The sequence below is a fragment of the Salvelinus fontinalis genome, chromosome 40, assembly GCF_029448725.1.
Source record: "Salvelinus fontinalis isolate EN_2023a chromosome 40, ASM2944872v1, whole genome shotgun sequence".
NCBI classification, from domain to species: Eukaryota; Metazoa; Chordata; class Actinopteri; order Salmoniformes; family Salmonidae; genus Salvelinus; species Salvelinus fontinalis.
Window position 1 is genome coordinate 25,393,620 of NC_074704.1, and position 132,422 is coordinate 25,526,041.

General features: G+C 41.8%; 3 protein-coding genes and 1 pseudogene across 6 annotated transcripts; 2 read left to right on the forward strand and 2 right to left on the reverse strand.

Annotated features, from left to right (window-relative positions):
- The first annotated feature begins 22,479 nt into the window (after positions 1–22,479).
- LOC129838978 (zinc finger protein 883-like) lies at positions 22,480–114,447 on the forward strand. 4 transcript variants are annotated; one of them, XM_055906244.1, is made up of 3 exons: positions 22,480–23,049; positions 30,325–30,636; positions 39,862–43,205. In XM_055906244.1, the coding sequence occupies exons 1-3, from the start codon at positions 22,728–22,730 to the stop codon at positions 41,196–41,198; spliced, it is 1,971 nt and encodes a 656-aa protein (XP_055762219.1). In that variant the 5' UTR covers positions 22,480–22,727; the 3' UTR covers positions 41,199–43,205. The 4 variants fall into 4 exon arrangements, 2 of the variants coding, with proteins under 2 accessions (XP_055762219.1, XP_055762220.1); XR_008756950.1 differs by lacking the exons at positions 30,325–30,636; positions 39,862–43,205 and adding exons at positions 113,389–114,259; positions 114,375–114,447 and having other exon boundaries at positions 22,961–23,049; XR_008756951.1 differs by lacking the exons at positions 30,325–30,636; positions 39,862–43,205 and adding exons at positions 52,131–52,220; positions 52,701–55,441 and having other exon boundaries at positions 22,961–23,049.
- On the reverse strand, positions 55,194–59,654 carry LOC129839005 (gastrula zinc finger protein XlCGF17.1-like). The gene is made up of 2 exons (XM_055906274.1): positions 59,042–59,654; positions 55,194–56,084 (listed from the first exon to the last, which is right to left on the reverse strand). Exons 1-2 carry the CDS (start codon positions 59,418–59,420, stop codon positions 55,288–55,290), a joined length of 1,176 nt encoding a protein of 391 aa, XP_055762249.1. The 5' UTR covers positions 59,421–59,654; the 3' UTR covers positions 55,194–55,287.
- Positions 78,861–85,334, reverse strand: LOC129839007 (zinc finger protein with KRAB and SCAN domains 8-like; annotated as a pseudogene).
- On the forward strand, positions 94,581–109,594 carry LOC129839002 (zinc finger protein 501-like). The gene is made up of 2 exons (XM_055906268.1): positions 94,581–95,162; positions 106,088–109,594. Exons 1-2 carry the CDS (start codon positions 94,823–94,825, stop codon positions 107,047–107,049), a joined length of 1,302 nt encoding a protein of 433 aa, XP_055762243.1. The 5' UTR covers positions 94,581–94,822; the 3' UTR covers positions 107,050–109,594.
- Positions 114,448–132,422: the final 17,975 nt, after the last annotated feature.

Genomic DNA, 132,422 nt, shown 5'->3' on the forward strand with positions numbered 1-132,422 from the left:
GTATTTTGTAATAAAATTAGCAAGTGTAGTAAGGTCATAGTTTTACTTTACTAGGACTCGAGAGCAGCAATTCTGCTCTTGCCCAACCTCTTCAATGAGAAGACGAGTGGCCTCTATGTCCGTGACAAGGTATGCCTATGCACCAATCATCTGTTTCTTCATAAACATAGGTGTGCATGCTTATATAAAACTACAGCTGAACATTTGTTATGTTCTTTGTTAATTGTATGTGTATTCATATTTTCTTACTTTTGTTGACACAGATTTCACCGCTCTTCACTTCTTTACTGCACATCGGCGGAAATCCATTTCACCATGAGAGTGAAATCCCACTGGCCTTTGATGGGGAGAACATCCACGCCCTCGAGCGTCCCCATGGGACTTGGGTCTCTGCTTGGGCTGTATTTTTTATTTTACCTTAAGTTTCCCCAAAATGTTAAGAACATACGTGTTTTTCTAAGTTACTGTGTTCTGGGGATAAGAGAAGTTGGGGTGAAGTTACCAGGGCCGGTCATAAAGATGGCAAACTTCCTAACATACGCATACGATATACACACTAAAGCTGAAAAATCTTTATTTTGCATCAAGTCTACAATATTGTTACTTTACCAATGATTCATTTTTAATGTATGTTGTTTTTATTGTACATCATTATTTTATATATTTTAAATGTCATGAAAAGCACTATACAAAGTAAATGTATTTATTATGGTCTGACATGTCTGCAGAAATGTTGCAATTTTGTAATGTGTTTTGTTTGGTAAATTGTTTTGTAAATATTAATTCAAATTTGTTGTGCAACTAAATAAACAATTATTTAAGTCAATATTGTCAATATTATTATTAAAATATGTCTTTATAATGGAGGGAGGGTGGACAGGGAGTTTAAAAAAATGCGGTTCCCACGAAAGGTTCTTCAAATAAATTTTAGGAGTTCCCCCACTGTTTCAATTTGAAGAACCCCTAAAGGATACTCCAGGAACCTTTACTTTTTAGAGTGTATATTGATGAAAGTCACCTTGTCTGAGAGACATTTACATAGTTATACACAGCCCGATTTGGGATGACTATTTTGGGGCGAAATAGCGGCCACGACAGACCTGATATCGCCAAAATTCGACGTCCTTGGACGTCACGTGCTGACGGGGTATGACCAAAGTTATTCTATTTAGCTACACTTTGTAGTACATTTTCAAAGGCAGTCGCTGGTTTTTGGGGGCAGTTGCTTTCTAGCTTTTTGTCTGAAAGTATTTTCTCAACTGCGATACCAACTCCAGTCAGCAGACAGCGATGTACGTCTTTCAAGTGATTCTGCCACTGAGACGTATAATCTAGTGGACTGTAAGCTTCTTCAACATCAACAGCTAGTCAGCCACCTTGGTTCACTCTAACTTTATGGAAAAATGCAATATTTACACAGGTCGTCAGGAGCGGTCACCAAGTGAAGAATAACATCCCCATCGCCAAATGTGGTTAATTTCTTTAATATCAAACGAGACAAACTTATTACACAAGTCAGAGTTATTCTGAAACAAAATATTTATTCACCTATTAATAAGGGAGCAGGTCAATACAACACACAAATATAAAGTGAATCAATTGAGTGCTCTATGATAATGACGGCTGGTCAGCAAATCACCCCCAGATGACTCTTTGAGAGCCACGAGACAAAAGTACAAAGGTCTTTTCTAGCCAAGATGCACCCCTTTCAACCTACATGACCAACAATAGATGTATAGAACGGGTCACAAGGTTAAAATTTGAATAAAAGATACTTATAATTCTCAGCAGACAGTATCTGCTGTAGAAACAATACTCTTTGTGTAGAGACCAGGGTCTGGCCCTGGAGTCATCTCTCCCTGGTACCATATAGAACAGAAACATTAACTCATGCTCTGGAATGCGGTCTCTTTAGGATTCATCACCCAAAAGACATTGTAAATCTCCTGTCAGTGTTTTCTCCCAGAGGCCCGTCCTCAGTAGAACACACAGACACAATAGTTCTAAGAACCCTCTATTCTGTTGCATAAACAACCATTTGATGCAATAAAAGTATTATAACATAACCTTGCATTTTTGCTCACAGTGTCCACTGAAAGTTGACTAGTAACAACAACTGTGACATAAGACACCCACCAATGATACCCACTAAATCTGCCCAAGAGGAGGCAAACAAAAGAAAAACCCACAACAAACTTAAAGACAGGAAGCAAACCAAAAAGGTAGCGCAACTAAAGGTGTTGACTCTCCACATCTATCAAGACAACTGGAGCACTGGGTCAGACACTCTTAAATAGAACCTGGACCAGCTCAGGTGAAACACCTTCCCACTAACGAGATGGACAAGCCAGCACAGGTGTAACACATACTGACTAACGAGGTGACACCAATCAGTGCGTCCTACGTGCTAACGAGCTATATATGCTAAAGTCCAACCTCAAAATATAAATGGAAAAACCAAAGCCTGTAACACCTTCCCCCTTTAGACAACAAATATATCCTATATTTTTGTTGGACATGTTTGCTCACCCCCAACAGAAAACAACTTCCATTTCACATCATCAACTACAATGCTTCTACAATATAAACATAGTGTCTACTGACTGTCGACAATTAAAAACAAGAAAAAACACATTTCTAAATAATACACAATCGCATTATTTTTTAAATCCTTTTTCTTTCAATAGAATCCTAAAACCCACTAGCTTCTAGAACTCTCGTCCCCTTGGAACGAGCCCCCCAAAAACTCGTCTCCAATACAGAAAAACGTGCAGTCAAAATAAATTGTGATCCATGGCAACGCACTGGCTAAACGCAAAACTTGTTGACTGCCCACCCTCCTGTAATATCCGTAGTAACTTTCCACCTTACTTCTCTCTCTTTTCAGGGTTCACTTGATAGGCATGTTGTTGGATCGGCCCAGTCCTCAATGTCATGCATTTGAGTTAGCACATCTGAGAATGAATCCTGATATTCTAAAAGAAGGGTATTAACTTCAATATAATTATATCTAAAAGCAGGGCAATAATGTCAATATAATTGTACCCAAAAATGGTCAGCTAAATAATGATTACTAACTGTTACATAAATTGTAAATATGAAAATTAAAACCAAATGTACACCCTTTGTTAATATGTATTGGCAATAATTAACTTAATGGTGAGGCATGGAATAATAAAACTTGTAATAACTTTTGTCAGGCTGAATGTTTGAAATATGAGGTGATGAGTCATGCTTCTTCAGTAGTGGAATAAAGACAATTAGCACTTGAATGTTGTCAAGAAATACTGGAGTGATGTCAGATTGTTAATAAAATTGATTATAGACCAATTTATTATACTGCTTTCATGTGTGTATATACACAAACATCTGCAACAATTATCATATTACATGTATTTTTTTAAACAAGTAGCTTTTTCAACTTGTAGAAAACAGCTAGCTACATTTTGAAGTGCTGCATTTTGATTAAAGTGGGTCACCAACGCAGTAAGTGTAACACAGCTCTTTTTTTGTTAGTCACTTTTTGTTAAATAATACTCTTTCAATTCAGAGCCTGGATTTTCCCCTGAGGCTAATATCCATATCATGCTGCAATCAATTGAACAGGGCAAATTATAGGGTAGAACATCATTAAAATACTCCTTCTACAATGTAAAAACATTCTACATTGTGACATCCTTAAAATACTCCTACTACAAACATTCTAAATTGTGACATTATTTCATTGATATCATGAACCAACTTCTTCGTGTATGCATTTTCTGATGTTTGATCAGAGATCTTTTATCAGAGTATCTCTTGTCACATTGATCACAGCTATGAGATTTCTCTCCTGTGTGTGTTCTCTGGTGTACAATAAGATTGCTTGATGTAGTAAAACTCTTCCCACATTGATCACAGGTATAAGATTTCTCTCCTGTGTGTGTTCTCTGGTGTATTTTAAGTTCTGATGAAGATTTGCAACCTTTCCCACAGTCAGAGCAGCAATGAGATTTCTTCCCTGTGGGCCTCTGCTGGTGTTTCTTCAGGTGTTTTGACGTGGAGAGACTCTTCTCTGCCTCTTCAGCATCATGAGGTTGTTGAGGCCCCCCAGAGGACTCACGATAGTCCCGTCTCTCTCCTGTGTGAACAAAAAGTCAGACAGGTGGTTTAAGGCCCACAACAGCAAAAATCCACTGTAAAAAGGTGATGCCAACAGCGTAGCCATTATGTTGCACAAACAATGACGTCTGTAATGAATGTTAATTATTTGACATTTGTCTTAAGACAGTCAAGTCATATTTTGTCTTGTTTTCCCATTAGTAGTAACATTGACGATTGTGTGCTAGAAATACGTTTTTAAAGTTGTTGAAATCCTAAGCAGTGTGCCAGACAACTTTTAGTCTCCAATATGGGCACCTTTCTCTAGGTTTATGTTGTTGTTAGGTGAAGTAATTGGTCCTACAGTAGGTCTATGTTGTTGTTAGGTGAAGTTATGGGTCCTACAGTAGGTCTATGTTGTTGTTAGGTGAAGTTACGGGTCCTACAGTAGGTCTACGGTATTGGTATAACTGGGGATTTCCGCATGAGCATGGAGGAGTTTCTGCAACCAAATTGCGTTTTAGCAAACAGAGGGCAGAGAGCGATGCACCTATTTGGGGATGTCTGATAGCATTTACGCACCACCACTAATGATTTGTGGAGCTTCTCAAAGTAATTTTCTCTTCACCTCAAACTGCAAGTAAACAAAGTCTTACTAAAATCAATTGGCGAATGATAATAGTTCCTCAAAGTATTTGTAAAATATTTCCAGCTCACTCTTTATAACCACTCGACATGAAAGGGAAAAATGTAATCCCGTCATCCAGTGGAAATGTCATAAAATACCTGATTACTTCTTATCCCTTACACAAATAGCCTACAGCTGTGTCTGTCCCAAACTCACTGGCGCAGGAAACTCTCAGGGCCCAGAATATTTTATATCAAGTTTCAGACCGACCTAGGTGATAGAACTTGAAACATTGTATCAACTATGTAGACAGACCATGCCCATCCAATGTGATTTATTTTTATCTGTATATTTTCTAGCTGTTTTTATTTGTTGGCTTTATGTAGGCTATTTTTACATAGTTGGCGATGGCAATAAAAGTTATTTAGATTTGTCAAATTTTCACTTCAATTCATATAGAATATAGATTAATCACAGATAATGATTTTGAGATAAAGACTGTTATAATTAGTATTACTATTATCAATTAAATTAAACTGTTCCAGTAAAATGTGAATATGAAAATCCTAACTGGCACCAGATCAGTAGAAATGGTCAGAAAAATTGGCACTACAAATGGAAAAGATTGCCGACTGCTGTTGTAGCCTATTACTGGAAACTTCAGGAGCATAACTTCAGAATTTACGAAGGCCAGCAGCAGCGTGAGGAGAATGCTAAGGAAGAGGTTTTTTTTCTTATGGTTAGGCGATCTTGATCTCTGGTTCCCTCAAGTCATTTGTGTGTCTCAATTATTTAATAAAACGGGGGATTCCTATGTTGATGATGTAAAGAATATTTGCTGCTCTGTGGTGTGTAATGAGGAGCAACCAGACGCTGGACGCATTTATGAAATTGCTATTTCCAGTTACTAATAAGCATGCACCCATTAAGAAAATGACTGTAAAAGCTGTTAAATCCCAGTGGATTGATGAGGAATTGAAAGATGGTATGGTTGAGAAGGATGAGGCAAAAGGAATGGCAAATAAGTCTGGCTGTGCAACCGATTGGCAAACATCCTGCAAATTGAAAAATCATGTGACTAAACTGAATAAAAAGAAGAAAAACTACACAATAAAACAAAGATAAATGACAAGATTAGCAAACTTAGGCATGACATACCAGCAGCAAACGCTGACACTACACATCCAAGAATATCTGACCAAATTATGAAAGATAAGCATTGTAATTTAGAATTCCGTAAAGTCAGTGTGGAAGAGGTGAAAAAAAGCATTGTTGTCTATCAACAATGACAAGCCACCGGGGGTCTGACAATCTAGATGGAAAATTACTGAGGATAATAGCGGAATATATTGGCACTCCTATTTTCCATATCTTTAATTTAAGCCTACTAGAGAGCGTGTGCCCTCAGGCCTGGAGGGAAGCTAAAGTCATTCAACATGACCTATGCTCTGCATAGTTAGCTCCAGGTAAAATGTTGCACTTATTCAGCCATTCTGTGACCAAAAACAAGCTACATATGGACAGTACCAAAATAAACTGACTCTGGAAATGACAAAGCGCTTCGTAACTTTGCTGGAAATGGGACAAACGGACCCCTTCTGTGGTAACAGACTGGGACGATTTGTAATCAAATCTAATTCCCAGGAACGGGTTTCAAATGAACCACAGAGACTGTGTGGGATAATAACATGGCCGTGTCCAACGCTTCTTGTTCCCTCGATTCCACTACCAACCACCAATCTCCAATCGGACCCTTAACCTGTATCACTAGACACTTCATAGTGAGCTACAGGTAGGAATCAGCAATGAATCCCAATAATGAGCCACCTATGGGAGGGGTAACCCTTTGTGAACAAATCTCTCAACGTATTACTGCTATCCTGGGGAGATTGATATACCCCTTGAACATCGGCTGCAACCCTCGTCGGATGTGGCAGGGCTTGCCACATCAGACTACAAAGGGAAGCACAGCCGATAGCTGCCCAGTGACACGAGCCTACCAGACCAGCTAAATCACTTCTATGCTCACTTCGAGGAAAGTAACACTGAAACATGCATGACAGCATCAGCTGTTCCGGACGACTTTGTGATCACGCTCTCCACAGCCGATGTGAGTAAGACCTTTAAACAGGTTAACATTCACAAGGCCACAGGGTCAAACGGATTACCAGGACATGTACTCCAAGCATGCGCTGACCAATTGGCAAGGGTCTTCACTGACATTTTCATCCCCTGTCTGAGTCTGTAATACCAAGATGTTTCAAGCAGACCACCATAGTCCCTGTGCCCAAGAACACTAAGGTAACCTGCCTAAATGACTACCGACCCGTAGCACTCACGTCTGTAGCCATGAAGTGCTTTGAAAGGCTGGTCGTGGCTCACATCAACACCATTATCCCAGAAACCCTAGACACACTCCAATTTGCATACCGCCCCAACAGATCCACAGATGATGCAATCTCTATTGCACTCGACACTGCACTTTCTCACCTGGACAAAAGGAACACCCATGTGAGAATGCTATTCATCGACTACAGCTCAGCGTTCAACACCATAGTACCCTCAAAGCTCATCACTAAGCTAAGGACCCTGGGACTAAACACTGAGCACACACACACACACTCATCGAAGGGGTTGTAATGGAGCAGTTGAAAGCTTCAAGTTCCTGGGTATCCAGATCCTTGGTGTCCACATTATAGGCTTAGTTAACTGGTGAACTGTTGAAATCATGGAAACATAATGACGATTCTAAATCTAGATTTGGAATAGAATGTGCAGCACCTTGAATATATTGTTGTTTGACTACCAATTAATAAACCAGGGAGGAATTACTGACAGAGTAGGAGCCTGGTGGAGACATCCAAGAGAGGGAAATCAGGAAGGGAAATGACAGCAAGTAGTGTAGACGAAAGGGATAATAAGTTGGTGAAGCAACAGATGTGCTGGAATGAGAACAATATAGATGGAATGAGAACAGTATAGATGGAATGAGAACAGTATAGATGGATTTTTTTTAATTTTTTTATTTTACCGTTATTTTACCAGGTAAGTTGACTGAGAACACATTCTCATTTGCAGCAACGACCTGGGTAATAGTTACAGGGGAGAGGAGGGGGATGAATGAGCCAATTGTAAACTGGGGATTATTAGGTGACCATGATGGTTTGAAGGCCAGATTGGGAATTTAGCCAGGACACCGGGGTTAACACCCCTACTCTTACGATAAGTGCCATGGGATCTTTAATGACCTCAGAGAGTCAGGACACCCGTTTAACGTCCCATCCGAAAGACGGCACCCTACACAGGGCAGTGTCCCCAATCACTGCCCTGGGGCATTGGGATATTTTTTAGACCAGAGGAAAGAGTGCCTCCTACTGGCCCTCCAACACCACTTCCAGCAGCATCTGGTCTCCCATCCAGGGACTGACCAGGACCAACCCTGCTTAGCTTCAGAAGCAAGCCAGCAGTGGTATGCAGGGTGGTAATGAGAACAGTATAGATGGAATGAGAACAATATAGATGCTACTTTGAGAACACAAACTCTCACATCTTTCACAGCACAGCACGAGGGAGTCCAGGGGATGACTGGAGGAGCAATGGAGGAAGCATTGTGGGATTCTCTTGGCGTGAGTACAGTTGTTGAGACTGAGTGGACGATGGTGAAGAACAGTGGAGTGAAAAAGGCTAAAGTTGGTAATGAACAGCAGTTTAGGGTCGGAGTGGGAATCATCAGCAAGGATGTTTTTGTGGGTGACCTGTTAACGGTCTCAAAGATGGTGAAGGATGAATTGGGTAAAGTGGAATCGGTTCGAGTGACCAGGAGCGGTATGATACTGATTGTGTGTCAACAGCGCAAAAGGAGAAAGCTTTGTGGGGTTTAGGTTAAACATTTCAGGTAGATGCACGTTGAATAAAATGAATGATAGACGGAAGGTTTTACTGTGGATTGGTGAAGTGGTTCTCCCATCTTATGTAAAACCTGGGTAACAGAAGCCGCTGCAGTGTTACAATTGTAAAAAAGTTTGGACTTGTGGCAAGTGTTTGTCGAAGGAATAAATATGTCGTAGTCAGATCAAGCATGTTGTAATTGTGATGGGAATCACGTTCCCGAGTTCCCAGAGTGCCCTGTACGGATGAAGGATGTCACAGTCGCTAGGATGATCAGGCCCATCCAGCAGGTGTCCTATGTGGAGGCAGTGAAAATAGCTGAAGGAGTAGAGAGGAGAAGGTAGTTCTTGTCCCACAGTGAAGCCATGCAGGAGAAGGATCCCAACACACTTGTAGTGAACAAGGTGGAATTTGTTGTGTTTATAGAGCAAGTGATAAATTGCATTAATAAATTATTAGTAACCTTCGTCCAAAACTAGCAGTTTCCGCATTAGCTTGGAGGAGTTTCTACAACAAAATTGCGTTTGCATTGCCCTCACTGCCACAGTGATAAATTGCATTAATAATAAACTAATAAAACATCTAAGAAGCTAGACATCATTGTGAGGCGGCAAATAGATGTCTGGATCTCCAGGACTTCAGACTAAATGTTACAGGGAGTACTGAATGAAGACGTCCCCCCCTCCCAGGTTCCTGAACCTGTGTAGGGATCTGAATAGTACCATTTTTGTTTGAAATTCAGGGTAGTGGAGTGAATTTGGTTTGTGTTTATTTTACGTAAGTCTGATTAATCCCAAAAAATTTTGCGTTTTGGTTATTTTTTACAACCTCGTACAGTAGGTGGCAGCAATACACCTGATGAGTGTAGTCTGACAATAAACCTCAGAAAATAAGACATGGTAGGAAGCAAAGTGTTGGTCAGTGTTTCCAGTTGACCCTAATTAGATGTTACATTACATGTTGTTTTCGTACTTCACGTAGCCGGCTAGCTAGCTAACATATTTATACTTCGCTTACTCCTCTCTGATAAGATACCGCTGCACAAACATGCTTATCTAGGCCTACACCAGCACTGGTACCAGGCAGTATTAGCTAGCTACGTTTGCACTGACTCTTAATACATTTAGCAAGCTAACTAGCCCGCTAACTAGCAATTAGGAGCTAACATTATTTGAGCAACACCTTGCTAAGAAAATACAATATTTCACCTTTGATGTAATGGCTTGAAAAGAATTGCCAGAATATTATACAAATACTTCTCAACAGCTCTAACAATTTGACCCCAAAAGGAAATCTACACTGTCAGTTATAGAAAGACCCATTTACTATATAACCATTGATTCTTGAAGAATATAACTTATAAATGCCTCAAATGTTTCAGCCATATTACCCCACCAGAAACCAAAACATAAGCTTGTATAACGCCACTGTTTGTAAACAAATACTATATGGCTGAGGAGTAGGGTCGATCCAAGCGTTCTAACCTCACAATGACAGTAAAGCACCCAAGCTAACTGGCTAACGTTGGATAGCTTGCTAGACACAAATCAGAGAAAACATCACTCTTACCATTTTACTTGCCCTAGCAGAGCTGGTTAGGCTGTTTTCATGTTATCCAGAGCGTTGGTGACTAACTGTGCTGCTGGCAACAATTTAATTTGAGCTTTTTTGCAGATGTTTACTGACACCAGCCATATTCAATAGGTGTTGAGCATTATTAAATTAATCAGTTATTCTGCTCTCTAATCAAGTCAATAAACATTGGGTAGTTAGTTAGAATATAGTTACTATACTGGCAAGTTTGATGTATAAGTAGCCAACTAACGTTAGGTAGCTAGCTCACATACTGGTACATACTGTTGTAAAGATTTGCTATGCTTTTTGCAAAGATAGTGTAGCTAACATAACGTGTAACTTAATCGAAAAGTCATTACTTTATTACATTGCTCAACATTTGTCATAATTATTTAAAGCAGTTAATCTGTATCCGCTCTCTCGTTGGACTTCGGCTGCATTTTTTTCACAATTTTCTTCAAATCTGAAAACGTTAACCACAACCATTTCCTGAAGAATTGCATTATGGGACCTAAAGTACTGCATGTATACTTCGTATTTTGGCGAATTTAGTACGACATCCGGGAACTTTTGGCTACTAACTACATCATACTATGACCAATAAGCAGACTATATACTCTATTAACATCACAAATAGAATACTCATACTAACTACATCATACTATGACCAATAAGCAGACTATATACTCTATTAACATCACAAATAGTGCAGTTAGTATGAGTATTCTAACACAGCTCAGGACTCTGGGCAGCCATTTTGTTTGTTTAAAAACTAGGTTGCCCCTTTAAAAAAGCCACACAACAATCAATCAACCAATCTGCAGTTCAACCAATAACAAAGCTGTAATTCCACCACTGTTTTGGTAATAAGAGGATGGATGGGGCTGGAGAAATGTAACTACTCTCAAATTCATACAGACCTATGGATTTAAGGACTGACCATCCATGATATCAACATTATAGTTTTAACCATGTTGAGGCTATACAGTGTTGATTTACATTGTTTCTAAACATTGGAGTAAAAAAAGCTTATTTGGGGTTCTGATGGGGTACAACAGTTGAACTAAGCTCATGAGGCATGTGTTATGTTCTTCAAGAATCAATGCCTATAAATAAATAATTTAAAAGTCAAAATATGGATGTAGCAATTGCATATTTCCCCTTTAACACCACACATCAGTTCAACAACTACAGAGTTTGTGCCTCTGTATTTAAGACAGTACTTACTAGTGTTAAATCAGGGCCCGTTCATCGTTAGAACCATTGGATGCCTTAAGATGCCCTTGGAAAACCGGGCCCAGATATCCAGTTTCCTCCTCTTCTTCATTTTTCGATGTGACAGTCATCTCCCCCTCCTCTTCTTTCACTGAAACGTCGTCGTCGTCCTCCTCTTTAACTCTGAACGAATCTTCCTCTTCAACTGAAACGTCTTTCTCTTCTTCTTTCACTGTTACAGCCTCACCCTCTACTTGTTTTTGTATTGTAACTTCCTCCTCTTTCACGAGAGCTTCTTTCTCCACCCAGCAGACCCCCTCTTCTTCAGCAGGAACTGGGTTAAGTTTGAGACTGGAACTATGAGGCATGTATTGAAATCGCTAAGCGGTATAATTCAAAGCAGTGTCACTTTATCAGCAGCACGTGATAAATGACGTCTGAAGAATAATTTCGTCGAACACCTGATTGGTTTGGTATTGGGCTTGTTCGACATTGCAGGCGACAGTGCAGGTGGCTGCTGACTGACTAATTTACAACTCACCTTGCGTCATAAATAACTACTCATTATTATTTATAAATCAGTCAGCCAGTCACCATTTACCCACAACGCAGCATGGATTTGATGCTCTCGAACACGGCCAGTGGTTTAATATATGACATAATGGCTACGCTGCTACGGCGTGTGACTTCATCTATAAATATGTGGCTGTTCTAAATTCTGTGTCGCTCAAATCCTTGAGTAACGAACCTAATTTTTGACACAATTGGCTGGAAAGAGCAAATGATTCAGGAAGCTTTGTTTTCCCATCACTATTTTTCAGCATGTTCTCTGTGAATTAGACTACGGGAGTTTTGTAACTTTTTCTCCGGTAGTTGGTCTCGCTGACCATAACCGTGCTGGTTGGCTACGCTGGTTAGGCTAATAGCTAGTTGACTAATTAGTTAATGTTAGCTGGCTGGCTAAGATAACTGCATATAGCTAATGTTAGCTGGCTGGCTAAGATAACTGCATATAGCTAATGTTAGCTGGCTGGCTAAGATAACTGCATATAGCTAATGTTAGCTGGCTGGCTAAGATAACTGCATATAGCTAACGTTAGCTGGCTGGCTAAGATAACTGCATATAGCTAACATTCTTTGATATTTGGTTAGATGGCGTTATGTATTTACAAAACTGGTTTACTTTAATCACTCAAGTCATGAGTGCAAATTATTGGATTTAATTTAAAGTTATACATTTTAAACTATTTCTGTTGTAGTATACATCATAGGGAATAGGCTGGTCCTCCATATTACTTCACACCTGACTTTGGCATTCTTCTAAATTCTGATTGGTTTAATGTAATAACTCCAAAAATAGAACTGTGAGGTGTTACTTTGAATTGGAAATGTTTTAATATTTGATTTGATATTTTATGAACAATACAAAACATACACATACAAACAACATCATAGAAACATTAACTACATCACACCTGCCCAGACCCACTAGAACACACCTCCATTAACTACATCACACCTGCACAGACCCACAAAACACCTCCACTCCATTAACTACAACACACCTGCCCAGACCCACTAGAACACACCTCCATCTCCATTAACTACATCACACCTGTCCAGACCTACTAGAACACATCTCCATTAACTACATCACACCTGTCCAGACCCACTAGAACACACCTCCATCTCCATTAACAACATCACACCTGCCCAGACCCACTATAACACACCTACATCTCCGTCACATGGCCTCAAACTGCACCATTTTATTTCTCTCTGTCACTTCACGTTTTAGATAATAAAGCATTTGACCTTTCTATAGCATTAGCAATGGAGTATTGGTTGATATCCAGTATCAATTATCCCTTTATACATGTACTGCACTGGAACTATCCCTCTACACATGTACTGCACTGTAATTATCCCTCTACACCCTCTACACATGTATTGCACTGGAATTATTCCTCTACACATGTACTGCACTGGAATTATCCCTCTACACATGTACTGCACTGGAATTATCCCACTACACATGTACTGCACTGGAATTATCCCTCTACACAAGTACTGCACTGGAATTATCCCTCTACACATGTACTGCACTGGATTTATCCCTCTACACAAGTACTGCACTGAAATTATCCCTCTACACATGTACTGTACTGGAATTATCCCTCTACACATGTATTGGACTGGAATTATCCCTCTACACATGTACTGTACTGGAATTATCCCTCTACACATGTATTGCACTGGAATTATCCCTCTACACATGTACTGCACTGGAATTATCCCTCTACACATGTACTGTACTGGAATTATCCTTCTACACCCTCTACACATGTACTGCACTGGAATTATCCCTCTACACATGTACTGCACTGAAATTATCCCTCTACACATGTACTGTACTGGAATTATCCCTCTACACATGTATTGCACTGGAATTATCCCTCTACACATGTACTGCACTGGAATTATCCCTCTACACATGTACTGTACTGGAATTATCCCTCTACACATGTACTGCACTGGAATTATCCCTCTACACCCTTTACACATGTACTGTACTGGAATTATCCCTCTACACATGTACTGCACTGAAATTATCCCTCTACACATGTACTGCACTGGAATTATCCCTCTACACATGTACTGTACTGGAATTATCCCTCTACACATGTACTGCACTGAAATTATCCCTCTACACATGTACTGCACTGGAATTATCCCTCTACACATGTATTGCACTGGAATTATTCCTCTACACATGTACTGCACTGGAATTACTCGTACCTCAGCCAGTATTGTGAATGGTTAAGAAATAATATGTCATGTTTTACTCGTACCTCAGCCAGCATTGTGAATGGTTAGGAAATAATATGTAATGTTTTACTCGTACCTCAGCCAGCATTGTGAATGGTTAGAAAATAATATGTCATGTTTTACTTGTACCTCAGCCAGCATTGTGAATGGTTAGGAAATAATGTCATATTTTACTCGTACCTCAGCCGGCATTGTGAATATTTCCTAACGAATGTCATATTTTACTCGTACCTCAGCCAGCATTGTGAATGGTGTCTGAGGAGGTGACATACTAGACCAGGGCAGTAAATCTAATACTTAGGTGTTTTTAGTAATGCATGACAGGTCTGTGGTGGTTCTGTGGTTATCAGTTACATCTCTGGCCATGCTGGCAGGGTCTGAATCAAACCCAATGTCCAGTGGGATTGATCCGTTTGATCCATTTGTTTGTTTCAGTTTTCAGTAGTTGAATCCTTTGATGTGTTGTTGATTTCAACATTTTTCATTTTCAACAAATGCACTGTGTTGGTTGACAAGTGATACTAAACTTACATACCATGCACTATAATGACATAGTGGAAGATTTTTTTAAAATATACAAGTTTTTATTACATACAATGCCATTCATACAAAACCATCAATATTCCAAACAAACTCAAATATAGGCATTTTTAAATTCAAAACGAAACAAAAACCCAATAACAAAAACTCAGGGGAGCATCTTCCCTCCCCTTCATGCCTACAAACTACATCTCTAAAGCCCTACCTTCCCCTATCTCCCGTCCCTATTCTATCCCCTTAAATCATCCAAATTAACCCCAGGCCTAAACCTCCCTTCCACCTCTCCCGGACAGCATGCTTCCCCCCCACTTCCTCTCCTCCCTCTTCATCCTCCCCCTCAAATTTCCTTCCACCCTCCTCACTATCCCCTCCACCCCCCAATCTCTCCCTGTCTTTACCATGTCCTACCTGGCTTCCCACAGCCCCCGTTTAAAGAGGCTTATGAGAAGCCAGAGCAGAAACCTGTTCCTGACCGTCCCACTCGCTCTCCCTACACCTCTCTCTACCCTAGCCCAAGTTAAAACAAAATTCCCTTTCACCCACCTAACAACAGCCGTGCCCATACTACTCCGGCAAAGGCACAGTCCCAAAAGGTGTCTCCTCCCCACCACAAGATGGTCTTGGACAGGTGGGGGATCGCGCCAAGCTATGCCTGTACATGATGAAACGTACCGGCAAGCACTTGTGGAGGCTCAACCAATTCAGATCCTTGAGCTTGTTGTCCATACCTTACCTTAACTAAATCCCACCACTCTAACACCCCCTCACACATGGACCGGAGGCCTTCAATCCCATGGAACAAACCAGTAAAGGCTTCAATGAAAGCTCATCCAGCACATCCCGATCTAATTCCCAGTACCCCCTACCGAAGAGGCAGACTGGTGACCTCACCTGCAGGAGCACCCTGTCGTGATCCGAAAATAAAACAGGCAACAGCTGCCTAGACAACTGACCCAAGGACCTAGACATAAAAATAGTCAAGCCTCCGTGCAACCCCCCGGGAGTTGCACCAAGTGGAACCAGCCATTGTCGGAGTAGTGTGCAGGCCTCCATCAACCAGACCATGGCAAGCCATTAGCCCGGTGATGGCGCCTGCACTGCTATCCCCGCCACCCCTAAATCTATATTTAAAACCCCTACTATCACCACTTGCCTATTTGGGGCGCCAGACAGTCCACCATCTCCTTCCTGTCTGCCGCCCCCGGTGGCCCGTACACCCCCACTAATCTATATCTGCAATCCCTTAAGGTGACATCCACCCCCAAAACCCTCCTCTGCATAACCACAAATGAATCCTCAACCTTTACCCACACAAAATCCCTACCCCCGATGAGTGCAACCCACCTATACCCCAAACCGACTCCTTTCCCACTCCCTCCTAAATCTGTTAACATCCCCTCCATCCCTCAGGTGAACCTCCTTTAAAAAACAAAAGTCAAAACCCACACCCTCTAAATAACAAAAAAAACGCCCTCTTAACAAAATCCCTTAAACGCTTACATTTAAACTAACAAACGTTACAGTAGGCTTCATGAAAAAAATATAATAAAATCAAAAACCACCATCACCCAACTACTACCCCCTCCCCCCAAAAAAACAGGAGTCTCACTCGATGCTCCCCTGCTCCATCTCCACCGGCAGGGACACCGTCTCTCCCCCTGACGTCCACCCGTCTTCCTCCATCTCACCAACCCAGGATGCAGGAAGGGTGTTTGGCTCCTGAGTGCCCTGCATTCTGGGTTGATCACCAAACTCCTTCACTTCCCCAGCCCCGTATCTGGTTAGGTAGAGAGTAGGGAAGCCCGTGTCCCCAAACAGGAACTGCGACCCCCCCTCAGTTGACCAGCCCTGAGCCGTGCTTGGTGTATCAAGCTCCACCAGGAGTTGAGGGGCTGAAGAAGCCAGCGAGGACACAGTTTCTCCCGCCCCCATCACTCGCTTGTCCACCCCATCCCTCCCCATACCCCCTTCCCTCTCGCTGTCTGTCAAGAGCCCCTTCCTCTTCCCTCTCTTCTTTGGCAATGGCGGTAACAGGGAGACACCACCCTCCCTCCCCGCAAGCTCCTCCACCATTCCCCCCATCTCTTTCACGAGGGCGCTCGACATTCTGCTGTCCCCCCACTCCCTCTCTCCCTCCTCCACTGGTCCTGCCACTGACTCCTTCTCCACCACCTCTCCCTCCATTGCTGCCCTCTCTGGCTCCTCCACTCCCTTGCTTCCTTCCGCCTCTTTTCCCTCCTCTCCTCCCGGTTCTGCTGCTCCCGTGCCTTCTCTGTCCCCCTCTCCTCCTGCTGCCGCTCTTTGCTCCTCCTCCTTCCGTGAGGCCGTCCCCTCTGGGCCTGTGCTCTGTTCTTGGTCTGGGCCTCCTCCCCTTCTTCCCCCATCCCCAGCTCCTGCTCCCCCTCCAGCCGCAGACACGTGTGACCTCTGACGAGCCGGGCATTCCTGCCACAGGTGTGCTGACGAGCCACACCCGTGGCACGCCTTGAGCTCGTCACAGTCCTTCGCCTCGTGCTCCCCAGATCCACAGAATCTGCACTTTCTTGTGCTGCACGAGGCTAGGATGTGGCCGTAGGCCATACAACGCCTGCAAAACGGCGGCTGACGTGCATAAAACAATGTCCCCCTGTCAGCCCCCAGGGAGAACATAGCTGGAGGATGAAGGTAGCCGCCCAGTCCCCTTGGGTCCTCCCTGAGGAGAGCCTGGAAGTCTCTCCTCCCATTCCAAAAACCCAGGGAGTCCTTGAGGTGCCTTGCTGAGGAGATGTCATCCATGTATCTCCCCAGAAAGGCCCTCACCTCCTCGTCTTTGACGTACGGGTTATAAATGTTCACAGTTACAATCCTGAAATTGTTTTTTGCCAAGCTGGTTACCTCGTAGTGGCACATCGGCCTCGCACCTCCCACTTCTCTCACCTTTTTCAGGATCTCGTCGTGTTTTTCTTCTGTGTGTAAAGCCACATCATAAGTTCCCTCCAACGGGTAACCTAGGAGGCAAAACACATCCTTCCCTGTCAGTTTAAGGATCCACATTAAGATAGTCCTTCCAAAAGTTTCACGTCCGAATGGCTCCATCTCCTTGTCCTTCCACGCAAAGCGAACCGTATTCGCCAGCCCGATCCCAGGAGCCGACCTATTTGAAGAATTTTGCGCCATCTCCACTCCCGCTCTCTTCCAAAAAAGGACAAACTGAAAAGAAAAGCAACAACGGCTGAGAATCATTACCCCAAAAAACTTTTTTACTGCCCTTACTGCCCTCTGGCCTTTCAGCTAAGAGGTTACGGTACCTCAGTACCCAACTTGAACTTAGCCACACAGGAGAGAAGCCTAATCAGTGTGACAAGAGATACTCTCATTCATTCAAGTGGTCTGATTAAACATCAGAAAATATATGCAGGAGATCCACGAAGTGTGGAATGATCTCCAACACCAGACCTGGGTAGTAGAACACAGAGTGTGGAATGATCTCCAACACCAGACCTGGGTAGTAGAACACAGAGTGTGGAATGACCTCCAACACCAGACCTCTATACATCAAATTACATTTTATTTTCACATACACTTGTTTAGCAGATGTTATTGCAGGTGTAGCAAAATGCTTCTGTTTCTAGCTCCAACAGTCCAATAATATCTAACAAGTAATCTCTTACAATACACACAATCTAAAGGAATGGAATTAAGAATATATAAATATTGGGACGAGTGATGTCAGAGCGGCATAGACAGATACATTAGAATAGAATACAGTATATACATATGAGATTAGTAATACATAGACTAAGATACAGTAGAATAGGATAGAATACAGTATATACCAGAGGTGGGACCAAGTCATTGTTTTACAAGTCACAAGTAAGTCTCAAGTCTTAGCACTCAAGTCCCAAGTCAAGACAAGCTATGGGGCGCAATCATGCGATGTAGGCTTGTACACAATTGCCCAACCTTAACACACACACACACCCTCTCTGTGTGTGGTTACAGTAGGCTAACGTATATCAATGGTTTTAGGAACAGCAGTAACATCAGGCAGGATTTAGGCTACCAACTGACTAGCCAGTTGTAACTCAATCTTGGGTGCAATGTTCACGTTCCCGCACTGACTGACAGTGTGGAAACTCATTGATTTAATGTTACGTTAGCCTACATGCTATACTACCAACAACAAAAATGTTATATAAATATCGGCTATATTAGCCACGACTTACCGTTCTTTGTGCAGCTTCAAATGTCGATCAAAGTTGGAAGTTGTTGCTCCTCCGGCTGTAATTTTCTTCCCAGATGTTTTGCAAGTTGCAATCCGTTTTTTGTTGATACAGCGTAGTCTTTATATCCGAAAATAACAATTACTTAATTACATCAAGCGTCCCAATGGTAAAACTTTGATTTAATTACATCAAAAGTTCCAATGGTAAAACGTTCGATTTAATTACATCAACCGTTCCAATGGTAAAACGTTTGAGTTAATTACATCAAGCGTTCCAATGGTAAAACGTTTGAGTTAATTACATCAAGCGTTCCAATGGTAAAACGTTTGATTTAATTACATCAAGTGTTCCAATGGTTAAACGTTTAATTTAATTACATCAAGTGTTCCAATGGTAAAACGTTTTAGTTAACTTTGTCCTGACACGGTCACTTTGCCAGCTGTTTATTGCCACGTTGGGATGCAACCTTTTTTCAATATCCTTTTTTATCATTTTATCCCCTTTTTCTCCCCCCAATTTCGATCTTGTCTCATCTTTGCAAGGGGCTGGGAAGGCGAAGGTCAAGTCATACATCCTCTGAAACATGACCCGCCAAACCGAGTTTCTTTACACCCGCACGCTTAACCACGAAGGAATCGGCACCAATATGTCGGTGGAAACACCGTTCACCTGACAACCGAGGTCAGTCTGCAGGCGCCACAAGGAGCCGCGAGAGCGCGATGAGCCAAGCAAAGCCCCCCCCGGACAAACCCTCCCCTAACCCGGACGACGCTTGGCCAATTGTGTGCCGCCCTATGGGACTCCCGATCACAGCAGGTTGTGGTACAGACCGGGATCAAACCCGGGTGTGTAGTGACGCCTCTAGCACTGCGATGCAGTACCTTAGACTGCTGCACCACTCGGGTCTATAGTGACACCTCTAACACTGCGATGCAGTACCTTAGACTGCTGCACCACTCGGGTCTATAGTGACACCTCTAACACTGCGATGCAGTACCTTAGACTGCTGCACCACTCGGGTCTATAGTGACACCTCTAACACTGCGATACAGTACCTTAGACTGCTGCACCACGCGGGTCTATAGTTACACCTTTAACACTGTGATACAGTACCTTAGACTGCTGCACCACTCGGGTCTATAGTGACACCTCTAACACTGCGATGCAGTACCTTAGATCGCTGTGCCACTCGGGTCTATAGTGACACCTCTAACACTGCGATACAATACCTTAGACTGCTGCACCACTCGGGTCTATAGTGACACCTCTAACACTGCGATGCAGTACCTTAGATCACTGCACCACTCAGGTCTATAGTGACACCTCTAACAGTGTGATACAGTACCTTAGATCACTGCACCACTCAGGTCTATAGTGACACCTCTAACACTGCGATGCAGTACCTTAGATCACTGCACCACTCAGGTCTATAGTGACACCTCTAACAGTGTGATACAGTACCTTAGATCACTGCACCACTCGGGTCTATAGTGACACCTCTAACACTGCGATGCAGTACCTTAGATCACTGCACCACTCGGGTCTATAGTGACACCTCTAACACTGCGATGCAGTACCTTAGATCACTGCACCACTCAGGTCTATAGTGACACCTCTAACACTGCGATGCAGTACCTTAGATCGCTGTGCCACTCGGGTCTATAGTGACACCTCTAACACTGCGATGCAGTACCTTAGACTGCTGCACCACTCGGGTCTATAGTGACACCTCTAACACTGCGATGCAGTACCTTAGATCGCTGCACCACTCGGGTCTATAGTGACACCTCTAACACTGTGATACAGTACCTTAGATCGCTGTGCCACTAGGGTCTATAGTGACACCTCTAACACTGCGATGCAGTACCTTAGACTGCTGCACCACTCGGGTATATAGTGACACCTCTAACACTGCGATGCAGTACCTTAGACTGCTGCACCACTCGGGTCTATAGTGACACCTCTAACACTGCGATACAGTACCTTAGACTGCTGCACCACTCGGGTCTATAGTGACACCTCTAACACTGCGATGCAGTACCTTAGATCGCTGTGCCACTCGGGTCTATAGTGACACCTCTAACACTGCGATACAATACCTTAGACTGCTGCACCACTCAGGTCTATAGTGACACCTCTAACACTGCGATACAATACCTTAGATCGCTGTGCCACTCGGGTCTATAGTGACACCTCTAACACTGTGATACAGTACCTTAGACTGCTGCGCCACTCGGGTCTATAGTGACACCTCTAACACTGCGATACAGTACCTTAGATCGCTGTGCCACTCGGGTCTATAGTGACACCTCTAACACTGCGATGCAGTACCTTAGACTGCTGCACCACTCGGGTCTATAGTGACACCTCTAACACTGCGATACAGTACCTTAGACTGCTGTGCCACTCGGGTCTATAGTGACACCTCTAACAGTGTGATACAGTACCTTAGATCGCTGTGCCACTCGGGTCTATAGTGACACCTCTAACACTGCGATCCACTACCTTAGATCGCTGTGCCACTCGGGTCTATAGTGACACCTCTAACAGTGTGATACAGTACCTTAGATCGCTGTGCCACTCGGGTCTATAGTGACAACTCTACCACTGCGATACAGTACCTTAGATCGCTGTGCCACCCGGGCATAACCTTTTTTAACCAATTCTGATGGTTGTTAAAAGTGGAATTTTGACATTCTTACCGTTATATCAACACACTCAACACTCCCAACAACCCCAACTATCAATCTCTTTGGCACCGTAGACATCTAGTGACCACTTGATTCCATGTGACCAAACATTCCTGAGGCTGTGTCTCAAATAGTCGCCTGTCCCTTTTAATAGCCGGGCAATGGCACACAAATACATTTTCGCTCTAAATTAAAGGAGCTACAATTATAATTTAATTACATGTTATAAAGAAAATGTCCATAATATCTGCATTAATAGTGGAATGATCGTGTTTCACAATATTCCTAAACAAAAAAAATAATCTTGATCTTCTATTGTGTTATTGACTGAATGTTTGTTTATTCCATGTGTAACTCTGTGTTGTTGTTTTTGTCGCACTGCTTTGCTTTATCTTGGCCAGGTCACAGTTGTAAATGAGAACTTGTTCTCAACTGGCCTACCTGGTTAAATAAAGGTGAAATAAATAAAAATACAAAAATGTAGGAGCACTATGAACCTAGTCTGTTCATTATATACATCTACATTATGTATTGTTACACCATGTAGGGGCAGTATAGACCTACAGTAGCTAGCTACTTATTTAGATTTAGTTTGACTGAAACTGCCTTAAATGTGCTGTAGTAAACATTTTTTATTAGCACTAATCAATCAGCACATTCCTGTCTTTGTATGTCTCAATATATTAGTATTATTTGATTAAATTCATTTAAAAGAATCTTTGTCTGAAAATAAAATATGATCCTCAACTGCGTTTCCCACTCCAGTCAGCAGACGGCGATGTGCGTCTTTCAGGCGATGCTGCTAACGTGACGTATAATCTAGTGGACGGTTCTTCATAAACAGCTCGTCATCCACCTCCGTAGTTTGCTAGCCAACATAGCTGAAAGATTCAAGCTATTTATACGCTTTCGGTGTAAATTAGCTACTGTGTTTTAGACACACTTCTGTCGTATCTACTTGTTAACCTATTTACTTTAATATTACGTTATTCTTTATTAGTCAGCTATAGTAGCTGGCTGGTTAAATTAGCACTAGCCTAGTCGCTAATGATAGCTAGCTAGCTAACATCCCCGAACATGAGCTCCCTAAACTTCTCCCCTCCTGTTAAAGAAGATGGGGTCTGCTGGTCGGAGAAAGAAGGTATGGGGCTGAACATTGTCGTGAAAGAGGAGAAGGAAGAAGAGGATGTTACAGTAAAAGAAGAGGTAGAGGGTGAGCCTGTTACAGTGAAAGAAGAAGAGAAAGACGTTTCGGTGAAAGAAGAGGAAGACGCGTTCAGAGTGAAAGACGAGGAGGAAGAGAAAGAGGAGGATGCGGTTTTTGGACTGAAGAAGGAAGGGGAGATTACTGTCACATTGAAAGATGAAGAGCTGGAGATAGGAGATCTGATTAAAACCAGTAAGTACTGCCTTAAATTTGTTTTTAACTTTGGATATTCGGAGTTGGCTCGTCAATACCTCTTCAACGGAGGGCCCTAGGATTGTAGTAGGATGTCCCTTGGGGTTTTCCGTACCTATGTAGGACATGCGAGGGTTAGGTTAATAAACAGGCTGGAGCTAGAACCTCGTTGTCGCGCGTCCTTATTTTCGATCATACTACATGGTGTCAGTGGTTTTAAAATTCACATAAACGTGAAGGACGTACCAAGTAAATCATACATTCCGGCTGTTTCAAAGCATGGAGGGCACAGTGTTGGAGATAAAACAGCGCATATCATTATTCTGCTCGCTAACGAGCAAGGACTAAGTTACTGCTAAGCAACATGTTACAAGAGGAAGAAGCTGGCCGGATTTCAGGGTTTGCGACTCCCAAGTTCAACGGGCTCTGGCGCAAACACGGACAGGCCAGTGGCTAGTGCTGACGGATTTCGCATTAGTCCCCCCGATAATTTTGTGTGTATGGACATTCAAAACTGGCCGAAATGGATCGGGCGCTTTGAAAGGTACAGGGTAGCATCAGACTTAAACGTGAAAAATTAGGCATTTCAAGTTAATGCACTGATCTACTTTATGGGTGATGAAGCCGAGGATATATTAAGTGTTTCAACGTTGACCGAGGAAGAGAAACTTAACTACAGTGCCGTTAAAGACTGTTTTGAAACGCATTTTGTAGGGAGACACAACATTATTTTTGAGAGAGCTAGGTTTAATATGCGCAAACAGGAGCAGGGTGAAACCACCGACAGTTTTATCACAGCTGTTCACAAACTAGCAGAACATTGTCAGTTTGGCGCGCTCAGGGAAGAGCTGATCCGAGATCGGATTGTAGTCGGAATAAGAAATATATCACTTTCTGAAAAGTTAGTTGGATTCCAAGCTTACCTTTTCCAAAGTGGTAAACCAGTTTAGGCAGAGTGAGACAGTAAAAAGACAGCAGACGATACTGCGCGACAGCAGCTCCTTGCAGAACGAAGAGAGTGAGGAAATACATGCATTTTCATACAGAGCTAAAAAAAAAACGGAGGGGAACACAGAACAGAGACAGACGTGGAGAAAACAATCACAGACATCATCAGTAGCTAGTTCAAGTGTTTGTCGCAAATGTGGGAAATCCCCTTTCCACAGCTGGAAAGATTGCCCAGCAAAGGATGCGGAATGCAGGAAATGTCACAGGAGAGGACACTTTTCAGCTGTCTGTCGATTAAAGCAAATGCATGAGGTCTCAGGAGGTACAGCAGGACAGCATCTTTCTGGGAGAAGTAAAGGAAAACAATGCTGGCTGGCATTCAGACATTAAACTCAATGGGGAAGGTTGTGTCATTTAAACTAGACACTGGGGCAGCAGTGACAGCTATCCCAACTAGGCTGTATAGCTATAGCACAGATGGCCCTTTGCTCTCTACAAACAAGAAACTGTACAGGCCCAGTAATAAGATTTTACCAGTGCTAGGGCAGTTGGTGATTAGACTGGAGAGTAAAGACAAAAGTGCCATCGAGTCTGTCTTCGTCATTGACTCTCTAGCCAGACCGTTGCTGGGGCTGCCAGCAATTGAAGCATTGCAACTCGTTGAGAGAGTGAGTGAACTGGAGGACCCAGGTGAGGTATTCATAAAGAAAATCCCAAAAGTGTTTTCTGGTCTAGGAAGGATAGAAGGTGACTACAAAATCCACTTGAAAGAGGATGCTGTCCCCTATGCCCTTACCACCCCCCGCCGGGTGCCTATCCCTTTATTGGCCAGAGTAAAGGAAGAGTTTGGGAGGATGGAAGAAATTGGGGCGGTGTCTAAAATAGAGAGTCCCACAGACTGGTGTGCAGGGATGGTGGTGGTCCCAAAAGCAAATGCTAGACAGAGTGCATGATGGACACATGGGGATAACCAAATGCAGACTGAGGGCTCAACAGTCACTGTGGTGGCTTGGTCTGAGTACTCAGATTGCCAAGCTAGTGGCCCATTGTGAGGTCTGTACAAAATGTCAACATTGTCATCCGGAGCCAATGATGGCAACAGAGCTGCCAAAACGGCCATGGCAAAAAGTAGGGGAGATAAGTGTCATTTTTCCAATAGAACATATCTGCTAGTGGTAGATTACTACTCAAGATACATTGAAATCGCAAAGACACCTATAACCACATCAGCTGGTGTTATCAATGGATTAAAGTCAATTTTTTTCCAGGCAGGGGGTCGCTGAGGTCCTGGTTACAGATAACGCTCCCCAGTTCTCTGCGAGCTCCTTTTCTGCTTTTGCCGCAGAATATGACTTCATACATGTGACCAGTAGCCCCTACCATGCACAGAGTAATGGTGAGGCAGAGAGAGCTGTGAAAACAGTCAAGGGACTGCTGAAAAAGAACAAGGATCTATACAGGGCTCTGTTCATGGGAGAGGGGAAGATGTAGTAGGATGTTATCCTGGGGAATACATTTGCAAAAAATCTAAACCTGTTTTTGCTTTGGCATTATGGGGTATTGTGATGGCATTATGGGGTATTGTGATGGTATTATGGGTATTGTGTGTAGATTGATGAGGGAAAAAAAAATAATATAATAAATTTTAGAATAAAGGGATGCACCAATATTACATTTTTAGCCAATATTTTCCTTGCCCCAAAAAACAAGACCGATAACCGATATTTAAAATTTCAGCTGCCTTTTAAGCATTCTAGTACAGTTCCATTCTTAACACACACATGGACACAGCGGTCTAAGCCACTGCATCTCAGTGCAAGAGGCGCCACTACAGTCCCTGGTTCGAATCCAGGCTGTATCACATCCGGCCGGGATTGGGAGTCCCATAGTAGTTGTATATTATTGGTGTAGAGTGGACGACAAAGGAGAGGGATCCCACAGTAGTTGTCTGTTATTGGTGTAGAGAACAACAAAGGAGAGGGATCCCACATGTGGATAGGAAGATACAAATTATCATTATTACTGGAAAATATTCATTTAAAATCCAGGAATTTTACAACTTTAGCTCTCTAGGTCATGCAAATAGGCTACAGTAGGTTGTAACTCTCTAGGTCATGCCAGTAGGTTACAGTAGGTTGTATCTCTCTAGGTCATGCCAGTAGGTTACAGTAGGTTGTATCTCTCTAGGTCATGCCAGTAGGCTACAGTAGGTTGTAACTCTCTAGGTCATGCCAGTAGGCTACAGTAGGTTGTAACTCTCTAGGTCATGCCAGTAGGTTACAGCAGGTTGTAACTCTCTAGGTCATGCCGGTAGGTTACAGTAGGTTGTATATCTCTAGGTCATGCCAGTAGGTTACAGTAGGTTGTATCTCTCTAGGTCATGCCAGTAGGCTACAGTAGGTTGTATCTCTCTAGGTCATGCCAGTAGGCTACAGTAGGTTGTATCTCTCTAGGTCATGCCAGTAGGCTACAGTAGGTTGTATATCTCTAGGTCATGCCAGTAGGTTACAGTAGGTTGTAACTCTCTAGGTCATGCCAGTAGGCTACAGTTGGTTGTATCTCTCTAGGTCATGCCAGTAGGCTACAGTAGGTTGTATATCTCTAGGTCATGCCAGTAGGCTACAGTAGGTTGTATATCTCTAGGTCATGCCAGTAGGTTACAGTAGGTTGTAACTCTCTAGGTCATGCCAGTAGGCTACAGTTGGTTGTATCCAAGTGGAAACAATTATCAACCCAATGTGGAAAGTGTTGAATTTGGTCAACAACAAAATGAATGGCTTATTTGCTACGTGAGGTTTACTTGATCTAACAGAATTTTCGTAATGCTTAAGTTATGTGGACACGTGACATACTGACAACTTTGATTAAAACACTATAGGAGTTGTCTCCAGATCACTATGCATATTCATACTAGTAGCTTAGTATCTCTCTCCATTGAATACAGGCGGTTGACGACAACAACCCTCATAGAATATAAACAATAGATTACAAGAATAAGATCTATCCACCAATCCAAAGAAAGGATAGGTGGGAGCTAGACAACCCGCAGTGCCGCTTTGTGGACAACTACTCCATAATCTTTGGTGTAGCCAACCCAACTCTCACATGGCACTATTGGAGGGCACAGTGTGTAGTAAATCATCACTACATGCCGTGCCCCCCAGTCTGCAGTCAGCAGATAGACCCTTCTCAAATATATATGTTAAGTCACTTTTTGGAAACGGAACGGAGAAAACAAGGGGTAGCTTGTTCTCTACGTCGTCTGATACTACACATATCAGTCATCATCCTTGTAGTGTGATCTAAAATAAGGACTCGCGACAATGAGGTTCTAGCTCCAGCCTGTTTATTAACCTAACCCTCGCATGTCATTATATACATCTACATGATGTATTGTTACACCATGTAGGAGCAGTATGGACCTAGTCTGTTCATTATATACATCTACATGATGTATTGTTACACCATGTAGGAGCAGTATGGACCTAGTCTGTTCATTATATACATCTACATGATGTATTGTTACACCATGTAGGAGCAGTATGGACCTAGTCTGTTCATTATATACATCTACATTATGTATTGTTACACCATGTAGGAGCAGTATGGACCTAGTCTGTTCATTATATACATCTACATTATGTATTGTTACACCATGTAGGAGCAGTATGGACCTAGTCTGTTCATTATATACATCTACATTATGTATTGTTACACCTTGTAGGAGCAGTATGGACCTAGTCTGTTCATTATATACATCTACATTATGTATTGTTACACCTTGTAGGAGCAGTATGGACCTAGTCTGTTCATTATATACATCTATATGATGTATTATACATCTACATGATGTATTGTTACACCATGTAGGAGCAGTATGGACCTAGTCTGTTCATTATATACATCTATATGATGTATTATACATCTACATGATGTATTGTTACACCATGTAGGAGCAGTATAGACCTAGTCTGTTCATTATATACATCTACATGATGTATTGTTACACCATGTAGTCGCAGTATGGACCTAGTCTGTTCATTATATACATCTACATGATGTATTATACATCTACATGATGTATTGTTACACCATGTAGGAGCAGTATAGTCTGTTCATTATATACAGTGGGGAGAAGAAGTATTTGATACACTGCCGATTTTGCAGGTTTTCCTACTTACAAAGCATGTAGAGGTCTGTAATTTTTATCATAGGTACACTTCAACTGTGAGAGACGGAATCTAAAACAAAAATCCAGAAAATCACATTGTATGATTTTTAAGTAATTAATTTGCATTTTATTGCATGACATAAGTATTTGATACATCAGAAAAGCAGAACTTAATATTTGGTACAGAAACCTTTGTTTGCAATTACAGAGATCATACGTTTCCTGTAGTTCTTGACCAGGTTTGCACACACTGCAGCAGGGATTTTGACCCACTCCTCCATACAGACCTTCTCCAGATCCTTCAGGTTTCGGGGCTGTCGCTGGGCAATACGGACTTTCAGCTCCCTCCAAAGATTTTCTATTGGGTTCAGGTCTGGAGACTGGCTAGGCCACTCCAGGACCTTGAGATGCTTCTTACGGAGCCACTCCTTAGTTGCCCTGGCTGTGTGTTTCGGTTCGTTGTCATGCAGGAAGACCCAGCCACGACCCATCTTCAATGGTCTTACTGAGGGGAGGAGGTTGTTGGCCAAGATCTTGCGATACCTGGCCCCATCCATCCTCCCCTCAATACGGTGCAGTCGTCCTGTCCCCTTTGCAGAAAAGCATCCCCAAAGAATGATGTTTCCACCTCCATGCTTCACGGTTGGGATGGTGTTCTTGGGGTTGTACACATCCTTCTTCCTCCAAACACAGCGAGTGGAGTTTAGACCAAAATGCTCTATTTTTATCTCATCAGACCACGTGACCTTCTCCCATTCCTCCTCTGGATCATCCAGATGGTCATTGGCAAACTTCCGACGGGCCTGGACTTGCGCTGGCTTGAGCAGGGAGACCTTGCTTGCGCTGCAGGATTTTAATCCATGACGGTGTAGTGTGTTACTAATGGTTTTCTTTGAGACTGTGGTCCCAGCTCTCTTCAGGTCATTGACCAGGTCCTGCCGTGTAGTTCTGGGCTGATCCCTCACCTTCCTCATGATCATTGATGCCCCACAAGGTGAGATCTTTCATGGAGCCCCAGACCGAGGGTGATTGACCGTCATCTTGAACTTCTTCCATTTTCTAATAATTGCGGCAACAGTTGTTGCCTTCTCACCAAGCTTCTTGCCTATTGTCCTGTAGCCCATCCCAGCCTTGTGCAGGTCTACAATTTTATCCCTGATGTCCTTACACAACTCTCTAGTCTTGGCCATTGTGGAGAGGTTGGAGTCTGTTTGATTGTGTGGACAGGTGTCTTTTATACAAGTAACGAGTTCAAACAGGTAATGAGTGGAGAACAGGAGGGCTTCTTAAAGAAAAACTAACAGGTCTGTGAGAGCCGGAATTCTTACTGGTTGGTAGGTGATCAAATACTTATGTCATGCAATAAAATGCAAATTAATTACTTAAAAATCATACAATGTGATTTTCTGGATTTTTGTTTTAGATTCCGTCTCTCACAGTTGAAGTGTACCTATGATAAAAATTACAGACCTCTACATGCTTTGTAAGTAGGAAACACTGCCGATTTTGCAGGTTATCAAATACTTGTTCTCCCCACTGTACATCTACATGATGTATTATACATCTATATGATGTATTGTTACACCATGTAGGAGCAGTATAGACCTACAGTAGCTAGCTACTTATTTAGATTTAGTATGACTTAATGAAACTGCCTTAAATATACTGTGGTAAACATTTTTTATTTGCACTGATCAGTCAACACATTCCTGTCTTTGTATGTCTCAATATAATAGTATTTAATTAAATCCATTTAAAATAATCTTTGTCTGAAAATAAAATATTTTACTCGACTGCGTTTCCCACTCCAGTCAGCAGACGGCGATGTGCGTCTTTCAGGCGATGCTGCCAGCGTGACGTATAATCTAGTGGACGGTTCTTCATAAACAGCTCGTCAACCACCTCGGTAGCTTGCTAGCCAACAGCCGAAGGTTTCAAGCTCTTTAGACGCTTTCGGTCTATATTAGCTACTGTGTTTTCCACACACTTAGGTCGTATCTACTTGTTAACCTATTTAATTTAATATTACGTTATTCTTTATTAGGCAGCTATTGTAGCTGGCTGGTTAAGTTAGCACTAGCCTAGTCGCTGATGATAGCTAGCTAGCTAACATCCTCGAACATGAGCTCCCTAAACTTCTCCCCTCCTTTTTAAAGAAGAAGAGGTCTGCTGGACGGAGAAAGAAGCTCTGGGGCTGAACATTGTCGTGAAAGAGGAGAGAGAAGAAGAGGATGTCACAGTAAAACAAGAAGTAGAGGTTGAGGCTGTTACAGTGAAAGAAGAAGAGAAAGACGTTACAGTGAAAGAAGAGGATGACTGGTTCAGAGTGAAAGAGGAGGAGGATGTTACAGTAAAAGACGAGGAGGAAGAGAAAGAGGAGGATGCGGTTTTTGGAGTGAAAGAGGAGGAGGGGGAGATGACTGTCACATTGGAGAAAGAAGAGGAGGTTGGAGATCTGTTTAACACCAGTAAGTACCGTCTCTGCAGTCGTTGAACCAATATGCAGTAAAGGGGTTCTACACTTTAATGTTGTTCTGTAGGAATGGCTGAAGCTTCACTGTAACGTGTAGAACATCAAGAGTGGACCATCAACAAAACGTTAACAATTGATCAAATGCATCCAATGACAATGCCTGAAATACTGTAGTCCTCAATATCTCCTATTAGATTAGCCCAATATGTAGTTTTAAAGGGGCAGTCAGCAGTTGTTACATCCATTTTGGGACTTATACATTAACGATATGTACCCATTGTTTCTTTAAGAATTCACGTATAAATGCCTCATGAGCTTAGTTCAACTATCCTACCCCATCAGAACCCAAAATATGAGCTTTTTTTTTACTCCAATGTTTGCCCGTAAATATAAACAAACACTGTATATCCTCAAAACATGGTTAAAACTATAATGTTGATATCATCGATGGTTGCATTTCTCCAGCACCATCCCTCAGCTATTTACCGAAACAGGCAGGGAGTACGCTTTGTTATTGTTTCTACTGCTGATTGCTGCCCCCATTACTCCTCAAGGTCCAAGGACTGTATGTTATTTTCAGAGGTAGACTGGCTCTGGCAGCTAAAATAGTCAAATATTCCATCTAAATGTGAATCGATTCTCAATTGCGATACGTTTCTAGAAACATAAATTGCTGTACTTTCATATAAATTCAGAATAATTTCACTCAATACTTAAATATTATATAAAAATAATTTCACATAATAGTTTCCGGACTAGTCTTCCAGTCCCTGCTGCTGAAAAACATCCCCACAGCATGATGCTGCCACCACCATGCATAACCGTAGGGATGGTGCCAGGTTTCCTCCAGACGTGACTCTTGGCATTCAGGCTAATGAGTTCAATCTTGGTTTCATCAAGCCAGAGAATCTTGTTTTCATCAAGCCAGAGAATCTTGTTTCTCATGGTCTTAGAATCTTACGGTGCCTTTTATCAAACTCCAAGCAGGCTGTCATATGCTTTATACTGAGGAGTGGCTTCTGTCTGACCACTACCTTAAAGGTCTGATTGGTGGAGTGCTGCAGAGATGGTTGTCCTTCTGGAAGGTTCTCCCATCTCCACAGAGGAACTCTGGAGCTCTATCAGAGTGACCATCAGGTTTTTGGTCACCTCCCTGACCAAGGCCCTTCTCCCCCAATCGCTCAGTTTGGCCGGTTGACCAGCTCTAGGAAGAGTATTCCATTTAAGAATGATGGAGGCCACTGTGTTCTTGGGGACCTTCAATGCTGCAGAATTATTTTTGGTACCCATCCCCAGATCTGTGCCTCGACACAATCCTGTCTCGGGGCTCTACAGACAATTCCTTCGACCTCATGGCTTGGTGTTTGCTCTGACATGCTCTGTCAACTCTGGGACCTTATATAAACAGGTGTGTGCCTTCCAAATCATATCCAATCAATTGAATTTACCACACCGTCCACCGACTCCGAACAAGTTGTAGATACATCTCAAGGATGATTCATGGAAACAAGATGCACCTAAAAGAAATTTTGAGTCTCATAGCAAAGTGTCTGAATACTTGTGTAAATAAGGTATTTCTGTTTTTTACCTGTTTTCACTTTGTCATTATGGGCTATTGTTGACACCCCTCTAAAACAAGATAACCATCAGAAAACAACCTCTTCCTTAGCCCACTCCTTCCGCTGCTGCTTGCCTTCGTAAATTCTGATGTTATGCTCCTAACGTTTCTGGTAATAGACTACACCAGCAGTCGTTATGCTCCTATAGTTTCTGGTAATAGACTACACCAGCAGTCGTTATGCTCCTATAGTTTCTGGTAATAGGCTACACCAGCAGTCGTTATGCTCCTAACGTTTCTGGTAATAGACTACACCAGCAGTCGTTATGCTCCTATAGTTTCTGGTAATAGACTACACCAGCAGTCGTTATGCTCCTATAGTTTCTGGTAATAGGCTTCACCAGCAGTCGTTATGCTCCTATAGTTTCTGGTAATAGGCTACACCAGCAGTCGTTATGCTCCTATAGTTTCTGGTAATAGGCTACACCAGCAGTTGTTATGCTCCTATAGTTTCTGGTAATAGGCTACACCAGCAGTCGTTATGCTCCTATAGTTTCTGGTAATAGGCTACACCAGCAGTTGTTATGCTCCTATAGTTTCTGGTAATAGGCTACACCAGCAGTCGTTATGCTCCTATAGTTTCTGGTAATAGGCTACACCAGCAGTCGTTATGCTCCTATAGTTTCTGGTAATAGGCTACACCAGCAGTCGTTATGCTCCTATAGTTTCTGGTAATAGACTACACCAGCAGTCGTTATGCTCCTATAGTTTCTGGTAATTGACTACACCAGCAGTCAGCAACCTTTTCCATTTGGTGACAATTTCTCTGACCATTTCTACTGATCTGGTGCCAGTTGTGATTTTCATATTCACATTTTACTGGAATAGTTTCACTTAATTTATAATCGTAATAATAATTATAATAGTCTTTGTATCTCAACATCATTCTCTGTGGTTAATCTACATTCTATTTAAATGAAAATTATAAAGAAACATTTTTATTGGCATTGCTAAGTTTTTTTTTTTTTTTTAAATAACCTACACAAAGCCCAATTGTTTTTTTTCCATTGCTAGGTAAAAACAAAAAAATACATAAAGCCATCAAATAAAAACATTGCAGCCTGCAGGTAGAAAATATCCCGATTTTAAAAATAAATATCCTATAAATCACATTGGCTGCACATGACCTGTCTACAACAAACTTGAAATGTGTGTATCAACTATCAACTGGGTTTGCTGAAACTTGTGATAGCAAGCTTGTAACATTGTATAAAATATTCTGGGCCCTCAGTTTCCCACGCCAGTGAGTTCGGGACAGCCACAGTTGTTGGCTATTTGTGCAAAGGATAAGAAGGCGAGAGCTGGAAATATTTTACGAAAATACTTTGAGGAACTATTGTCATTCGCAATTGATTTTGATTAGACTTTGTTTACTTGCTGATTGAGGTGAAGAAAAAAATACTTTCAGAAGCTCCAAAACTCTATAGTGGTGGTGCGTTAAGACAGTCAGAAATACTATCAGACATCCCCAAATGGGCACATTCATAGGCCTAAATTTGCACGCAGGCCAGGTAGACTAATCCTACTTCTTTATGCGTAATCAGGTGTGCGTCCTTTCTCAACATTGACAGGAGTGTTTCAAATGAAAGACAATGAATAAATTGACAAAACTAACGCATCTTGCGGGGTCAGGTCTGGGTGGTCTGCCAGGGGCCGTTTCATTTAGTATCCGATTGGGTCGGTTGGGGGATGATTGTATTTTCCCATAGTATGTTGTACCGAAGTTGACCGACTGAAAGGGAGTGTAACTTTATGACTATTGATGGATTCGGGCTAAACTTTGAACATTGAGATATTAAAGACATGATAGATCAGACGCAGAGTATATAAAGGAGTGAGATCTGTAGAAAGACAAAGTGGCTTTGGAATGTGCTGGGTGGACGGGAGGAGATCACAGGATTGCTTTAGGGGAAGCGGATGGACATCTGTGGATTAGGCGAAAGAGGGGTTGAGGACAGGAGGTCAGGTAAGATCCCCTGAAGGGAGTAATAAGGGTTTAGTATCCTGTTACCCTCTTCCTGTCGACCCAGAAGATGTAAGGATTGGAGAGAAGGAGTAGTGTCCAAAGTGGGGTGTATATACTTGTGATGGTGAGAACATGTTTTTGTCTGAATTACAGCTGTAACGACTCTGGGAATAATTAAACTTGATTAAGCTTCTCTAGTGTCCGTGAGTTATTTTCTCTGAAAAATTTGAACGTAACACTATAATTAGTTTTACCTGAAGGAGGGAAACGAGGTACAACACCTGTTTGGCCCCACCCCTTCCTGGGTCGCTGAAGAGCCGTAGTAAATTTAAGGAGGAAATCCGAGCCTCACGCTCATTACCTGTAGAAGGCGGGGCTTCGAGCGAGGGGTGAAAATATTGTACCTAGTTTCCCTCCTTCAGGGAACAGTAGTTATAGTCAAAACGTTACGCTTGTCATATGATGAACATCAACTTAAATAAGGGATCTTGCTGTAGGACTGTTTTTTTGTATTCTGAAATGCACTGGAACTACGTATAATTTAGTGGCTCCTTATGTTACGCTTGGAAAACAGTTTTCGTGGGCACAGAAATACTAAATCATTTCAGAGTTGGCTAAATCCAATGGTTTTTAACAGAGTCATTTTGTAATCCAAGATGGCGTAGCAGTAAGACGAGTTTGTTGTAAATTGTATGGTTTTTTTCGTCTTTTTTTCTATATATTGCAATATATTTCAATCTCTTTTTCCATTTCTAAATTAAATATACCTTCCGGCAACCCGCCTCACCCAGTGTGATACGGATCTGCTATTTTTTAGACCTTATAGTTAGAACCTCCATCAGCAGCTAGCCATCAGAAGCTAACCAGCTAATTAGCTAGTAGCTATTTAGTCATTGTTAGCCACTGCTAGCCTTTTTAGCTCAGACACCAGCTGCTTTTAGCCTGGATAATACCTGCCAGTCTGCACAGCGTGATATCAACCCTGAGCATATCGGACTGTTTTTCTCCACTACATCACCGTATTCCTGCCGTAAACTCTGGACCGTTACACCAGATAATCTCAGCTAGCTAGCTGCTACCGAGTGGCCCAGCCTCGAAGCTAGCATTGAGCCAGGCCCATCTCCTGGCCTGCTCAGTGGACCCTATGATCACTCAGCTACACAGCCGATGCCTCCCAGACTCTTCACTAAGACGACTAGAAGCCACTACATCACCGGATTCCTGCCGTAAGCTCTGAACCTTTGCACCGGATTGGCTACAGTGGCTAACGCCCTTGTCCCGAAGCTAGCACCAGTTAGCCTCGAGCCAGGCACATCTCCCGGCCAGCGTAGTAAAGTCTACCATATCGGCTTCCCTGGTTCATATATTGCTGTTCACTGGACCCTATGATCACTTGGGTACGTAGCTGATGCCTGCTGGACTGTTCATTAATCACAGTAATCCATTTTGTTTATCTGTCGGCCCCAGCCTCGAACTCAGGCCCTGTGTGTAGTTAACTGTGTGTAGTTAACCTCTCTGCCCAATCATCTCCATTTTACCTGTTGTTGTTGTCTTAGCTAGCTCTCCCAATCAACACCTGTGATTGCTTTATGCCTCGCATTATGTCTCTCTAATGTCAATATGCCTTGTATATTGTTGTTTAGGGTAGTTATCATTGTTTTATTTTACTGCGGAGCCCCTAGTCCCACTCAACATGCCTCAGAGAACTCTTTTGTCCCACCTCCCACACATGCAGTGACCTCACCTAGCATAACTGGTGCCTCCAGAGATGCAACCTCTCTTATCGTCACTCAATGCTTAGGTTTACCTCTACTGTACCCGCACCCTACCATACCCCTGTCTGTACATTATGCCTTGAATCTATCCTACCACGCCCAGAAATCTGCTCCTTTTATTCTCTGTTCCCAACGCACTAGACGACCAGTTCTGATAGCCTTTAGCCGTACCCTCATCCTACTTCTCTGTTCCTCTGGTGATGTAGAGGTTAACCCAGGCCCTGTGTGTTCCCAGGCGCTCTCATTTGTTGACTTCTGTAACCGTAAAAGCCTTGGTTTCATGCATGTTAACATCAGAAGCCTCCTCCCTAAGTTTGTTTTACTCACTGCTTTAGCACACTCCGCCAACCTTGATGTCCTTGCCGTGTCTGAATCCTGGCTTTGGAAGGCCACCAAAAATTCTGACATTTCCATCCCCAACTACAACAGAGAGGAGTTGCAATCTACTGCAGAGATGGTTTGCAAAGTTCTGTCATACTTTCCAGGTCTAAACCCAAACAGTTCGATCTTCTAATTTTAAAAAGGAATCTCTCCAGAAATAAGTCTCTCACTGTTGCCGCCTGTTACAGACCCCCCTCAGCTCCCAGCTGTGCCCTGGACACCATATGTGAATTGATTGCCCCCCGTCTATCTTCAGAGTTCTTTCTGTTGGGTGACCTAAACTGGGATATGCTGAACACCCCGGCCGTCCTACAATCCAAGCTAGATGCCCTCAATCTCACACAAATTATCAAGGAACCCACCAGGTACAACCCTAAATCTGTAAACATGGGCACCCTCATAGATATTATCCTGACCAACTTGCCCTCCAAATACAACTCTGCTGTTTTCAGTCAGGATCTCAGCGATCACTGCCTCATTGCCTGCATCCGTTATGGGTTCGCGGTCAAACGACCACCCCTCATCACTGTCAAACACTCCCTAAAACACTTCTGCAAGCAGGCCTTTCTAATCGACCTGGCCTGGGTATCCTGGAAGGATATTGACCTCATCCCGTCAGTAGCAGATGCCTGGTTGTTCTTTAAAAGTAATTTCCTCACCACCTTAATAAACAAGCATGCCCCTTTCAAAAAATTTAGAACTAAGAACAGATATAGCCCTTGGTTCACTCCAGACCTGACTGCCCTCGACCAGCACAAAAACATCCTGTAGCGTACTGCACTAGCATCGAATAGTCCCCGCGATATGCAACTTTTCAGAGAAGTCAGGAACCAATACACACAGTCAGATAGGAAAGCAAAGGCTAGCTTTTTCAAACAGAAATTTGCATCCTGTAGCTCTAACTACAAAAAGTTTCTCCTTCACCCAAATTCAGATAGCTGATGTTCTGGAAGAGTTGCAAAACCTGGACCCGTACAAATCAGCTGGGCTAGACAATCTGGACCCTCTCTTTCTAAAATTATCCGCCGCCATTGTGGCAATCCCTATTTCTAGTCTGTTCAACCTCTCTTTCGTATCGTCCGAGATTCCTAAAGATTGGAAAGCTGCCGCGGTCATCCCCCTCTTCAAAGGGGGAGACACTCTAGACCTAAACTGTTACAGACCTAAATCCATCATGCCCTGCCTTTCTAAAGTCTTCAAAAGCCAAGTTAACAAACAGATCACTGACCATTTAGAATCTCACCGTACCTTCTCCGCTGTGCAATCTGGATTCCGAGCTGGCCACAGGTGCACCACACTCAAGGTACTAAACGATATCATAACCGCCATCGATAAAAGACAGTACTGTGCAGCCGTCTTCATCGACCTGGCCAAGGCTTTCGACTCTGTCAATCACCGTATTCTTATCTGCAGACTTAACAGCCTTGGTTTCTCAAATGACTGACTCGCCTGGTTCACCAACTACTTATCAGACAGAGTTCAGTGTCAAATCGGAGGGCCTGTTGTCTGGACCTTTGGCAGTCTCTATGGGGGTACCACAGGGTTCAATTCTCGGACCGACTCTTTTCTTTGTATATACCAACGATGTTGCTCTTGCTGCGGGTGATTCCTTGATCCACCTCTACGCAGACGACACCATTCTGTATACATCTGGCCCTTCTTTGGACACTGTGTTAACAAACCTCCAAACGAGCTTCAATGCCATTCAATGCAATACCAAACTGCTCCTGAACGCTAGTAAAATTAAATGCATGCTCTTCAACCGATCTTGCCTGAACCCGCCGCCTGACTAGCACCAATACTCTGGACGATTCTGACTTAGGTATTTGTTGTTGTCCACATATTCTAAGTGTCTGGTTAGACTGTAAACTCTCCTTCCAGACTTATATTAAGCATCTCCAACCCCAAATTAAATCTAGAATTGGCTTCCTATTTCGCAACAAAGCCTCCTTCACTCACGCTGCCAAACATACCCTCGTAAAACTGACTATCCTACCAATCCTTGACTTCGGCGATGTCATTTTCAAAATAGCCTCCAACACTCTCCTCAGCAAACTGGATGCAGTCTATCACAGTGCCATCCGTTTTGTCACCAAAGCCCAATATACCAACCACCACTGCGACCTGTATGCTCTCGTCGGCTAGCCCTCGCTACATATTCGTCGCCAAACCCACTGGCTCCAGGTCATCTATAAGCCTTTGCTAGGCCGCCTTAACTCGCCTCACTGGTCACCATAGCAAAACCCACCCATAGCATGCGCTTCAGGAGGTATATCTCACTGGTCATCCCCAAAGCCAACACCTACTTTGGCCGCCTTTCCTTACAGTTATCTGCTGCCAATGACTGGAATGAATTGCAAAAATTGCTGAAGTTGGAGACTTATATCTCCCTCACTAACTTTAAGCATCAGCTATCTGAGCAGTTTACCGATCGCTGCAGCTGTACACAGCCCATCTGTAAATAGCCCGTCCAACTGCCTACCTCATCCCCATGTTTTTATAGACTTTTTTTTGCTCTTTTGCGCACCAGTATTTCTACTTGCACATCATCATCTGCACATCTATCACTCCAGTGTTAATTTGTTAAATTGTAATTACTTCACTACTATGGCCTATTTATTGCCTTACCTCCGTACTCCATTTGTACACACTGTATATAGATTTTTCTATTGTGTTATTGACTGTACGTTTGTTTATCCCACGTGTAACTCTGTTGTTTTTGTCGCACTGCTCTGCTTTATCTTGGCCAGGTCACAGTTGTACATGAGAACTTGTTCTCGACTGGCCTACCTGGTTAAACTATCATTATGACATCATGGCCTACCTGGTTAAATAAAGGTAAAATAAAAAATACTAACTTTATTGACACCCAAATGGATACTGTCATTAACGCCGTTCTTCAATAATTACACATCATTCTTAATACTGTAGCAAACATTATATTAAACAGGCCATTCAAACAAGCCTTACAATTATAATCCAAAGTAGTGTGAAATGTACTCATAAGCAACCTGGAAATGGAGGTTACTCCCCTGAGTTTCCACTATTCAGAATACATTGTGAAAAACTAAATTCTTTGCTCACCATTTTTGCTCCAGGCAGATATAGTACATCCATAACTATCGGTTTCCTCATTAGCAGGAAGGAGTTTCTGCAATCAAATTGCCCTTGTGCCGCAATTTTATTAAACACAGAAAGGGGCCTATATTGGAGACCAAAAGTCGTCTGGCACACTGCTTAGAGTTTCAACAACAGGAATATCTTATTTCTAGCCTACAATCATCGATGTTACTACTAATGTGAAAACAAGACAAAATATGATCATTGTTGCTCATTTTAAGACAATTGTCAAATAATTTTATTCATTACAGACGTCAATTGTTGTATAACATCATGGCTACGCTGTTGGCATCACCTTTTATAGTGGATTACCGCTGTTGTGGGCCTTTAATCATCTGTCTGACTTTGTTGTTCACACAGGAGAGATACTTAACTATCGTGGATCCTCTGGGGAGCCTCAACAACCTCTTGATACTGAAGAGGCAGAGAAGAGTCTCTCCAGATCAGAACAACTCAATAAACACCTGCAGAGATCCACAGGGAAGAGAACTCACTGCTGCTCTGACTGTGGGAAGATATTCACCTCATTAGGCATTAAAAGTCATCAGAGAACACACACAGGAGAGAAATCGTATAGTTGTGATCAATGTATGAAGAGTTTTGGTCAATCTGGAGAGCTGACAGTGCACCAGAGAACACACACAGGAGAGAAATCTTACAGCTGTGATCAATGTGGGAAGAATTTTGGTCGATCTTGCCATTTGACTGAACACCAGAGAACACACACAGGAGAGAAACCTTATAGCTGTGGTCAATGTGGAAAGAGTTTTGCTGCATCTAGATCTCTGACTCTACACCAGAGAATACACACAGGAGAGAAACCTTATAGCTGTGGTCAATGTGGAAAGCGTTTTGATCGATCTGGAAAGCTGACAGTGCACCAGAAAATACACACAGGAGAGAAACCTTACAGCTGTGATCAATGTGGGAAGAATTTTGGTCGATCTTGCCATTTGACTGAACACCAGAGAACACACACAGGAGAGAAACCTTATAGCTGTGGTCAATGTGGAAAGAGTTTTGCTGCATCTAGAACTCTGACTCTACACCAGAGAATACACACAGGAGAGAAACCTTATAGCTGTGGTCAATGTGGAAAGCGTTTTGGTCGATCTGGAGAGCTGACAGTGCACCAGAGAATACACACAGGAGAGAAACCTTACAGCTGTGGTCAATGTTGGAAGAGTTTTTCTGCATCTAGAACTCTGACTCTACACCAGAGAATACACACAGGAGAGAAACCTTATAGCTGTGGTCAATGTGGAAAGAGTTTTGGTCGATCTGGAGAGCTGACAGTGCACCAGAGAATACACACAGGAGAGAAACCTTACAGCTGTGGTCAATGTGGGAAGAGTTTTGCTGCATCTAGAACTCTGACTCAACACCAGAGAATACACACAGGAGAGAAACCTTATAGCTGTGATCAATGTGGGAAGAGTTTTGGTCGATCTGGAGAGCTGACTCTACACCAGAGAATACACACAGGAGAGAAACCTTATAGCTGTGGTCAATGTGGGAAGAGTTTTGGTCGATCTTCCTATTTGGTATCACACCAGAGAACACACACAGGAGAGAAATCTTACAGCTGTGGTCAATGTGGGAAGAGTTTTACTACATCTGGCTCTCTGACTCTACACCAGAGAACACACACAGGAGAGAAATATTATAGCTGTGATCAGTGTGACGAGATACTTTGATAAAGTATCTCTGATCAAATATCAGAAAGTACATGAAGGAGTTATATTGTGATATCAATGAAAAAATGTCACAATGTAGAATGTTTTTAACATTGTAGTAGGAGTATTTTAAGGAATTTATGTAGAACCCTAAACGTTTACCCCATTCAATTGATTTCAGTGTGATATGGATATTAGCCTTGGGAAAAATCCAGGCTCTGAATTGAAAGAGTACTATTTATGTGATTTAACAAAAAGTGACTAACACAAAAATAGCTGTGTTACACTTACCATGTTGGTGACCCACTTGAATCAAAATGCAACACTTCATAATGTAGCTATCTGTTTTCTACAAATTGTCCTCTAACCAGGGATGTACACATTATTCCCATATTCCGTGTGGTTTTTGAGCTGTTAGTTTTAACAGGACGTGAAACCTCATCTCCTCCCTCTCGCACAATTGATTTCAACATGATATCAATGCGTTATGACGAATAAGTGTTGCGTTCCTTTGTTTAGCGACCCCTACATTTAAATGCATCACTCCAAAATGTAGCTGACTGTTTTCTGCAGGTTGTCCTCTGTCCTCTAGTGAGGTAAAAGATATCTCCCATTTCCATGTGTTTTGTTTAGTTGTGTTAGTTTCAACATCACACACAACCTGATTTCCCCCCGAATTGCTATGAGTGATTTATTGCTACTTGTCAAAACAAGAGCGTGTTTGTTGCTTGTGCAGTTTATAGGGAGCTTGTTTAAAATATCCAAGTAATATGATTATTGTGGCAGATGTTTGTGTAAATAGCACATTTTATGTTTAGGTTTTCCATTTATCCCAAACTGTTTCTGCATATTGGTTATTGATTTGGACACGTTAAAACTGTGTTTTGACATTGGGCTATCCCACCTAGCAAAATGTAATTGAAAATAAGACTATGCAACCAAATATTTTATATTTACATTTCATGTAACATTTAGAAATGATAATTATTTATGCAACCATCTGACAATTTTTGGTACAATTATATTGACATTGTTGCCCTGCTTTTAGAATGTCAGGGTTCATTCTCAGATGTGCCAACCCAAATGTACTAGAGCATGACATTGGGGATTGGGCCCTGATCCAACAACATGCCTATCGAGTGAACCCTGAAAAGAGAGAGAAGCTCCGCGATGAGGTGGAAAGTTACTATGGATATTGCAGGAGTTTCCTCTTGAAATCAGACATGTCTGTGGTAAGGACAACTTGGTTGCTGATTTTCTCAAGGGTGGGCAGTCAAAAAGATTTGTGTTTTGCGTTTAGCCAGTGCGTTGCCATTGATCACAATTTATTTTGACTGCACATTTTTCTGTATTGGAGATGAGTTTTGTTTGGGCTCGTTCCAAGAGGACCAGAGTTCTAGAAGCGAGTGAGTTTTAGGATTCTATAGAAAGAAAAAGGAGAAAAGAAACGATTGTATATTATTATTTAGAATTTTTGTTTTTTCTTGTTTTTAATTGTTGACAGTCAGTAGTGTGAGGATCTGTGTTTATTGCACTATAACCCAATACTATAACACATGTGATTGAATATTAGCAACTGTTGGTCTGGGTTCCTGTGTGTGTGCTGGAAGTAACATTTTGCCCCAGATAAGTGTGCTGAGAAGCTGTGGTTAACCTTGAGCGAGAACAGTATGCTTTCTATGCAGGTGCAAATAGCTCAAACAATGTTACAGAACTGTCTGACCTCAGTCTCCGGGGTGTGGGAGCGTAATCTACACAGCAACAGCGCCGGACACCAAGGAGCGCCAAGAGGCTGGGACCAGCCTGAGTGCCGGCGATAGGCTGAGCAAGTTTAAACCACGCTCAGCCTCTACTGTGATAGGCCAACAGACGGGTTGGAACTACGTCTATCACCGTATAAGAACAGCTGTTTACTTACATCCTGCCAGTTCTCTGCTTTACCCTGCGTGGTGATACAGTGAACCCGTATATACGAAAATTGCATTTACCATTTATCGCTTGAGTTTAATAAAAAATACTTAAAGTATATTCGGTGACTCTGAATCACATTTTATCCTGATACCAGATTGAATTGAAGCAAATCCTTTACAGTAGACACCATGTTTATATTGTAGAAGGTGAAGCATTGTAGTTGATTATAATGTGAAATGGAACTTGTTTTCTGTTGGTGGTAAGCAAACTCGTCCAACAAAAATATAGGATATAGTTGTTGTCTCAAGGGGGAAGGTGTTAGTCTTTGGTTTTTCCACTTATGTTTTGAGGTTGGACTTTAGCACGTCTAGCTCGTTAGCACGTAGGGCGCACTGATTGGTGTCACCTCGTTAGACAGTATGTGTTACACCTGTGCTGGCTTGTCCATCTCGTTAGTGGGAAGGTGTTGGCCCAGGTTCTCTTTAAGAGTGTCTGGCCCAGTGCTCCAGTTGTCTTGATAGATGTGGAGAGTCAACACCTTTAGTTGTGCTACCTTTTTGGTTTGCTTCCTGTCTTTAAGTTTGGTGTGGGTTTTCATTTTGTTTGCCTCCTCTTGGGCAGATTTAGTGGGTCTCATGGTGGGTGTCTTTTAGGTCCCAGTTGTTGTTACTAGTCAACTTTCAGTGGACACTAAGAGCAAAACTGCAAGATTATGTTATAATTCTTTTATTGCATCAAATGGTTGTTTGATGCAACAGAATAGAGGGTTCTTAGAACTATTGTGTCTGTGTTCTACTGAGGACGGGCCTCTGGGAGAAAACAATGACAGGAGATTTACAATGTCTTTTGGGTGATATAACCTAAAGAAACCGCATTCCAGAGCATGAGTTAATGTTTCTGTTCTATATGGTACCAAGGAGAGATGACCCCAGGGTCAGACCTTGGTCTCTATACAGAGTACTGTTTCTACAGCAGATACTGTCTGCTGAGAATTCTAAGTATCTTTCAACCAAATCTTAACCTTGTGACCCGTTCTATACATCTATTGTTCATCATATAGGTATCTTGGCTATAAACGACCTTTGTACTTCAGTTCTGTGGGTCGACCAGCCATCATTATCGTAGAGCGCTCAATTGATTCACTTTAAATGTGTACGTTGTATTGACCTGCTCCCTTATTAATAAGTGAATAAAGATTTAGTTTAAGAATAACTCTGACTTGTGTGATAAGTTTCTCTCCTCATGTGATATTAAAGAAGTTAACCACCATATTTGGTGATGGTGATGTGAATCTTCACTTGGTGACCGCTCCTGATGACCTGGGTAAATGGTGCACGAGGGATCCCTCTAACTTGGGATCTCAGGGAGACCACACTTCGGGAACGGAGCAGATGGACCCACCTTTGATCTGAGAGGCAGCGAGCCGAGTGGATACCACATCTCAAACGTAGTTTAAAAAAAAGAGGTAATCGAAAGACGCAAAGTGGAGTTTTTAGAAAAGCTCTGAGTGTGTATTCCTGTGTGAGGGGGGGCACCTTGGAGGGGTAAACAGGGCCGAGGCAGCTATCTATGTGAACTGGATGAAAACTAGAATCTGTGTTTACTAGTTAAGACCGTTTATGATATAGTATAAGATAGTAAGGTGCACCTGTAATTGTTTTAAACCTATAATTATTTTAAACCTGGATCCCATTTTAGAAGAATTGAAAGATGTAAATGTATGAGTTGCATTATCCTAGGAACTAACCATGAGATAGAAATGTTAAAATATTCCTGCAGGTTAAAATATTGTTGAAAAACAACTAATTGATTAGGTATGTTTGGGAATAGCACTGTGATATGAGAGTTGTGTGAATATGGAAATGAGTCTTAATCTGACGTTTGGATAGTAACATATAGAAATATGCTTAATCAGATTGAAATTTGGATAATAAGCGAGATGATATTTTCGAAAGCAGCGGAAGGTCTATAGTTCCTGGGAGGCTTGCCGATTTTGCCGTGGTCTCTGGGAGGTTAGAGAACCGTTGAGGATCCCATGGTCATTGTCCGGGAAACAAAAGTTTATTTTTTTGTTCTGCTGGGAGTATGTTTGGAGAGCTGCTTCGTAGCTATGGAGAGTCCTTGAAAAAGCAAATGGAATGGTTGTCGTGAGTACCTGAGAATTTCTTACGTTTTATATGGATTCTGTGAATATATGAAAATATGATGAATTGTATGTGTGTATAATCGATTACTAGAGATTTGACAAAGTAATACTGGGAATATAATTAGATACAATTTAAACAACCCATATGTAGACGAACGTTGGTTTTGAGTTGGTATCTTTAATGGATCATTTGATAAAGATGAGATTTAAGCATTATTAAACAGTCTACAAAGTCTGGGCAGTTGTCTCAGAAACTGGTGGGAGTGTGTCCACTTTAGGTTAAATTACCCTCCCTTCCCAGTATGAGAGGAGTTACTAGATTTATTGAATAAACATTTTTCCATGAGGTTAGAGTGAACCAAGGTGGCTGACTAGCTGTTGATGTTGAAGAAGCGTACAGTCCACTAGATTATACGTCTCAGTGGCAGAATCACCTGAAAGACGTACATCGCAATCTGCTGACTGGAGTTGGTATCGCAGTTGAGAAAATACTTTCAGACTAAAAGCTAAAAAGCGACTGCCCCCAAAAACCAACGACTGCCTTTGAAAATGTACTATAAAGTGTAGCTAAATAGAATAACTTTGGTCATACCCCGTCAGCACGTGACGTCCAAGGACGTCGAATTATGGGCGATATCAGGTCTGTCTGTTGTGGCCGCTATTTCGCCCCAAAATAGTCACCCCAAATCGGGCTGTATATAACTATGTAAATGTCTCTCGGACAAGGTGACTTTCATCAATATACACTCTAAAAGGTAAAGGTTCCTGGAGTATCCTTTAGGGGTTCTACAGATTGAAACTGTGGGGGAACCCCTAAAAGTTATTTGAAGAACCTTTTGTGGGAACCGCTATAAGTTCTTTGAAGAACCCTTTATAATGCTTCCTCAAAAAACCTTTTGGGGTTCATTTTTTTAAACTCTCTGTCCACCCTCCCTCCATTATAAAGACATATTTTAATAATAATAATATTGACAATATTGACTTAAATAATTCATTGTTCATTTAGTGGCACAACAAATGTGAATTAATATTTACAAAACAATTTACCAAACAAAACACATTACAAAATTGCAACATTTCTGCAGACATGTCAGACCATAATAAATACATTTACTTTGTATAGTGCTTTTCATGACATTTAAAATATATAAAATAATGATGTACAATAAAAACAACATACATTAAAAATGAATCATTGGTAAAGTAACAATATTGTAGACTTGATGCAAAATAAAGATTTTTCAGCTTTAGTGTGTATATCGTATGCGTATGTTAGGAAGTTTGCCATCTTTATGACCGGCCCTGGTAACTTCACCCCAACTTCTCTTATCCCCAGAACACAGTAACTTAGAAAAACACGTATGTTCTTAACATTTTGGGGAAACTTAAGGTAAAATAAAAAATACAGCCCTAGCAGAGCCCCAAGTCCCATGGGGACGTCCTCGAGGGCGTGGATGTTCTCCCCATCAAAGGCCAGCGGGATTTCACTCTCATGGTGAAATGGATTTCCGCCGATGTGCAGTAAAGGAGTGAAGAGCGGTGAAAGCTGTGTCAACAAAAGTAAGAAAATATGAATACACATACAATTAACAAAGAACATAACAAATGTTCAGCTGTAGTTTTATATAAGCATGCACACATATGTTTATAAAGAAACAGATGATTGGTGCATAGGCATACCTTGTCACGGACATAAAGGCCACTCGGGGCCTCATTGAAGAGGTTGGGCAAGAGCAGAATCGCTGCTGTGGTCTCCAGTCCTAGTAAAGTAAAGCAATGATCTTACTACACTTGCTAATTTTATTACAAAATACATTAGAGAAAGGGAAGGAATAAGAGCAAATCCCTCTTCTGTATTGTCCTTCAGGGACTGTCAAAATAGCAGGATGATGTCCTCACCCCTGCCTCGCCTCTCGACCTCTGCTAGTCCTTGAATTCTCTTTTTGTCTATATCCATTCCATGGACTTGATTAATTTCTGAGAAGATCTGAAAAGATAATTTGCACACATTTGTATGCTAATAGATTTCAGTTTGTATTGACTGCTATGTAGGTTAAATGTACACTTCAAATGCAGCTGTCCTACAACATATCTGTACCTTCTTCTTGATCCCAATTGCATTGTGTCCATGTCCTGTCCTATAAGAATTTCAAAGGAAGAGAAAATGTGCCAAAGAATAGTCTTACAAGCATTAAAACATATATATATATATATATATATATATATATATATATATATATATATATATAAAATAAATATTGAAAGATAAATGGCATCGACATACAATTTAATGCAAAATAGAAGAACATATTGGAGAAAGCACTAGCCAATACAGTACTGCCATACAGTAACAGTAATGCCATACAGGCCGAATATCACATTTCAAGATATCTTTGTACACAAATTGTTCAATATTTTCTCAGTCTGACTTGACAGATTTTACGCAACATTTTGCTGTGTGGCAATACTGTGTTTGGATTCTGAAGGGCATTTATACAAAAGAGATAGTCTAGACACTGTATTAATACCATTATGCATTTGAATCCCATCTACAGCTACCATCTAATATATTAATTTCCCTCCACAAGGGGGCGGACATGTAACGTTTCTAAAATGGGATAGTATTGTACATGTAACGTTTCCAAAATGGGATAATATTGTACATGTAACGTTTCCAAAATGGGATAGTATTTTACATGTAACGTCTCCAAAATGGGATAGTATTGTGCCTGTAACGTTTCCAAAATGGGATAGTATTGTACATGTAACGTTATGCCCCCTTGTGAGATAATAGTTTTGCATGCTGAAGCAGGCTATATAAAGAGGAAGACCTCCATTGACGATTCAGTTCGTTGTAACATCTCGTCTGGACAGGTCACCGTCCTTAGTTAGTTAGTTAACGTTAGCTAGTTCATTATCACAAAAGTGACAACTGCTCTAGATTGGAAACGTACGTTAATGAGTGTAAAGCCATGTTGGCTTTATGGAAACGATATACAATATATTGGAAAGATTATAGTTGAGGAAATAATCCAAACCTAGTTGTGCCTAGTTAGGACATAACGTTATTTAGCTAGATAACGGTACTGTACTGTAGCTCATACAACGCCGACGGTCAAACCCGGCTTTCTAATATTTACGGTAATTTACTATTGTAACGTTGTGGAAGATATTCACAGAAAACCATCATTGTCTTCGTTATTCATTATTAGTATGTTATATTATTATAATAAATTATTTAGAGACATATTCAGAGCAAAACTTCAACCCAATTTAACCTTTTTAAATACCAGTTAGGATGAGACTCGGCATAAAGGGTTAAATACCCGTAAGGAGGAGACTCAGCATAAAGGGTTAAATACCAGTAAGGAGGAGACTCAGCATAAAGGATTAAATACCAGTTAGGAGGAGACTCAGCATAAAGGGTTAAATACCAGTAAGGAGGAGACTCAGCATAAAGGGTTAAATACCAGTTAGGATGAGACTCAGCATAAAGGGTTAAATACCAGTAAGGATGAGACTCAGCAGGGTTCAGGGTTAAATACCAGTAAGGAGGAGACTCAGCATAAAGGGTTTAAATACCAGTTAGGAGGAGACTCAGCATAAAGGGTTAAATACCAGTAAGGAGGAGACTCAGCATAAAGGGTTAAATACCAGTAAGGAGGAGACTCAGCATAAAGGGTTAAATACCAGTTAGGAGGAGACTCAGCATAAAGGGTTAAATACCAGTTAGGAGGAGACTCAGTATAAAGGGTTAAATACCAGTAAGGAGGAGACTCAGCATAAAGGGTTAAATACCAGTTAGGAGGAGACTCAGTATAAAGGGTTAAATACCAGTAAGGAGGAGACTCAGCATAAAGGGTTAAATACCAGTTAGGAGGAGACTCAGTATAAAGGGTTAAATACCAGTAAGGAGGAGACTCAGTATAAAGGGTTAAATACCAGTAAGGATGAGACTCAGCATAAAGGGTTAAATACCAGTAAGGAGGAGACTCAGCATAAAGGGTTAAATACCAGTAAGGAGGAGACTCAGCATAAAGGGTTAAATACCAGTAAGGAGGAGACTCAGCATAAAGGGTTAAATACCAATAAGGAGGAGACTCAGCATAAAGGGTTAAATACCAGTTAGGAGGAGACTCAGTATAAAGGGTTAAATACCAGTAAGGAGGAGACTCAGTATAAAGGGTTAAATACCAGTAAGGATGAGACTCAGCATAAAGGGTTAAATACCAGTAAGGAGGAGACTCAGCAGAAAGGGTTAAATACCAGTAAGGATGAGACTCAGCATAAAGGTTAAATACCAGTAAGGATGAGTTTTAGCATAAAGGGTTAAATACCAGCGCTTGTGTGAATATGTCTTGGTCTTATGCAGCTGTGACTCAGTGGGTGAATAAACTTGGTTTGAGCTTTACTTATCGTCTGAGTTTTTACTCTTTATTTATAACTTAACAGGTGTAAAAGAAACACAAACAAGACAAGTAAGTGCGCAGTGGATTATGGTCAATGAAGTTAATTACAACGTTTTATGCGTTAAACTACGTAGACTATTGGCCTGTTGGAAACTTCAACTCCCTACTACATCACAATGTCCAGTCTTGATCTGATTTATCTCTAGAGAAACTACAACTCTCTACTACATCAAACAGTTCAGGCTGGGTCTGATTTATCTCTAGAGAAACTACAACTCTCTACTACATCCAACAGTTCAGGCTGGGTTTGATTTATCTCTGTGTTGTGAGGGGAAAATCTATGTTAACCTCTTTAACTTTATACGACTTCTAATGTGTTGAAGGATCTCTTTAAGGTTGAGAAGTTTATGTGTATGTTTGTGTGGGTCTGTAACCACACACCCTCTCGACACAGGCCAAAGGCGCTCGGCCCAATTCAGGGAACCGTTGATTTACTTCAGAGGAAATGTGTCTAGAGTGATTTCCTGTTGTTTTGACACCTCACTGGAAGACTAGAATAACTAGCTGTTGCTACAGAACGAGACGACCAATTCACAGTTAGTCTGTGTCTCATTCTCCACACACGGACACATGCCAAGATCACGTGTTTTCTATATGCACAAGATCGTTTGACTATATAAGGCTTCTGAACTCCTTGTGTCATCGAGCTCTCGGCCTTCCACCTCAGAGTGTAGGGCTGACCAGCTACATTATTGCAATTCTTATAAAATAAAGGTTGTTTGTTTGAAGAAATAGGCGTTCCGTTGGGTTCTTGGTCAATAAAAAAAAAAGCCCCAAAAGGTTCTTCAAAGAACTTGTTAGAAGGTGGGTTCATCGAGGAACCTCTGTTGTTGCTGGACTTCTTCCGGGAACTTCGCAATTACAACTGAAAACGATGGTGACAAGTTTGGATGCGACAACAAGTTAACCCTTTATGCTGAGTCTCATCCTTACTGGTATTTAACCCTTTATGCTGAGTCTCATCCTTACTGTTATTTAACCCTTTATGCTGAGTCTCATCCTTACTGGTATTTAACCCTTTATGCTGAGTCTCCTCCTTACTGGTATTTAAACCCTTTATGCTGAGTCTCCTCCTTACTGGTATTTAACCCTTTATGCTGAGTCTCCTCCTTACTGGTATTTAACCCTGAACCCTGCTGAGTCTCATCCTTACTGGTATTTAACCCTTTATGCTGAGTCTCCTCCTAACTGGTATTTAAACCCTTTATGCTGAGTCTCCTCCTTACTGGTATTTAACCCTTTATGCTGAGTCTCCTCCTTACTGGTATTTAACCCTTTATGCTGAGTCTCCTCCTTACTGGTATTTAACCCTTTATGCTGAGTCTCCTCCTTACTGGTATTTAGCCCTTTATGCTGAGTCTCCTCCTAACTGGTATTTAAATACCAGTACCAATATTTAAATAATCCTCCTTACACCTCTGTTGCTAGGCAGAACTTTAGTCACATGACTTCTTGTGGCCCTTCTCCTCCCCACCTCACGGCTGTCCTGTTGACTTGTACCAGACCGTGGCCCTTCTCCTCCCCACCTCACGGCTGTCCTGTTGACTTGTTCCAGACTGTGGCCCTTCTCCTCCCCACCTCACAGCTGTCCTGTTGACTTGTACCAGACTGTGGCCCTTCTCCTCCCCACCTCACGGCTGTCCTGTTGACTTGTTCCAGACTGTGGCCCTTCTCCTCCCCACCTCACGGCTGTCCTGTTGACTTGTACCAGACTGTGGCCCTTCTCCTCCTCACCTCACGGCTGTCCTGTTGACTTGTACCAGACTGTGGCCCTTCTCCTCCCCACCTCACGGCTGTCCTGTTTACTTGTTCCAGACTGTGGCTCTTCTCCTCCTCACCTCACGGCTGTCCTGTTGACTTGTACCAGACTGTGGCCCTTCTCCTCCCCACCTCACGGCTGTCCTGTTGACTTGTACCAGACTGTGGCCCTTCTCCTCCCCACTTCACGGCTGTCCTGTTGACTTGTTCCAGACTGTGGCCCTTCTCCTCCTCACCTCACGGCTGTCCTGTTGACTTGTACCAGACTGGCTGACAGACATTTTGACAGAATGTAAACGTTCTACATTCCCTCTCTCAAACAGTGACATGAATAAGGATATTTCATATTTTCAAGTTCAGAAGTCAGAACCCATGACCTGCTATGTAAAACAGACAGAAGAATGCACAATGGTCAATGCTATCTGGGATCCTTGGGACAACCCTAACCTTAACCCTTTTAAATGTCAACTTCAACGGGCTAGGGACGTCCCAAGGATGTATCTCTACCTGGAAATACATGATCTAAGTGATTGATGGTTGGTATTCAGCAGTCATAAAGCCTTATTTACTTTAATGAACTACTAAAATAGTGATTTTGTCAGACAGCATAGACAGCAGCTCTACACTTTATTGACTGACTGATCCATTCATTCTTCCATCCCTTCTCAGCCTTCCTTTCCTCTGAAGACCCAGTGAGGGTGGAGCTCAGTCAGAGCTGTTGAGGGACTGGTTAGGAAGAACATTTCTACAGCCAGAGAGGTGAGAGGTCACACATGGTTCAGATGGTAAATATTTATGTCCCCTTAACGGTTCATCACGTCAGCAAAAGGTAATATGTTCCATCATCCATGTTTATTTACATTAGTGCAAATTGTCCACTGATATAGGTGTAATTTCTCCCCCTTTTGGCTGTATGAAAGTTGATTTCCCCTCAGGCACATTCATTTGTTCTTTGATATTATGAAGGTCATTTGTGTCAAATGTACTTTTCCCCACTCATTCACCCCATCTCTTTACATTGCATATGCATATTCAGTGGCCAAATTCCAAACACAATGCCCATCCTGGCAGATCTAAACATAATGCAGCCCATTGTGACTTTTGTGCATCCAGACCTAATGCAGCTTGGAGTGATCAGATGACAGAAGTCACATTTAGGTGCCAGGTATAACTGAGGCTGTAGATGCTCCATATCCATTACTTTGAATGTTTTATATAATATGATTAAATGTGTTGCAGGGGCAGTCAAGAAATGGAACGGCAAGGCCACAGAACATGACATAAGCAGAGCTGTGGGAGACTACCTCAAGCCCCTGGTAGAGCCGGGGGTGGTGTTTACCACTCCACCACGCCTTCATCAGGCTGGAAAAGTGGGATTGATCTGTTTTTCATACTAAGATGGACCAAGAGTCTGTTGATTGGTCGGTCATTGGGTTAATTTGTTTTACAATATGTTGAAATCAAATGAAGCTTTATTTATACAGCACATTTCAGACATGGATGCAACACAATGGCTTCACATTAAAAAACAATGAAAATAAACCGAAATATTTAGTACACAACACACATAAGAGGTTAAAAAACAGAAAGACTAATGAGCATTCCAAGGAAATTCCATTGATTCAAATATTAATTGGACGCAATATCTAACCCAAAATATAAGCTTGTTTTTTAGGAGGGGCTCTGAAAGACACTATGGGGGTGGGGTGTCCACTGAAAGTTGACTAGTAACAACAACTGGGACATAAAAGACACCCACCATGAGACCCACTAAATCTGCCCAAGAAGCGGCAAACAAAAGAAAAACCCATAACAAACTTAAAGACAGGAAGCAAACCAAAAAGGAGGAGCAACTCAAGGTGTTGACTCTCCACATCTATCAAGACAACTGGAGCACTGGGTCAGACACTCTTAAATAGAACCTGGACCAGCTCAGATGAAACACCTTCCCACTAACGAGATGGACAAGCCAGCACAGGTGTAACAAATACTGACTAACGGGGTGACACCAATCGGTGTGCCAAAGACACATTTCAGTTGAACAACTGACTAGAAAACAACTTCCATTTCACATAATCAACTACAATGCTTCACCTTCTACAATATAAACATGGTGTCTACTGGCTGTCAACAATTAAAACAAGTATTTCTAAATAATAATATACAATCGTATAATTTTTTTCTCCTTTTTCTTTCTATAGAATCCTAAAACTCACTAGCTTCTAGGACTCTCGTCCACTTGGAACGAGCGCAAACATAACTCAAATGAAATTGTATTAGTCACATTCGCTGAATAGATGTGTAGACCTAACAGTGAAATGCTTACTTACGAGCCCAACCGACAGTGCAGTTGGAAAAAAAATACAGATAAGAATAAGAGATAAAACTCATCTCCAAACGGAAAAACGTGTCAAAATCAATTGTGATCCATGGTAACACACTGGTTAAATGCACAACACAAATATTTTGACTGCCCATCCTTGAGACAATCAGCAACCAAGTTGTCCTTACCACATGCTCTAGTACATTTGGGTTGGCACATCTGAGAATGAATCCTGATATTCTAAAAGCAGGGCAACAATGTCAATATAATTGTACCCAAAAATAGTCAGTTGGTTACATTATGATTACTAAATGTTACATGAAATGTAAATATGAAATATTTGGTTGCATAGTCTCGTTTTTAAAATATTTTCAATTACATTGTGCTAGGTGGGATAGCCCAATGTTAAAACACAGTTTGTACACAGTTTAATCAATAACCAATATGCAGAAACAGTTTGTGATATATTAAAACCTAAACATAAAATGGGCTGTATACACAAACATCTGCCACAATAATCACATTACTTGTATTTTTTTTAAACAAGCACCTTATAAACTGCACGAGCACCAGAAACGCTGTTGTTTTGACAAGTAGCAATAAATCACTGATATTAGGGGGGTAATCAGGTTGTAAGTGCTGTTGAAACTAACACAACTAAACAAAACACATGGAAATGGGAGATATATTTTCCCTCACTGGTTAGAGGACAACCTGCAGAAGACAGTGTGCTACATTTTGGAGTGATGCATTTCAATTTAGGGGTCGCTAAACAAAGGAACACAACACTTATTTGTCATAACTCATCGCTAAAATCATTTGTGCGAGAGGAGGGAGATGAGGTTGCACGTCCTGTTAAAACCAACAGCTCAAAAACCACACGGAATCTGGGAATAATGTGTACATCACTGGTTAGAGGACAATTTGTAGAAAACAGCTCGCTACATTTCGAAGTGTTGCATTTTGATTCAAGTGGGTCACCAATGTGGTAAGTGTAACACAACTCTTTTTGTTAGTCACTTTTTGTTAAATCTCATAAATAGTACTCTTTCAATTCAGAGCCTGTATTTTTCCCGTGAGGCTAATATCCATATCATGCTGAAATCAATAGAACAGGGGACAAACATTTAGAGTTCTACATTGTGACATTATTAAAATACTCCTACTACAATGTTAAAACATTCTACATTTTGACATCATTAAAATATTCTTCCTACAATGTTAAAACATTCTACATTGTGACATTAATTCATTGATATCATGAAACAACTCCTTCATGCATGTATTTTCTGATATTTGTTCAGAGATCTTTTATCAGATTATCTCTGGTCACAGCTATGAGGTTTCTCTCCTGTGTGTGTTCGCTGGTGCACTGTCAGATCGCTAGATTGACCAAAACTCTTCCCACATTGATTACAGCTAAAAGGCTTCTCTCCTGTGTGTGTTCTCTGGTGTTTAGTCAGACAGCTAGACTCAGTAAAGCTCTTCCCACATTGAGCACAGCTATAAGATTGCTCTCCTGTGTGTTCTACGGTGTGATTTCAGACTGGTTGAACGAGTAAAACTCTTCCCACATTGAGCACAGCTATAAGGTTTCTCTCCTGTGTGTGTTCTACGGTGTGATTTCAGGCTGGTTGACTGAGTAAACCTCTTCCCACATTGATTACAGCTAAAAGGCTTCTCTCCTGTGTGTGTTCTCCGGTGTTTAGTCAGACAGCTAGACTGAGTAAAGCTCTTCCCACATTGAGCACAGCTATAAGGTTTCTCTCCTGTGTGTGTTCTCCGGTGTTTAGTCAGACTGTTAGATGTAACAAATCTCTTCCCACATTCATCACAGTTATAAGGTTTATCTCCTGTGTGTGTTCTCCTGTGTTTAGTCAGACTGCTAGATGTAACATAATTCTTCCCACATTCATCACAGCTATAAGGTTTCTCTCCTGTGTGTGTTCTCTGGTGTGATATCAGGCCGGTTGATCTAGTAAAACTCTTCCCACATTGAGCACAGTTATAAGGTTTCTCTCCTGTGTGTGTTCTCTGGTGTGATATCAGGCTGGCTGATTGAGTAAAACTCTTCCCACATCGGGTACAGCTAAAAGGTTTCTCTCCTGTGTGGATTCTCTGATGAATTTTAATGCCAGTTGATGAGGTGAATCTCTTCCCACAGTCAGAGCAGCAGTGAGTTCTCTTCCCTGTGGGTCTCTGCTGGTATTTCTTGAGGTGTTCTAATGTGGAGAGACTCTTGTCAGCATCATGAGGTTGTTGAGGCTCCCCAGAGGATCCACGATAGTCACGTCTCTCTCCTGCGTGAACAACAAAGTCAGACAGATGGTTAAAGGCCCACAAAATGAGCAAGAATAGTCATATTTTGTCTTGTTTTCACATTAGTAGTAACATCAATGATTGAGTTATTCAAGTTATTAAGGTTAATTATTAATTAAGGTTAAATATTAATGAGGGTTTGTACACTAAGTGTTTGCCAAATTGGCACAAAACTTCACCTAACAACAACATAGACCTACTGTAGGACCCATAACTTCACCTAACAACAACATAGACCTACTGTAGAACCCATAACAATAACATAGACCTACTGTAGGACTCCTAACTTCACCTAACAACAACATAGACCTACTGTAGGACCCATAACAACAACAAATTAGACCTACTGTAGGACCCCTAACTTAAGATAACAACATAGACCTACTACGCATATAGAAGTAGGACTAGTCTACCTGGCCTGAGCCAAAATGTAGGCCTATAAATGTGCCAATTTGGGGATGTCTGATAGTATTTCTGATTGTCTTAACGCACCACCACCAATGAGCTGAGGAGCTTCTTAAAGCAAATTTATCTTCACCTCAAACAGCAAGTAAACAAAGTCTAATCAAAATCAATTGCAAATGAGAATAGTTCCTCAAAGTATTTGAAAAACATTTCCAGCTCCCGCCCTTTCGATAACCACCCGGCACAAAAGGGAAAAACGTAATGCTCTGATCCAGTGGAAATGTCATAAAATACCTGATTACTTCTTATCCCTTTCACAAATAGCCAACAACTGTGTCTGTCTCGAACTCACTGGTGCGGGAAACCAAGAGCCCAGAATTATTTGAAACAATGTTTCAAGTTCGTTGTAGACAGGCCATGTGATTTACAGGATATTTATTTGTAATGTTTTTATTTGTTGGCTTTATGTAGGCAATTTTTTACATAGTTGGCAATGGCAATAAAAGTTACTTTTAGATTTGTATAATTTTCATTTAGATTTAGATAGAATGTAGATAAATCACAGACAATGATTTTGAGATACTATTATCAATGAAATTAAACTGCTCCAGTAAAATGTGAATATGAAAATCATAACTGGCACCAGATCAGTAGAAATGGTAAGATAACTTGGCAATCCAAATGTAGGTTGCCTATTACCAGCAACGTCAGAATTTACGAAGGCCAGCAGGAGGAGGTGGTTCGGGAAGAGCTTCTTCTCAACTGGTTAGGCTATATTGATGTAATGGCATGAAAATGAATTGGCTGAATATTATACAATGAATTATCAACAGCTCTAACAATTTGAACCCCACAGGAAATCTACAATTCTAGAATATACTATATAGCCTAAAATCCTGTTTAAACTATAATTATGACATCGTGGATGAATTCTAGAATATACTATATATCCTAGAAACCTGGTTGAACTATAATTATGACATCATGGATGAATTCTAGAATATACTATATATCCTAGAAACCTGGTTATACTATCATTATGACATCGTGGATGAATTCTAGAATATACTATATATCCTAGAAACCTGGTTGAACTATAATTATGACATCATGGATGAATTCTAGAATATACTATATGGCCTAGAAACCTGGTTAAACTATCATTATGACATCATGGATGAATTCTAGAATATACGATACATCCTAGAAACCTGGTTAAACTATCATTATGACATCATGGATGAATTCTAGAATATACTATATAGCCTCGAAATCTGGTTAAACTATCATTATGACATCATGGATGGCCAGTCCTTGTATTCATAGTGTAGTGAATTCAGGGGGTTACCCTGAGCTGAACTCAAACCTGGGTCCAGCGACTGTCAAGCCAACACCTTATAACTGTTACGCCAAGATGCCTGAACTTCTTGACGAGGTCGCTAGGTGTTGGATTACGGTTGATACAATAGCTTTCTCTATGAATTTGGGAGTGGTTACATTTCTCCAGCCCCCATCCCTCAGCTGTTTACCAAACCAAGTCTATGGGCAGCCATTTTGTTGCTGTTTAAATACTAGGTGGCCCCTTTAAGAAAGCCACACAATAATCAATCAACCAATAACAAAGCTGTAATTCCACCACTGTTTTGCTAATAAGGTGATGGATGGGGCTGGAGAAATGTAACTACTTTCAAATTCATAGACAGACCATCCATGATATCAACATTATAGTTTTAACCATGTTGAGGCTGTTGATTTACATTGTTTCTAAACATTGGAGTAAAAAGCTTATTCTGGGTTCTGATGGGGTACAACAGTTGAACTAAGCTCATGAGGCATGTGTTATGTTCTTCAAGAATCAATGGCTATAAATAAATAATTTAAAAATCAAAATATGGATGTAGTAATTGCAGATTTCCCCTTTAACACCACACATCCTTCCAGTTCTCTGCTGCCAGTGACTGGAACAAATTTCAAAAATCGCTAAAGCTGGAGACTTATATTTCCCTCACCAACTTTAAACATCTGCTATCTGAGCAGCTAACCGATCGCTGCAGCTGTACATAGTCCATCTGTAAATAGCCCACCCACTCTACCTACCTCATCCCCAAACTGTTATTATTTACTTTTCTGCTCTTTTGCACAACAGTATCTCTACTTGCACATCATCATCTGCTCATTTATCACTCAAGTGTTAATCTGCTAAATTGTAATTCTTCGCTACTATGGCCTATTTATTGCCTACCTCCTCATGCCTTTTGCACACACTATATATAGACTTTCTTTTTTTCTACTGTGTCATTGACTTGTTTATTGTGTTATTGGCTTGTTTATTGTTAATTCCATGTTATTCCATGTGTAACTCTGTGTTGTTGTCTGTGTCACACTGCTTTGCTTTATCTTGGCCAGGTCGCAGTTGTAAATGCGATCTTGTTCTCAACTAGCCTACCTGGTTAAATAAAGGTGACATAAAAAAAATAAAACATCAGTTCAACAACTGCAGAGTTTGTGCCTCTGTTTTTAAGGCAGTGCTTACTTGTGTTAACCAGGGCCTGTTCATCGTTAGAACCATTGGATGCCTTAAGATGCGTTTGGGAAACAGAGCCCAGAAATCCAGTTTCCTCCTCTTCTTCCTCCTCCTTTTTCGATGTGACAGTCATCTCCCCCTCCTCTTTCACACCAAAAACTGCATCCTCCTCTTTAACTGTAACATCCTCTTCCTCTTTCAATCTGAACGCGTCTTCTTCTTCTTTCACTGTAACGTCTTTCTCTTCTTTTTTCACTGTAACAGCCTCACCCTCTACTTCTTCTTTTACTGTGATAGCCTCCTCTTCCTTCTCCTCTTTGACGAGAGCTTCTTTCTCCGTCCAGCAGACCTCCTCTTCATTAACAAGAGAGTAGCTTAGTGACCTCATGGTTGGAGATGTTAGCTAGCTAGGCTAATGCTAACTTAACCAGCCCGCTAGATGAATAATAAAAACAATACCGTAAATATGAAATTAAAACGGATAACTAACTAGACGACAGTAGTGGTTTTAAAATACAGTGGCTAATATACACTTAAGCGTCTAAAGAGCTTTATTGGTTCGTCTATTTTGTCTAGCAAGCTACGGTGGTGGCTGAATAACTGTTCCTGCTGTTGAAAGAATCGACCCGTCCACTAGATTATACGTCACACAAGCAGCATTGCCTTAAAGTCGCAGACTTTGACTGGAGTGGGCAACGCAGTTGAGTAAAATGTAAATTGAATTTTCAGACAAAAAGTTAAAGGGTAGTAATCAGGGACGTAGCTAGTCCTAAAATATTAATTAGCCCCCCCTAAATAAATCAATATCAGTCAATATATTTTTTCTGTGATTTCTTATTTTCGTCTACCGTTCCATCGCATCTTTAACTTCCTACTGGGCCGGCACTAGGACCGGGGGGGGCTGCTGCTACGCTAGTGACTGTTCGACTTTCTTCAGCAAATATGGTGGACAGAAATACTAGGAGAGAGGGGTACCCATAGGCGGAAATCCCAGGGGGACGGGGGACACACGACCCCCCCATCCTGGGAAAAATATGATTTGTCCCCCCCAATATAGCACTGTAAACATAACTATGTAATTTCAATAATATTAATAATATGCAATGAAAGCACTTATGCTGATTATAGACACATAATAGCGCGTTTGTAAGTTTCAAAAGATTGCGACCCCTGCCCTTTTCCTAACAATGGTTTGATCCACTGCCAGTTCCTTAGCTGGCAAGGTAAAAGAGGGTTCATATCTACTGTGTGAAAGGCACTCAATGCACGTAATTAACGTGAGGTTTATCAAGTCAATCGGCCATAGCAATGTTTTTTTTTTATGTTGGCAGGGTTCACACACACACTAGCTGAATTTGCAGAGCTAGCACGCAAACTAAAGCAAACATTAACCATCAAGCTAGCTAGTACCTATTCCATTTATGTGGCGTCGTCAAAGATGGAATCTTTGCTATCGTCAGTTTATTCCAAGATCAGCATGCAGCTAGAGTGCTTCAAAGTCCCTGTGATAAGGTTAGCGATAAACTGAAGTCCAAACTGAACAGAACTACACTCTCTTCTACCATTGTCTTAAATATAATTAATCGTCTCGTTGCAAAAGCTAAATTGTCGGTAGTCAACTTTTTATTTTTTATTTTATTTCACCTTTATTTATCCAGGTAGCAAAGATTATAGCAAACACGACAGAAACGGAATTGGTGCTCGCTAGCTTTGCAAATTCAGCTATTGTTGGAAGCCAGCCAATATGAAACAAACTATATTAAAATTACGAAAGGTTGCAGCATATGTTGTGTAAATGGTGAACTCATACAGCTGTCAACTCTTGTCACTGCAATCCGTTTCACATTTGCTAGCTACCTTTTAGATCGAAGCCCATATAGAATGATAGAAGATAAGATGATAGAAGCCCATCTCCTACTGTAAATAACCTACACACTGTGTGTGTGTGTGTGTGTGTGTGTGTGTGTGTGTGTAGCCAGCCAGGTAGAAAAATGGCAGAAAAAGACGGACATCAGAGTATTTTTCAGTACACCAAAACGCAAAGTAAGAACCCTAGTAGCCTAATATCTCAAAGACCAGTTGATAAAATGTTCATAAGAAATAAGTGAAATGCTAATGGAAATGTTTCACAATGATGTCATTAGGCAGAGCAGGCAACAGATGGCACACAGACAGCAGATTTGGGGACAGATATGCAGGGACAGACTGGCAGAGACAGGGAGTCTCAGGTAAGTTTGTTGAGTCTTTGTTTGGCAACATTATGAAAGGTTCTCAATTTTTTTAAGTTGTAAAATAGGGACATAATTGGAAAATGCCATGGATACCCCCACTCTCAACTTAAACTGGTGACTGAACTAAGATTTGTTTAAGGCAATGGTATTGCTGTTGTGATTAATTGTGTAGTTTTGGGTACCGGTAGTTAGGAGTACAGCAAACACCTTATTTCTTTTCTAGGAGACAGACTGTGAGTCAGTGAGGGTGGTGAAAAGGAAAGAGACTTCGGAGGACAGTGTCACAGCCACGGCAGGACCAGGTGTCACCCTTGTTGCCAGCAGGACCAGTATAGGGGACAGTGGCACAGCATTGTTCAGTTACCTCAGTGATGGCACAAAACTATATCAGCCACACCATTTATAGAACCGCAAACTCTTGCCAACAGAGTGTTGACGCTTCAAGAGAGATAGTTTCGCGATTTCCCCTGGCTACATTATAATCCATCAATAAAAGGAGTGTTGTGTTTTCACTGTTGCCAAGGGTTTTCAAGCCAGCCATCTTTTGGCCAAAGAGCAGATGCTGTCTTCATTAGTGCAGGATTTAGGAACTGGAGAAAAGCCATTGGAAAATTCACAGCACATCAAAACTGACAAACCCACCAGCACTTTGTAACTGTAACAGCACACCAGCTAAATCCAATCAGTGTCCAGTTATCCAGCACGTGGGGTAAACAGCAGGAGGACGCAAGGTATTGCTTGATGAAAATTGTTAGTTCAGTGCGGCATGTATTAAGACAGGGACAAGCCTTTAGAGGCCACACGGATGACAGTGGGAATTTAAACCAGCTTTAGAAACTTAGGGCAGAAGAGGATGATCCCATTTTACTGAAGTGGTTAACAGAGCGTACCACAATGTACACAGGCCCCAAAGCACGGAATGAAATTCTGAACATCATGGCCAATACAGTCATTCGAGGCGTTGCAGCTGAGATTAGGTCTCTTCCGATTGTACAATTTTCAGTAATTGTTGATGGTACTCGAGATGTCTCTGGTGCTGAACAGGAGAGTGTCTGTCTGCGTTATGTTGACCATGGCATTGTACCTCACGAGGAGTTTATTGGGCTATACAGGGTGACGGAGACAACAGGCGAGGGCATTGCGAAAGTGGCAACTGATGTGTTGTTGAGGCTCAATTTGCCCATGTCTGGCTTACGTGGGCAGAGTTACGATGGTGCCTCAAACATGGCAGGAAAATACACAGGTGCACAGGCAATTATGAGGAGGCAGCAGCCATTAGCCCTCTATGTACATTGTGGAGCACACTGTGTAAATCTGATTACTCAGGCTGGCTGCTCAGCCTCCCCACTGATCCGGGATTCCCTTTCTTGGGTCCATCAGTTAGGTGTCCTCTATGGCCAGTCAAGAAAGTTTAAGAGCATGTTTGAATCAATTGCCACATCCAAAGATACAAATTTGACCACCCTGAAACCCCTATGTCCAACAAGGTGGACTGTGCGGAATACTGCTATTAGAGCTGTGCTAGGGCAGTATGAGGGGGTACTAAGCAGCCTAGAGGAGATGGCAAAAACTGCATCCAAGACAGCTTCAACTGCCAGTGGCATATTTGAGCACTTCAGCAAAGGCAAGACGGTGTTGGGCCTCACACTTGCCTCTACTGTTCTTGGAGAGCTTGAATGTCTAAACATTTCACTGCAGAAGAAAACTCAGACTGTCTCTGGTATGCAGGCTGCAGTCGAGTGTGTGCGGTCATCTCTTAGGGACAAGAGAAATGAGGAAAGCTACCTTTGACTGTATGAGAAAGCAACAACATTGATTGACTCTATTGAATCCATTGAGACGCATTCAAGACGATTTGCTGGCAAAGCAGTGGATTACTATAGGGCAGAATTTTTTTAAGTGTTGGATGGTGTGGAGCTTCAGTTTGGCGACCGTTTTGACCAGGACAGTCTAAACGTCCTGCAAAAGTTGGAAAGAGTGCTTCTCACGGGGGAGTCGGATGAGTCTCTAGATCAGTACCCAGAACTGAACATAGATTCTCTTTCAGTGTAGATCCCTCTCTTTCACAACAAATACCCCTGTAGCAGCAGTGGAGAGGCAGCAGAGGTCCTCAGGAGGCTTCCAGTGGAGGTGCGGGGGTTGTTTGACCAAGTTGAGGTGCTGATCAGAATTTTGTTTGTGGTGCCAGTGTCTTCATGTGAGGCTGAGAGGAGTTTCAGTGCACTCCGCAGGTTAAAGACTTGGCTACTGGCTAGCATGGGCCAAGAGAGACTGAACGGCGTAATTGTCTGTAATGTACATAGAGACAGGCTGGACAGTCTCAAGAGGGAAAATGTATGCCAGCAATTTGTTGGATCCATTGAAACCCACAAACATATGTTTGGTTCTTTTGTTCAGTAGTGTGTATAGCAGTGGTTTTCAACCATTTTTGGGGTACTGGAACCCCTGCATATTTTGAGGCAAGGCAGGCAAGGTTTTGAGCGGTCCTCAGGGACCCCCCCTCTATATTATATGTAAAGTTACTGGAAACCTTGTGGTACTGAATACGTTCATTACACTTTTTGATTTCACGGACCCCTTGCAATTACACCAGGGACCCCTAGGGGTCCATGGACCCCTGTTTGAGAACCCCTGGTGTATAGTATATTTGTTATTTTGTTTAGTAGTTTTCAGTACATGACAGTACACCTACTAATTATTTATTTAATGTTATTTTATTTAAAATTGCATACTTTGTGTGACATACTTGTCCATAGCTGCTGTTTGAAGAGTTGAGACACTGACTGAAGGATATTTTGGTTGATTTATTTGGGTTATTCATTGAAGTAGTTATTTTGCTTTTAGAACTGTACTTATTTGTATCTTTCTGTTCTTGTAAAGCTATTGTAGTAGACTCAGGCCAGTGGCACATATTTAATGACTATATAAATGTATCAGAAAAAGTAAAATTAAAAGGTCAATTCAATACGGAGACCAACTTTGTGATGGTTCTCAATGGAGATTATTTTAGACGAGATCACACCATGTTCATTGTATTTACGAAAACTGCACCCATACAGTGTACAGTACCATTGCCACCTACTGGCCTTTCTTGGTATTGCTGGTTGTAAGTACAAATACCTGCATACATACTGGACTGATAAGGAACACTGCTATAACTATTAGTAGTAGTATTATAATGATTTAAACATTTGAACAAGTTGGGACAACCCTTCAGTTAACTACTGTACCTATTAATTATCCAGTAGTATTGATTACGGTTCCTCAATATACATTTAACATATTACAACGTAGGCTATGTGTTACAGCACTACTTTTGGTGTCCCCCTCATGATTTGCTCTTGAGAAAATTTCATGTAATTGTCCCCTCCAAAGTTGATATCAGATTTTCGCCCCTGGGGGTACCCCTACACAGAACTGAACTGGATCAAAGATGGCGGACAGAAATACTGGGAGGGGTACCACTACACAGAACTGGATCAAAGATGGCGGACAGAAATACTAGGAGAGAGGAGTACCCCTACACAGAACTGAACTGGATCAAAGATGGCGGACAGAAATACTAGGAGGGGTACCCCTACACAGAACTGAACTGGATCAAAGATGGCGGACAGAAATACTAGGAGAGAGGGGTACACCTACACAGAACTGAACTGGATCAAAGATGGCGGACAGAAATACTAGGATGGAAGCAAATGTAAGGGATTATAACGTCATAACGAATCATGCAAAAACATGTACAGTTGACAGGAATGTTAGTTAATGTAGAGACAAGGGATTTTTATCATAAAGTTAATTTACGAAAATCGTGATTTAGCAAGCTAGCTGACTAGCTAACATTAGCCAGCTAGCTGGCTAGCTTTATGGCTGTTGTGACATGACTATGAAATTGTATTTCTGGTTGTTTTGAGGGACTCCTGAAACAACCAGAAAACCAGGCGATCGTTTTGTGAAACAGTGGATGTATAGAATCTAGCTCGCTGAAGAATTTACTGCAAATTGAATGTAGAATTTTGTAAGCTTGCCTTGCTGATATTTGCCATGCAGATAGATGAAATAACGTAGCTAGCTATGTTCTTGCTTATTGTGCAGTGGATGATTAAAATACCTGTATGCCTATGGATGTGTAGCTAGCTATCTAGCCGATCTGTGTATGGACCCAAACGTTTGGTATACATATTAGTTCAGAACCTAGCTATGAACCTCAGCTATCATAGGCAGTTGTATCAACTTCAAAACAGCCTGAACAAAATTAAAACATCTCTAGGATAGGGGGCAGCATTTTCACGTTTGGATGAAAAGCATACCCAAATTCAACTGCCAGCTACTCATCCCCAGAAGATAAGATATGCATATTATTAGTAGATTTGGATAGAAAACACTATGAAGTTTCTAAAACTGTTTGAATCATGTCTGTGAGTATAACATAACTTTTTTAGCAGGCGAAACCCCGAGGACAAATTTTGTCCTTTTGGCAGACGCTCTTATCCAGAGCGACTTACAAATTGGAAAGTTCATACATATTCATCCTGGTCCCCCGTGGAAATTGAACCCTGGTCCCCCCGTGGGAATTGAACCCACAACCCTGGCGTTGCAAGCGCCATGCTCTACCAACTGAGCCACACGGGACCACAAATCATTCAGATCTTTATTTTTTTTGAGGTCACTCTTTTCAATGGGTTTTCATTGGGAATCCAGATTTCTAATTGACCTTCTTGCAGTTCCTACCGCTTCCACTGGATGTCTACAGGCTTTAGAAATTGGTAGAGGTTTTTTCCTATGTGTAATGAAGAAGTACGGCCATCCAGAACGAGGGTAACTTGAAGTGTACTGTTAGATAGAGGCGCGTGACCAGAAAGCTAGCTACAGTTTGTTTTAATCCTATATTGAACACAAATCATCCCGTCTTGAATTTTATCGATTATTTACGTTAAACTTTGGCAAAGTTTACAGGTAACTTTTGAGATATTTTGTAGTCACGTTGCACAAGTTGGAACCGTTGTTTTTCTGGATCAAACGCGCCAAATAAATTGACATTTTGGATATATATCGATGGAATTAATCGAACAAAAGGACCATTTGTGATGTTTATAGGAAATATTGGAGTGCCAACAACAGAAGCTCGTCAAAGGTAAGGCATGAATTATATTTTTATTTCTGCGTTTCGTGTCGCGCCTGCAGGGTTGAAATATGCTTCTCTCTCTTTGTTTACTATGGTGCTATCCTCAGATAATAGCATCGTTTGCTTTCGCCGAAAAGCCTATTTGAAATCTAACATGTTGGCTGGATTCAGAACAAGTGTAGCGTTAATTTGGTGTATTGCATGTGTGATTTCATAAAAGTTTGATTTTTATAGTAATTTATTTGAATTTGTCTCTCTGCATTTTTAGCGTCCCACATATCCCAGAGAAGTTACTGAAGCCTATGGATTGAGTAGAATATATTATCATGTTGTGCCAAGGATGCAAGTCGTATATACATGTAGTTATTACCATGCATGAGATCACCACATTGTAGCCTGTACATTTTATATATTCACTGATCATGTACTCTACCTTGGCAAATAAAGGTGCAGTTTAGGTATGAATGTCTTTGAGATTATTTTTCAGTCATATCCAATACCAGGAGAATCAAATTCCAGTGTTTGAATGACTGTGTCTGCATGTATGTATTACAATTATACACTTCAACAGTGTTTACCAATCTTGGTCCTGAGACATCAATGGTTACACATTGTAACTAATAGATTATAAACAAGATTTAACTAGTTAATTCATATAAACAGAAATATAATGTTAAAAAACAGAACACTACACTTCTTATGCATCATGTAAATACTCTTAACACCGGTTCATCTCAACATCTAATGTCCTTCATCTGCATTGATCTGATAAACACAGGATAGGTGGAGTATTTCATCACATTACACTTCATTTCAACCAGTAGAGAATGTGAAACGCTTTATTGAAAAGCTCATTATCCAAGTGTTATAAATACAAGTTCAATCTGTACTTCAATGCACATCTGTTGTGCATTATAAAAACAGAGGAAGAAAGAGGAGGTGGAGAGAGAGGTGTAAAAGACAGAAAGGGAAAGAGGTAAGCACAAAAAAGCAGGGAAGGCAGCACATGATTAATGAATCACAGTGCTACCTAAATATTCTCTCAGTTCATCACAATTACATAATAGTGTCTCATGCCGGCCCAAAGGTTATCTTAAAAGCAGGTGAGGTGGCGATGATGGGACTGGGGGTTGGCATCCTCTCACATCAAAACATATCTGCAGATGAGAGACAGATGGAGAGAGAGCATGTTTAAGCCTTGTGTTTTTATTTTTTATTCTAACATTGTTAGTCATCAATCAGGAGGTGAAATGCAAAACTGACCTGGGATCATTAACTCTGGGACTACTGCATCTATCTGTATTTCAATGTAAAGCATCTCTTTAATAATACTTCCTGTATAATATAAACTGACCTGGGATCATTAACTCTGGGACTACTGCATCTATCTGTATTTCAATGTAAAACATCTCTTTAATAATACTTCCTGTATAATATAAACTGACCTGGGATCATTAACTCTGGGACTACTGCATCTATCTGTATTTCAATATAAAACATCTCTTTAATAATACTTCCTGTATAATATAAACTGACCTTGGATCATTAATTCTGGCACTACGGCATCTATCTGTATTTCAATGTAAAGCATCTCTTTAATAATACTTCCTGTATAATATAAACTTATCTTGGATCATTAACTCTGGGACAACTGCATCTATCTGTATTTCAATGTAAAGCATCTCTTTAATAATACTTCCTGTATAATATAAACTGACCTGGGATCCTTAACTCTGGGACTACTGCATCTCTCTGTATTTCAATGTAAAGCATCTCTTTAATAATACTCCCATTTGAACTGACCAATTGACCTCTCACCTCTGATCATGCTGTGCCCTCTATGTAGCCAGTTCAGATGCAGGAGGGGTTCACCGACACAGCTGATATAACCTAGAGGATTTAGGGATAAGGGGAGAGAGGGATGAAGTGAAGGAGAGAGACTTATTGAGAAAATAAGGTTGTTAAAGTGACAGTGTTAAACAGGAATCTGTGTGTGGCCTCACCTGGTGTCCACACCACACTAAGTGGCTGCAGAGTACTTTATGCTGAAAAACATGAACGGACACACAAAGACAAACAATATAGCGTAGTCATAGAAATAATGAAGTGTCTTACTATTCTCAATGGTTGGCCCTCTTGCCTATTCTTTGAAGGTGGAAGGAGCCACAGTTATACATCTGAGCCTGTTTACTGCACAACACAATCCATCAATCAGATTGATACATGAGTGTGTAGGTGTGGGTTATAGGGTGTCTAATTGTTCCAAATTTTTTCAATATTAGTGATTTAAAATAGCCTGTTTTGTTTTTGTACAGACATCACACCCTTACCTAAACAGCACCCTCACCTGAGAAGTAGAAACCAAAGGGAGAGAAACAGTGAATTGAATAACTGCAGTTGACATAGCTAAGTAAATGGAAGAATACTCTTATTGCAATGTGAATGGCTCTTAAAGGAGCCTTTGGTTGTGCATAGTGTAGTCTATGGTGTTGCTAGGGAACAGCACCCTCTTTGAAGAAGTAGGAGGTGAAGATCTCCCGAACACGGATTGCCTCTCTTGCTGCGTTGTTGGACCCCATCCTTGAAACATCCTGCAGAGCAGCAGACTCCTCCTCTGGCACACGGCGGCGAGCTGCAGATCCCCTCCTGGTCCTCGTGTCCATCCCCATGAAGTTACGCAGGACACAGTTAGCCATCACACCTGATTTCCTCCAGGAGGCAGTCCCAGATGACCCTGGTCACCCAACCTTGCAGTGCCCTACACGGTAACTGTAGACAATCGTTTTGAAGGAATCTCCAGTTACAAGGTCTCTGTAGGAATATGGAAGACAATGTAATTATTAGACTGTTACATCACCAGGTCATTGTGGATTACTAAAGTATAATATCCCTGATAACAAATCATGATAACATTGGATTGATAGATGCATGGGCACACACAGTAGGGAGAACAAGTATTTGATACACTGCCGATTTTGCAGGTTTTCCTACTTACAAAGCATGTAGAGGTCTGTAAAAAAATCCAGAAAATCACATTGTATGATTTTTAAGTAATTCATTTGCATTTTATTGCATGACATAAGTATTTGATACATCAGAAAAGCAGAACTTAATATTTGGTACAGAAACCTTTGTTTGCAATTACAGAGATCATACGTTTCCTGTAGTTCTTGACCAGGTTTGCACACACTGCAGCAGGGATTTTGGCCCACTCCTCCATACAGACCTTCTCCAGATCCTTCGGGTTTCGGGGCTGTCGCTGGGCAATACGGACTTTCAGCTCCCTCCAAAGATTATCTATTGGGTTCAGGTCTGGAGACTGGCTAGGCCACTCCAGGACCTTGAGATGCTTCTTACGGAGCCACTCCTTAGTTGCCCTGGCTGTGTGTTTCGGGTCGTTGTCATGCTGGAAGACCCAGCCACGACCCATCTTCAATGCTCTTACTGAGGGAAGGAGGTTGTTGGCCAAGATCTCGCAATACATGGCCCCATCCATCCTCCCCTCAATACGGTGCAGTCGTCCTGTCCCCTTTGCAGAAAAAAATCCCCAAAGAATTATGTTTCCACCTCCATCCTTCACGGTTGGGATGGTGTTCTTGGGGTTGTATTCATCCTTCTTCTTCCTCCAAACACTGCGAGTGGAGTTCAGACCAAAAAGCTATATTTTTGTCTCATCAGACCACATGACCTTCTCCCATTCCTCCTCTGGATCATCCAGATGGTCATTGGCAAACTTGAGACGGGCCTGGACATGCGCTGGCTTGAGCAGGGGGACCTTGCGTGCGCTGCAGGATTTTAATCCATGACGGCGTAGTGTGTTACTAATGGTTTTCTTTGAGACTGTGGTCCCAGCTCTCTTCAGGTCATTGACTAGGTCCTGCCGTGTAGTTCTGGGCTGATCCCTCACCTTCCTCATGATCATTGATGCCCCACGAGGTGAGATCTTGCATGGAGCCCCAGACCGAGTGTGATTGACCGTCATCTTGAACTTCTTCCATTTTCTAATAATTGCGCCAACATTTGTTGCCTTCTCACCAAGCTGCTTGCCTATTATCCTGTAGCCCATCCCAGCCTTGTGCACGTCTACAATTTTACCCCTGATGTCCTTACACAGCTCTCTGGTCTTGGCCATTGTGGAGAGGTTGGAGTCTGTTTGATTGAGTGTGGGGACAGGTGTCTTTTATACAGGCAACGAGTTCAAACAGGTAATGAGTGGAGAACAGGAGGGCTTCTTAAAGAAAAACTAACAGGTCTGTGAGAGCCGGAATTCTTACAGGTTGGTAGGTGATCAAATACTTATGTCATGCAATAAAATGCAAATTAATTACTTAAAAATCATACAATGTGATTTTCTGGATTTTTGTTTTAGATTCCGTCTCTCACAGTTGAAGTGTACCTATGATAAAAATTACAGACCTCTACATGCTTTGTAAGTAGGAAAACCTGCAAAATCGGCAGTGTATCAAATACTTGTTCTCCCCACTGTATGTACATGTGTGGCATGTGACAATAACAGGATCATTTCAAGGATGGCATCACAAATGAATACATAAATACCACTTGAAGCTTGATGATGAGTTGATCATTTGAATCAGCTGTGCAGTGCTAAGGCAAAAACAAAAATGTGCACCTCTTTGAGTCCCCAGGACTGAGAACCACTGCTCTTCATTGGGACATCTTCATATGTAGACTGGCTTTCATAGCGCTCTTTATCTGAGGACAGAAAACCTCACAAGACACACACTTCATTATAGTCCAATTACACCACACTGAATATTATGTTACTATTATCTCCGTCCTCACTTCTAGGGACAGGAACAACACAAAAGTACCTGCCCTATCCAGAATAGCCTACTCTCTCACTGACAGTTGGGGCTGCTATCCTTTCACCCTCCTCCATGGCTGTTAGCTAGCTACCTACAAATGCATTTGGAGTTTGTTTTTTACAGTGATAAACACATCAAGATAGCTAGCTAATATGAAGTTAGGTAGATGGTGATATTTCATTCGCGTATATATATATCTATCTATACAGTATTTGAAGTTGTTAGATAGCTAGCTAGCCATCTAGCTAGCTCATTTAGTAGCTAATTTGAGTTAGCCTGCACTGTAGCTAGTTAGCTAATAATACATCGTATTTTTTTTTACATTTTCAAAGTCTATTTACTTACTGACTTGAATAGGTTCTCCCAGCCATGTGGACAATTGGAAACAGGACAGCAAAGTTTGTCACCAGAGGGTTTTAGAGGATATTACTATTGAACTATGTACCCATTTAATAACAAGACCTTCGTACAAACTTGCTCTGCTGAATTCTTGACGGAGTCACAACGGGCGGTCTAAGCGGCATCTAGTCCATCTGCTGACTGGACGCAGTTGAGTAAAATGTATATATTTTTTTCAGACAAAAAGTTTTTACTCACCAGTGTAACAACACAGTGTACCTGGATATACTATCATTATGACATCATGGATGAATTCTAGAATATACTATATAGCTTAGAAACCTGGTTAAACTATCATTATGACATCATGGATGAATTCTAGAATATACTCTATATCCTAGAAACCTGGTTGAACTATCATTATGACATCATGGATGAATTCTAGAATATACTATATATCCTAGAAACCTGGTTAAACTATCATTATGACATCATGGATGAATTCTAGAATATACTCTATATCCTAGAAACCTGGTTAAACTATCATTATGACATCATGGATGAATTCTAGAATATACTATATAGCCTAGAAACCTGGTTAAACTATCATTATGACATCATGGATGAATTCTAGAATATACTATACATCCTAGAAACCTGGTTAAACTATCATTATGACATCATGGATGAATTCTAGAATATACTATATAGCCTCGAAATCTGGTTAAACTATAATTTTGACCTCATGGATGGCCAGTCCTTGTATTCATAGTGTAGTGAATTCAGGGGGTAGCCCTGAGCTTAACTCAAACCTGGGTCCAGCAACTGTCAAGCCAACACCTTATAACTGTTACACCAAGATGTCTGAACTTCTTGACGAGGTCGCTAGGTGTTGGATTACGGTTGATACAATAGCTTTCTCTATGAATTTGGGAGTGGTTACATTTCTCCAGCCCCCATCCCTCAGCTGTTTACCAAACCAAGTCTCTGGGCAGCCATTTTGTTGCTGTTTAAATACTAGGTGGCCCCTTTAAAAAAAACACAACAATCAATCAATAACAAAGCTGTAATTCCACCACTGTTTTGCTAATAAAATGATGGATGGGGCTGGAGAAATGTAACTACTTTCAAATTCATAGACAGACCTATGGATGCAAGGACTGACCATCCATGATATCAACATTATATTTGTAACTATGTTTTGAGGCTATACAGTGTTGATTTACATTGTTTCTAAACATTGGAGTAAAAAGCTTATTCTGGGTTCTGATGGGGTACAACAGTTGAACTAAGCTCATGAGGCATGCGTTATGTTCTTCAAGAATCAATGGCTATAAATAAATAATTTAAAAATCAAAATATGGATGTAGTAATTGCAGATTTCACCTTTAACACCACACATCCTTCCAGTTCTCTGCTGCCAGTGACTGGAACAAATTTCAAAAATCGCTAAAGCTGGAGACTTATATTTCCCTCACCAACTTTAAACATCAGCTATCTGAGCAGCTAACCGATCGCTGCAGCTGTACATAGTCCATCTGTAAATAGCCCACCCACTCTACCTACCTCATCCCCAAACTGTTTTTATTTACTTTTCTGCTCTTTTGCACAACAGTATCTCTACTTGCACATCATCATCTGCTCATTTATCACTCCAGTGTTAATCTGCTAAATTGTAATTCTTCGCTACTATGGCCTATTTATTGCCTACCTCCTCATGCCTTTTGCACACACTATATATAGACTTTCTTTTTTTCTACTGTGTCATTGACTTGTTTATTGTGTTATTGGCTTGTTTATTGTTTATTCCATGTTATTCCATGTGTAACTCTGTGTTGTTGTCTGTGTCACACTGCTTTGCTTTATCTTGGCCAGGTCGCAGTTGTAAATGAGATCTTGTTCTCAACTAGCCTACCTGGTTAAATAAAGGTGACATAAAAAAAATAAAACATCAGTTCAACAACTGCAGAGTTTGTGCCTCTGTTTTTAAGGCAGTACTTACTTGTGTTAACCAGGGCCCGTTCATCGTTAGAACCATTGGATGCCTTAAGATGCGTTTGGGAAACCGAGCCCAGAAATCCAGTTTCCTCCTCTTCTTCCTCCTCCTTTTTCGATGTGACAGTCATCTCCCCCTCCCCTCCAAAAACTGCATCCTCCTCTTTCTCTCCCTCCTCTTCTTTTACTGTAACATCCTCCTCCTCTTTCAATCTGAACCAGTCTTCTTCTTTCACTGTAACGTCTTTCTCTTCTTTTTTTCACTGTAACAGCCTCACCCCCTACTTCTTGTTTTACTGTGATAACCTCATCTTCCTTCTCTTTGACGAGAGCTTCTTTCTCCGTCCAGCAGACCTCCTCTTCATTAACAAGAGAGTAGCTTAGTGACCTCATGGTTGGAGATGTTAGCTAGCTAGGCTAATGCTAACTTAACCAGCCCGCTAGATGAATAATAAAAACAATACCGTAAATATTAAATTAAAACGGATAACTAACTAGACGACAGTGGTGGTTTTAAAATACAGTGGCTAATATACACTTATGCGTCTAAAGAGCTTTATTGGTTCGTCTATTTCATCTAGCAAGCTACCGTGGTGGCTGAATAACTGTTGCTGCTGTTGAAAGAGGCGACCCGTCCACTAGATTATACGTCACACTAGCAGCATTGCCTTAAAGTCGCAGACCGCCTTCTGCTGACTGGAGTGGGCAACGCAGTTGAGTAAAATGTAAATTTAATTTCCAGACAAAAAGTTAAAGGGTAGTGATCACGGACGCAGCTAGTCCTAAATAAATCAATATCAGTCAATATATTTTTTCTGTGATATCTTATTTTCGTCAACCGTTCCATCGCATCTTAAACTTCTTACTGGGCCGACACTAGGACCGGGGGAGGGTGCTGCTACGCTAGTGAATGTTAGACTTTCTTCAGCAAATATGGTGGGCAGAAATAGTAGGAGAGAGGGATAATGCTACATGTACAATACTATCCCATTTTGGAAACGTTACATGGACAATACTTTCCCATTTTGGAAACGTTACATGGACAACACTATCCCATTTTGGAAACGTTACATGGACAATACTATCCCATTTGGGAAACGTTACATGTACAATACTATCGCGTTTTGGAAACGTTACATGTACAATACTATCCCATTTTGGAAACGTTACATGTACGCCCCCTTGTGGAGGGAAATTATCTTAGTAGCTGTAGATGGGATTCAAATGCATAATGGTATTAATGCAGTGTCTAGACTACCTCTTTTGTATAAATGCCCTTCAGAATCCAAAAACACAGTATTGCCACGCAGAAAAATGTTGTGTATAATCTTTCAAGTCAGCCTGAGAATTTTTTTAACAATTTGTGTACAAAGATAGCTTGAAATGTGATATTAGGCCTGTATGGCAGGATTGTATTGGCTAGTGCTTTCTACAATATGTTCTTCTATTTTGCATTCAATTGTTTGTATATGCCATTTATCTTTCAATATATATATATATATATTTTTATACTTGTATTATTTGACACATTTTCTCTTCCTTTGAAAATCTTATAGGACAGGACATGGACACAATGCAATTGGGATCAAGAAGAAGGTACAGATATGTTGTAAGACAGCTGCATTTGAAGTGTACATTTAACCTACATTGCAGTTAATACAAACTGAAATCTATTAGCATACAAATGTGTGCAAATCATCTTTTCAGATCTTCTCAGAAATGAATCAAGTCCAGGGAATGGATATGAGAGTGAAATCCCGCTGGCCTTTGATGGCGAGAACATCCACACCCTCGAGGACGTCCTTATGGGACTTGGGGCTCTGCTAGACCTGTATTTTTTATTTCAGTGTCAGGATGGCTCTAGGTTGCCCGCAACCGACCAATGATAGATGTCTTTGAGTCGACTGACTCTCAGATCATCCTCCACTGACTCAGCCCTGTCTACACCTCCAAGGGGCCCCTCACACAGGAATACACACTCAGAGCCTACGAGACTTTTATAAAAACTCCACTTGTTTCACTCACCTCATTCTTTTTAAAAAACTACGTTTGAGATGTGGTATCCACTCGGCTCGCTGCCTCTCAGATCAAATGTGGGTCCATCTGCTCCGTTCCCCAAGTGTCTCCCTGAGATCCCAAGTTAGAGGGATCCCTCGTGCACCATTTACCCAGGTCTTCAGGAGCGGTCACCAACTGAAGAATAACATCCCCATCGCCAAATGTGGTGGTTAATTTCTTTAATATCAAATGAGAGAAACTTACCACAAGTCAGAGTTATTCTTAAACTAAATCTTTATTCACCTAATAATAAGGGAGCAGGTCAATACAACGTACACATATAAAGAGAATAAATTGAGTGCTCTACAATAATGATGGCTGTTCGCCCCATGGGACAAAAGTACTAAGGTTTTTTATAGCCAAGATACACCACTTTCAACCTACATGACGAACAACAGATGTATATGTAACAGTATAACTTTTGTCCGTCCCCTCGCGAACCATGGACCCTCTGCACACATCAACAGTCACGCATGAAGCACCGTTACCAAAGGGGAACCACTACTTCAAGGTCTCAGCACAAGTGACGCCACCGATTGAAAGGCTACTAGCGCGCACCACCGCTAACTAGCTAGCCATTTCACATCCGTTACATATAGAACAGGTCACAAGGTTAAGATGTGTATGAAAGATACTTATAATTCTCAGCAAACAGTATCTGCTGTAAAAACAGTAGTCTTTGTGTAGAGACCAGGGTCTGGTCCTGGGGTCATCTCTCCCTGGTACCATATAGAACAGAAACATTAACTCATGCTCTGGAATGCGGTCTCTTTAGGTTTAATCACCAAAAACACATTGTAAATCTCCGGTCAGTGTTATCTCCCAGAGGTCCATCCTCAGTAGAACGCACAGACACAATAGTTCTAAGAACCCTCTATTCTGTTGCAGAAACAACCATTTGATCCAATAAAAGTATTATAACATAATGTTGCAGTTTTGCTCTGTGTCCACTGAAAGTTGACTAATAACTGGGACCTAAAAAACACCCACCATGAGACCCACTAAATCTGCCCAAAAAGAGGCAAACAAAAGAAAAACCCACAACAAACTTAAAGACCGGAAGCAAACCAAAAAGGTAGCACAACTAAAGGTGTTGACTCTCCACATCTATCAAGACAACTGGAGCACTGGGCCAGACACTCTTAAATAGAACCTGGACCAGCTCAGGTGAAACACCTTCCCACTAACTAGATGGACAAGCCAGCACAGGTGTAACACATACTGACTAACGAGGTGACACCAATCAGTGCGCCCTACGTGATAACGAGCTATACGCACTAAAGTCCAACCTCAAAACATAAATGGCAAAACCAAAGACTGTAATACCTTAATTAAGAGAATGCGCACCACCAACAGAAAACAACTTCCATTTCACATTATAATCAACTACAATGCTACACCTTCACCAATAAAAACACGGTGTTTACTAGCCATCAGCAATTAAAAACAAGAAACAAAAATGTATTTTTTCCCTTCCTAAAACTCACTCGCTTATAGAACTCTCACATCTTCCTAAAACTCACTAGCTTCTAGAACTCTCTTCCTAAAACCCACTAGCTTCTAGAACTCTCTTCCTAAAACCCACTAGCTTCTAGAACTCTCTTCCTAAAACCCACTAGCTTCTAGAACTCTCTTCCTAAAACCCACTAGCTTCTAGAACTCTCGTCCCCTTGGAACGAGCCCAAACAAAACTCATCTCCAAAATGGAAAAACGTGCAGTCAAAATAAATTGTGATCCATGGCACCGCACTGCCTAAACGCAAAACATTTTGACTGCCCACCCTTGAGACAATCAGCAACCAAGTTGTCCTTAACGCAGACATGTCTGATTTCAAGAGGAAACTCCTGCAATATCCATAGTAACTTTCCACCTAACTGCAGAGCTTCTCTCTCTTGTCAGGGTTCACTAGGCATGTTGTTGGATCGGGGCCCAGTCCCCAATGTCATGCTCTAGTACATTTGGGTTGGCACATCTGAGAATGAACCCTGACATTCTAAAAGCAGGGCAACAATGTCAATATAATTGTACCCAAAAAAGTGTCAGTTGGTTGCATGAATGAATATCACTACTAAATGTTACATGAAATGTAAATATGAAATATTTGATTGCATAGTTGCTAGGTGGGATAGCCCAATGTCAAAACACAATTTTAACATGTCCAAATCAATAACCAATATGCAAAAACAGTTTGGGATAAATTGAAAACCTAAAGTGGTATATACACAAACATCTGCCAAAATAATTGTATTTTTTTAAAACAAGCTCCTTATAAACTGCACAAGCACCAGAAACGCTGTTGTTTCGACAAGTAGCAATAAATCACTGATATCGATTAGGGGGGAAATTAGGTTCTACGTGCTGTTGAAACTAAAAACAAAAAAAACATGGAAATGGGAGATATCTTTAACCTCACTGATTAGAGGAGAACCTGCAGAAGACAGTCAGCTACATTTTGGAGTGATGCATTTAAATGTAGGGGTCGCAAAACAAAGGAACACAACACTTATTTGTCATCACTCATCGATATCATGTTGAAGTAATTTGTGCGAGAGGAGGGAGATGAGGTTGCACGTCCTGTTAAAACTAACAGCTCAAAAACCACACAGAATCTGGGAGTAATGTGTACATCCCTGGTTAGAGGACAACTTGTAGAAAACAGATCGCTACATTTTGAAGTGTTGCATTTTGATTCAAGTGGGTCACCAACGTGGGAAGTGTAACAGGGACAAACGTTTAGGCTTCTACATTGTGACATCATTAAAATACTCCTACTACAATGTTTAAACATTCTACATTGTGACATCATTAAAATACTCCTACTACAATGTTAAAACATTCTACATTGTGACATCATTAAAATACTCCTACTACAATGTTAAAACATTCTACATTGTGACATCATTAAAATACTCCTACTACAATGTTAAAACATTCTACATTGTGACATCATTAAAATACTCCTACTACAATGTTAAAACATTCTACATTGTGACATTATTTCATTGATATCATGAAACAACTCCTTCATGTATTTTATGTTTATTCAGAGATCTTTTATCAGAGTATCTCTTCCCCTGTGTGTGTCCGCTTGTGTATATTCAGGCTGTTTGGCCAAGTAAAACGCTTCCCACATTGATCACAGCTATAAGATTTCTCTCCTGTGTGTGTTCTCTGGTGTATAGTTAGATAGCTAGAAGTAGAAAAACTCTTCCCACATTGATCACAGCACGGATTCTCTCCTGTGTGCGTTCTCTGGTGTATAGTTAGATAGCTAGAAGTAGAAAAACTCTTCCCACATTGATTACAGCTATAAGATTTCTCTCCTGTGTGTGTTCTCCGGTGTACAGTCAGAGAGCCAGATGTAGAAAAACTCTTCCCACATTGATTACAGCTATATGATTTCTCTCCAGTGTGTGTTCTCCGGTGTTTTGTTAGAGAGCCAGATGTAGAAAAACTCTTCCCACATTGATTACAGCTATATGGTTTCTCTCCTGTGTGTATACTCTGGTGTAGAGTCAGCTGGCTAGATTTAGCAAAACTCTTCCCACATTGATCACAGCTATATGGTTTCTCTCCTGTGTGTGTTCTCTGGTGTCCAGTCAGACTGCTAGATGAAACAAAACTCTTCCCACATTGATCACAGCTATATGGTTTCTCTCCTGTGTGTGTTCTCTGGTGTGCAGTCAGATGGCTAGATTTAACAAAACTCTTCCCACATTGAGCACAGCCATATGGTTTCTCTCTTGTGTGATGTCTTTGATGTATTTTAAGTTTTACTGAATAGTTGAATCTTTTACCACAGTCAGAGCAGCAGTGGTAATATTTCTTCCATGTGGCTTTCTGCTGGTGTTTCTTGAGGAGTTCTGATCTGGAGAGACTCTTCTCTGCCTCGTCAGCATCATGATGTAGTTGAGACTCCACAGAGGATCCACGATCGTCACATCTCTCTCCTGTGTGAACAACAATGTCAGACGGTTAAAGGCCCACAACAGCAGAAGTCCACTGTTTATTTGAGGTAAAAGGTGATGCCCAGAGGTCTGTTAAATTATTTTACAATTGTCTTAAGACAGTCAAACCTAAGCAGTGTGCCAGACGACCTTTGATCGCCAAAAAAGGCCCCTTTCTGTATTTGCTAAAATTGCAGCACGAGGGCGATGCACACACAATTTGATTGCAGAAACACCTCTCCGCTAATGAGGAAACCACTAGTTATGGATGTAGTATATCTGGTAATGAGGAAACCACTAGTTATGGATGTAGTATATCTGGTGATGAGGAAACCACTAGTTATGGATCTAGTATATCTGCCTGGAACAAAAATGGTCAGAGAAGATTTTAGTTTTCCACAATGTATTCTGAATATTACAGCGCACTATCAACGCAAGATCAGGAGTGCTACTCAAGGAAACTCACATTAAGCTCTGTGTCTATTCACTAATTCACCACCGTGGGGGAAAACGCAGGGGAGTTCTCATAGGCTGACGGCAAAAATAGCCTCCATTTACAGGTTGCTTTTAATATTTCAGGTGAAACATGGAAACTAAAATGTCTTTGTCATGACATTTCATAACCTGATCACCAGATAATTTTGTGAATAATCCCAATAGGCTACTCTGTAATGTGTTTTCATTCTAAATGTCCTGAATAAAGGAAAATAGCTCTGTGTGTTTTACAATAGCCTATCCATCAAGGAACAGTTCTCTACACATTATGAGCTAAGTATCTCTGTGTCCAAACAGACTAACGAGACCCTACTGTAAATCAAGCAGACAATAACATTATAAACATCAATTTGGTAGGGATGTTGGATCCAACGTGGAACACGGCATAACTGTATTTACCAGAGTAATGAATGAAGTAGCACTTTGGTTGTTGTTGCATGTCGTGATGTTTGTCACTTGACTGTCATTCAGAAAATTATTTCCTGGATCACTTGATGATAGTTGAACATGTGACTATAACAAAACAGCTACAGTATTAAGTGTAATTATTGAAAAACCACGTTAATAACAGTATCCATTTGGGTGTTGTCAATAAAGTTAAGGGGACTTTCGGTTAGAACCATTGGATTGATCATATTCTGAAATTATTTAGGATTTCTGTGCCCATGAAAACTGTTTTCCCAGCGTAACATAAGGAAACACTAAATGTGACATAGTTAGAGAGCATTTCAGAGATCTGAATACAAAAAAACTGTCCCACAGCAAGATCCAGTATTTAAGTTGAAGTTCATCATATGACAAGCGTAACGTTATGACTATAACTACTGTTCCCTGAAGGAGGGAAACTAGGTACAACATACTATTAAATCCACATGATATGACTATAACTACTGTTCCCTGATGGATGGAAACTAGGTACAACATACTATTAAATCCACGCCTTCCTGGAATCCCCGTCTTCCACAGGTGATGAGCGTGAGGCTCGGATTTATTCCTTCAATTTAATACCGCTCTTCACTGACCCAGGAAGGGGTGGGGCCAATCAGGTGTTGTACCTTGTTTCCCTCCTTCAGGGAACAGTAATTATAGTCAAAGTTACACTCCCTTTCAGACGGTCAACTTCGGTACAACATACTATGGGGAAATAGATTCATTCCCCATGCCGACCCAAACGGATACTAAATGAAACGGCCCCTGGCAGACCACCCAGACCTGACCCCGCAAGATGCGTCAGTTTGTCAATTTATTCATTGTCTTTCGTTTGAAACACTCCTGTCAATGTTGGGTAAGGATGCACACCTGATTACACATATAGAAGTAGGATTAGTCTACCTGGCCTGCGTGCAAATGTAGGCCTATAAATGTGCCTATTTGGGGATGTCTGATAGTATTTCAGATTGTCTTAACGCACCACCACTAATGAGTGGTGGAGCTTCTAAAAAATAAAAAAAATATTTAGCTTCTCCAACTCATTTTTTTCTTCACCTCAAACAGCAAGTAAAGAAAGTCTTATTAGAATCCATTACGAATGACATTAGTTGCTCAAAGTATTTGTAAATTATTTCCAGCTCTCGCCCTTTCGATAACCACTCAGTATTAAAGGGTAAAATGTAATGCTTTGATCCAGTGGAAATGCCATAAAATACCTGATTACTTCTTATCCTTTGCACAAATAGACGACAGCTGTGTCTGTCCAGAACTCACTGGCGCGGGAAACTGGGGGCCCAGAATATGTTATGCAATGTTGCAAGTTTCGGAGGACCCAGTTGATAGTTGATAGAATGTTTCAAGTTCGTTGTTGACAGGCCATGTGCAGCCAATGGGATTTATAGGATATTTATTTTAAAAATCTGGATATTTTTTACCTGCAAGCTGCAAATGTTTTTATTTGTTGTTGTTATTTTTTTTTTTACATCGTTGGCAATGGCAATAAAAGTTACCTTTAGATTTGTATAATTTTCATTTAGATAGAATGTAGATTAATCACAGATAATGATGTTGAGATACAAATACTATTATAATTATTATTACTATTATAAATTAAATGAAACTGTTCCAGTAAAATGTGAATATGAAAATCACAACTGGCACACAGATTGGTAGAAATGGTCAGAGAAATTGGCACCAAATGGAAAAGGTTGCCGACTGCTGGTGTAGCCTATTACCAGAAACTATAGGAGCATAACGACTGCTGGTGTAGCCTATTACCAGAAACTATAGGAGCATAACGACTGCTGGTGTAGCCTATTACCAGAAACTATAGGAGCATAACGACTGCTGGTGTAGCCTATTACCAGAAACTATAGGAGCATAACGACTGCTGGTGTAGCCTATTACCAAAAACGATAGGAGCATAACGACTGCTGGTGTAGCCTATTACCAGAAACTATAGGAGCATAACGACTGCTGGTGTAGCCTATTACCAGAAACTATAGGAGCATAACGACTGCTGGTGTAGCCTATTACCAGAAACTATAGGAGCATAACGACTGCTGGTGTAGCCTATTACCAGAAACTATAGGAGCATAACGACTGCTGGTGTAGCCTATTACCAAAAACGATAGGAGCATAACGACTGCTGGTGTAGTCTATTACCAGAAACGTTAGGAGCATAACATCAGAATTTACGAAGGCAAGCAGCAGCGGAAGGAGTAGGCTAAGGAAGAGGTTTTTTTTCTCTGATGGTCATCTTGTTTCAGGGGGGTGTCATCAACAGCCCATAATGACAAAGTGAAAACAGGTAAAAAAAACAGAAATACCTTATTTACCCAACTATTCAGACCCTTTGCTATGAGACCATTTATTGGCTTTATGTAGGCATTTTTTTTTTTACATAGTTGGCAATAAAAGTTACTTTTAGATTTGTATAATTTTCCATTTAGATAGAATGTAGATTAATCACAGACAATGATTTTGAGATACTATTATCAATGAAATGAAACTGTTCCATGAAAATGTGAATATTAAAATCATAACTGGCAGTATAAATGGTAAGATAAATTTGCACCCCAAATGTAGGTTAATTCAGCTAATTCATTCTGTTGTGGCGATTCAGAAGATTACTAGACAAAGTCATGGGGGAGTTTTATGTAAATATAGTGTTTTGTTTTTCCCGCCTTTTTTTATTTGTAAAAGTAGTTTAACGGGAAGATTGGTAACAGTTTTATTTTTTGTTTATAGGGTTGAAATGAAATGATACTAAATTACTTTAGAAAAAAATGTGGGCGTTGACTTGCTCAGATAAAAACGATGACGTAAAGAGCCCTCGTTGAAACACTGTGCGTTGTTTAAAACGGTGAGAAATCGCAGAACGGTGATTTTACTAAATGACTGAAGAGTTTGACTGTGTGATATTAGGTGGCTTCTTGTGTAAATATTTTCCGTCTGGATTTTTTAGCCTATTACCAGCAACGTCAGAATTTACGATGGCCAGCAGGACGAGGTGGTTCAGGAAGAGTTTATTCTCTTCTGGTTGGGCTATATTGATTTAAGTGGCATGAAAATAAATTGGCTGAATATTATACAATGACTTATCAACAGCTCTAACAATTTGACCCCCACAGGAAATCTTCACTGGCAATTGTAGAATATTCTATATATCCTAGAAACCTGGATAAACTATCATTATGACATCATGGATGGATTCTAGAATATACTATATAGCCTAGAAACCTGGATATACTATCATTATGACATCATGGATGAATTCTAGAATATACTATATAGCCTAGAAATCTGGTTAAACTATCATTGTGACATCATGGATGAATTCTAGAATATACTATATAGCCTAGAAACCTGGTTAAACTATCATTATGACATCATGGATGAATTCTAGAATATACTATATAGCCTAGAAATCTGGTTAAACTATCATTATGACATCATGGATGAATTCTAGAATATACTATATAGCCTAGAAATCTGGTTAAACTATCATTGTGACATCATGGATGAATTCTAGAATATACTATATAGCCTAGAAATCTGGTTAAACTATCATTATGACATCATGGATGGCCAGTCCTTGTATTCATAGTGTAGTGAATTCAGGGGGTAGCCCTGAGCTTAACTCAAACCTGGGTCCAGCGACTGTCAAGCCAACACCTTATAACTGTTACACCAAGATGTCAGAACTTCTTGAAGAGGTCCCTAGGTTTTGGGTTAAGGTTGATACAATAGCTTTCTCTATGAATTTGAGAGTGGTTACATTTCTCCAGACCCCATCCCTCAACTGTTTACCAAACCAAGTCTCTGGGCAGCCATTTTGTTGCTGTTTAAATCCTAGGTTGTCCCTTTAAAAAAAAGCCACACAACAATCAATCAACCAACCTGCAGTTGAAACAATAACAAAGCTGTAATTCCACCACTGTTTTGGTAATAAGATGATGGATGGGGCTGGAGAAATGTAACTACTCTCAAATTCATAGACAGACCAATGGATGCAAGTACTGACCATCCATGTTATCAACATTATAGTTTTAACCATGTTGAGGCTATACAGTGTTGGTTTACATTGTTTCTTGACATTGGAGTAAAAAAAGCTTATTTGGGGTTCTGATGGGGTACAACAGTTGAACTAAGCTCATGAGCCATGTGTTATATTGTTCAAGAATCAATGGCTTTAAATAAATAATTTAAAAGTCCAAATATGGATGTAGCAATTGCAGATTTCCCATTTAACACCAAACATCAGTTCAACAACTGCAGAGTTTGTGCCTCTGTATTTAAGACAGTACTTACTAGTGTTAACCAGGGCACGTTCATCGTTAGAACTATTGGATGCCTTAACATGCCTTTGGGAAACCGAGCCCAGATATCCATTTTCCTCCTCCTCATGTTTCGATGTAACAGTCATCTCCCCCTCCTCCTCTTTCACTCCAAAAACTAAATCCTCCTCTCCTTTTACTGTAACATCCTCCTCCTCTTTCACTCTGAACGCGTCTTCCTCTTCTTTCACTGAAACAGCCCCACCCTCTACTTGTTTTTGTGTTGTAACATCCTTCTCTTCCACCTCCGCTTTCACTTCTTTAGCAGGAGAGTAGCTTAGTGACCTCATGGTCAGGGATGTTAGCTAGCTCGGCTAATGCTAACTTAACCAGCCCGCTAGCTGACCAAAAACAACAAAGTAAATATGAAATTAAATCGGATAATTAACTTGACAACAGAAGTGGGTTTAAAACAAAGTGACTAATATACGCTACAGCGTCTAAAGAGCTTTATTGTTTAGGCTATTTTGTCTGGCAAGCTACCGAGGTGTCTGGCTACCTGTTGCTGCAGTTGAAAGAAGCGTTCCGTCCACTAGATTATACGTCACACTAACAGCATTGCCTTAAAGTCGCAGACCACTATCTGTTGACTGGAGTGGGTAGCGCAGTTGAGTAAAACGTATATTTAAAATGTGCAGACAAGTTCAATGTAGGAAGCATGAGTTTTTGGTCCCGGGGATAGAAATGTATAAAGTTGACATTACATCATAAAATCCACCTTTTACGTCGTACATTAGCAATTTATGTTTTAGTAACTACTGTTGTTGGTTTGGTGTCAAATAAGCCTCTTCATATGTTATTTGACTAATCTCAGTGTTCCATGTGGGTTTTATGCTAAAGTTCACTCTTTCAAGTTGGTAGCTAACTGGAAAATCTAATCAAATCAAAAATCAGATGTTATTGCGTGTGTAGCGAAATGCTTGTGCTTCTAGTTCTGATAGTGCAGTAATATCTAACAAGTAATCTAACAATTCCCCAACAACTACCGAATACACACAAATCTAAAGGGGTGCATAAGAATGTGTACATATAAGTATATGGATGAGCGATGGCCGAGCGGCAGTGGCGGACTGGCCGTCGGGAGCACCAGGACATTTCCCGGTGGCCTGAGGGTCGTTTTGGCCTGCCGTGAATAGTCAATTAACCAGCGATAATATGCAAGCAGGAATGAGTTGACGGAGAATCCACGCATCAGGCGCGACTCTCACTATCTCGCTGCAGTGTCCCTGTGCAAAAATTACATCAGGTCTCTCCGAGACACACATGGCAACCGCCTACTGCTTCTCTACCGATAACATTTTAGACAAGTCACATGGCGAAATGGACGGTCAGAAAAGGAAAGATGGAGCAGAGAGGGAGAGAATAAAAAAAGAGAAAGGCCCTTGCCACAGACGCAGCCAAATTCTGCAAAATAAGCAACATATTCACCAGTAAGGGACCAGGTCAATCAAAAACACACACACGACACCAAACATGGCTAGCTAAGTAGCATAGCTAGTAATAGTGATGTAACAGTATAACTTTACACCGTCCCCTCGCCCCGACCCGGGCGCGAACCAGGGACCCTCTGCACACATCGACAACAGTCACCCACGAAGCAGCGTTACCCATCGCTCCACAAAAGCCACGGCCCTTGCAAAGCAAGGGGCAACACTACTTAAGTCTCAGAGCAAGTGACGTAACTGATTGAAATGCTACTAGCGCGTACCCGCTAACTAGCTAGCCATTTCACATCCGTTACACTCACCCCCCTTTCAACCTCCTCCTTTTCCGCAGCAACCAGTGATCCGGGTCAACAGCATCAATGTCACAGTATAACTTTACACCGTCCCCTCGCCCCGACCCGGGCGCGAACCAGGGACCCTCTGCACACATCGACAACAGTCACCCACGAAGCAGCGTTACCCATCGCTCCACAAAAGCCACGGCCCTTGCAAAGCAAGGGGCAACACTACTTAAGTCTCAGAGCAAGTGACGTAACTGATTGAAATGCTACTAGCGCGTACCCGCTAACTAGCTAGCCATTTCACATCCGTTACACTGACACAATGGCCGGTAAGCTAAACAGTTTGCACGTCTTCGTGGAGGAATTATATCATAGCAATGAGTGCAACATAGCGAACGCAATATGTTTCAACTAATAGCAAACCTAGACTATGGACTTGCCGGCATTCGGTCATGACTCATTGTACATTAATACAGCTCTGGGAAAAATGAACAGACTACTCCAATTGAACAGACCACTCTCAATTTTTTCCAGGGCTGTATTAATGTAGCCTACTGATACAGTACTGATAGTATGATAATAGAGTATTTTCTTTGCAAAGGTGGAGAAGGAAGCAGCAGCAGCACTAGAGCTTCAGGTGCTCCTGCAGAACTGGAGATGGTGGTCAGTTCAGAGTCAGACTCAGAGCAGGAACCTTCAGGTGCTCCTGCAGAACTGGAGATGGTGGTCAGTTCAGAGTCAGACTCAGAGCAGGAACCTTCAGGTACAACTTCAGAGCACAAACCTAAACATGGAGGCTATGATGTTAGATTAACATGTGCTTTATTTATGAGATTATCAGTAGGACTGTAATCGGGAGGCATACAATCGATGACTGCACAAGCAAAACAAGTTTAAATGTAGGTTATTTACCAAGTTAATCTCATTCTTGTCATGCCTGCTCCCGCTCTTCCTCCCTCTGGTGCTTGAGGGCGCCAGACTCCCCAACATTACGCACTCAGCCACTTTCAGTATGCACACCTGCCTATCCCCGTCATGCGCATCAGCGCTCATTGGACTCATATGGACTCAATTACTTGTGTAATTTCCTTCCCTATATCTGTCTGTTTCCTAGCTCTGTTCCCTGCTTCGGGATTGTTTGTCACATGTCCTTGTTTATCCGTGTGCCTACACTGTTTCTGTCGTGTTCTTTGTCCGTTCCAGAATAAATGTTTGACCCCCGTACCTGCTTCTTCTGTCCAGCATCGGTTCTTACAATTCTGCAGAGCAACCAGATGTGCAGAGAGAGAGAGAGAGAGAGAGAGGTTCAGAGCCCAGTACAGGGAAAATAAAGGGACAGCGAAAGCACTGAAAATCCATTTGATTATTTTCCCGCCCTTTTACCACCCAAAACAACCCCTCAAAGAGTCATTCCCAATGTATTCCACTCCAAAGATGGCACAAACAGAAAATGGCTGACCTACAATGAAGTAACTCACTCCTTGTTCTGCTCAGTATGTCTTGCATTCACAAAACCTTCAGCCAGTGATAGTGCATTTATCAAAGGAGGCTTGGAAACATGTCCATCAGAGAGTACAGGAACATGAGAGAAGCAAGACCCATAGAGAAAGTGCAGAAGCCTTTTTCCTCAGAGCCAGCAAAGCAGACATCCGTACCCTTCTGAGTGATAATGTCAGTTCAACGAGACCAGGTCAGAAAGAGGAGGCATGTCATGGCACGTGTGATTGATGTATTTAAAGTTATTGGTAAATGTGGGCTTAGCTACAGAGGACACAGACACGAAGCTGCATATAACTTGGGAAACATGGCCGTCAATCACGACACGTTTCTTGAGCTTATATTGTTGCTAAGCAAATATGTCTGTCTACAAGAGCATGTTGGTGGAGCATTGAGAAAAGCAAGAAGCAGATGGGAAGTAAAGGAAGAGGGTCCTTGGTAACTATGACATCCAAAACAACAGCAAATAAAGTCATTGAAGTCATCAGAATGTTGATTCAGCAGACAATTGCTGTTAAAGTGAGAAAGGCAGGGATGTTCTCAATACAAATGGACACAACACAGGATTTAACACCCAAAGACCAGTGTGCAGTAGTTCTGTGATATGTCACTGATGTTGTCCACGAGAGACTCATTGAGGTCATTGACTGTGAGTCATCGATTGGACAGTACTTTGTGGACCTGGTGAAACAGACCCTTGAGAAGATGGACATAGATATCAAACAGTGTGTTGGTAATGCAACAGACAGAGCAGCTAATATGCAGGGACAATACAGGGGCTTCTCTGCATCGCTCACAGGAGAGTCTCCTAACCAAGTACACATATGGTGTTACTCACATGTCCCCAACCTTGTGCTAACTGACACCACTGGGGTTGTTGTGGCAAGTGAATCCCTTTTCTCACTACTGAATCACATTGCAGTGTTCGTTCGAGATTCCAACAAGTGCATGAATCTATGGGAGGAAACCAGTGAGGACAATATATGACACATATGTATGAGGGCACAAGGCGAGAACCAGATGCAGACACAGGAGGCAGATGGTTGGACACTTAGATGTTTATTGATCCAAAAAGGGAGAAGGCAAGAGAATGGTTGTGGACAGGCAAAAGGTCAAAACCAGTTCAGAGTCCAGGAGGTACAGAGTGGCAGGCAGGCTCGAGGTCAGGGCAGGCAGAATGGTCAGGCAGGCGGGTAAAGAGTCCAGAATACAGGCAAGGGTCAGAACCGGGAGGACTATAAAAAAGAGAATAGAGAAGGCATGGGCACGGGAAAAACCACACTGGTTGACTTGGACATACAAGATGAACTGGCACAGAGAGACAGGAAACACAGGGATAAATACACCTGTTTTCAGCATATGGTTACCTCTCTCTCCCTCCATCTCTTCTTTAACAAGCAGCCATGTTGTTGCCATTCCACTAGGGACCTGTTTTCATCATTGTAAGTCTCCAGTCAATAACCGGTGCACTGGAATTATCCCTCTACACACGTACCGTACTGGAATTATCCCTCTACATCCTTTACACATGTACTGTACTGGAATTATCCCTCTACATCCTTTACACATGTACCGCACTGGAATTATCCCTCAACACCCTTTACACATGTACTGTCCTGGAATTATCCAATTGGCTGGCAGAAACTTGCTGTTTTTTTTATTGGTCCATCAAAACTGTCTCAGTGATTTTTGTGATTGGTTACATTTCAGTCACATGTGCATAGGGGAGACGTGGTGTCTGATGTCTGCAGGTCAATGCAACTGAGAAATATGATCCTTGTAATTATTCTGTGTGAATATCAGCAGTGGTAATGATTGTGAAATATTTTGTTCATTTCATAATTAATGATTTCTGAACAACCATTTTTTATTTAATGTCTATTAAGAGTATCTTATCAACTTTATTTCACTTGGTTATGTTTCATTTTAGAGAATATAACATGACGTCTAAGTAGCTGAATATGATTATGGATTAACAGTCTAACAGTTTGAAGGACACAATTCATGTTATTCTGGTTAAACAGTGAGAGACTAGTTGATTAAGGACTAACAGTCTAAAGGACACAACTCATGTTATTCTGGTTAAACAGAGAGAGACTAGTTGATAAAGGAGTGGGAATTTCTTTTACAATTAGGAAATAATATGTCATGTTTTACTCGTACCTCAGCCAGCATTGTGAATGGTTTCTGAGGCAGTGACATACTAGACCATGGCAGTAAATCTAATACGTAGGTGTTTTTAGTCTTGCATGAAAGGTGGTTGTGTGGTTATAAGTTACATCTCTGGCCATGCTGGCAGGGTCTGAATCAAACCCATTGTCCAGTGGGTTTGATCCGTTTGATCCATTTGTTTGTTTCAGTAGTTGAATCCTTTGACGTATTGTTGATTTCAAAATGTTTCATTTTCAACAAATGCACTGGGTTGGTTGAAAAGTGATACTAAACGTACATACCATGCACTATATTGACATAGTGGAAGATTTTTTATTTATATATATATATAAAAGTTTTTATTATGTACAATGCCATTCCTTCAAAACAAAACCATCAAAATTCCAAACAAACTAAAATATAGGCATTTTTAAATTCAAAACAAAAACCCAATAACAAAAACTCAGGGGAGCATCTTCCCTCCCCTTCATGCCTACAAACTACATCTCTAAAGCCCTACCTTCCCCTATCTCCCGTCCCTATTCTATCCCCTTAAAACATCTAAATTAACCCCAGCCCTAAACCTCCCTTCCACCTCTCCCGGACAGCATGCTGCCCCCATTCCTCTCCTCCCTCCCCCTCAAAGTTCCTTCCACCCTCCTCACCATCTCCTCCACCCCCCAATCTCTCCCTGTCTTTACCATGTCCTGCCTGGCTTCCCACAGCCCCCGTTTAAAGAGGCTTATGAGAAGTCAGAGCAGAAACCTGTCCCTGACCGTCCCACTCGCTCTCCCTACACCTCTCTCTACCCTAGCCCAAGTTAAAACAAAATTCCCTTTCACCCACCTAACAACAGCCGTGCCCATACTACTCCGGCAAAGGCACAGTCCCAAAAGGTGTCTCCTCCCCGCCACAAGATGGTCTTGGACAGGTGGGGGATCGCCCCAAGCTATGCCTGTACAAGACGAAACGTACCGGCAAGCACTTGTGGAGGCTCAACCAATTCAGATCCTTGAGCTTGTTGACCATACCTTACCTTAACTAAATCCCACCACTCTAACACCCCTTCACACATGGACCGGAGGCCTTCAATCCCACAAAACAAACCAGTAAAGGCTTCAATGAAAGCTCATCCAGCACATCCCAATCTAATTTCCAGTACCCCCTACCGAAGAGGCAGACTGGTGACCTCACCTGCAGAAGCACCCCGTCGTGATCAGAAAATAAAACAGGCAACAGCTGCCTAGACAACTGAACCAAGGACCTAGACATAAAAATATAGTCAAGCCTCCGCTTGAGGTGGAACCAGTCATTGTCGGAGTAGTGTGCAGGCCTCCATCAACCAGACCATGGCAAGCCATTAGCCTGGTGATGGCGCCTGCACTGCTATCCTCCCTACCCCTAAATCTATATTAAAATCCCCCACATCAACAATTGCCTATTTGTGGCGCCAGACAGTCCACCATCTCCTTCCTGTCTGCCGCCACCTGTGTGTAACGAGTATTACCGAAGGTGGCCTCCCTTCCTGTTCGGGCGGTGCTCGGCGGTCGTCGTCGCCGGTCTACTAGCTGCCACCGATCCCTTTTTCCTTTTCGTTTGGTTTTGTCTAATTGATTTCACCTGTTTATTGTTTGGTTGTTAGGGTGGTGTTATTTAAGTTCGTTTAGCCCGTTTATGTTTGTGCGGGCTTGTCTCTCTGTTTGTATATGAGGTTGTTATTTTCATTGGGGTTTTCCACAGTCTGGATTTATTTTTCCAGTTTTGGACTTTATTCAAGTCGGAGTTTTACGCCAATGTTTTTGACGTTACCAGTTGTTATTCTGGTTGGACATTAAAAAGTGGTTTTCCCCATTTCCTTTGCTCTCTGCGCCTGACTCCTTACTCTTGTCCTCATTGAGTGTAACACTGTGGCCCGTACATCCCCACTAATCTATATCTGCAATCCCTTAAGGTGACATCCACCCCCAAAACCCTCCCCTGCATAACCATAAAAAACTCAGCCTTTAGCCACACAAAATCCCTACCCCGGATGAGTGCAACCCACCTATAGCCCAAACCGACTCCTCTTTCCCACTCCCTCCTGAATCTGTTAACATCCCCTCCATCCCTCAGGTGAACCTCCTTTAAAAAACAAATGTCAAAACCCACACCCTCTAAATAACTAAAAACCGCCCGCTTAACAAACTCCCTTAAACGCTTACATTTAAACTAACAAAAGTTATAGTAGGCTCCATGAAAAAAATTATAAAACAAAATCAAAAACAACCATCAACAAACTACTAACCCCCCCCCCCCCCCCCCCCCCCCCCACCCCCCCCCCAAAACAGGAGTCTCACTCGATGCTCCATCTACAGCGGCAGGGACGCCGTCTCTCCCCCCGACGTCCACCCGTCTTCCTCCATCTCACCAACCCAGGATGCAGGAAGGGTGTTTGGCTCCCGAGTGCCCTGCATTCTGGGTTGACCACCAAACTCCTCCACTTCCCCAGCCCCGTATCTGGTTGGTAGAGAGTAGGGAAGCCCGTGTCCCCAAACAGGAACTGCGACCCCTGTCGACTATATTAGCCACGACTTACCGTTCTTTGTGCAGCTTCAAATGTCGAACAAAGTTGGAAGTTGTTGCTCCTCTGTCTGTAATTTTCTTCCCAGATGTTTTGCAAGTTGCAATCCGTTTTTTGTTGATACAGCGTAGTCTTTATATCCGAAAATAACAATTACTTAATTACATCAAGCGTCCCAATGGTAAAACGTTTGATTTAATTACATCAAGTGTTCCACTGGTAAAACTTTGATTTAATTACATCAAGCGTTCCAATGGTAAAACGTTCGATTTAATTACATAAAGTGTTCCAATGGTAAAACGTTTGATTTAATTACATCAAGTGTTCCAATGGTAAAACGTTTGATTTAATTACATCAAGAGTCCCAGTGGTAAAACGTTTGATTTAATTACATCAAGTGTTCCAATGGTAAAATGTTTGATTTAATTACATCAAGCGTCCCAATGGTTAAACGTTTGATTTAATAAAATGTCCATAATATCTACATTAATAGGGGAATGATCGTGTATCACAATATTCCTAAACATAAAAATATATTCTCGATCTTCTATTGTGTTATTGATTGAATGTTTGTTCATGTGTATCTCTGTCTTGTTGTTTTTGTCACACTGCTTTGCTTTATCTTGGCCAGGTCACAGTTGTAAATGAGAACTTGTTCTAAACTGCCAACCTGGTTAAATAAAGGTGGGATTTTTTTTTTTTTTTTTATAAAAAAAATGTAGGAGCAGTATAGACCTAGTCTGTTCATTATGTACATCTACATGATGTATTGTTACACCGTGTAGGAGCAGTATAGACCTAGTTTGTTCATTATATACATCTACATGATGTATTGTTACACCATGTAGGAGCAGTATAGACCTAGTCTGTTCATTATAGACATCTACATGATGTATTGTTACACCATGTAGGAGCAGTATAGACCTAGTCTGTTCATTATATACATCTACATGCTGTATTGTTACACCATGTAGGAGCAGTATAGACCTAGTCTGTTCATTATATACATCTACATGATGTATTGTTACACTATGTAGGAGCAGTATAGACCTAGTCTGTTCATTATAGACATCTACATGATGTATTGTTACACCATGTAGGAGCAGTATAGACCTAGTCTGTTCATTATATACATCTACATGCTGTATTGTTACACCATGTAGGAGCAGTATAGACCTAGTCTGTTCATTATATACATCTACATGATGTATTGTTACACCATGTAGGAGCAGTATAGACCTAGTCTGTTCATTATATACATCTACATGATGTATTGTTACACCATGTAGGAGCAGTATAGACCTAGTCTGTTCATTATAGACATCTACATGATGTATTGTTACACCATGTAGGAGCAGTATAGACCTAGTCTGTTCATTATATACATCTACATGATGTATTGTTACACCATGTAAGAGCAGTATAGACCTAGTCTGTTCATTATATACATCTAGATGATGTATTGTTACACCATGTAGGAGCAGTATAGACCTAGTCTGTTCATTATATACATCTACATGATGTATTGTTACACCATGTAGGAGCAGTATAGACCTACAGTAGCTAGCTACTTATTTAGATTTAGTTTGACTGAATAAAACTGCCTTAAATATGTTGTGGTAAACATTTTTTATTCACACTAATCAATCAACACATTCCTGTCTTTGTATGTCTCAATATAATAGTATTATTTAATTAAATCCATTTAAAATAATCTTTGTCTGAAAATAAAATATGATCCTCAACTGCGTTTCCCACTCCAGTCAGCAGGCGGCGATGTGCGTCTTTCAGGCGATGCTGCCAGCGTGACGTATAATCTAGTGGACGGGTCTTCATAAACAGCTCGTCAACCACCTCGGTAGCTTGCTAACCAACATAGCCGAAAGATTCAAGCTATTTATACGCTTTCGGTCTATATTAGCTACCGTGTTTTAGACACACTTCTGTCGTATCTACTTGTAAACCTATTTAATTTAATATTACGTTATTCTTTTAGTCAGCTATAGTAGCTGGCTGGTTAAGTTAGCACTAGCCTAGTCGCTAATGATAGCTAGCTAGCTAACATCCCCGAACATGAGCTCCCTAAACTTCTCCCCTCCTGTTAAAGAAGAGGTCTGCTGGACGGAGAAAGAAGCTCTGGGGCTGAATATTGTCGTGAAAGAGGAGAAGGAAGAAGAGGATGTCACAGTAAAACAAGAAGTAGAGGTTGAGGCTGTTACAGTGAAAGAAGAAGAGAAAGACGTTTCAGTGAAAGAAGAGGATGACTGGTTCAGAGTGAAAGAGGAGGATGTTACAGTAAAAGACGAGGAGGAAGAGAAAGAGGAGGATGCGGTTTTTGGAGTGAAAGAGGAGGAGGGGGAGATTACTGTCACATTGGAGAAAGAAGAGGAGGTTGGAGATCTGTTTAACACCAGTAAGTACCGTCTCTGCAGTCGTTGAACCAATATGCAGTAAAGGGGTTCTACACTTTAATGTTGTTCTGTAGGAATGGCTGAAGCTACACTGTAACGTGTAGAACATCAAGAGTGGACCATCAACAAAACGTTAACAAGTGATAAAATGCATCCAATGACAATGCCTGAAATACTGTAGTCCTCAATATCTCCTATTAGATTAGCCCAAGATGTACTCTTAAAGGGGCAATCAGCAGTTGTCTGTCGTACCCCATCAGAACCCAAAATATAAGCTTTTTTTTACTCCAATGTTTGTCAGTAAAAGAAACAAACTTTGTATATCCTCAAAACATGGTTAAAACTATCATGTTGATATCATGGATTGTTGCATTTCTCCAGCCCCATCCCTCAGCTTTTTACCGAAACAGGCAAGGAGTACGCTTGTTATTGTGTCTACTGCTGATTGCTGCCTCCGTTACTCCTCAAGGTCCAAGGACTGTATGTTATTTTCAGAGGTAGACTGGCTCTGGTAGCTAAAATAGTCAAATATTCCATCTAAATGTGAATCGATTCTCAATTGTGATACATTTCTAGAAACATAAATCGCTGTACTTTCATATCACATAAAAAATAATTTCACACAATACTTTCATATCACATCAAAATAGGTAACAAGTCACGACGCCCCAAACGGTAAACCAAATTGGTTTCTCGTCATTTCTCCTTCCTTCAGGCTTCTTTTTTTTCTCTGGACTTTACATGGCGGTTGGCAACCAACTTTAAGGTGCATTACCACCATCAACTGGACTGGAGTGTGGACCTCAGTTCATCTTTCAATCACCCACGTGGGTATATACCAAGACAGTCATGAAGAGGGCACAACAAAACATTTTCCCCCTCAGGAGACTGAAAAGATTTGGCATGGGTCCCCAGATCCTCAAAAGGTAATACAGCTGCACCACCGAGAGCATCCTGACCGGTTGCATCACTGCCTGGTATGGCAACTGCTCGGCATTTGACTGTAAGGCGCTACAGAGGGTAGTGCGAATAGCCCAGTACATCATTGTGGCCAAGCTTCCTGCCATCTAGGACCTATATAATAGGCGTGTCAGAGGAAAGCCCACAAAATTGTCAGAGACTCCAGTCACCCAAGTTTTAAACTGTTTTCTCTGCTAACGCACGGCAAGTGGTACCGCAGCACCAAATCTAGTACCAAAAGCCTCCTCAACAGCTTCTACCCCCAAGCCTTAAGACTGCTGAACAATTCATAAAATCACCACTAGACAATTTACATTGACCCCCCCCACCCCCCTCCCTTTTGTGCACTGCTGCTACTCGCTGGTTGTTTGTTACCTATGCATAGTCACTACACCCCCACCCTCATGTAAAAATCAAATTTTATTTGTCACATACACATGGTTAGCAGATGTTAATGCGAGTGTAGCGAAATGCTTGTGCATCTAGTTCCGACAATGCAGTAATAACCAACAAGTAATCTAACCTAACAATTCCACAACTACTACCTTATACACACAAGTGTAAAGGGATAAAGTATATGTACATAAAGATATATGAATGAGTGATGGTACAGAGCGGCATAGGCAAGATGCAGTAGATGGTATAGAGTACAGTATATACATATGAGATGAGTAATGTAGGGTATGTAAACATTATATTAAGTGGCATAGTTTAAAGTGGCTAGTGATACATGTATTACATAAAGATGGCAAGATGCAGTAGATGATATAGAGTACAGTATATACATATGAGATGAGTAATGTAGGGTATGTAAACATTATATTAAGTGGCATTGTTTAAAGTGGCTAGTGGTACATTTTTACATAATTTCCATCAATTCCCATTATTAAAGTGGCTGGAGTTGAGTCAGTATGTTGGCAGCGGCCACTAAATGTTAGTAATGGCTGTTTAACAGTCTGATGGCCTTGAGATAGAAGCTGTTTTTCAGTCTCTCGGTCCCTACTTTGATGCACCTGTACTGACCTCGCCTTCTGGATGATAGCGGGGTGAACAGGCAGTGGCTTGGGTGGTTGTTGTCCTTGATGATCTTTATGGCCTTCCTGTGACATCGGGTGGTGTAGGTGTCCTGGAGGGCAGGTAGTTTGCCCCCGGTGATGCGTTGTGCAGACCTCACTACCCTCTGGAGAGCCTTACGGTTGTGGGCGGAGAAGTTGCCGTACCAGGCGGTGATACAGCCAGACAGGATGCTCTCGAATGTGCATCTGTAGAAGTTTGTGAGTGCTTTTGGTGACAAGCCGAATTTCTTCAGCCTCCTGAGGTTGAAGAGGCGCTGCTGCGCCTTCTTCACAACGCTGTCTGTGTGGGTGGACCAATTCAGTTTGTCCGTGATGTGTACACCGAGGAACTTAAAACTTTCCACCTTCTCCACTACTGTCCCGTCGATGTGGATAGGGGGGTGCTCCCTCTGCTGTTTCCTGAAGTCCACAATCATCTCCTTTGTTTTGTTATAGTTGAGTGTGAGGTTATTTTCCTGACACCACACTCAGAGGGCCCTCACCTCCTCCCTGTAGGCCGTCTCGTCGTTGTTGGTAATCAAGCCTACCACTGTAGTGTCGTCCGCAAACTTGATGATTGAGTTGGAGGCGTGCATGGCCACGCAGTCGTGGGTGAACAGGGAGTACAGGAGAGGGCTCAGAACGCACCCTTGTGGGGCCCCAGTGTTGTGGATCAGTGGAGATGTTGTTAACTACCCTCACCACCTAGGGGCGGCCCGTCAGGAAGTCCAGGACCCAGTTGCACAGGGCGGGGTCGAGACCCAGGTTCTCGAGCTTGATGACGAGTTTGGAGGGTACTATGGTGTTAAATGCGGAGCTGTAGTCGATGAACAGCATTCTCACATAGGTATTCCTCTTGTCCAGATGGGTTAGGGCAGTGTGCAGTGTGGTTGCGATTGCGTCGTCTGTGGGCCTATTGGGTCGGTAAGCAAATTGGAGTGGGTCTAGGGTGTCAGGTAGGGTGGAGGTGATATGGTCCTTGACTAGTCTCTCAAAGCACTTCATGATGACGGAAGTGAGTGCTACGGGGCGGTAGTCGTTTAGCTCAGTTACCTTAGCTTTCTTGGGACAGGAACAATGGTGGCCCTCTTGAAGCATGTGGGAACAGCAGACTGGGATAAGGATTGATTGAATATGTCCTTAAACACACCAGCCAGCTGGTCTGCCCATGCTCTGAGGACGTGGCTGGGAATGCCGTCTGGGCCTGCAGCCTTGCGAGGGTTAACACGTTGAAATGTTTTACTCACCTCGGCTGCAGTGAAGGAGAGCCCGCAGGTTTTTGTAGCGGGCCGTGTCAGTGGCACTGTATTGTCCTCAAAGCGAGCAAAAAAGTTATTTAGCCTGTCTGGGAGCAAGACATCCTGGTCCGCGACGGGGCTGGTTTTCTTTTTGTAATCCGTGATTGACTGTAGACCCTGCCACATACCTCTTGTGTCTGAGCTGTTGAATTGCGACTCTACTTTGTCTCTATACTGGGACTTAGCTTGTTTGATTGCCTTGCGGAGAGAATAGCTACACTGTTTGTATTCGGTCATGTTTCCGGTCACCTTGCCCTGGTTAAAAGCAGTGGTTCGCGCTTTCAGTTTCACGCGAATGCTGCCATCAATCCACGGTTTCTGGTTTGGGAATGTTTTAATCGTTGCTGTGGGTACGACATCGTCAATGCACTTTCTAATGAACTCGCTCACCGAATCAGCGTATTCGTCAATATTGTGGTTGGACGCAATGCGGAACATATCCCAATCCACGTGATCGAAGCAGTCTTGAAGCGTGGAATCAGATTGGTTGGACCAGCGTTGAACAGACCTGAGCAAGGGAGCTTGTTGTTTTAGTTTCTGTTTGTAGGCTGGAAGCAACAAAATGGAGTCGTGGTCAGCTTTTCCGAAAGGAGGGCGGGGGAGGGCCCTATATGCGTCGCAGAAGTTAGTATAACAATGATCCAAGGTTTTACCAGCCCTGGTAGCACAATCGATATGCTGATAGAATTTAGGGAGTTTTGTTTTCAGATTAGCCTTGTTAAAATCCCCAGCTACGATGAATGCAGCCTCAGGGTGTGTGGTTTCCAGGTTTACAAAGAGTCAGATAAAGTTCGTTAGGGCCATCGATGTGTCTGCTTGGGGGGGAATATATACGGCTGTGATTATAATCGAAGAGAATTCCCTTGGTAGATAATGCGGTCGAGATTTGATTGTGAAGAATTCTAGATCAGGTGAACAGAATGACTTGAGTTCCTGTATGTTGTTATGATCACACCACGTCTCGTTAATCATAAGGCATACACCCCCGTCCCTCTTCTTACCAGAAAGATGTTTGTTTCTGTTGGCGCGATGCGTGAAGAAACCAGCTGGCTGCACCGACTCCGTTTGCGTCTCTTGAGTGAGCCATGTTTCCGTGAAGCAGAGAACGTTACAGTCTCTGATGTCTCTCTGGAATGTTACCCTTGCTCGGATTTCATCAACCTTATTGTCAAGAGACTGGACATTGGCGAGTAGTATGCTAGGGAGTGGAGCACGATGTGCCCGTCTCCGAAGCCTGACCAGGAGACCGCTTCGTTTGCCCCTTTTACGGCGCCGCTTAGGGTCGCCGGCTGGGATCAGATCCATTGTATTGGGTGGAAGGCAAAACACTGGATCCGCTTCGGGAAAGTCATATTCCTGGTTGTAACGATGGTGAGTTGACGTTGCTCTTATATTCAGTAGTTCCTCCCGACTGTATGTAATGAAACCTAAGATTACCTGGGGTACCAATGTAAGGAATAACACATAAAAAACAAAATACTGCATATTTTCCTAGGAACGCGAAGCGAGGCGGCCATCTCGGTCGGCGCCGGAAGTAGGAATTAGGAACGGTACAGATTACCTCAACGAGCCTGTACCCCCCACACTGACTCGGTACCGGTGCCCCCTGTATATAGCCTCCACACTGACTCAGTACCGGTGCCCCCTGTATATAGTCTCCACACTGACTCGGTGCCCTCTGTATATAGCCTCCACACTGATTCGGTACCGGTGCCCCCTGTATATAGCCTCGTTATTGTTATTCTCATTGTTACTTTTTATTATAACTTTTTATTTTAGACTACTTGGTAAATATTTTCTTCTTCTTGAACTGCACTGTTGATTAAGGGCTTGTAAGTAAAGCATTTCACGGTAAAGTCTAAGTTGCTGTCTTGACGGATTTGTAAAAAACGGTTTGTCATAAAACACTATATATATATATATTTTTTCTTTTTTAATGTTGCTGACACCACTCCCCAGAGGTGTCTCATTATTGGGATTCATTGCTGATTCCTACCTGTAGCTCACTATGAGGTGTTTAGTGATACAGGTTAAGGGCCCTGTTGGAGATTGGTGGTTGGTAGCGGAGTCGAGGGAACAAGCAGGGTTGGACACGGCCATGTTATTATCCCACACACAGTCTCTGTGGTTCATATGAACATATGAAATTCATATGAAAGTCTGTGTGACAGCTTGGAGAGACAGCTGACTGGAGGGAATAGACCCCAATGGGCCTGTAATGGGCTAGCTACCCATGTTGGCAGTCTCCGACTCTGCTTCAGTATGTTGGAGACACCCGCTAATTGCTACTGAAAGTCAACAAAGGAACATACCCCTGGCGCCCCAGCTCTCGCAGGCTCAAGATGGCTCAACGACTGATCACACGGCTATGGACCCAGGAATGGAAACGACTACGAGTAGGAACACAGCACATGAGACAACCATAACAGCAGCAGGACACACACTTCAGGTGTGCAGCTGTGGTTGGGAGAGAGTAACATCAGCAAGGGGGTTAAGGATCCATCAAGGGAGGAAAAGGTGCATGGTAGAGCAGAAACAGGGACCTCGCATTGACCAGTACTTCTTACGAAGCAGCCAGTCAAATCAGTCGAATGAAGAACAGCGACGGGATGCAAACCAAAGTTCGCAGAGCATCAGCACCCCTGTAACGGAGGAGGATAACACATGCACAGAAATGCCGGTGGATGAACTCACCCAACCACAGAGATCTCTAAAAGAGGAAAAGGTCAAAGGGCACAGACCGAGTGTGAAGTGGCCCAAAGCTGTTGAAAAGAGAGAGTGGGAAACAATCAACAACGACCTGACAAAAATCTTGGAACAACAGGTAGGAACAGCAGAGAAAAAGCTTGAAAGGATGGGAGACATTATCTACCACTACGGAGAAGAGCGCTTTGGAGTAAACGAAAGGAGAAGTGGCAAGACACCACCCGCGCCAGACAAATCTAGGAGGCAGCAAGAGATCGAGATACTTGTCAGAGAGAGAAGGCAGCTGAGAAAGCAGTGGAAGAAGGCCTCTGATGCAGAGAGAGAAGGTCTCATGCTACTCCAAGCAGACATCAAATGTCGGCTGGCAACCTTGCGAAGAGCGGAAAACTTAAGGAAACTTCGTAGGAAGAAGGAACACTCAAGAACACGGTTCTATAAAAAAAAACTTTAAGTTTGTCAAAGACCTCTTCGCAAAGGAAAAGTGCGGAATCCTAAAAACTCCAAAGCCAGAACTGGAAGAACATCTGGAAAAGGTCCACCAGGACACGAAAAGGCATGAGCAGATAATCATCCCACATGACATCCCACCTATTCAACCACCAGAATTCAATCTGGACACTGACCCTCCAAAATGGAAGGAAGTAGAGAACGTTGTCCGACGAGCAAGAGCGGCCTCGGCTCCTGGGCCTAATGGAGTACCATATAAGCTCTACAAGAATGCCCCGTATGTTCTACGCTTTCTTTGGAGGCTCATGAGGATAGTGTGGCAGAAGGAAATAATACCAAAGGCATGGCGAAGGGCTGGTGGTGTGCTAATCCCGAAAGAGAAGGATGCGAGAGACATCAGTCAATTCCGACCAATCTCCCTTCTCAACGTCGAAGGGAAGATCTTTTTCAGTATAATAGCACAGAGGCTGTCCACTTACATGGAAAGGAACAAGTGCATTGATACATCTGTACAGAAAGCAGGCATTCCTGGTTTCTCTGGTTGCCTGGAACATACTAGTATGATTTGGCACCAGATCCAAACAGCTAAGAAAGACAAGAGAACTCTATGTCATCTTCCTCGACCTGGCCAATGCCTTTGGCTCAGTTCCCCATAAACTCCTCTGGGAATCCTTCAACTTTTTCCACGTACCAGAACCCATCACTACACTGGTAAAGGCCTATTTCCAAGACCTGCAATTGTGTTTCACAACACCTGACCACAACAACATGGCAGCACTTGGAAGTGGGCATAATGGCAGGCTGTACAATTTCACCTCTGGCCTTCACTATGGCCATGGAAGTCATCATCAGGGCATCGAGATGGGGGGTCGGCGGTGAGAGAACTAAGGAAGGGCTCCGTCTCCCACCTATCCGAGCATACATGGATGACATGACTACACTGACCACTACAGCATGCACCAGGCGGCTACTTGCAAAACTGCAGGATAACATCAAGTGGGCCCGGATGAAAATCAAGCCAAGCAAATCTCGAAGCATCTCCATAGTCAAGGGACAGCTTAAAGATGTGAGGTTCTGCATTGGAGATGACCCGATACCAACGGTGTCTGAGCAACCCGTCAAGAGCCTGGGTAGATGGTACAACGAAAGCCTCCGGGATAAAGATCAAGTGCAGCAAGTAAGACAGGACATCGCCGACGGTCTTGAGAACATCAACAAGACCCTACTGCCTGGGAAGCTCAAGCTTTGGTGCCTACAGTTTGGACTTCTCCCCCGGGTAATGTGGCCACTCACCGTCTATGAGGTCCCAATAACAACAGTGGAGAAGATGGAGGGAACCATTACCTCATACGTGAAGAAATGGCTGGCTGTCTCATGATGCCTGAGTAACATCGGCCTCTATGGCAAAGGGGTCCTTGAACTACCTCTTACAAGTCTAACGGAGGAGTACAAGTGCTCTAAAGTAAGACTTCAGATGACATTGAAGGACTCCAAAGACCAGACCATTAGCAAGGCTGCACCTCCCCTACAAACTGGACGGAAATGGACATCATCCAATACTGTGCAGCAAGCAACATCAGCCTTGAGACACCAAGACATTGTGGGGAATATCCAGCATGGAAGAGGAGGCTTTGGCCTGGCAGCAAGCAAACCAACGTTCCATAAGGCAACAACATCTGAACGCAGGAAGCTGGTGGTCGAGGAGGTGCGCAGACAGGAGGAGACTGCAAGAAGTGCAAAGGCTGTCTCTCTTGCTAAACAAGGGCAATGGACGCGGTGGGAATGCCTGGAGAGGAGAAAGATCAACTGGAGTGAGCTTTGGCAAATGGAGGCAAGCAACATCAGCTTCATCATAAGAGCTGTTTATGATGTGCTTCCATCACCAAAAAACCTACATCAATGGTATGGCGAGGACCCGACCTGCCCCCTCTGCCCAGCTCCAGCGACTCTCAGGCATATAATGACAGGTTGCAAGACCAGCCTCTCACAAGGCCGCTACACCTGGAGGCACAATCAGGTCCTCAAGAGCCTGGCTGCAGCACTTGAGACCAAGAGGAGTGCAACCAATTCATTACCTCCAAAAACAAGCAATCCCGTCAAAACAACAACATTCATCCGGGAGGGACAGAAAAGGCCAAAGCATCCTCCTACAAAGCCAGAAACTGGACACCTAGGCATGGCCCGGGACTGGAAGATGCTTGTCGATATTGGCCAGCAACTCATTTTTCCACCTGAGATTGCTTCTACCAACCTTAGGCCAGACATGGTACTCTGGTCCCCTTCACGAAAGGCTGTGTACATCATAGAGCTCACAGTCCCGTGGGAAAACTCTATTGAAGAGGCCTACGAGCGTAAGAAACTGCGTTACACAGAGTTGGCAGCAGACGCAACTCAGCGTGGCTGGAATGCAAAAGTCTGGCCAGTTGAAGTGGGATGCAGAGGATTCGTGGCTTCTTCCACCATCAGGTTGCTGAAAGAACTTGGAATCCATGGACAGGCTCTGCGGCAGACCGTCAGAGCAGTTTCTCAAGCAGCTGAAAGAGGAAGCCAGTGGATCTGGATCAAACGGAAGGACCCTTGCTGGGCTATAACTTCATGACCCCCCCCACCCTCACCTGAGAACCCAATTCAGATCCCTCCAACTTGAGGAGGGCATATGAGGTATGCGGTCAGCTGTAGGGCTGGCTCAGGGAAGAGGACGCCCCTGCCTTGCATAGTCCCGTGGGAAATCTTTTTATTTTTATTTTTATTTTTTATCCCATTTTCTCCCCAATTTTCGTGGTATCCAATCGCTAGTAATTACTACCTTGTCTCCTCGCTACAACTCCCGTACGGGCTCGGGAGAGACGAAGGTCGAAAGCCATGTGTCCTCCGAAGCACAACCCAACCAGCCGTACTGCTTCTTAACACAGCGCGCCTCCAACCCGGAAGCCAGCCGCACCAATGTGTCGGAGGAAACACTGTGTACCTGGCCCCCTTGGTTGGCGCGCACTGCGCCCGGCCCGCCACAGGAGTCGCTGGAGCGCGATGAGACAAGGATAACCCTACCGGCCAAACCCTCCCTACCCCGGACGACGCTATGCCAATTGTGCGTCGCCCCACGGACCTCCCGGTCGCGGCCGGCTGCGACAGAGCCTGGGCGCGAACCCAGAGACTCTGGTGGCGCAGTTAGCACTGCGATGCAGTGCCCTAGACCACTGCGCCACCCGGGAGCCCGTGGGAAATCTTAATTGGGCATGGGACACAAGCTAAGGCTTGATCACCCTTTAGCTGGCCACCTTTGATGAGGGTGTTTAGTGATTAAATGCCGAAACACCCACTGATTCGAAGGCACACTACTGAGGATGTGTCCCAAAATTGACATCTTAACCCAGTCTAAGAAATAAACCTCCCATGCCACTCTGTCAACATCACGGCAAATCTCATGTGAGTGCATACCATCTATTGGCACAATGGACAGTTTTAACATCTCGTCCCGTGTTTTATGATTCATTCATAACCTGGTGGCTGGTAAATGCTGCCATGGGATGGCAATGTTTCAAATAGACCTAGCTTGTGTATCACTATCACTTGCTATCACCAGAAATACTTTAAGAAATGAGGATATTGGAAACTCCTTTCGATTCGTATTAACAGCTTAAAGAAAATAACATTGGCATGACTTACCCTCCGTGAACAAGAAGCACAACAATACAAATGTGAGATAATTAACTTGTTCTCTGTAATATCGTATAGCTTTGCAATCGTAACATTACGTACTTTCAAGGAAAATAGGCATGTTTCTCGACTCATACCCTGACTTTACAAAGGGATTTTGTGAGAATTAGCTTACGAACTGCGTGTCTTAAGTGTTTTTTAAGTACAAAGCGGTTGATTTTGCAATGACACAAACATTATATTAAGCAGAACATTCAAACGAGCCTTAAAGTTATAATCCAAAGTAGTGTGAAATGAACTCATAAGCAACCTGGAAATGGAGGTTACTTCCCTGAGTTTTCCCCCATTCACATTCAGAATACATTGTGAAAAACTAAAATCTTTGCTCACCATTCTTGCTCCAGGCAGATATACAACATCAATAACTATCGGTTTCCTCATTAGTGGGGAGGAGTTTCTACAACCAGATTGTGTGCGCATCGCCCTCTTGCCTCATTTTAATTAAACATAGAAAGGGGCCTATACTTTTGGTCTCCAATAATCTGGCACACTGCTTAGGATTTCATCAACTTTAACTTATTTCTATTCTACAATCATCGATGTCACTACTAATGTGAAAACAAGACAAAATATGACTATTCTTGTTCATTTTAAGACATTTGTCAAATAATCATTATATGTTCATTACAGACGTCAATTGTTTTTCCAACATCATGGCTATGCTGCGCTGTTGGCATCACCTTTAACAGTGGATTTCTGCTGTTGTGGGCCTTAAACCATCTGTCTGACTTGTTGTTCACACAGGAGAGAGACGGGACTATCGTGAGTCCTCTGGGGAGCCTCAACAACATCATGATGATGACAAGGTAGAGCAGAGTCTCTCCACATCAGAACACCTCAAGAAACACCTGCAGATTCCCTCCGGGAAGAAATCTATTTGCTGCTCTGACTGTGGGAAATGTTGCAAATCTTCATCAGAACTTAAAATACACCAGCAAGTCCACACAGGGGAGAAATCATACTGCTGCTTTGACTGCGGGAAACGTTTCTCAAGATCAAATTCACTAAAAGTACACCTGAGAATTCACACTGGAGAGAAATCTCACCACTGTTTTGATTGTGGGAAGAGTTACTTAAGATTAAAATCACTAAAAGTACACATGAGAATTCACACTGGAGAGAAACCTTATAGCTGTGATCAATGTGGGAAAAGTTTTACTATATCTAGCTGTTTGACTATACATCAGAGAACACATACAGGAGAGAAACCATATAGCTGTATTCAATGTGGGAAGAGTTTCACGACATCTAGCCAATGGATTGTACACCAGAGAACACACACAGGAAAGAAACCTCTTAGCTGTACTCAATGTGGGAAGAGTTTTACTCACTTAGGCAGCCTGTTATCACACCAGAGAAAACACACAGGAGAGAAATCTTATAACTGTGACCAATGTGGGAAGAGTTTTACTCAGTCAAGCAACCTGGTATCACACCAGAGAACACACACAGGAGAGAAACCTTATAGCTGTGATCAATGTGGGAAGAGTTTTACTAAATCTAGCAGTCTTATTGTACACCAGAGAACACACACAGGAGAGAAACCTCATAGCTGTGCTCAATGTGGGAAGAGTTTTGTTACATCTAGCCGTCTTATTGAACACCAGAGAACACACACAGGAGAGAAACCTCATAGCTGTGCTCAATGTGACAAGAGATACTCTGATAAAAGATCGCTGATCAAACATCAGAAAATACATACATGAAGGAGTTGTATCATGATATCAATGAAATAATGTCACAATGTAGAATGTTTTAACATTGTAGTAGGAGTATTTTAATGATGTCATAGTGTAGAATGTTTTAACATTGTAGTGGGAGTATTTTAATGATGTCATAATGTAAAATGTTTTAACATTGTAGTATGAGTATTTTAATGATGTCACAATGTAGAACCCGAAACGTTTGTCCCCTGTTCTATTGATTTCAACATGATATGGATATTAGCCTCAAGGGGAAAATCCAGGCTCTGAAATGGAAGAGTACTATTTATGAGATTTAACAAAAAGTGACTAACAAAAAAAGGGTTGTGTTACACTTACCATGTTGGCAACCCACTTGAATCAACATGTAGCTAGCTGTTTTCTACATATTGTCCTCTAACCAGGGATGTACACATTATTCCCAGATTCCGTGTGGTTTTTGGTCAGTTAGTTTTAACAGGACATGCAACCTCATCTCCCTCCTCTCCCACAATTGATTTCAATGTGATATCGATGAGATGATGACAAATAAGTGTTGGGTTCCTTTGTTTAGCGATCCCTAAATTTAAATGCGTCACTCCAAAATGTAGCTGACTGTCTTCTGCAGGTTGTCCTCTAACCAGTGAGGTGAAAGATATCTCCCATTTCCATGTGTTTTTTTAGTTGTGTTAGTTTCAACAGCACGAACAACCTGATTTCCCCCCTAATTGATATCAGTGATTTATTGCTACTTGTAAAAACAACAGCGTTTCTGGTGCTTGTGCAGTTTATAAGGAGCTTGTTCAAATAAATACAAGTAATATGATTATTGTGGCAGATGTTTGTGTAAATAGCACATTTTATGTTTAGGTTTTCAATATATCACAAACTGTTTCTGCATATTGGTTATTGATTTAGACACGTTAAAACGGTGTTTTGACATTGGGGCTATTCCACCTACCAAAATGAAATTAAAAAGACGACTATGCCCGACGTGAAAGTTGAAAATATGTATTTTCGGGTCGTTTTTTCAATGACTTGAAAACAACTTATTTTCAAAGTACTTGCACTCTATACACATGGACACACTATAATAAATTGGTCTATAATCAATTTTATTAACAATTTTACATCACTCCAGTATTTATTTACAACATTCAAATGCTAATTGTCTTTATTCCACTACTGAAGAAGCATGACTCAAATCACCTCATATTTCAAACATTCAGCCTGACAAAAGATACATGTTTTATTATTCCATGCCTCACCATTAAGTGAATTATTGCCAATACATATTAACAAAGGGGTGTACATTTGGTTTTGATATTTCATATTTACAATTCATGTAACATTTAGTAATCATAATTATTTATGCAACCAACTGACTTTTTTTGTGTACAATTATATTGACATCGTTATCCTGCTTTTAGAAAATCAGGGTTCATTCTCAGATGTGCCAACCCAAATGTACTAGAGCATGACATTGGGGACTGGGCCCAAATCCAACAACATGCCTATCGGATGAACCCTGAAAAGAGAGAGAAGCTCTGCAGTGAGGTGGGAAGTTACTATGGATATTGCAGGAGTTTCCTCTTGAAATCAGACATGTCCGCGGTAAGGACAACTTGGTTGCTGATTGTCTCAAGGGTGGGCAGTCAAAAAGTTTTGTGTTTTGCGTTTAGCCAGTGTGTTGCCATGGATAACAATTTATTTTGACTGCACGTTTTTCCGTATTGGAGATGGGTTTTGTTTGGGCTCGTGTCAAGGGGACGAGAGTTCTTGAAGCTAGTGAGTATTAGGTTTTTTTTGTGGGAAAAATAAATATTGTTTTTAATTGTTGTTAGACAGACACCATGTTTATATTGGTGAAGGTGAAGCATTGTAGTTGATTATAATGTGAAATGTAAGTTGTTTTCTGTTGGTGGTGAGCATTTTCTTGAGGTGTTAGTCTTTGGTTTTTCCATTTATGTTTTGAGGTTGTTCGTTAGCACATATAGCTCGTTAGCACGTATAGCTCGTCAGCACGTATAGCTCGTTAGCACGTATAGCTCGTTAGTCAGTATGTTTTACACCTGTGCTGGCTTGTCCATCTCGTTAGTGGGAAGGTGTTTCACCTGAGCTGGTCCAGGTTCTATTTAAGAGTGTCTGGCCCAGTGCTCCAGTTGTCTTGATAGATGTGGAGAGTCAACACCTTTAGTTGCTCCACCTTTTTGGTTTGCTTCCTGTCTTTATGTTTGTGGGTTTTTCTATTGTTTGACACTTCTTGGTTAGATTTAGTGGGTCTCATGGTGGGTGTCTTTTAGGTCCCAGTTGTTGTTACTAGTCAACTTTCAGTGGACACCCCCATAGTGTCTTTCAGAACCCCTCCTAATAAACAAGCCTATATTTTGGATTGGATATTGCATCCAATTAATATTTTAATCAATTGCATTTCCTTAAGGTGCTCAGTTGTCAGTCTTCAATATTTATTTTAATTGTTTTTTATTTGTTTTTTTCCATTGTGTTGTACCCTGTCTGAAATGTGCTGTATAAATAAAGCTTAATTTGATTTGAACAAATGAACAATCAACAGACTCTTGGTCCATCTAACTATGAAAAACAGCATCACATTTCCAGCCTGCTGAAGGCGTGGTGGAGTGGTAAACACCAACCCCGGCTCTACCAGGGGCTTGAGGTGGTCTCCCACAGCTCTGCGTATGTCATGTTCTGTGTCGCCTTGCTGTTCCATTTCTTGACTGCCCCTGCAACACAGAAAGAAACACATTTAGTCATATTATATAAAACACTCAAAGTAATGGATATGGAACATCTACAGCCTCAGTTACACCTCGCACCTAAATGTGACTTCGGTCATCTGATCACGCCAAGCTGCATTAGGTTCAGATCTACCAGGATGGGCATTGTGTTCGGAATTTGAGTCTGGCCACTGAATATAAATAAGCAATGTAAAGAGATTGGGTGAATGAGTGGGGGAAAAGTACATTTGACACAAATTACCTTCATAATATCAAATAAATGTGTGTGCCTGAGGGGAAGTTAACTCTCATACAGCCAAAAGGGGTGTGAAATTACACCAATATCAGTGGACAATTTGCACGAATGTAAATAAACATAGATGATGGAACATATTCCCTTTTTGCTGACGTGATGAACCGCTAAGGGGACATAAATATTTACCATCTAAACTATGTGTGACCTCTCACCTCTCTGGCTGTAGAAGTGTTCTTCCTAACCAGTCCCTCAACAGCTCTCTGACTGAGCTCCATCCTCACTGGGTCTTCAGAGGAGAGGAAGGCTGAGGAGGTATGGAAGGATGAATGGATCAGTCAGTCAATAAAGTGTCGAGCTGCTGTCTATGCTGTCTGACAAAATCACTATTTTAGTAGTTCACTAAAGTAAATAAGGCTTTATGACTGCTGAATACCAACTATCAATCACTTAGATCATGTATTTTCAGGTAGAGATACATCCTTGGGACGTCCCTAGCCCATTTTAGTTGACATTTAAATGGTTAAGGTTAGGGTTTAGGGTAGGGATAGCATTGACCATTGTGCATTCTTCTGTCTCTTTTACATAGCAGGTGTAAAAGAAACACAGACAAGACAAGTAGACACGCAGGTCATTGTAGTTTAAAAAATAGCATCCAATTATGCGTAACTGTATGTGGGTTTGTTTGAGAAGAACGTGATTGTCAGCCCTAGCAATCCATTCTAGCACCTCATCAGGCTCTGTAAAAGTCTTCATTGATGACGTGTTCCTTCTAATCCAGGGGACAGCATAGGAACTTCATTGAGTCCACTCAATACAAGCAGTGAACATCTGAAATTCACCCTCACCTTTGATGCGCATGAAACAAGTTATCTGGACATTTTTATTAAGAGGGAGGGGTGTGGCTTTAGCACAGACCTATACAGGAAGCCGACGGACAGGAATTCCCTGTTACGCGGAGACAACTTCCACCCTACACCCCTAAAGAATATCCTCCCCATCAGCCAATTCAGTCGCATACACAGGATTTGTAGTACACAGAGTGACTATGACAAACAAGCCGACTGTCTGGATGAGTGTTTCAGACAGCGGGGTTACCCACAGGAATGGCTGTATGAGCGTTTCAGACAGCGGGGTTACCCAGAGGAATGGCTGTATGAGCGTTTCAGACAGCGGGGTTACCCAGAGGAATGACTGGATGAGCGTTTCAGACAGCAGAGTTACCCAGAGGAATGGCTGGATGAGTGTTTCAGACAGCGGGGTTACCCAGAGGAATGGCTGGATGAGTGTTTCAGACAGCGGGGTTACCCAGAGGAATGGCTGGATGAGTGATTCAGACAGCGGGGTTACCCAGAGGAATGGCTGGATGAGCGTTTCAGACAGCGGGGTTACCCAGAGGAATGGCTGCTTGACGCAAGGGATCGTTATAAAAAATATAGTGGTGGAAAAAGTACCCAATTGTCATACTTGAGTAAAGAAAACATTTAAAATTGTATTTTAATCTTGTCACTATTAAACAAAAACATAACTGTTTGTACTTATTGGTAACCAGATCGTGAATACAACTCAGTTACCAAGTCTTTAGCCACACTGTGTTGTTACACTGGTGAGTAAAAACTCATGCTTCCTACACTTTAACTTTTTGTCTGAAAATACAATATACATTTTACTCAACTGTGTCCAGTCAGCAGATGGACTAGAGGTCTGTAATTTTTATCATAGGTACACTTCAACTGTGAGAGATGGAATCTAAAACAAAAATCCAGAAAATCACATTGTATGATTTTTAAGTAATTAATTTGCATTTTATTGCATGACATAAGTATTTGATACATCAGAAAAGCAGAACTTAATATTTGGTACAGAAACCTTTGTTTGCAATTACAGAGATCATACGTTTCCTGTAGTTCTTGACCAGGTTTGCACACACTGCATCAGGGATTTTGGCCCACTCCTCCATACAGACCTTCTCCAGATCCTTCAGGTTTCGGGGCTGTCGCTGGGCAATACGGACTTTCAGCTCCCTCCAAAGATTTTCTATTGGGTTCAGGTCTGGAGACTGGCTAGGCAACTCCAGGACCTTGAGATGCTTCTTACGGAGCCACTCCTTAGTTGCCCTGGCTGTGTGTTTCGGGTCGTTGTCATGCTGGAAGACCCAGCCACGACCCATCTTCAATGCTCTTACTGAGGGAAGGAGGTTGTTGGCCAAGATCTCGCGATACATGGCCCCATCCATCCTCCCCTCAATACATTGCAGTCGTCCTGTCCCCTTTGCAGATAAGCATCCCCAAAGAATGATGTTTCCACCTCCATGCTTCACAGTTGGGATGGTGTTCTTGGGGTTGTACTCATCCTTCTTCTTCCTCCAAACACGGCGAGTGGAGTTTAGACCAAAAAGCTCTATTTTTGTCTCATCAGACCGCATGACCTTCTCCCATTCCTCCTCTGGATCATCCAGATGGTCATTGGCAAACTTCAGACGGGCCTGGACATGCGCTGGCTTGAGCAGGGGGACCTTGCGTGCGCTGCAGGATTTGAATCCATGACGGCGTAGTGTGTTACTAATGGTTTTCTTTGAGACTGTGGTCCCAGCTCTCTTCAGGTCATTGACCAGGTCCTGCCGTGTAGTTCTGGGCTGATCCCTCACCTTCCTCATGATCATTGATGCCCCACGAGGTGAGATCTTGCATGGAGCACCAAACCGAGGGAGATTGACCATCATCTTGAACTTCTTCCATTTTCGAATAATTGCGCCAACAGTTGTTGCCTTCTCACCAAGCTGCTTGCCTATTGTCCTGTAGCCCATCCCAGCCTTGTGCAGGTCTACAATTTTAACCCTGATGTCCTTACACAGCTCTCTGGTCTTGGCCATTGTGGAGAGGTTGGAGTCTGTTTGATTGAGTGTGTGGACACGTGTCTTTTATACAGGTAACGAGTTCAAACAGGTGCAGTTAATACAGGTAATGAGTGGAGAACAGGAGGGCTTCTTAAAGAAAAACTAACAGGTCTGTGAGAGACGGAATTCTTACTGGTTGGTAGGTGATCAAATATTTATGTCATGCAATAAAATGCAAATTAATTACTAAAAAATCATACAATGTGATTTTCTGGATTTTTAGATTTTTCTAGATTCCGTCTCTCACAGTTGAAGTGTACCTATGATAAAAATTACAGACCTCTACATGCTTTGTAAGTAGGAAAACCTGCTAAATCGGCAGTGTTTCAAATACTTGTTCTCCCCACTGTATGTGTGCCCATGCATCTCTCAATCCAATGTTATCATGATTTGTTATCAGGGATATTATACTTTAGTAATCCACAATGACCTGGTGATGTAACAGTCTAATAATTACATTGTCTTCCATATTCCTACAGATACCTTGTAACTGGAGATTCCTTCAAAACGATTGCCTACAGTTACCGTGTAGGGCACTGCAAGGTTGGGTGACCAGGGTCATCTGGGACTGCCTCCTGGAGGAACTCAGATGTGTGAAGGCTACCTGTGTCCTGCGTAACTTCATGCGGATGGACACGAGGACCAGGAGCGGATCTACAGCTCGCCGCCGTGTCCCAGAGGAGGAGTCTGCTGCTCTGCAGGATGTTTCAAGGATGGGGTCCAACAACGCAGCAAGAGAGGCAATCCGTGTTCGGGAGAACTTCACCTCCTACTTCTTCAAAGAGGGTGCTGTTCCCTGGCAACACCATAGACTACACTATGCTCAACCAAAGGCTCTTTTAAGAGGGTGCTGTTCCCTGGCAACACCATAGACTACACTATGCACAACCAAAGGCTCTTTTAAGAGCCATCCACATTGCAATAAGAGTATTCTTCCATTTACTTAGCTATGTCAACTGCAGTTATTCAATTCCCATTTTCTCTCCCTTTGATTTCTACTTCTCAGGTGAGGGTGCTGTTTAGGTAAGGGTGTGATGTCTGTGCAAAAACAAAACAGGCTATTTTAAATCACCCATATTGAAAAAGTGTATAACAATTAGACACCCTATAACCCACACCTACACACTCATGTATCAATCTGATTGATGGATTGTGTTGTGCAGTAAGCAGGCTCAGGTGTATAACTGTGGCTCCTTCCACCTTCAAAGAATAGGCAAGAGGACCAACCATTGAGAATAGTAAGACACTTCATTATTTCTATAACTACGCTATATTGTTTGTCCTTGTGGGTCCGTTCATGTTTTTCAGCATAAAGTACTCAGCAGCCACTTAGTGTGGTGTGGACACCAGGTGAGGCCACACACAGATTCCTGTTGAACACTGTCGCTTTAACTATCTTATTTTCTCAATAACAGTCTCTCTCCTTCACTTCATCCCTCTCTCCCCTTCTCCCTAAATCCTCTAGGTTATATCAGCTGTGTCGGTGAACCCCTCCTGCATCTGAACTGGCTACATAGAGGGTACAGCATGTTCAGATGTGAGAGGTCACTTGGTCAGGTCAATAGGAAGTATTATTAAAGAGATGCTTTACATTGAAATACAGATGGATCATTAACTCTGGGACTACTGCATCCAAGGTCAGTTTTGCATTTCACCTCCTGATTGATGACTAACAATGTTAGAATAAAAACTAAAAACACAAGGCTTAAACATGCTCTCTCTCTCCATCTGTCTCTCGTCTGCAGACATGTTTTGATGTGAGAGGATGCCAACCCACAGTCCCATCATCGCCACCTCGCCTTCTTTGAAGATAACCTTTGTGCCAATTAGAGACACTATTATATAATTGTGATGAACTGAGAGAATATTTATGTAGCACTGTGATTCATTAATCATGTGCTGTCACGATCTTTGTTGGGCGAAATAGAGGAGGACAAAAGCGCAGCATGTGTTCATCATGAATTTAATAAACAGAGAACACTGAACAAACTATACAAAACAATAAACGAACAAGAAGCTATAAACAAAATGTGCTGACACAAGCAACTAACATAGACAATCACCCACAACCCACAATGAAAAAACAGGCTACCTAAATATGGTTCCCAATCAGAGACAACGACTAACACCTGCCTCTGATTGAGAACGATATCAGGCCAAACACAGAAACAGACAAACTAGACATACAACATAGAATGCCCACTCAGATCACACCCTGACCAAACAAAACATAGAAACATACAAAGCAAACTATGGTCAGGGCGTGACATGTGCTGCCTTCCCTGCTCCTATGTGCTTACCTCTTTCCCTTTCTGTCTTTTACACCTCTCTCTCCACCTCATCTTTCTTCCTCTGTTTTTATAATGTACAACAGATGTGCATTGAAGTACAGATTGAACTTGTATTTATAACACTTGGATAATGAGCTTTTCAATAAAGCGTTTCACATTCTCTACTGGTTGAAATGAAGTGTAATGTGATGAAATACTAGTCCTACTTTTATATGTGTAACCAGGTAGACTAGTCCTATTTCTATATGTGTAACCAGGTAGACTAGTCCTACTTCTATATATGTAACCAGGTAGACTAGTTCTACTTCTATATGTGTAACCAGGTAGACCAGTCATACTTCTATATGTGTTGTCAGGTTGACTAATCCTACTTCTATATGTGTAACCAGGTAGACTAGTCCTACTTCTATATGTGTAACCAGGTAGACTAGTCCTACTTCTACTTCTATATGTGTTGTCAGGTTGACTAATCCTACTTCTATATGTGTAACCAGGTAGACTAGTCCTACTTCTATATGTGTAAAAAGGTAGACTAGTCCTAGTCTATATGTGTAACCAGGTAGACACGTCCTACTTCTATATGTGTAACTAGGTAGACTAGTCCTACTTCTATATGTGTAATCAGGTAGACTAGTCCTACTTCTATATGTGTAACCAGGTAGAATAGTCCTACTTCTATATGTGTAGTCAGGTAGTCTAGTACTACATCTATATGTGTAACCAGGTAGACTAGTCATACTTCTATATGTGTAACCAGATAGAATAGTCCTACTTCTATTTGTGTAACCAGGTAGACTAGTTCTACGTCTGTATGTGTAACTAGGTAGACTAGTCCTACTTCTAAATGTGTTGTCAGGTAGACTAGTCCTACTTCTATATGTGTAACTAGGTAGACTAGTCCTACTTCTATATGTGTAACCAGGTAGACTAGTCCTACTTCTATATGTGTAACCAGGTAGACTAGTCCTACTTCTATATGTGTAACCAGGTAGAGTAGTCCTACCTCTATATGTGTTGTCAGGTAGACTAGTCCTACTTCTATATATGTAACCAGGTAGACTAGTCCTACTTCTATATGTGTAATCAGGTAGAGTAGTCCTACCTCTATATGTGTTGTCAGGTAGACTAGTCCTACTTCTATATGTGTAACCAGGTAGACTAGTCCTACTTTTATATGTGTAACCAGGTAGACTAGTCCTACTTCTATATATGTAACCAGGTAGACTAGTTCTACTTCTATATGTGTAACCAGGTAGACCAGTCATACTTCTATATGTGTTGTCAGGTTGACTAATCCTACTTCTATATGTGTAACCAGGTAGACTAGTCCTACTTCTATATGTGTAACCAGGTAGACTAGTCCTACTTCTACTTCTATATGTGTTGTCAGGTTGACTAATCCTACTTCTATATGTGTAACCAGGTAGACTAGTCCTACTTCTATATGTGTAAAAAGGTAGACTAGTCCTAGTCTATATGTGTAACCAGGTAGACACGTCCTACTTCTATATGTGTAACTAGGTAGACTAGTCCTACTTCTATATGTGTAATCAGGTAGACTAGTCCTACTTCTATATGTGTAACCAGGCAGACTAGTCCTACTTCTATTTGTGTAACTAGATAGATTAGTCCTACTTCTATATGTGTAATCAGGTAGACTAGTCCTACTTCTATATGTGTAACCAGGTAGAATAGTCCTACTTCTATATGTGTAGTCAGGTAGTCTAGTACTACATCTATATGTGTAACCAGGTAGACTAGTCATACTTCTATATGTGTAACCAGATAGAATAGTCCTACTTCTATTTGTGTAACCAGGTAGACTAGTTCTACGTCTGTATGTGTAACTAGGTAGACTAGTCCTACTTCTATATGTGTAACTAGGTAGACTAGTCCTACTTCTAAATGTGTTGTCAGGTAGACTAGTCCTACTTCTATATGTGTAACTAGGTAGACTAGTCCTACTTCTATATGTGTAACCAGGTAGACTAGTCCTACTTCTATATGTGTAACCAGGTAGACTAGTTCTACTTCTATATGTGTAACCAGGTAGACTAGTCCTACTTCTATATGTGTAACCAGGTAGACTAGTCCTACTTCTATATGTGTAACCAGGTAGACTAGTTCTACTTCTATATGTGTAACCAGGTAGACTAGTCCTACTTCTATATGTGTAACCAGGTAGAGTAGTCCTACCTCTATATGTGTTGTCAGGTAGACTAGTCCTACTTCTATATATGTAACCAGGTAGACTAGTCCTACTTCTATATGTGTAATCAGGTAGAGTAGTCCTACCTCTATATGTGTTGTCAGGTAGACTAGTCCTACTTCTATATATGTAACCAGGTAGACTAGTCCTACTTCTATATGTGTAGTCAGGTAGTCTAGTCCTACTTCTATATGTGTTGTCAGGTAGACTAGTCCTACTTCTATATGTGTAACCAGGTAGACTAGTCCTACTTCTATTTGTGTAACCAGGTAGAATAGTCCAACTTCTATATGTGTAACTAGGTAGACTAGTTCTACTTCTATATGTGTAACCAGGTAGACTAGTCCTACTTCTATATGTGTAATCAGGTAGACTAGTCCTACTTCTATATGTGTTGTCAGGTAGACTAGTCCTACTTCTATATGTGTAACCAGGTAGACTAGTCCTCCTGCTATATGTGTTGTCAGGTAGACTAGTCCTACTTCTATATGTGTAACCAGGTAGACTAGTCCTACTTCTATATGTGTAACCAGGTAGACTAGTCCTACCTCTATATGTGTAACCAGGTAGACTAGTTCTACTTCTATATGTGTAACCAGGTAGACTAGTTCTACTTCTATATGTGTTGTCAGGTAGACTAGTCCTACTTCTATATGTGTAACCAGGTAGACTAGTTCTACTTCTATATGTGTTGTCAGGTAGACTAGTCCTACTTCTATATGTGTAACCAGGTAGACTAGTTCTACTTCTATATGTGTAACCAGGTAGACTAGTTCTACTTCTATATGTGTAACCAGGTAGACTGGTCCTACTTCTATATGTGTAACCAGGTAGACTAGTCCTACTTCTACATGTGTTGTCAGGTAGACTAGTCCTACTTCTATATGTGTTGTCAGGTAGACTAGTCCTACTTCTATATGTGTAACCAGGTAGACTAGTTCTACTTCTATATGTGTAACCAGGTAGACTAGTTCTACTTCTACATGTGTTGTCAGGTAGACTAGTCCTACTTCTATATGTGTAACCAGGTAGACTAGTTCTACTTCTATATGTGTAACCAGGTAGACTAGTTCTACTTCTATATGTGTAACCAGGTAGACTAGTTCTACTTCTATATGTGTAACCAGGTAGACTGGTCCTACTTCTATATGTGTAACCAGGTAGACTAGTCCTACTTCTACATGTGTTGTCAGGTAGACTAGTCCTACTTCTATATGTGTTGTCAGGTAGACTAGTCCTACTTCTATATGTGTAACCAGGTAGACTAGTCCTACTTCTATATGTGTAACCAGGTAGACTAGTTCTACTTCTATATGTGTAACCAGGTAGACTAGTTCTACTTCTATATGTGTAACCAGGTAGACTGGTCCTACTTCTATATGTGTAACCAGGTAGACTAGTCCTACTTCTACATGTGTTGTCAGGTAGACTAGTCCTACTTCTATATGTGTTGTCAGGTAGACTAGTCCTACTTCTATATGTGTAACCAGGTAGACTAGTCCTACTTCTATATGTGTTGTCAGGTAGACTAGTCCTACTTCTATATGTGTAACCAGGTAGACTAGTTCTACTTCTATATGTGTAACCAGGTAGACTAGTTCTACTTCTATATGTGTAACCAGATAGACCAGTCCTACTTATATATGTGTAACCAGGTAGACTAGTCCTGTGTGTTACACATATAGCAGTAAAGACCTAGTCACGTTGGTGACCCACTTGAATCAAAATGCAACACTTCAAAATGTAGCAATCTGCTTTCTACAAGTTGTCCTCTAAACAAGGATGTACACATTATTCCCAGATTCCGTGTGGTTTTTGAGTTGTTAGTTTTAACAGGACGTGCAACTTCATCTCCCTTCTCTCGCACAAATGATTTTGAAATGACATTTCCATGTGTTCTTTTAGTTGTTAGTTTCAACAGCACATACAGCCTGATTTCCCCCTAATCGATATCAGTGATTTATTGCTACGTGTCAAAACAACAAACATTTTTGGTGCTTGTGCATTTTATAAGGTGCTTGTTTTACAAGTAATATGATTATTGTGGCAGATGTTTATGTTTATAGCACATTTTATGTTTAGGTTTTCAATTTATCCCAAACTGTTTCTGCATATTGGTTATTGATTTGGACACGTTAAAACTGAAAGTTACTACGGATATTGCAGGAGTCCTCTTGAAGTCAGACATGACTGTGGTAAGGACAACTTGGTTGCTGATTTTCTCAAGGATGGGCAGTCAAAAATATTTGTGTTTTGCGTTTAGCCAGTGCGTTGCCATGGATCACAATTTATTTTGACTGCACGTTTTTTTGTATTGAGATTAGTTTTGTTTGGGCTCGTTCCAAGGGGAGAGAGTTCTAGAAGCTAGTGAGTTTTAGGAAGACGAGAGTTCTAGAAGCTAGTGAGTTTTAGGAAGACGAGAGTTATAGAAGCTAGTGGGAAAAAATAAGAGTTTTTTTCTCCTTATTTAAATTGTTGACAGTAGACACCGTGTTTATATTGGTGAAGCATTGTAGTTGATTATAACGTGAAATGGAAATTGTTTTCTGTTGGTGGTGAGCAAACTTGTCCAACAAAAACATAGGATATATTTGTTGTCTTAAGGGGGAAGGTGTTACAGGCTTTGGTTTTTCCATTTTTGTTTTGAGGTTGGACTTTAGCATGTATAGCTCATTAGCACGTAGGACGCACTGATTGGTGTCACCTCGTTAGTCAGTATGTGTTACACCTGTGCTGGCTTGTCCATCTCTTTAGAAGGTGTTTCACCTGAGCTGGTCCAGGTTCTATTTAAGAATGTCAAATCAAATCAAGTTTATTTTATATAGCCCTTCGTACATCAGCTAATATCTCAAATTGCTGTACAGAAACCTAGCCTAAAACCCCAAACAGCAAGCAATGCAGGTGTAGAAGCACGGTGGCTAGGAAAAACTCCCTAGAAAGGCCAAAACCTTGGAAGAAACCTAGAGAGGAACCAGGCTATGAGGGGTGGCCAGTCCTCTTCTGGCTGTGCCGGGTGGAGATTATAACAGAACATGGCCAAGATGTTCAAAATGTTCATAAGTGACAAGCATGGTCAAATAATAATCAGGAATAAATGTCAGTTGGATTTTCATAGCCGATCATTAAGAGTTGAAAACAGCAGGTCTGGGACAGGTAGGGGTTCCATAACCGCAGGCAGAACAGTTGAAACTGGAATAGCAGCAAGGCCAGGTGGACAGCAAGGAGTCATCATGCCCGGTAGTCCTGACGTATGGTCCTAGGGCTCAGGTTGTCCGAGAGAGAGAAAGAAAGAGAGAAGGAGAGAATTAGAGAGAGCATACTTAAATTCACACAGGACACTGGATAAGACAGGAGAAGTACTCCAGATATAACCAACTGACCCTAGCCCCCCGACACATAAACTACTGCAGCATAAATACTGGAGGCTGAGACAGGAGGGGTCAGGAGACACTGTGGCCCCATCCGATGATACCCCCGGACAGGGCCAAACAGGAAGGATATAACCCCACCCACTTTGCCAAAGCACAGCCCCCGCACCACTAGAGGGATATCTTCAACCACCAACTTACAATCCTGAGACAAGGCCGAGTATAGCCCACAAAGATCTCCACCACAGCACAAAACAAGGGGGGGCGCCAACCCAGACAGGAAGATCACGTCTGTAACTCAACCCACTCAAGTGACGCACCCCTCCTAGGGACGGCATGAAAGATCATCAGTAAGCCCGTGACTCAGCCCCTGTAATAGGGTTAGAGGCAGAGAATCCCAGTGGAGAGAGGGGAACCGGCCAGGCAGAGACAGCAAGGGCGATTCGTTGCTCCAGAGCCTTTCCGTTCACCTTCACACTCCTGGGCCAGACTACACTCAATCATATGACCTACTGAAGAGATAAGTCTTCAGTAAAGACTTAAAGGTTGAGACGGAGTCTGCGTCTCTCACATGGGTAGGCAGACCATTCCATAAAAATGGAGATCTATAGGAGAAAGCCCTGCCTCCAGCTGTTTGCTTAGAAATTCTAGGGACAATTAGGAGGCCTGCGTCTTGTGACCGTAGCGTACGTGTAGGTATGTACGGCAGGACCAACTCGGAAAGATAGGTAGGAGCAAGCCCATGTAACGCTTTATAGGTTAACAGTAAAACCTTGAAATCAGCCCTTGCCTTAACAGGAAGCCAGTGTAGGGAAGCTAGCACTGGAGTAATATGATCAAATTTCTTGGTTGTAGTCAGGATTCTAGCAGCCGTATTTAGCACTAACTGAAGTTTATTTAGTGCTTTATCCGGGTAGCCGGAAAGTAGAGCATTGCAGTAGTCTAATGTAGAAGTAACAAATGCATGGATTAATTTTTCTGCATCATTTTTGGACAGAAAATTTCTGATTTTTGCAATGTTACGTAGATGGAAAAAAGCTGTCCTTGAAACAGTCTTGATATGTTCGTCAAAAGAGAGATCAGGGTCCAGAGTAACGCCGAGGTCCTTCACAGTTTTATTTCAGACGACTTTACAACCATCAAGATTATATGTCAGATTTAACAGAATATCTCTTTGTTTCTTGGGACCTAGAACAAGCATCTCTGTTTTGTCCGAGTTTAAAAGTAGAACGTTTTCAGCCATCCACTTCCTTATGTCTGAAACACAGGCTTCTAGCGAGGGCAATTTTGGGGCTTCACCATGTTTCATTGAAATGTACAGCTGTGTGTCATCCGCATAGCAGTGAAAGTTAACATTATGTTTTCGAATAACATCCCCAAGAGGTAAAATATATAGTGAAAACATTAGTGGTCCTAAAATGGAACCTTGAGGAACACCGAAATGTACAGTTGATTTGTCAGAGGACAAACCATTGTCTGGCCCAGTGCTCCAGTTGTCTGATAGATGTGGACAGTCAACACCTTTAGTTGCTCCACCTTTTTTGGTTTGCTTCCTGTCTTTAAGTTTGTTGTGGGTTTTTATTTTGTTTGCCTCTTCTTGGGCAGATTTCGTGGGTCTCATGGTGGGTGTCTTTGAGGTCCCAGTTGTTGCTACTAGTCAACTTTCAGTGGACACCCCCATAGTGACTTTCAGAGCCCCTCCTAAAACCTGTTTAGTTTTGGTTGTTAGTTCCCTCTTCTGTTTAAGGGACATTTTTGGTTTTCTTGCTGGAGAACGTAGCATCAAACAATGGAGTAAGACAAGATATTTTGGGTTGGATATTGCAGTGAATTGTTAATATTTTAATCGATGGCATTTACTTAGAATGCTCATTAGTCTCCCGGTTAAGTTTCAGTTATTCTGTTTGTTTATTTTCATTGTTTTTTTCCTGTGAAGTCAGTGTTGCATCCATGTCTTTAATGTGCTGTATAAATAAAGCTTGATTTGAACATATTGCAAAACAAATGAACCCAATGACTGACCAATCAACAGACTCTTGCAAAACCAATCAACAAATATTTGGAAAAGCAACACATAGTTTGATCCATCTTAGTGTAAAATCAATCTATCTTCCACTATGGTCATTTTAGTATCACTTTTCAACCAACCCAGTTTATTTGTTGAACCTGAAAAATGTTGAAATCAACAACTGAAAACTGAAACAAATGGATCAATCCCACTTTTCCAGCCTGCTGAAGGCATGGTGGAGTGGTAAGCACCCCCCCCCCCCCCCCCCAGGGAGGAATTACTGACAGAGTAGGAGCATAGTGTGAGCATAAAATAGTGAAGACATAGGAGCATAAAAATAGTGGAGACATCCAAGAGGGAAATCAGGAAGGGAAATGGCAGCAAGTAGTGTAGACAAAAGGGATAACAAGTTGGTGAAGCAACAGATGTGCTAGAATGAGAACAATATATAGATGGAATGAGAACAATATAGATGGAATGAGAACAATATAGATGCTACTTTGAGAACACAAACTCTCACATCTTTCACAGCACAGAGCGAGGAAGTCCAGGGGATGACTGGAGGAGCAATGGAGGAAGCATTGTGGGATTCTCTTGGCGTGAGTACAGTTGAGACCGGGTAGACGATGGTGAAGAACAGTGACTCTGTACAGTTGGTGAGACTGATTGGACGATGGTGAAGAACAGTGGAGTGAAAAGGGCTAAAGTTGGTAATGAACAGCAGTTTAGGGTCGGAGTGGGAATCATCAGCAAGGATGTTTTTGTGGGTGACCTGTTAACGGTCTCAAAGATGGTGAAGGATGAACTGGGTAAAGTGGAATCAGTTCGAGTGACCAGGAGTGGAAGTGGTTCTCCCATCTTATGTAAAACCTGGGTAAGTGAGATATACAGAAGACGCTGCAGTGTTACAATTGTAAAAAAGTTTGGACATGTGGCAAGTCAAAGGAATAAATATGTCGTAGTCAGATGAAGCATGTTGTAATTGTGATGGGAATCACGTTCCCGGAGTGCCCTGTACAGATGAAGGATGTCACAGTAGCTAGGATGATCAGGCCCATCCAGCAGGTGTCCTATGTCGAGGCAGTGAAAATAGCTGAAGGAGTAGAGATGGAGAAGGTAGTTCTTGTCCCACAGTCTGCAGTGAAGCCATGCAGGAGAAGGATCCCAACACACTAATAGTGAACAAGGTGGACTTTGTTGTGTTTACAGAGCAAGTGACAAATTGCATTAATAAATTATTAGTAACCTTCGTCCAAAACTAGCAGTTTCCGCATTAGCTTGGAGGAGTTTCTACAACAAAATTGCGTTTGCATTGCCCTCACTGCAGCAGTGATAAATTTCATTAATAATAAACTAATAAAACATCTAAGAAGCTAGACATGATTGTGAAGGCGGCAAATAGATTTCTGGATCTCCAGGACTTCACAGACTAAATGTTACAGGGAGTACTGAATGAAGACGTTCCCCCCTCCCAGGTTCCTGAACCTGTGTAGGGATCTGAATAGTACCCTTTTTGTTTGAAATTCAGGGTAGTGGAGTGTATTTGGTTCGTGTTTATTTTACGTAATTAGTATGATTTGTTAATCCCAATTTTTTTTGCGTTTTGGTTATTTTTTACAACCCCGTACAGTAGGTGGCAGCAATACACCTGATGAGTGTAGTCTGACAATAAACCTCAGAGAAGAAGACATAGTAGGAAAAGTGTTGTTCAACAACAACAAAGTGTTGTTCAGTGTTTCCAGTTGACCCTAATTAGATGTTACATTACATGTTGTTTTCTTACTTGTGTAGCCGGCTAGCTAGCCAACATATTCATACTTCGCTTACTCCTCTCTGATAAGATACCGCTGCACAAACATGCTTATCTAGGCCTACACCAGCACTGGTACCAGGCAGTATTAGCTAGCTACGTTTGATCTGACTCTTAATACATTTAGCAAGCTAGCTAGCCCACTAATTAGCAATTAGCGGCTAACATTATTTAAGCAACACCTTGCTAAGACAAGACAATATTTTGCCTTTCATGTAATGGCATGAAAATAATTGCCAGAATATTATACAATGACTTATCAACAGCTGTAACAATTTGACCCCCACAGGAGATCTACACTGGCAGTTATAGAAAGACCCATTTACTATATAACCATTGATTCTTGAATAATATAACTTATAAATGCCTCAAATGTTTCAACTGTATTACCCTTACCAGAAACCAAAACATAAGCTTGTATAAGGCCACTCTTTGTAAACAAATACTATATGGCTGAGGAGTAGGGTCGATCCAAGCTAACTGGCTAACGTTGGATAGCTTACTAGACACACATGAGAGAAAACCTCCCTCTTACCATTTTACTTGCCCTAGCAGAGCTGGTTAGGCTGTTTCATGTTATCCATAGCGTTGGTGACTAACTGTACTGCTGGCAACAATTTAGTTTAAGCTTTTTTGCAGAAATGTTTACTGACACCGGCCATATTCAACGGGTGTTGAGCGTTTTTAAATTCACCAGTTATTCTGCGCTCTGGTACTCAGACGAGGGTGCTCTGTAATCGGAGTAGAGTCAGAGCGAATTTATGAACGCACCCGAATTAACAATGTCCATTGAGAACGCACACGACCCCTTGGCTAAGAATGACGTGAATAATCAAGTCAATAAACATTGGGTAGTTAGTTAGAATATACACTGCTCAAAAAAATAAAGGGAACACTTAAACAACACAATGTAACTCCAAGTCAATCACACTTCTGTGAAATCAAACTGTCCACTTAGGAAGCAACACTGATTGACAATAAATTTCACATGCTGTTGTGCAAATGGAATAGACAAAAGGTGGAAATTATAGGCAATTAGTAAGACACCCCCAAAAAAGGAATGGTTCTGCAGGTGGTGACCACAGACCACTTCTCAGTTCCTATGCTTCCTGGCTGATGTTTTGGTCACTTTTGAATGCTGGCGGTGCTTTCACTCTAGTGGCAGCATGAGACGGAGTCTACAACCCACACAAGTGGCTCAGGTAGTGCAGTTCATCCAGGATGGCACATCATGTGCTCGCCAGAGGTAGCCTGACTACCATTAGGTACCTGAGATGAGATCCTCAGACCCCTTGTGAGACCATATGCTGACACATGCACATTTGTGGCCTGCTGGAGGTCATTTTGCAGGGCTCTGGCAGTGCACCTCCTTGCACAAAGGCGGAGGTAGCGGTCCTGCTGCTGGGTTGTTACCCTCCTACGGCCTCCTCCACGTCTCCTGATGTACAGGCCTGTCTCCTGGTAGCGCCTCCATGCTCTGGACACTACGCTGACAGACACAGCAAACCTTCTTGCCACAGCTCGCATTGATGTGCCATCCTGGATGAACTGCACTACCTGAGCCACTTGTGTGGGTTGTAGACTCCGTCTCATGCTGCCACTAGAGTGAAAGCACCGCCAGCATTCAAAAGTGACCAAAACATCAGCCAGGAAGCAAGGAACTGAGAAGTGGTCTGTGGTCACCACCTGCAGAACCATTCCTTTTTGGGGGGTGTCTTACTAATTGCCTATAATTTCCACCTTTTGTCTATTCCATTTGCACAACAGCATGTGAAATTTATTGTCAATCAGTGTTGCTTCCTAAGTGGACAGTTTGATTTCACAGAAGTGTGATTGACTTGGAGTTACATTGTGTTGTTTAAGTGTTCCCTTTATTTTTTTGAGCAGTGTAGTTAATATACTGGCAAGTTTGATGTATAAGTAGCCAACTAACGTTAGGTAGCTAGCTCACATACTGCTGTAAATATATGCTATGCGTTTTGTAAGGACAGTGTAGCTAACATAACGTGTAAGGTAATGTATTTGAAAAGTCTTTACTTTATTGCATTGCTCAACATTTGTCATAATTATTTAAAGCAGTTCATTTGTATCCGCTTTCTCGTTGGACTTCGGCTGCATATTTTCTCCCATTTTCTTCAAATCTGAAAACGTTGAAGCCACAGTCATTTCCTGAAGAATTGCATTATGGGCCCTAAAGTACTGCGTGTATACTTCCTATTTTGGCAAATTTAGTACGACATCCGGGAACTTTTGGCATACTAACTATATCATACTATGACCAATAAGCAGACTATATACTCTATTAACATCACAAATAGTGCAGTTAGTATGAGTATTCTAACACAGCTCAGGACTCTGGGCAGCCACTTTGTTTGTTTAAAAACTAGGTTGCCCCTTTAAAAAAGCCACACAACAATCAATCAACCAATCTGTAGTTCAATCAATTGTTATAAATAAATAATTTAAAAGTCAAAATATGGATGTAGCAATTGCACATTTCCGCTTTAACACCACACATCAGTTCTTACGAGTGTTAATCAGGGAACGGTTTCTCAAAACCATCTTATTGCTAAGTTCACCGTTTGAACCATTGGTTGCCTTAAGATGCGTTTGGGAAACCGGGACCAGATATCCAGTTTCCTCCTCTTCTTCATTTTTCGATGTGACAGTCATCTCCCCCTATTCTTTCACTGAAACGTCATCGTCCTCCTCTTTAACTCTGAAACGTCTTTCTCTTCTTCTTTCACGGTAACAGCCTCACCCTCTACTTGTTTTTGTATTGTAACAGCCTCCTCTTCCTCCCCCTCTTTCACGAGAGCTTCTTACTCCATCCAGCAGACCTCCTCTTCTTCAGCAGGAACGGGGTTAAGTTTGAGACTGGAGCTATGAGGCATGTACTGAAGTCAGTATAATTCAAAGCAGTGTCACTTTATCAGCAGCATGTGAACAATGACATCTGAAGAATAATTTCGTCGAACACCTGATTGGTTTGGTATTGGGCTCGTTCGACATTGCAGCCGACAGTGCAGGTGGCTGCTGACTGCTGATTGACTAATTTACAAATCACCTTGCATCATAAATAACTACTCATTATTATTTATAAATCAGTCGGCCAGTCACCGTTTACCCACAACGCAGCATGGATTTGATGCTCTCGAACACGGCCAGTGATTTAATATGACATAATGGCTACGCTGCTACGGCGTGTGACTTAATCTTTAAAAATATTCTATGAGGATTGTTCTCGTCAAACGCCTGTATTCAATGGAGAGAGATGCTAAGCTACTAGTATGAATATGCATAGTGATCTGGAGACAACTCCTATAGTGTTTTAATCAAAGTTGTCGGTATGTCAAGTGTCCACATAACAACTTAAGCATTACGAAACTTCTGTTGGTTCAAGTAAACCTCACGTAGCAAATAAGCCTTTCATTTTGTTGTTGACCAAATTCTACACTTTCCACATTGGGTTGATAATTGTTTCCACTTGGATACAACCTACTGTAACCTACTGGCATGACCTAGAGAGTTACAACCTACTGTAACCTACTGGCATGACCTAGAGATATACAACCTACTGTAACCTACTGGCATGACCTAGAGAGATAAAACCACTTGGATACAACCTGCTGTAACCTACTGGCATGACCTAGAGAGATACAACCTACTGTAACCTACTGGCATGACCTAGAGAGATAAAACCACTTGGATACAACCTACTGTAGCCTACTGGCATGACCTAGACTCTAGAGAGATATAACCTACTGTAGCCTACTGGCTTGACCTAGAGAGATACAACCTAATGTAACCTACTGGCGTGACCTAGAGAGATACAACCTACTGTAGCCTACTGGCATGACCTAGAGCAATACAACCACTTGGATACAACCTACTGTAACCTACTGGCATGACCTAGAGAGATACAACCTACTGTAACCTACTGTCATGACCTAGAGAGATACAACCTACTGTAACCTACTGGCATGACCTAGAGAGTTACAACCAACTGTAGCCTACTGGCATGACCTAGAAAGATACAATTTACTGTAGCCTACTGGCATGACCTAGAGCAATACAACCACTTGGATACAACCTACTGTAACCTACTGGCATGACCTAGAGAGCTACAACCAACTGTAGCCTACTGGCATGACCTAGAAAGATACAACCTACTGTAACCTACTGGCATAACCTAGAGAGATATAACCTACTGTAACCTACTGGCATGACCTAGAGAGATACAACCTACGGTAACCTACTGGCATGACCTAGAGAGATACAACGTACTGTAACCTACTGGCATGACCAAGAGAGATATAACCTACTATAGTCTACTGGCATGACCTAGAGTTACAACCTACTGTAGCCTACTGGCATGACCTAGAGTTACAACCTACTGTAGCCTACTGGCATGACCTAGAGAGATACAACCTACTGTAACCTACTGGCATGACCTAGAGAGGATAAAACCACTTGGATACAACCTACTGTAGCCTACTGGCATGACCTAGAGAGATACAACCTACTGTAACCTACTGGCATGACCTAGAGATATACAACCTACTGTAACCTACTGTCATGACCTAGAGCAAATCAACCACTTGGATACAACCTACTGTAACCAACTGGCATGACCTAGAGAGATACAACCTACTGTAACCTACTGTCATGACCTAGAGCAAATCAACCACTTGGATACAACCTACTGTAACCAACTGGCATGACCTAGAGAGATATAACCTACTGTAGCCTACTGGCATGACCTAGAGAGATACAACCTACTGTAGCCTACTGGCATGACCTAGAGTTACAACCTACTGTATCCTACTGGCATGACCTAGAGAGATACAACCTACTGTAACCTACTGGCATGACCTAGAGAGATACAACCTACTGTAGCCTACTGGCTTGACCTAGAGAGATAAAACCAATTGGATACAACCTACTGTAGCCTACTGGCTTGAACTAGAGAGCTGAAGTTGTAAAATTCCTGGATTATAAATGAATATTTTCTTGTAATAATGATCATTTGTATCTTCCTATCCACATGTGGGATCCCTCTCCTTTGTCTTCCTCTCTACACCAATAACAGACAGCTACTGTGGGATCCCTCTCCTTTGTCTTCCCCTTTATACCAGTAACAGACAATTGCTGTGGGTCCCTCTCCTTTGTCTTCCTCTCTACACCAATAACAGACAGCTACTGTGGGACTCCCAATCACGGCCGGATGTGATACGGCCTGGATTGGAACCAGGGACTGTAGTGACGCCTCTTGCACTGAGATGCAGTGACTTAGACCGCTGCGTCCGTGTGTGTGTTTGTTAACTTTTTAACTGTACTAGAATGCTTAAAAGGCCGCTAAAATATTAAATATCAGTTATCGGTATTGTTTTTTGGGACAAGGAAAATATTGGCCAAAAATGTAATATCGGTGCATCCCTTTATTCTAAAATGTATTATTTTTTAAATCCTCATCAATCTACACACAATACCCCATAATGACAAAGCAAAAACAGTTTTGTAACTTTTTCCACCTTGGCTTACTGTTAGTTGGGTTCTGACTGGTCTCCGGTAGTTGGTCTCGCTGACCATAACCGTGCTGGTTGGCTACGCTGGTTAGGCTAGGAGCTAGTTGGCCAAATAGCTAACGTTAGCTGGCTGGCTAAGATAACTGCACATAGCTAACGTTAGAGGGCTGGCTAAGATAACTGCATATAGCTAATGTTAGCTGGCTGGCTAAGATAACTGAATATAGCTAATGTTAGCTGGCTGGCTAATAGCATTCTTTGATATTTGGTTAGATGGCGTTATGTATTTCCAAAACTGTGGTTTACTTAATCACTCAAGTCATGAGCAAAAACGATTGGTTTAATTTAAAGTTATTTCTGTTGTAGTTTACATCACAGGGAACAGGCTGGTCCTCCATATTACATCACACCTGACTTTGGCATTCTTCTGAATTCTGATTGGTTAAATGTAATAACTCCAAAAATAGAACAGTGAACAGTAACTTTGCATTGGGACTTTAAAAATATTTTATTCAATATTTTATAAAAATACAAAACATACACATACAAACAACAACATTATACAATTATTAACTACATCACACCTGCCCAGACCCACTAGAACACCCCCCCATCTCCATTAACTACATCACACCTGCCCAGACCCACTAGAACACCCCCCCATCTCCATTAACTACATCACACCTGCCCAGACCCACTAGAACACACCTCCATCTCCATTAACTACATCACACCTGCCCAGACCCAATAGAACACACCTCCATCTCCTTTAACTACATCACACCTGCCCAGACCCACTAGAACACACCTCCATCTCCATTAACTACATCACACCTACCCAGACCCACTAGAACACCCCCCCATCTCCATTAACTACATCACACCTGCCCAGACCCACTAGAACACACCTCCATCTCCATTAACTACATCACACCTGCCCAGACCCAATAGAACACACCTCCATCTCCTTTAACTACATCACACCTGCTCAGACCCACTAGAACACACCCCCATCTCCATTAACTACATCACACCTGCCCAGACCCACTAGAACACACCTCCATCTCCATTAACTACATCACACCTGCCCAGACCCACTAGAACACATCTCCATTAACTACATCACACCTGCCCAGACCCACTAGAACACACCCCCATCTCCATTAACTACATCACACCTGCCCAGACCCACTAGAACACCCCCCCATCTCCATTAACTACATCACACCTGCCCAGACCCACTAGAACACCCCCCCCATCTCCATTAACTACATCACACCTGCCCAGACCCACTAGAACACACCTCCATCTCCATTAACTACATCACACCTGCCCAGACCCACTAGAACACATCTCCATTAACTACATCACACCTGCCCAGACCCACTAGAACACACCCCCATCTCCATTAACTACATCACACCTGCCCAGACCCACTAGAACACACCTCCATCTCCATTAACTACATCACACCTGCCCAGACCCACTAGAACACACCTCCATCTCCATTAACTGCATCACACCTGCCCAGGCCCACTAGAACATATCTCCATTAACTACATCACACCTGCCCAGACCCACTAGAACATATCTCCATTAACTACATCACACCTGCCCAGACCCACTAGAACACACCTCCATCTCCATTAACTACATCACACCTGCCCAGACCCACTAGAACACACCTCCATCTCCATTAACTTCATCATACCTGCCCAGACCCACTAGAACACACCTCCATTAACTACATCACACCTGCCCAGACCCACTAGAACATATCTCCATTAACTACATCACACCTGCCCAGACCCACTAGAACACACCTCCATTAACTACATCACACCTGCCCAGACCCACTAGCACACACCTCCATCTCCATTAACTACATCACACCTGCCCAGACCCACTAGCACACACCTCCATCTCCATTAACTACATCACACCTGCCCAGACCCACTAGAACACACCTCCATTAACTACATCACACCTGCCCAGACCCACTAGAACACACCCCCATCTCAAGCTCCCGCATCAGCACCATTTTATTTCTCTCCGTCACTTTAAACTTTTAGATAATAAAGCATTTGACCTTTCTTTTGAATTAACAACAGAGGATTGGTTGATTTCCAGGTTTTAATTAAGTATAATATTTTAGATGATTGATGAGAAAAGTATCATCCAACCATCGGATGTCTCACTGCATCATCAAATGCCATGTCTTGAAATATACAGACAGACAGATTAAAAGTAATTTTACATTGTATAACTATACTTCTGACAGCCAACTTTCTAACTCCTC

Excerpts from the sequence above, each read along its gene's own strand:
- LOC129838978 (XM_055906244.1), top strand. The coding sequence starts at position 22,728 with ATGAGCTCCCTAAACTTCTCCCCTCCTGTTAAAGAAGATGGGGTCTGC. Across the intron at positions 23,050-30,324 it reads AGGAGATCTGATTAAAACCA|AAGAAGAGGTCTGCTGGACG; the intron begins GTAAGTACTGCC and ends TCCTTTTTAAAG. Across the intron at positions 30,637-39,861 it reads TGGAGATCTGTTTAACACCA|GAGAGATACTTAACTATCGT; the intron begins GTAAGTACCGTC and ends TTGTTCACACAG.
- LOC129839005 (XM_055906274.1), bottom strand. The coding sequence starts at position 59,420 with ATGAGGTCACTAAGCTACTCTCTTGTTAATGAAGAGGAGGTCTGCTGG. Across the intron at positions 56,085-59,041 it reads ACAGGCCCTGGTTAACACAA|GAGAGAGACGTGACTATCGT; the intron begins GTAAGCACTGCC and ends TTGTTCACGCAG.
- LOC129839002 (XM_055906268.1), top strand. The coding sequence starts at position 94,823 with ATGAGCTCCCTAAACTTCTCCCCTCCTGTTAAAGAAGAGGTCTGCTGG. Across the intron at positions 95,163-106,087 it reads TGGAGATCTGTTTAACACCA|GAGAGAGACGGGACTATCGT; the intron begins GTAAGTACCGTC and ends TTGTTCACACAG.